The following is a 144,179-nucleotide window of genomic DNA, read 5'->3' on the forward strand; positions in this document are numbered from 1 at the left end:
CGTTTCCTGCAGACACCTCCTAATTTTATCTTGATATACCCGTCATTTTCTTATTCGCCGAAAAAGAATGGGACGGGTGATAGACAATTGTTATTTTTAAAATGAAAGAATAACCCGGACGAAGAAAATAGGCATCTTGCTCATATTATGCAATCCGTTTGACGTGTGCTGACAACTTAAATCTGTCGGGTTATATTTCTACCTAAAAGTGACGTGTGTTCCATAAATTTTATGCTTGTCGATCACCCATCCCTTTCCTTTTCGGCGGATAAGAAAATGATAGTTATAACTTAAAACAAACTTAAATGTGTACCGGAATCAGCAACCACCTCACCATCAAAATGGCTAGAGTTATGTTATTCGTATACAAACCAATATTATTGGAAAAGATTGATGTGGTAAATAAAAACTGCAAGTTAAAAACGTAAATAACTTTATTCCATCGTTAATATAAGGTACTGTAACGCAGACTACTTGATCAACTGACTAGTGTAACGGATATGTTACATTATACTACAGTACACTCCCACAGCAGATATTAACGACAAAAACTATTTCATAAAACCAGCACAATTTTACAAGTTTAAAATGGCAACACACTCGGTGTTGCTAGTCATTGGTCAATAATTTGGCGATTTAAATTAATGAAGGACTTTCCAATCGACGTTCCCCAAACACACGATAGATGGCGTTGTTCACTTTTAACGTGATAATTACCTATTTTCTCATTGCTCGGGTAGGTACAAAATTATTCAAAAATGTAATATAATGGCAGAAGCATATATAAAACTAATTGTTGCTTGATAGTTGGATTACATTATGTATAGAATGATGTTGCCACCTATATTGCTTCTCTTTATTTTGATCAGAATAATAATGGGTGGAAGTTGTAATTGTACCTTGGTGTAATAAAAAAGGTCATAATTTATACCCAAAAACAAGGATAAAAGATGCATATGTCTGTTACCCATTAAATTTGAAATTTAAACGAAGAAAAAACTTAACAACGCCATCTAACGTTATTTTAGGCAACGCCGATTGGAAAGTTCCTCATATTCTGTTTATGTTTGCGAAATAATTTTTAATAGTGTTTACAATTGTATGTACCTAACTCTTATTTTATCTGCGTGTCATATCAAAAGTAGGTACAATCAGGGAAAAAAGATTGACATATACAAAACATAATCTAGTTTTATACCTTCTTATGCATTAAGACGTCATTCCAATTTTTGCTTTTTTCCGTTTATCTTAATATTTGTCTAATTTCCCCGATTATATAAGGAAGCTACAGGCTACTGAAAAAGCACTCGTAGTCACAAAAACCTATTTACAAATACAGCATTATTACTTTCCCGGTATAGGTTGTAGAATAAAACTTTTTTTAAAATCGTTTTTGGCAAACTTGCGGAAATTAATGATTCATGTGGGTTTTAAGACTGCTAAATAAAATATCTACAACCTAGTTCGCTTTTAATAACTTGTCAAAGTATAAATTAACATCGTAAATAATCTATAGGAACACAATGAAAGATATATTTCATCCTAGCTCAAAACTGTAGACGGCGAATATAAGAAATAATATAAGAAAAATATCTGAAAACATACAATGTCCACGGCATCTTAATATAAAATGTACAATCATTTCGCTTACGCATGTATTTACTTAAATAATTTAAGCAGTATAATGGTGACTATTCCTTCAGACACAAACTTAGGTCCACCCGTATTCTAAGATGTTCGGTCACGAGTACTAATATGCACTTTGCAGCCATGTCCCATTAACTTTTTTGACAAATTAAACCGTAATCCTCATTAAATGCCGAATATGATATTGCGACAGGGTTCTAAAGTGGGTTCATGATATTGCTCATGACTGTTCGCTCCGTCCTGAGTTGACGCGACCTCAAGGTCTTCCAAGAACTCAGATCAAAATCGGTATTCTTAAACGGTGCCTTAACCTTTACTCGAGTGTACTTCAATAGGGCATGATGTCATTAATTTCATATAATATTGTTGGCAGATATATTCGACTCCAGTGAGTAACATCCTCAACTCGAGAGACATTGGCCCCGATTCCTGCAGACACCGCCTAATTTTATTTTAGGTTATATCCGTCATTTTCGTATCCGTCGAAAAGGAAAGGGACGGATGATTCACAGCTCTTAATTTTAGGAAGAATGAGTAAATGAATGAATAACCCGGGCGAATCAAAAGGTACGTCGCTGGTATGCATTCCGTTTGACGTGCTGTCTACTTAACTGTGTCGGGTTATTGACGGATGTAAAATTTTTAGACGGTTGGTTTAGATTTGTGCTTAAAATTGACGTGTGTTCCATAAATTTTATGCTTGTCGATTACCCGTCCCTTTCCTTTTCGGCGGATAAGAAAATGACAGATATAACTTAAAATAAAATTAGATGGTATTTACAGGAATTAGCACCAATGTCAACTTAAAATACCAAAATGCTCAGCTGAGAACTTAGTATACGGGTGTTAATCTTAACTTAATTTGACAGTTCTTAAAGCTATCCCTCTCTAACCATCGGTCAAGAAAGAGATAGCGCTACTTTCCGAATCGTCAAACTAAATTCAAATTAAGTTAGAGTTTGCCAGAATCTGAATATCTGCGATATGTCCTAAGTCCTATATAAAACCATATACAAGTATTTGCCATCAATAAATACAACTATCGATATTTTTGCAAGAACACAGACATTAGATTTAAAATTCAATATTGAAGTTATTCTAAAGGTACCCACCATTCCGTCCAAATAGTAAGATGAAGATATCATGAACGCAGAATTCGTTAAACCATAATAAATAAAACTTTTCAAGTCACATAAAAATTAAGCTGTTGAGAGTATTTCCTTTTGATTATGTATTTAATACTTTCGATTTGATATGGTAGATGTTGACAGCGCCTTGTGGCTTGCTGGGACAGTTTTCAGGCCTCTCTTCAACAAACTTTCTTCGTAAACGGCAACGAATTACTCTCTATGCAGCCTACTTGAAGATTACTATCATTTACACATTATAATCAAAATGGCCGCTTTAATAATGGCGAGATTTTCGTAGTCTAATTATGTGTTGTCGACCTAAGTATCTACCTTGGCTTAGCTCATTATGCTTCTTTTAAATGCTACAAAACAAAGATAATTTTTTGACTATCCATTTGGACGGAGCCAAGCATGTTAAAATCAATTCCAACGCCTTAAAAGGAATATTTAAAAATGCAGTTTCAATCCCACTAGTCTCTTACTTTCTAACTAATAATTTTATAAAACAAAAACATTCATGTCAAAAATAGCTTTTATACAACATGCTAAAGCAAAGAATACAACAATACTTTTTTTTAAATTTTGTAAAAAGAATGTTTTAAAAAAAATCAAATTCAAAACGTCTCTAATCTAACATTTATTAATTTGGTATAAAATTAACAAATATAATTGACTGGACAAACCGTAAACACGTCACACTAACATTCATATGTTTCCATTTGTGAGTAGAATGAATAAATTTAAATGAAACTTTCCGTCAGCTTTTTGGAACTTTAATTTATAAGCTGGCACCATGGAGTAACTAATATAAGTACTTACTACGTAAAACCAGTGGGTCCATCGCAATAATAGAACGCCGGCGAACATTTGTACTACCTACCTGACAAAGTGTTAACAATACGACACGCCACCACTAGATGGCACTTATTTCCAAAATGTAATGTAAACTTGTAAGGTTAGCTACATTTAGTTACTCCATGGAGAAATGGAGTAATAGTTTTATGCTACGGTCCCCACCATATTACGAAAAAAGGACGCCATTGGCTAGAATTGGTAGTAACACCAGACGTACTGAGACTAACACGTATATTCTAAGATGTTAACTCAACCTTTCTCGACTCTGTCTTCAATTAAGGCGACCTCAAGGTCTTCCACGAACTCGGCTAAAATCATAGATATTAAGGTATTCTTAGACAGCGCCTCAACCTTACCTCGAGTTTTGAAATAAACTATAAAGTATGCTGTCATTATTTTCGTATTATTTTGTTTGCAGTATGATATGCTCGACTCCAGTGAGTAAGATCCTCAAGTCGAAGACGACAATTTCAACTTAAAATACAAAAATGCTCAACTGAGTCCGAATCGAGTGGAGGAAAAGTCGAGTGAAGGAAAAATTGAGTGGAGGAAGAGTAGAGTGAACACCTTAAAATACGGGTGTAAGCCTGTTTCACCTGGTGGCTAGTTGAAACAAATTTGAATATGGTCCAACTAAATAGCCGGAAAAGCTTATTCGTTTCTTCTACCTTAAAACATAGGTCAAGTTGTGATTCTAATAACATTTTTACTGTAGAGCAAATTATGATCAAAGGATTTTTTTAATATACATTTTTCACTTTTGAGTCTCACAGCTTTCTAACAGCTTTACTTTAGCAGGCCGATGATTTGAAGTTAGAGCACTCTTAAAAAAAACATTTTTCATGTCCTTTTAAAATCGAATTCCCAATGTTTAACTAATGGGCTTTCCGTGGTTTTTAAATATTGCTCTACAGTTCAGAAAATAAATATACAAAAAAGAACTTACATTTCCCCACTTTTCTGTCACTCCTTCACGATTACCTAGTAAACCCTACGAGCTAGTTATGTACACACATTTACACTACGACTCTACCCAGTTCACTTTATGTCCTCCTCATCATCCTCTACGTATAATAAATCGTCCATATTTGTCATCAACTTGTTACTTAACTCGTTACTTAATTCCCGCTGTTGAGGAATTTCTGAGGATTCCTGGAAGAGATGAAAAAAAACCAGATGACTTTACATTCTAAAATCGTTGTAATAAACTACTTTTTAGTATTAAGTATTTTTTGTTTCCAAAATGACATTCTTAGTCGTAGAATATCACGCATAACTTTGTTTTAAAAGAACACATACACATAACATAAACAGCCTATACGTCCCACTGCTGGGCACAGGCCTCCCCTCAATCAACCGGAGGGGGTATGGAGCATACTCAACCACGCTGCTCCATTGCGGGCCAAAAAACATCAATTAAAAAATAATCAGTATCGCATAAAAATAACAATTAATTTACCTACCACTTGTTCCACAGCCCCAGACATTCGAAGAAAGTTAGCACAGGCAACAGCACATTCAGTAATAAATAATACATCACATGCACTTACAACTAATTAAAGACAAGTAAAAAGGTGACAACAATATTATATTAACAATTTATAGCACATAATTAAAGCCGATTAAATATATAAAAAGAAGGGTAATAATGGTTATTTAAGTAAATAATTGGAACACAAACAAGGCAAACTGAACGTGCTGAGTTTCTACTGAAGCGGAGCGGAGACAAGCGGAGACGTGCGGAATCCGCCAACCGCAGCGTGCGAGAGAGCGACAGAACATCTTTTCTCTCGCTCCCTCACGCTGTGATTGGTCGATATTCGTCTCCACTCCGCTCCGCTTCAATGGAAACTCAACGTAAAGCAGTAAATAAAAACATGCAAACATTTACTTTTAAAACATTTTATTAAAAGCAAACAAACATAATGTGAGAGACAAAGACAAAAGCGTCGGTGAATAATATCGCTCCAATATCTGTTTTAATATAAACAGACTAAGATTTAGACCGAAATAACATTACTAGAATTTAGGCGACGTTTAAAATTGTGAAATAAAATAACACATTAAAGGAACTTATGGAATGGAAAAATGTACTGAAAAAAAAAACTACTTTAAAAACTACTTTTTTAAACGTTAATACTTTAACTATAGAAATTAGATTTACTGTTATAATCCAACAGTAACAATTCCAAAGTTTTTAATATTTGTGCAAACTTAAAACTGAGTTACTCGTTTACTTGTAAATTCATGTAAAATGTCCTTCGACACACGATTACTGAGCTAATAGTCGTTTAACCCCTTAAATGCCGGAACGCGGATCTCGACCAGACACAATGTAAAATCTATTGTGTCTGGTATCTCGGCATATGAGAGGTTAAAACACTCACAAAGACAAGACAAGCGATATTGTACTTATATATAACAATATACGTTGCTTAAAACGTATTTCATAATGCAAATTCATGCAATTTTACATGCAAAATACACTGAATAAGCAAACATTAACACATATTATTGTTAGTATCACAAAAAAGCAATTAATTAGTAAAAGTACAGACAACATGATTTACACATGCAAAAATTTAAAATTAATCACTTTCACAAATAGAAATCACACGACCTCAAAGTTTATTTATATTATAATTATTATAGAGAAACGTGCGTTATAATAATTATGCTAAGCGCTGGTCATATAAAGTACATAACATAAACAGCCTTAATCCGTATGGAGCATACTCCGCCACGCTCATCTGCATAATTGGATAGTTTCCTAGGTCAAAGATAAAGTATGACATTCTAAATACTAAATAAAGACAGTTCTAAAGGTGGCAAAAAAACGTTTTCTTTTTTCTATTTAACTTATTAATAAATTTTAACATAGAAAATTGTAACAATAATCGCAACATTCTGTCACGTCTGTCTATGACGTCACAGGGTGTTTTTTCATACAAATTCCACAGTAATTTCCTGTTTTGACGTTTAATAAAAAGTAACTGATTTGACTAGTTGGAAACTACCCTATTATATAAGTGATTTTAACTATTGCAAGTATATTCTTCTCTCGTATGGATTGTGAAATCAATAACCGACCTCGACGAAAGAGGTTGAGTTTGAGAGGTTAGTCGTTGTATTTATAATACTCTTATTATATTTTACGAGTATAGCATTCGTTTTAAATGAAAGCAGACATTATAAGATGATTTTTTAGGGTTCCGAACCTCAAAAGGTAAAACGGAACCCTTATAGGATCACTTTGTTGTCCGTCCGTCCGTCTGTCAACCCTTTTTACTTTTTAAAATATATATTGAAACATATTTGCGACATTAAGGAATTCTGATCACGAAATAATTGATTAACAATAAATTATAGGACCAGCGCTTGTAAACGCCAGTAGCGATATGTAAGTATAGCATAAGGCTATATAAATAACACAGTAGTGCCAAATCAATGTCGTAATCGTCATTATTTATTCATTATATTCAATTCCAAATACCAACTGCTTTGTTTTTTAAAAAATGATATACTTAATCCTTTTTAATTTGCCAATAAAAGCGCCATTATTACGTCACGCGCAATTTGAATTGCAAAATTCATAACAATCGTTGATATCGCTTCTGTACGGATCAAACAACATATATATTATGTTAATATTACATCGAGCTAATAGCATTTGATAAGAACCTAACATGATAGCATATTTGTGATCACATCACTTCAAAGAACATAGGCCTTTGTCCATTTAATACATCGATACCTGGCCAGAAATTTAAAAAAAAAAACAAATTATGCTGTAAAATCTACTAGTTACTGGGACTCGCTATACTCAATTCTGAAAAAGCTCGACTGAATTCATTTAAATTGTGATTGATGCCTCTTCGGACGCACAGATACTTAAGCTAATTTTATTTTGGCAACTCTTAAAATAGAGCCGTCCTTTACTTACAATAAATGCAAGACAAAGATAGAGCTAGTTCAAGTTAGCGGTTGCCCAAATCGGTGCCATAGTATTGCTTGTAATGTGCTTAACCTCTCATCTGTCGAGAGGACAGACACTATGTATTTTACAAAATTAAACCTGCTTGGTTATTCAGCAACCTTGAATATAAACGAATTGTTTAAAAAGCCAGACAATCGTAACTTTCCGATATTGCATTTATAAAGTCAGAATTTGTTTGTATATTACATTCTGAGGCAGCTTTTTAGCAATTAAATGGACATTACCCATAATTCTTAATACATAATTCCATTGGCACACGTCAGTCTTAACAATTTCAAACCATTATAAAAATACACGAAATACTTTTGAAGGAAATATATCGGAAACGTAGATGTACCGTACAACTTGGATGTACATTTATTTTTGATTTCTATTTGTATTACTCTATTTGTGCAACAAAGCGTTTTCTAACAACTTTTATAGGTTGGCAACTTAGCAGAGAATGTTACGCTAATAATGCTACAAAATAACATAGTCAAAATAATACATACAAGAAAGATAACCAATATTTTAAAAGCGAAAATGATTACCTACTTAATTTTTTCGAGGTTAGCTATTCTCCAATTCGATTTGTCAATCAGAGTAGAAAAGGAATTTCAAAAGAAAGTGGACGAAAAACGGTATCGAAATAATTATGTTAGGATTAGGTTAGGTTAAGTTTCCCGACAGCGCAAGAAATTAATAATAGATAAACTCATAATTCCGCGTAGCTTAAACTAATGATTACTCGTAAAACCACTAAAGTCAAAGCCTACAAGAATTTCGAGCCCAAAATGAAAGAATTGAACGTTACTTGTTTAAATAGTTTTCCAATTTGCGCAGACAACTTTACGTCATACAGCCATCTGGAATGAACTGAAAGAAAGAAACAAATTGTTCTTTTTAGGGTATAGCCGAGAGCGAAATCCTATTACCCTTTACTGTCCGTCTGTATGTCTAGGGATCTATTTTAACGGTACAACAACGCGAATATTGTATGAAAAAAGCGAAAGTTCACTGACTGACTGACTCACTCTTAACCGAACTCTCAGAAACTACAAGTGCTAGAAGTCTAAAATTTTGCATGGAGGTTCTTTTTAGGACGCAAGTGCTCAGTAGGACGGGATTTTGCGAAATTCAACCCCTAAGAGAGTAGGGGGTGACAAAGTTTGAATGCAACTTCTACAGTTTTAATAGTAGGATTTCACGCGACCTAAGTCGCAGGTAACAACTAGTTAATTATAAATTTAAGTCAATGCTGCACATTCTCTACTAAGTAGCCAGTCGTTTTGGCATCCAAGATCACAGTTTGAAAGTCGGTGAGGTTCATGCGGGGTGGACAGAGATCCCCCTTTAGGAGAAGCGCCGCGATGGCGTCAGCGTAAAGTACTTGTTTGGACGACAAACCTCCAGCCAAGTCATTCCTGCCTGAAGACAAATATATAAATAAATATATAAAGCGAAGCACAGATAACACATGCGGTCATATATACATACATATACATCGACATGCTGCATGCAATTTACGCGAGTCCCTCTCAAATTCACCGTCTACAGGTAATACAAAATCGTTTCATGCGGAAAGCCACGGGAGCTCCGTGGTTCCTTCGCAATGAAAATCTGCACGTTGACCTAGGTCTGCCAACCATTGCCCAATGGCTCAAATTAGCTTCCAAACGTTTTTTCGATTCTGCTCCGCACCACCCAAATCCCCTGGTAGTTGCGGCTTCCGAGTACATTCCGCTTAGGGACGGTACTGAAAAGTATCGGCGCCCGAAGGACGTAATATACGATCCCGACGACCCGACTACTCTAGCCATAGAGGCAGCCAATCAGCTCGCGACACCAAAAAGCTGCATGCAATCCCATGCTTTTATATTTAAACAAGCACTCATATTTAAAATATTTTTATGTAATAATAACAATAGATACCGCCGTATAGTCCCGACATAAAGGGTGGAATAACTAAAAAGAATAAAAGGTACGTACTTTTCAGATGTGGCGGTTCTAAGTTGGCATTATACTTGTTCCTTAATTTAAAAGTTCAGATATTTAGTCTATGGTCAGATATATAACAGGCTAAGGCTTCCTGACTCATCGCATGACGCGGCTCTGTTGTCTCTAACCATAAATTAACTCCCCAATTGCTTTTGGCACATTAGGAGACATGAAACAGTAGATTTTCATGTTTTGTTCAGCTATGAGGATACCAGATGCAGCAGCAGCAGAGTCGGGGGCTTTTCACTGAGGAGATGACAGCTGTTCAGCTTGGGAGGTTACCTGATCAGCTACGCAAGATCACCTGATTAGCTATGCGAGGTTACCTGTTCAGCTTTACGTGGTTACCTGATCAGCTATGCGAGATTACCTGATCAGCTATGAGAGTTTACCTGGTCAGCGTTGCGCGGAAAGGGCGCGAGGCACACCAGCAACACAGTCATGTTGTCGCAGCCGAGGCCCCCGGTGGCGCAGTTGGGGGCCAGACAGCGCTGCATCAGGGCTGGAGGTTACCTTATCAGCTATGCGAGTTTACCTAATCAGCTATGCGACTTTACCTGATCAGCTATGCGACTTTACCTGATCAGCTATGAGAGTTTACCTGGTCAGCGTTGCGCGGAAAGGGCGCGAGGCACACCAGCAACACAGTCATGTTGTCGCAACCGAGGCCGCCGGTGGCGCAGTTGGGGGCCAGACAGCGCTGCATCAGGGCTTCGCAGACCGCCGCCGGCTCCCAGCCGCTTATGAGGCGCACGCGGCAAAATGATATCACCTCCTATCATACATACAGGTATCATACACTAACTAGTGACACCATACCGAATACTGAGTTAATATCAAGTGGAATTTTTCCTTTCAAAAATATGGAACTGAAAGTAATAAAAAAAAAAGAAATAAAATCACGAATTTTGCGATGGATGAATTTTCCACTTGATTTGTCAGTAACAAACAGTAATAGAGTGGAATAATATTTTAATGCAGCCACAATCCTGTACTGTTCTATAGCTTGGACATTTTACCGGCATTCAAGTACTTATCGAACGTCTCATCCGCCTAAAACAACTGCAGCTTCTCACAACCTGGGGAAAGGTGGCTGCAAGAAAACCTCACAGGGCCCTGGACGTTCTTTAAAATATATATTTTTCATATAAAATTTCTAACTAACCTCATTGGTCAAAACCTCCCAGATGCCGTCACACGCTATCACAATAAACTCCCAGTCCTCATTCAGTTGTCGTACTTGCACGTCTGGGTAAGCTGAAAATACAAACATTACCTTAAATCTTATTTCTGACGTGCCTTCTTGTTGATTTGCCGCAAATGCCATTAACTACTTGGGCAGATAAATGAGGTGCGCTCACCAGGTACTAAAATTTAAAAAACAGGCCAAAGAGTGCCCAGTTGGGCGCGAACCTTCAATCAGAGCGTCGTCTGAAGGTTATATTTGAAAGAACCAATAGCCACACATTAGAGCAATAATGTGCTACTTCGATATGATCGACCTCGCTGAGAACCTCCCTACGCATCCTCTCTCATATTTTGTGGAAACGCAGCCTAAAGATCATAGCCCACAGCCACAGACAGCGCATCTGTGTGTGTGACGTCTGTCGCCTTACAATGGCCCCGATTCCTGCAGACACCTCCTAATTTTACTTTAAGCTATACCTGTCATTTTCTTATCCGCCGAAAAGGAAAGGGACGGATGATTTACAGCTCTTAATTTTAGGAAGAATGAGTGAATGAATGAATAACCCGGGCGAATCAAAAAGGTATCTCGCTGGTATGCAAACCGTTTGACGTGTGCTGTCAACTTAATTCTGTCGGATTATTGGCCAATGTAAAATTTTTAAACGGTTGTTTTAGATTTGTGCTTAAAATTGACGTGTGTTCCATAAATTTTATGCTTGTCGATTACCCGTCCCTATCTTTCGACGGATAAGAAAATGACAGATATAACTTAAAATAAAATTTGATGGTATTTACAGGAATTAGCACCAATGGAAGACTAAAGTAAGACCGAGAGGGGTGAGGTAAACCTAGCGCAGCCGCTGGTGGGGAGCGGAGAGTTGCCGTTCTAGACATAGTATTATTCTTTATCCTATGGCAGAGTCGTATAAATTCGCTATGATCCTCTAAACCCAAGAATGTGTAGACGTGTATTCTTACCAGTAACGATCTGTTCCTGAGGGGAAAGCCTGTAGTTCCTCTTAAACACATAGTCCCCAAGTGCGCGGGAGAGCGCCAGGTTGCCATTAACCCTGTTCAGCTGCACCCAGCCACCTCCCGCCGTTATCCTGCGCAGCTCCTCCTCATTGTTCGGTTTGTGGTCAAATGACAGCACCTCCACCTACAACGAAAAACATAACATAAGCGCACGACTATACCTCAATGGGGTAGTCAGAGGTACATCAGAACTAGGTACCCACACATCACCAAGCAACAACAACATACAAAAAAAGAACTGTGTGTATTCTAGGTTTTCCCGTTTTACCAACGATACGTCTTACCACCTATCATGTCGCCGTTGGTCTAACAGAAACTTCGGTGAGGCGTGGGTACTTAACTTAGTTCATCTTGTTGTGTGTTCCTCTGACTACCCCAATTGGGATGTAGTCGTGAACTTATCATCATCTCCCCAGCATTATCCCGTTTTTCACAAGGTCCGCTTACCTAACCTGAAGATTTGACAGGTCCGGTTTTATACAGAAGCGACTGCATGTCTGACCTTCCAACCCGCGAAGGGAAATCCAGCCCAATAATATAAGTCACATACCTCCGAAAATTGGATTTCTCAGGAATGTGGGTTTCATCACGATGATTTCCTTCACCGCTGAGCACGTGATAATCATTTATGATCCAAACATGAATTCGAAAACAAATTCGACAATCATAGACTGTACCTGCGAACCTGCGAGCTCAAAGTGAGAGGCAAGCGTTCTACCAACTGGGCTAAAAGTTCTAAAATGGCTCTCGTTGGTGAACTTATGTTAAATATTTTTTGTTATTATTTTTATGTCGTTTCGATATCTTAGGCCTATTTATTATTATTATTCAGAGTAAACGGAGATACTGACCGCGCCCCTTACACTAGCAATGGCGCGGGAGTCGCCGACGTTGGCACAGTACAGGGTGTTGTCTTTAACGAGGACCACCACCGCCGTGCTGCCCGCCACCTTCTCTTGCAGCATGTCCTGCTCCAGCATCGCCTGGTCCATGTCTAGGAAACCCTGCAAGTTACAACCAACTAAGATGGTAAAATTGTAGTAATAGTACTATAACAAGCAACTAACTGACTGCCTCCGTGGTCTAGTGGTTAGAGCGTTAGGCTCACGATCTGGAGGTTCGGGTTCGATTTCCGATGGGAACATTGTCGAAATCGCTTTGTGAGACTGTCCTTTGTTTGGTAAGGACTTTTCAGACTTGAATCACCTGATTGTCTGAGAAATTAAGATGATTCCGTGCTTCGGTGGGCACGTTAAGCCGTTGGTCCCGGCTATTAGCCGTAAAAACACCTCCACCAACCCGCAGTGGAGCAGCGTGGTGGAGTATGCTCCATACCCCCTCCGGTTGGTTGAGGGGACGCCTGTGCCCAGCAGTGGGACGTATATAGGCTGTTTGTGTAAGCAACTAACAAGGGAATATTTCTGTGCTGGATTGCTGGATTGAATGCATCAGGTTGTATCGGCCTCGTGGTCAGAGCATTACGATCTGAAGGTACCAGGTTCGATTCGCGGTGGTGACACATCACAAAAAACACTTTGTGATCCCTAGTTTTGTTAGGACATTGCTGGCTAAACACCCGATTGTCCGAAAGTACGATGATCTGTGCTTCGGAAGGTATGTTAACAGTCGAGCGTTCTTCGCAGTGGGTTCCCACGGCTCCGGAATCACAGTGAATATTCACAAAGAATATTCAAAGAAATAAGAAAAAAGACTAATATGCAAGTTATTTCTCATTTAAAGTAACAGTAGCTAACTAATTATATGACTGCTTCGCATGCTACCGTGAAACCTTGAAATTCAGTTTTGCATTAATGAGTCATTCTCACAAATAGGAGCAAGCTCAAAATACATGTTGCAATATTTGTTAAATAGGTCTTTATAGCTGAATAGAAACAAAGTAGTTACTTTCTTTACTTTTTGAATTCACAAAAAATATTATTTTAAAGAAACTTATTGAAATTGCGGGCGATGAAGAGTGCGGCGCGGCAAAATCAAACTCTTCGTGTCAGTATGGAATCGCGCGAAGACATTTACAGCAATGATCGAGCGAATTCTAAAACAATTTTCAAATGTCGAGCCTGTATCTGAGCAATCTTGGCAACAACAACATATCTGTGCTCTTGGAAGAAATTGCTTTAAAGCATTAAGGTGTCTTTTGTAGGAAAAATATAAATAATAAATTGTTATTTTTTCGTTTATCTATTTGCGCCATGGGCTTGATAACCTGTCACCAAACAGTTCATCAATGTCCAAATCAGGAGTAGCCATTTGGAGGTTGACTTGTGTCTCTGCCCATCCCTTTAGAAATGCGGGGGTGATTACAATGTACGATTATAAAGTTATACCTGCTTGAGAGCCTCCTCGACGTTTCCGAGATGGTACTCTGGACGTGCTGTGATGAACTTATGCAGATGTTTCCCAGCATACTCCGCTATGTTAGCTCCTGTAATGCAAAAAAATATGATTAAAATGTCCACCATGAGTCGATAAGTTACTTCTAGAAGCTAAAAACTGGCCATTGAGTGAAAGACAGATCTGTCACCGTACCAACCGATGACCTTTACCATATATTGTTGGAATGTCCCCGGAATTCAGATGTGAGAAGGGTTTTTGACTCTCATGGAGTGAATTCCCTTGACAACGGAGAAGTCAAGCCACTATCTTGTAAGGCTTTTAGTTTATATTATCTGGTTGACCAATTTTTTGCCTAAGGGATAGGTGCATGAAAGCACTTATGAGGCTAGCATGATCACTCAGGGTGTTTAAAGCCTCGATAAAAATTATAAAAAAAAAACCTCAGTAAACTAGTGCTTTTTACTATATACACACCTCCATGTCCATCATACACAGCAAAGAACGCAGTCCCAGGGTCATCTGGCAGTGAAAGGATGTGTGTGTGAGAGTCATCCATGGTGACCCGCCAGCCCTGCATGCATGACGAGCCCACCAGGTAGCGCGTGTCCTGACATGTGGCCGACTGCTTCTCTGTCACCGGCTCTGATAGGGTTTGCCCCATTACTCTGGAACAAATTAGAGGACATGAGTAAATGAATAAACAGTTAACTGAGATGATGTAATTGTAGAAATTGTTGGTAAGATAAAGCCCTTGCTTTTCTGCCATAGAGAGGTACATAGAAAATAATAATAACTAAATTGATTTTAGTTACCTCTAGTTATACTTATCTGATAAGATGCTGTAAAAAAAATAAAATAGAAAAGACATAATAACTTTGTCAACTTGTACAACATGCTAGGGTGATATAGGAATCTTCATATATATCACCTATTCACCTATTCATATGGATTACCTATTTAACAGTTTATCATACTTAACAAAGACCATAAAGATAATTGATTATGCACAAAAACAGACAAATGCTATGAATATAAGAGTAATTTTATCCCCATTGTAATTAATAAAACTGTAAAGGTCCGCTCACTTATTTACATCTTGTGATTATAGCATTTTAAACATCAGTACCTATAAGATTGATTGATTACCCTTAGAACCTCTTGGACATAAAGAAACAAACTCATACACCTTTATATTTATTTTCACTATAATAATATGAATTATAAATTATCACGTACCTACCACAAATAAACAATATGTAATATGAATATATGGAGTTTTCGACTACTCATCTTATACCTACTTATAGCAAAAAATATTATGTTTCCTACACAACTCTTTAATCTATAATTGCAAAATTTGATCGATAATACAAAAATAAACAATGAATAGATTTTTTAGAAATCTTACGCCTCTGAACCCGTCACAAATTACTAAGTTCTGATGTCATTGGGGTGAGAATAAAAACTACATTTTCTAGGACACTTACATATCAAAATGCAATAACGATGAGTCATTTGTATAGTATGTGCAAGAATATGCCCCTTTAAGCGTTTCCAAGTGTTGCTAATCGTATAGATAATACGAATTATCAAAATTAAAACAAAAACATGATAACACAAGAACGTTATTTACTTTTGCCGATATTATGTAAAGTAGACAACAAAGTGATACTATCTTACTTACTTTTATTACTTCTACTCGTACGTAAAGCCTTTTAACAATCGTTCAACACTTTCACAAGCACAAAACCAGTATTATTTTGCAAAAATCTTTTCTGACCTGTGTTTCCTACACAAATGCGTAAAACTAAAGATCTGTCAAACTGACAGTGACATTGAAGTGTAACGGCCATAAACAATTTTTGTATTCTACCAAAAAAAGTAAAGAACTTTAACCTATACAGCCACGAACTTGATTTACCTCCCCCCGACAACGTATATGGGGCCACTTTAGTCTATTTAAGCCGTTAACTGTCCCAGAATCACCGTAACGTGGATTCTTTGGGGTGACCGATCGAAATAACCTTCAAGACGGGGTCAAGAGCATAGGGGGAGGCTTGTGCCCAGTAGTGAGCCGCTGTAGGCTGTGATTCATTTTATGATAAAAATATACATTTTAACACAAACCTTATCATTTTTGGTGCTGTAAACATCGTACCTATGTTTGTTTCCCTTCAAAATAACTTACACCATATAAATTTAATAAGAAATTAAAAAAATATGTGAATAAAAATATAAACGAACTAATAGATATATAAATTTTCAAAAAATGACGTAACAGTTGACACCTTTTTTCTTTTTGTGTTTATTTATTAGAGGTTGGTGTAATAAGGTAAAATAAGTAAAATAAAAAATATCCTTTCAAACCATAGAGCAACGCACAAGACCCAAGAAGAAGGTCTTCTTCCCTTAGGACCTTCCAAACATACCACACTACAATTGGGCTGAAGTGTCGCTTTCGATCAAACGGCGTAAGGGGTATACTCCACCACTTAACTACCTAGTTAGGTGCTTGCGTATTAGTCGAGGAAACACCCCCAACCACAAACCTCAGACAATTTTAGAAGTTCACAGACATTTTTTTAGTAGTCAGCTAACTCAAGCACATTATCAGGGTGGGCAGCGCTACAAGTAATCAGAAGACACTGGTGACTACCGGCACCAACGGCGTAACGTGCCTTCCGATGCACCAGGTCATCTTACTTTCGAATGATCAGTTGATCTGTCTGTAATGTGCTAACCAAACTAGGGAACACAAAGTGATTTTTGTGGTATGTCGCAACGCTGAACATGTAATGATTTGTAATGTTAGAATGGAGACAATCTACTTACGGGTTTTTACAAGATAAATAGAAGATATTTTGTTTTCCTTTTGACCCATTTAAGGGACTGGCTAATATCGTGAGACCATGCTGCCTAGAAAAGATTAAGCAATAAGCACCCTAAACGTATTCTATGTTTCAATCATGATTCAGCATAGGAGGAATTAAAAATTCTATATTTGAATTTGAAATCTATTCGAGTTCCTAATTTAAATGACGAACGGTATATTTTAATGACATTCGATCGTGATATCAAATTACTACGCACGCGGCACATACCTAGTACCAACCTATTTAAATTACTTTTATTATGATTCGATTGAGACTATTATGGCGTCAGACAAACATAGCTGAGGCAATTCAACGAACTTTTGCATCTGTATTTGATGTGTATTTGCAAATTATAACCTTGAACGTAATATATTTAATAAAGACGTATGAAGTCAGTGTTTTGTAGCGACAGCAATTTACATGAATGAGTTACTTTGTTATTATTATTCATATGATTATGTTTTCTTGTTCTGACTTACATCACTCATAAGTAATCATAACAAAAAAGTATGTAGGCAGAAGTATACTCATAACACAACGTCGCGCGTCGTGCTTCGGAAGGGACGTTATGCCTTTGGTCCATGGTTACTACTTACTGATGTTAGTACGTACTTAGTCGTTACTTGAGTCACGTCAGGGGCATTTGGCGGCTCAATAATAACCCTGACACCAGGGTTGATGAGGTTGGTCATCCACCTCACAACCCAGACGATAGAAGAAGAAAAAGACATATCCAGTCCTCTCCAGCTATGCCCATGTAATAGACGGCGAGCAAATCTTGGAAACCACGCGTAATATCAATTATATTTTAATTATGATCCAATCATAGACTCGATACAGTTGTTTAGAGCCCGAGATTCGAACCCGTGACACAACCATGTAAGTTACGCGTTTTCCGAACAGGGCTATCACGGATTCCGATTGGGTTGCGTCACTCTTTTATACCTTCATCATCATCATCAGCCCATTAACGTCCCCACTGCTGGGGCACGGGCCTTCTCTATGGATGGATAGGGAGATCGGGCCTTAAACCAACACGCGGGCCCAGTGCGGATTGATGGTTATTAACGACTGCTAATGCAGCCGGGACCAACGGCTTAACGTGCCTTCCGAAGCACGGAGGAGCTCGAGATGAAAACTTTTTATACCGTATTATGTTCATATTTATCCATTAATACATATAAAGTACGACAAAAGTTTACAAAAGGTACATAAATTCCCGTATGTCACCCTAAAATATTCGAACGAGGTGGGCAGCGACAGAAGGAATCCACAGACATCTTAAGCCACAGCATACGAAGGCCTAAGATGGATGAAGATCAAATAATTTGCACTATTAGAAACCATCTTCCAAACCTCTCATACCTTTACTGATGCGATAAATCTTGGATAAAGAATCCCGTTAGTTGTGTCCGTTATGCCACCTAGACTAGTAGCTATTAATTAATTATTAGAAAAAGATTAAATGTTGAATACGTAGTATAGGAGTAACTCCACGGATTAAAGTCAATAATAAACAAACAGCCATTAAAAAACTGAGATAAATTGTACAAAAAAAATCTTATGCAAAAACAGTTGAAAAGTATCCTTACAAATCTTTTGCGGATTTTCACGCGTAAAAACTCTTTTCACGTCGTTTCCCGCGTTTTTCGCTTCGCTGACATTAAATACTCCGTATTTTCTGCCAGTGTAAAAAGTGTCCGTCAATCAATACAGATAGGTTTCAAGTTACATTGTCAAGGGGTGGGTGACGAAATCGAAACCTCGAAGTCGGGCAGTATCAAATGTCCGCGCGCGGCGAAAGCGTGTCTCGAATCTTCGCGCGTGTTTTAAGATAAAAAAACTATTTATTTTAAAAAAACTTTAGGAAAAGGAGAACATTTTACTTTTTTTAAAATGGCGTGTCCTATGAGGTGAGTACTTTATTTTAAATTATTTCTAGTATAAAATCAGTGTATAAATCCTTAAAACGGTACTTACCTACCTATCTAATTATTTTTCTAAACTTTTAGAAAAACGTTTAGAAATTTCCCGCTGTTTGTTTTATATTTTTTATAGCAATTAACTCTAATTTAAAAATTGCTCGTGCATTTTGGCACTGATATGATTAGATTGTAGGTACCTACCTACCTAAGCAGTGTTAGAATTTAATCCAAGTTTTTGCATCGTGCCATACCTACATCATTAGACACGATGAAAATCGTGCCCTCTGAAATGTAGACCAGTGCCCTGTTTATCAAAACTTAGAAGCCCTGTATTACAGGAAATTTTCTTGTAAAAGTTTGTAGCTTGTGAACGTGTAACTTGTAAGTTTTTTGTTTTTTTGGAATTTTTGGCCTGGTTACATAGACCTTTAGGCCAAGACTTGTAAGTTTTGACACGGCATAGGTATCCGAAAAGAGACTACCCTCTGAATATGTGATTCCATCTGATACTTTGCCCTCGATTGTGGTGTACCTATGATAGCCTTTATAGCCTACTTAGTTATTTACTTACTTAAAACTTTTTTTACATAATCTACCTATTAATAAAGTTTAGGCACCTACGTACTAATATTTTAACGCTGTTTCTCGATAACCGTCTTAAATAGTAAGTTAAAAACCTACCGACCTCCCCATACATTCTGTTAGAAATTCCGAGCTTTAAGTTTACCTAAACCTAAAAATTTTATCTTAAAGTAAATAAATAAGCACAAGGGTTTTTATACTAAGTACTCCTATACGTATAAATATAAATATAATAACATATTTTATAAATTACAATCGCAGTCTTGTGGCGACGCAATTTCACCAGGTGATCTATAATGGCGTCTAGAGAGGTGAATGTACTCTTAAATGTAAGCGTAAATTATTATTATCCAAATTGTCCAAAATTAAATGGTACCGTAAAATACCGGCCGGGAGGCAAAATGATGCAATAATAAATTATCGAACACACATGTCTGTCAACTCACGCGCTTCCCGAATATAGAAGCAATTTATATAAGAATGAGTGTCATTCACAGACACCTCTTTTTATTCTTTTATTTTATTTTATTTTTATTCACAGGTCTACAGCTGAATTTAAATAATAGTTTATTTTCAATTTAATTTCTAAATGCCTATTTAAAACAAATAGGTATTCACCTAGATATTCATTCAATTCTATCGTGTGGGTTGTGAGGTGGATTATCAACCTCATCAATCCTGGTGTCAGATTTATTAAATAAATATTATATACTTACGTACCTTACCATTAGGAGTATTTATTACATTGAAAACAATATTTTTGAATTTGAATTGTTTTAAGTTTAAGTACTTACGCGGTATTTATTCGTAACTATCCGGAACACATAAACGCACTTACTATACTGCTTAAGTTTATTTTTTCCCATTGGAGAACTGGATTTTCAGGTCTTTGATCAAAACGAGTTCAAATTGAACTGTCGAACCATATTACATGATTAATTCATAAGACCAAAAGAGAGATCTGTATTTGCAAAATAATCCTTAGTGCAGTGGTTAAAATGTTTAGCTAGCGATTTAAAGAGCCAGGGTTCTATTTCCGGTGAGGGACCATCCGAAATTATTTTAATCAAGACGTCCCTCCTTATTTGTTTGAGATATCACCTTCGGTACCAAATAAAGAATTAAAAGATATATGACCCGTAGACATATATATTTTTTATAGATATTCAAAGATATATGTGTTCAGGTTTTACAGTGTTTTTTACTTTGTAAGTAAGTACTTAAAACAAGGAAATAATGCAATGAATTAAATTTTCCATGACCATAAACAATATTCTTGGAAACGGATAATAGTTACTGATTTACGCTATACCTACACTTAATTAAATAAAATATGCCTAATCAAAATAGTAAACAAGGAAATATTAACGTGTTTCCGTTACTTATATCGCATGTGTTCTTATGGTTTTTTAAAATATAATTATTACGTATATCTAGTAGGTACAGAGCGAGAATAGAAACTGTGACATACTTACATAAAGACAGACATACCGAATCTGCGGAACCCTAAACATAAAAAGCTAGCAGTGAGCATCATTTTATTAAGTACTTATAGTAAAAAATACTTAGATCAAAAAATTGTTACTTATAGCAAGAGCAAAACAAAAATACCTACTTAATAGCTATAGTTACGAGGAATTTTAAAATACTATACTTCTACTCGCTTGTGGGTTGAGAGTTTAATAACCGACCTCATCAACCCGGGTGTCAAGGTTACTATTGCGATATATTGAGCCGCCAAAGGCCCCTAACCTGACATGGCTCATATAACCACTACTCACTAATCCGAAACACGGATCATCTTACTTTCGGACAATCGGGTGATCAGCCTGCAGTGTCGTAATCAATCTAGGGATCACAAAGTGATTTTAGTGATATGTCCCCACCGGGATTCGAACCCGCGACCTCCGCATCGTGAGCCCAACGCTGAACCACTGGACACCGGAGGCCGTTAGCAATGATACATCGCTTACTTGTAAGCGAAATATAATATTGAAATGTTTCTTCTCTCTTCAGATCAGCAATAGACGAAATAGGCCAAGAAGGCGAGCAGCTGGGTAATGAGGCTGGGATGCTGTATGGGGAGTACCTGATGCTGGACAAGCTGCTCTGTGCTCAGAGGATGCTCAGCGCCGAGTCTGACAAGCCTGTGCATGACGAGCACCTCTTCATCGTCACGCATCAAGGTAAGGCTTTAAGCTCATGACATGACTCATGAGGCAGTGGTTTCCCAAGATGTTTCCCTTCACCGCTCCCTGTTTTATTTACTGTGTGAAAATTATAGTTTAAATCAGAACGAAAGAAACAGTATATTGCCCGCCTCACACTTGGTGCAAAAAAAACCAAGAAAGCGGGATTAAGGACTCCCTTGACTTAGGCTTGACGTAAAAAGACTTTCTTTTCTGTTTCTTTTATTCTGCTGTAAACTATTAAGTTTTAGATACTCTCACACAAAGATAAAATTAAAACAACGACCCAGCTGGCGTGGTCGATTATTTCCCCATTTAGCGCTTATCGATATCGACCCATTAGGGTCGATTAATTCATACAAATATTATCCTCTCAGACGACGCCCTGAGCCGAGGTTCGCGCCCAACTGGGCACCCTCCCCATTTGTCCGGCAAAGTAGTTAATGCCATTTGCGACAAATGTACAACAAGTGACGTCAAAAAAAAACATTTACAACTTCCATTCAAATGTCATTCTTCAAACGATAACAAAGTGTCCGTTTACGGAAGTTAGTGAGGCTTTTTTATACCTTTATCGCTATCAGTACAATTGTCAGACTGTCGTAAAATATGGGAGCATACGACTAGAAGTTCAATTGAAAGTTTATACTTTTGATCGACATCTGCAAAGGAAACCAGCACTCTATTTTTAGGGTTGGCCCAGGTTTACCGACACGGATTCGCGTGACATCTAGTGCAAAATAATTACTTAACACGTTCACTGTGTATGAACTACCTATGAGGCAATAAATTTGAAACTCATACGTCCCATAATGTGGGGTACTAGGTAAAATGGGAAAATCCGATGGGAGGCTTTTTAGATTGTTCCTTTCCTGCCATAGTGTGTGTATGAATATAAATTCCAATGTGTTTATCGAAAAATAACATTACACGTGAGGGGTCGATATCTAATTTTCAGTTACACTGTAAAAAAACTTAAACTATTGATCATCTCTGTTCCAGCATACGAGCTGTGGTTCAAGCAGATAATCTTCGAAGTGGACTCGGTGCGGGCGCTGCTGGACGTGGAAGGCCTGGATGAGAGTCACACCATGGAGATCCTCAAGCGTCTCAACAGGATCGTACTCATTTTGAAGGTCAGTAGCTATAAGGCTTGTGGCCCACTAGTCATCAAGACTGCGGTATGTTACAGCAGGTTCTGCACGGCAAGCCTGCCGCGCACTTTGAATTATATCGAGGTCTTCGGCCAATGGACGCAGCGAATGCTACCTACGGTAGATATGCGTTGTACGGCTATTCGTCAATGCTTTTATTATTCATATTTCGTGGCACGGCGCTGAGCATTTTAAGGCGAAAGTAGATAAGTATGTAGCTGCTTTCAGTCTGCTCTGCGCGTACCTACTAGTCGGTAGACAACTGAGTCGAAGATAAATTACGTTAATCCATAAACCACAAGCATGTGCCCAGCAGTGAGACGTAAAATTATCAAAAATGTAATTTTTTTCGTTGCTAACAATGAGTTTGACGTTTGACCATGTTTATTGATGACGTTCTTTGGAATATTATAGAACTCACTAAGTACTTAACTTTATTTACAGTTTGGATATATGCCTTATCCAATTTGACTCCTTTAAATTAAGTATACGTCATAATTTTTATCGCATTTAATGACGTTTCCGTGAATGGAAGCCTGGAGCCCTGAACTGTTTCATGCCCCATAACCATTGGACCTTAGGTAGATTTCTATAAGTCATCCACTCAAATCACATAGGGTAAAATGTTGACGAAGCCGTTATCAAATTACGTAGTTTATGTTCTGATATGGGCGAACCATGACATTTAACCTGGTGTGTCGAGTATTTTCGATTACTGGTTACATCTGGTGACGCAAACTCGATATTTAGGTATAGAAAGATATTTTTTATGTTCATCCTGATTTGTTGATTTGTTTTATGAACAGCCGTGGTAGTCCAGTTATTAGAACGCTTGCCTCTCACTTTTGAGGTCGCAGGTTCGAATCCAGCACAGGCCTAAACAGGTGTTGCGTTAAAGCGAATACATCTTAAAACGTTCCAGTTCCAGGACTATGTCGAGAGACGAGCATAGAAACCAAATTTGATGTGATAGAGCATCTGTCGACGATAGCCATACTGCTTGAATATACTTACTATAATAAATACCACACCGTTAAAGAGCGACCAATCATGATACTACTTAAACATGTAGTGTAATGTGTGATACTGGCCGTTGATTAGTTTATGGTCGTGTTATTTGAATTTTTGTAATTTGAATGCTTAAAGAAAATATCGGTTGTTTTTGCGGGAAGATTGAGGCTGTCAACGCTTTAGGCTGAACACACATTTTTCAATTCGGGCTACGCTATCGTCCTCGGAGATCCGTCAGACCTCCGGAAGAAGTTTGACCTCTAGTTTTTGTTTAATATGACAAAATAACATCTCTTTCTTCTCAATAAAAGTGTATCCTACATGTGTTTTAATTATTTGAACCTCTACGCTTTTTATCAAATTGAAGATGTTCTTAGAAAAGGTTAAGTAACTTCTACTCTGAACCGGCGTGCGTGTATGAAACGATTCATGAATGTGGAGGAAGCAAGAGATGTATGTCAGGATCGAAGCAAATGGAATAATTCCATAGTCTCTGTTTATCTCGGTGGGAAATATGCGTAAGTTTATGTATGTCTACGCTCCTTCTAAATTCATACAAACATTATTACATACACCATAGTGGCATGACATAATATATTATTATGGAGTCGTACTTATTCTGAGATATTGGAGCTGACTGGTGTCAACATCTACTACCATTACTATACTTATTCACTTTACATAAGCCGGGTTTTACAACTTTAATCAAACCCTATCAAATTCCATGTCAATTTCCTATCGGTTTCACTTTCTAATTACCGTCGCCGTGAAATTATATTTCTGTTCATATATGTGTGCTGCGTATGCATGATTCAATTTATATTCATTACATCACTTAATGTTAGCATAACAACTATGAGTTCAATTGGTCGTAAGTATTTCATGATAACACGGATAGTACTAGAACTGTTCAGAATCTGCTTACAGACTATCTATTCACACAGCGGCTGGAAAGCGGGACAAGGGGGACGGGCGTGGGATGAGTATAAATGAAATCGCAAACTCCCGCGCACTCTATGGAAGTGAAACGTGGACTATGACACAGAGAGACAGAGAGAGGTTGGAAGCGTTTGAGATGTGGTGTTGGCGAAGGATGGAGGGTGTAAGCTGGACTGAAATGGTGGCAAATGAAAAAGTGCTGAAAAGAGTTGAAGAAAAGAGAACCATATTGAAGACTATAGAGAACCGGAGAGGAAATATGATTGGCCGCCTGATACGACACGATTCATTTATAACAAATATTATAGAAGAAAAATTGAAGGGAAGAGAGGAAGGGGTAGACCTAGGAGAACATTTATGAAACAAATAAAAGAGAAAGTGCAGGTCGTGTCGTATCAGGAGGTGAAGGTTTTGGCGGGAAGAAGAGAGGATTGGCGATTACTCCACCGAAGAGAGAGAGAAACTCCCGCGCACGGCCCACTTTGTTCCGCTTTTCGTTTTCTGTTGGCAGGAGACGTTAGAGACTTGAATTCAAATCTAATCTAATGTAATCTAGCCTACAAGATCCCACTGCTGGGCAAAGGCCTTCTTTCCATTTTTCGCGGTTCTGTGCGTATTCCGGCCAGTCCCTCCGGCAAGCGTCCAAGTCGTCGAGCCATTTCTTTCTAGGTCTACCTCGACGCCTATGCCTGTCATGTCATGAGGCACCCGATGATCCGTTCCGCGCCCACCGCTCAGGGTGCATGCGACAAACATGTATTAAAATATTGTTTGTTAATTTGTATGAATCTATCGCAAGTAAATGCTTCAATTTAAGTACCTAAATACTACATAATGTGACATCCTAAGGAGACTATAAACATTTTCTCGATTTTAGAGAATAAATAACTAAATTACCGTTTTACCGTGCATAATTTATTTTAAAACGCTACGTATATCGTCAGCTATATTCTTTTGTTTTTTTTTGAAGTATGTATGCAGTTGTATACTATACTTATCTCATCGGGTATTGTCTTGATGGTTGCGCAACCAACAAGACAACCGCCGCAACATACATTTTGTTGGTGACGCGACTCTAGTGACGCCACTGTGGTGGATACAGGTCAATGGATAGTTCTAGATATAGCTCATAACACAGGAATTTTGCAGAACTCATGTCCAAATAATACAAACTTCATCTTCCCAGCTATTGGTAGACCAAGTGATGATCCTGGAGACGATGACTCCGCTGGACTTCATGGACTTCAGGAACTACCTGCGCCCCGCGTCCGGCTTCCAGAGCCTGCAGTTCAGGCTGCTCGAGAATAAGGTGAGGATCTAAGTTCAACACTCAAATTAATAAAACAAAATTCAACCTTATCTGTTCTGATATCAGTATGGACGCTTAGATGGTTCGGACATGTAAAAGAATGACTTACGAAAGATAAATATTTATAATGGGGGGGTAAATAGTAGAATTGGACGAGGAAGCCCTAAACGTACACACCGCGACCAGATCCAGGATGTATTAAAGAAACGCCAGGTCAAGAGTACTTTAAACTGGCTAACAGTACTCTTTGTTGAGAGTGTTTCAGGATCGTAGTAAGTGGAATTCCTTAGTCTCCGCCTACCTCAACGGGAAATGGGCATGATCTATCTGACAGCAAAATTCTTAGCGTTACAATATGTTTGCAGCTGGGTCTAAAGCAGGCGCTGCGGGTGAAGTACAATCAGAACTACCAGACTGTGTTCGGAGACGACCCTGCTGCTATGGAAGCACTACTCAAGTAAACAAACTTCTTATTTCACTATATTAATTAGAACCGTGGTAACCTAGTTGAAAGACCGCTTGAATCACATTCTTAGATCGCTGGTTCAATTCCAGCACGGGCCTAAACCGATGATTTTCGAATTTATTTTCGAATTCATTTTTGGATCTGTGATTATCATTGATTATCATATGGTCAGCGGTGAAGGAAAATATCGCGAGGTAATCTGATCTTCAGAAGTATGTGACCTAACCTATAATTGTGCTTGTTTTCCCTACGTGTTGGAAGGTCAGACAAGCAGTTGCTTCTGTAAAAAACTGGACCTGTCATATCTTCAGGTTAGGTAAGCGGGCCCTGTGAAGCCGAGAAAACGCTAGGGGCTTGTTTATTTGTTTACTAGCTGTTCCTTACGACTCCTGTCTATATGACTACACAATTTACAAAATTAACTATCAAATTGTTGAATGTATCGTCGTCATCATTAATTTAAGAGCCACGCTCTTGCCAGAGTAGTATTCTCCGTGCTACTTTTTTAGAGAAAAATAGGACAGTGGTTTCCCTCTTGTCTTCTGCTGAAAAACGTATGAATGTCAAAAAATATATTATGTACAATGGGCACATTGATCCTTGGAAGTTTAGCAAATGTAGAAGTTTTGAGATAACTAAAAAATATATGGTGATTCGGCACCATATAAAGAATACCAGCACTATACGTACAGCGCGTCGCTTGGGTCGTTTGGTGACCAAACACGCGCATAGCATTATTGAGTGTACGCTCTCACACATCGCCATACGTTTGAATTAACCGCCAGGTCTGAAGAAGAGCCAGCCCTGCTAGCGCTGATAGAGCGGTGGTTGGAACGAACTCCGGGGCTCACGGAGCACGGATTCAACTTCTGGGGCAAGTTCCAAGCCGCTGTCAACAAGTTGATACGGGAGGATATTGAGAATGCACAGGTAAGCTATAACGATGATATGTCACTACTTACAAAGAACATAACATAACACGTAACATAGCATCATGACTATGTTGCGTGTAACATAGTATCCACCAGCGTGGTTCACGTTTTCCTCTCTGGCCGCCCAGATAACGTCCCTGAGCAGAGATTCAACTGGGCACCCTCAGGCTTATCGTCTCAAATCTTATACCGGATGAGAGTTCTCTCAGCGCTCTTTATTTGTCTTACCAAGGAGTTAATCCCATCTGAGGCAAACTTATAATACTTAACATAAACGGCCTTATACACCCTATTGGCAACGGCCGCCTCCTCTCAATCAACCGAAGGAGGTATGGAGCGCCACGCTGCACCACTGCGGGTTGGTGGTATTTTTACGGCTACTAGCCCGTACCCTCTGAAGCACGGTATCATCTTACTTTTTTTACAGATATTCAGGTGATTAAAGTCCACTTTTACCCGTGGTCCCATCAACATAGCATGCAATGCCCTTACCAAACAAAGAACAGCACAATGTGTTACCATCGGGAATCGAACCCGAACCTCTAGATCGTGAACCTAACACTAACCACTAGACCACGGATGCTCACGTGTAAAAAAAGAAGATATCATCAATTCGATGACATGTTCCAGTCGGAGCCTTGTGAGAACGTTCGTCGTCACCGGCTGCAGGACGCTGAGAACCGTCGCGAGATCTACCGGTCCATCTTCGACCCTGCCGTGCACGACGCTCTGCGCTCCAGGGGGGAGAGGAGGTAACTACTAGAACCTTCTAAAATGCTCTTTGGTATATGTCGGCGGCCACAGTACACATAGTGAGGTTCCATGGGGGATATAAGGAAATCCTTTTGAATGTATAGTTCACTTTTTTTATTGAAATTCGGGCAGAGTAACGGCTTACAACACAGTTCAAATACAAATGTGTCCGCTCGAATGGCGCGCGGACTTAAATAGTACGTGACAAACAACCCCCCACTACTACCCTGACCACGCCATTCAAGCGTCGTGACTTACAATTGATTTAACTTCTAATAAATCAATATTACAATTAAATTATTAGTAAAAATATTGCATATAAATATAAATACAATTAAATAACTTATTTTGCGTAATTCAAATACAGAATTATAAATACCTAAACTAAAACCGGAAGTTGTAAACACTCAACTCGGCTGTAATCATAAATTGATTTAACATAAAAAAATAACACGATACAGTTTTCCTACTAATTACTTATAGTAATATAGTGAACAAAAAGGTACGCCGCCCATATATACGATCACGAACATTAACATACCACACACACAGTTTGGAACCATATCACATTAAATTTTGTGACAAATTGAACTGTAAGTCTCACTGAATGTCTAATATGTTAATGTGACTGAGTTCTAAAGTAGATAGTAGTAGATAGATTGTTGATGATTGCTTATGTTACCAGGTCTATCTCAAGCCAATAGCAAATACATCCAATGAGACCCTCCTTAATAACAAGGCCTTATGGCATGTTATCCACTTTGCCAATTTATTGTTACGCCACTGAATATCCTAAAAATCCGTAAGAGTGTTTTGATGGTGGGTAACAGTAATATTTTTCGTTGACACCAATAGGTTTTTGGTCAAAACATAAAAAGGTCAGATGATTTACTGAACATTCTAGAGAGGCTATCAGACACTTTTCAGTAGAGTAACAGGTACCCACCTGTTACAACAGGAGCTTGGTCACAATGCAAACACATGACTTATAAATAAAACACTTCCTCCGATGCGGCGCATCGAAGCAAGGTACCCAACAAGCTGGCAACATTGCATCTCTGGATTTCCAAACTTACCTTTTGGCAAAATAACTACCAGCCCCGATGAGACGCATTGAAAGGACATACTTAATTCTATTAACATACTATGTCTATGTTGGCCAGATTGTCCCACAAAGCCCTGCAAGGCGCCATAATGATCACGTTCTACCGCGACGAGCCGCGGTTCTCGCAGCCGCACCAGCTGCTGACACTCCTCATGGACATGGACAGCCTCATCACCAAGTGGCGCTGTGAGTACATCTTTAGCACTTCGCCTTCACAAAGGCGCTATGGGCGTTATGACCTCGCGCTGTGAGAACTTCCTTATGATCACGTCATTACCAAGTGCCGCTGAGAGAACTTCTTTATCTTCACGTCGATACCAAGTGACGCTGTGAGTGCCTACATTCTAGGATCATGTAATCACCAAATGGCGTTGTGAGTGCATCTTTATAATCACGTGTGATCATAAAGACTCGCCTTTTACCGATGATGAGCTGCCATATTGTAATAGAACGGCGTAATATAGTGTGCTAAATAAAATGAAACTCTACACCCATAAAACATTGCCACAAGAACGCATGTAAAGACCTGAGATGATCTGTCAATAATAAAAGTGTTTTTCCTTTATCTTTCTAAAATTCTAAATCTAAATCTAAAATCTAAATTTCTAAATTCAAAAATATCTTTATTCAGCCACATGCGCCTAAAACTACAACTAAACTACTGCAGCTTCACACAACCTGTATTAAGTAGCCGGGGGAAAGATCCTGCAAGAAAAACCTCGGCACAGGGCCCTAGACGTTCTTTTTTAAAAATAACATAAAATATTGTTATACTTGCAATTTAATATTTTTTCAGCCTAATACCAGTTCCCGGACAGTTAAACCCAGCATTCATAATATATCTTCTAAATAATCACTTACCGTATAATAATCTTTTTTACATAGTTTCTGTTTAATTACTGTCATAAAACTGTTACAAATACAAATGTACTTTATTGCACACAACATACAAAACAAGTTTTACACAAAACATACACGAAAGATACACTACAATCTGGCGGCCTTATTGCTAAGCAGCAATTAACTGTTCAAAGGTCTGAATGCCAATGGGAATCTTATTATAAAAACGTATACGTTGCCCCTTAAAAGATTTATCTATATCTATCTACCTTCCAGATAACCACGTGATAATGGTTCAGCGCATGATTGGCTCACAGCACCTTGGCACCGGCGGTTCTTCGGGCTACCAGTACTTGCGCTCCACACTCAGGTAGCTATGACAATTTGCTAGGTGTCTAGTAACTGGATAAAACCCTTTACCAGCTAAAAGTTTTACTGAAATTGAGATTTTTTCAAGAACTTTGTTTTTGGCGCTCGACATAGCCCGCGTGATGTTAGTAATTGAGTGAAGGACTTTACCGACTTCATGAAATTCTGGAGAAAAGTTACTTACACTAGAACTATTTAAAGGGCATTCATTCGCTCTACGCATAACCTGTACGGGTGTTTTGTTTAGGGTGTTACTTAGAAATACAAATATACCTACTTACTTCATTGCATACAACATACAAAACAAGTATTACACACACGGACGAAAGATATAGTACAATCTGGCGGCATTATTGCCAAGCAGCAATTTCTTCCAGGCAACCAGTATCTTATAACCGGGGGTCCTTTAAATCACGGGTGAATAGGCATCTTCTGGGTAAGCTCGTTCCACCGTCGACCTCTTCTCCTCGTAGAAGAACGAAGTCAAGAGCAAACCCGTCTTAATAAAAAACTTTACCACAATTTATTTATTAAGACACTTGATTTGTTTTTCTGATATTGAATACGATAAAAAAGCTTAATAGACGAAAATGGTTCTTCAACAGCTCATCATAACCCTTTACAATTCCAGCGACCGCTACAAAGTATTTTTGGACTTGTTCAACCTGTCCACATTCTTGCTACCTCGCTCATTGATCCCACCGTTGGACGACTGTATGAAGAGAAGTCTCAACCTCACCTGGGGCGAGGTGCAAAACGTACCACATGGCGACGCCCAAAACAGCCACAACGAAAACGGACAAGCAAAGAATTCCGAACTTGAAGCTTCTTTATAGGATCGACATTATTAGTAAAGTTCAATGCCGTGTTTAACAAAACTTACAAGTCTACACGCTCATAAGCTACAAGTTACTCACAAGTACGTACTGAAATCGTTTAATACCTGTCAAAAAGTAGAGGGAATGTAAAATAATACTTGTGAAATAAATATTGACACTTGTCACATTTTACAAGTGTAGTTTTGATAAAAAACATTCTTGTAATAATGCAAATTTCTTGTATTACAGGGCTTGTAAGTTGTGATAGGGCACTGGTGTAAGTGCCTATGTAAATAATAATAATGAAGTCTTTATTCCAAGTAACCATTAAATTACTTATTTCCAGTGTTAGTGTAAAATAAAAAGAATAATATCCAAAACTTGTGATGCATTATGCGTGTAGGGGCTTTCGTCCACAATCGAACAAAGAGCAGAGTTAAGGCAAAATATGGCGGAGTCGCGGCGCCGTCGACCCGACGTATTATTACACTAACCAATCCCGACGCATTGTGTCTGATAAATCGCGTAATGTAATAAGGCCCTCGGTTGGATGAGCAGCATGTACCTACCCACATAATTACATTTATTTCCTTACTAAAAATAGTTTTATTTGTTGATTATTAATGATACTATACTTACTTAGTAATATGAATAAAATTCTTGAAACTAATCTTTGTTTTATTGGAGTTATATTTGGACAAATGTTTTACGAAGTTTATTCCAATTATATATTATGAAGTAGGTCGCTATAGGTAATAATAGTGAAATAATGGATTGTCCTGATGATCCGTGGTTCAGAGGACACCATCAGCAGTGGGTTTTGGCTATTATCTACTCTAGTTTTTTGGATTCCACAACCAATCCAATAACATATCGCTTAAGCTTTGAGGACACAGTGTCCACTGCCAGCTCATCTACTTCTGACATTTCTTCTATCGAAGTTGATGTTGATATGGTTACTAAGCTGCTGTCTAATCTCGATGCCAGTAAATCTGCAGGGCCTGACTACCTGCCTGCCCGTTTCTTGATTAATTGCGCTAAAACTATATCTGTTCCTCTAGCCTTGCTATTTAGGAAATCGTTCGATTCCGGCATAGTACCAACTCTCTGGAAACAGGCTTTTGTTACTCCCGTCCATAAAAAGGGCCTTAAAACTGACATAGCCAATTACCGACCGATATCTAAATTGTGTATTGTCTCGAAGGTGATGGAGAAGCTGGTATATGAACAGTTGTACCCGGTGCTGAAGCACTCGTTTAGTGAATCTCAGCACGGTTTCTTAAAGGGGCGGTCCTCAGTATCTAACCTTATTCTGTTAAATGATGCGGTAACTGAGGCAATGGATAATGGAGATCAGGTCGATGTCATTTACACTGATTATAGCAAAGCCTTTGATCGGATCCAGTATGATTTACTTCTAGCCAAGTTGTCTAAGGTCGGCATAAGAGGAAACCTTCTACGGTGGTTCTCTTCCTACATTGATAATCGGTCACAGGCTGTAGTCGTTAACAATTACATTTCTAGCTGGATTGTTATACCCAGCGGCGTGCCTCAAGGCTCCCTTCTGGGGCCATTGCTGTTTATTATCTTTGTGAATGACATCGACCACTGCTTCCACTCCTCGCAGCTACTCTGTTTTGCTGATGACATGAAAATATTCGCCCGCATCTCATCGATTGCTGACGCTGAGGCGCTCCAGTCGGATCTTTCTCGTTTGGAGGATTACTGTTCAAATCATCTGCTCGACTTGAATCCTGTTAAGTGTAGTATAGTAACATATACTCGCAAACATATCCCAATTAATTTCCACTACACTCTTAAGGGTGAAATTCTTGAGAGAAACAAGCTAGTACGAGATCTTGGAGTGTTTCACGACAGTAAGCTGATGTTTGACGCCCACATTGAGAAAATTACTGCTAAGGCGTATAAAGCACTTGGGTTTGTGATGCGTTCATCAAAGGACTTCGTCAAAATTAAAACGTTTAAGATACTGTACTGTACCTTTGTGCGCAGTAACTTGGAGTATGCGTCGCAGATCTGGAATCCTATGTACCAAAAATACATCCATCAAATTGAGAACATACAAAAGAAGTTTGTGCGTTATGTTTGCTACCGGTTTAAACAGCGATATTCATCTAGTATGTATTTGGATATGTGCAGGAGATTTCATTTGCTCCCTCTCGAGAAACGACGGGAAATAGCAGACTTGATTTACTTGTTAAAAATAACTACTGGTGTTGTTGATTGTCCAAGCCTGCTATCAAAAATATATATTAAGCCCCCTTATAGAAGTCTGCGTCACAATAATTTGATTTTTCTTCCGCGCGCTACTACTAACTATCGACAGAATACTTATATTTGGCGAGCCGCAAATAGTTTTAATAACCTATGCGCTACAACTGAATTAGATTTGTTCAACACTGGTTGTGAGGCAGCGAGACGTGAGATTAGCAAGCAATTCTTTAACCTGTAGCATAGAATAAATAGTAGTGTATCTAGGTTGAATGACGCGTGCATTGTGAGTGTAGCCTTTTTGTACATTTTGTGTTTTTGAGACAGTAATGGTTAACTGCTGACTTTGTTATTATGCCTAGTGTAATGTGCATTAGTGCAAACCTTTATGTTTGTTTTTTTTTTTCAATTTGCTATCTGCGAGGAACTATAATTGGCTTTCTGTTTTTACCATAAGTTGCTACTAAATTAATTATAGCTGTTGTTTCTCCGAACATTAAATAAATAAATAAATAAATAAATAAATTATTTACTTAAGTAAGTGTATATAGTCGTTGCTTGATCTATGTCAGGGAGGACTTTGGCGGCTCAATAGTAACCCTAGCAGCAGAGTTTAAAATCCACACTGCATCAACATAATCACACAACACAATTGCACACAGTTTTGCAACGGAAAACCTTAAGCTATTGCGGGCAAAAACGATTTTAACGTAAAAAGCGATTTTTTGCTAACTACTTTCGCAAGATATCGATTTAGGAGATATGACTTCCACATTTGCGGCAAATCTACAATAAGTCACGTGAAGAACAAACAGGTATGACATAATGTAGTAAGTAGATGATGTTACTTACTTACTAACAAGTGCAAGTTTCCGTCGAATGAATCGTGGCTCTTCCAATCCCAATTGAATTTATGGGCGTTACGTAGGTACCTACCTACTTAACTATGACTATTAAATAAGCTCTAACGTTAACCATGAAATAAAAGAAAGACGTTGAAAAGGCCAAATGAGTGCGAAACGCGCGGCATATAAGTAAGTAAGAGCTAATAGTTCATACTTCAACTTTGCACTCCACTCGTCCGCAAACTTTAGAACCCACAAAGCTCCGCGAAAATATATTAAAAGTTGTGTATAACCTGCAGGGCAATAAGTCAAATATCGACTATCACGCAAGGAGATTCCTCCTTATCACAGGACAGCTAAAACCTTAGTATGATCGACTATTTATCAGAAAAGTAAAAAGTACCAACCTACTTAATCTACGTAGGCACTTAGGTACCTAAATGTTATCGCGGTTACATTATCAAAGTTGACCGGACCACAAATGAAAATAACAGTGAAGATAGCGGCACATGATTTTGATGTAGGTAATCTCACCACATACGTTCCAGCACATACCACGCCTAATTTCACACGAGTTTATAAATTGCTTGTTATTCAACTACCACATTCATTCTTTACAATCTACTGAAGTATCCAATCTTGCCGCTGTAACTGTGATATTGTAAGTACTTTTTACATTTATATTATTAAGTATAAGTACCTAGTATAGGTAGCTTTCTGCTCCGGTCTATGCTTATGTGCGTAAGATTATATCCGGGATATATAGGTACCTAATTAATATCCTAGCCTAATAATGCACCTTCTTGAATATGGATATAAACTATTTAGGTAAGTACTTAGGAGGTAGATAAGTATCTAACATCGCGTTCGCGGTTTAGCAGACTTGAAGAGATGACAAACCTAGCTACCTATTCATGAATCCTCGATTATCTAAACAGATTGATAAAAAATGTATGGCCATCTAAACCGGCGAGTTGGCCTTGAGTGAGAAACCAATGTTAAACTTAATTATCAACTCATAAAATTAACTTCTTTCCGCAAATCACTGTAGTGTCGGAATCATACACCAGTTTTTTTTGCGGTTAAAAGATGTGCAAACTGTCCAAAGCAACAAAAAAGTAAAACCTGATTAGAAATAAGCAAGCATTGATGTAATGTTACTTCATATTAAGGGATTTTTCAAAAAGGGGCTTACGTAAGACCAATTTGGTCTTTTCTGTCCCAATGTGACATACTTACTGGGCAGGTAAGTACTTTACAAGTTATAAATATTTACAGCTTATCGTATACCTAGCACATAGCAATTCACAATGCTAGTAAATGAAGTGTTTACAGTGGATGTTGCTGTAAAGATAATGATAACTACTCGATAATAGTGCTGCCCATCGATAGGCCACTGTCGATAAGTAGTCTATCAATAGACTATCGAGAATTAAAAAAACAATGGTATCGAAAACTATCGATAGATACTATCGATGAAATGATTTTCAAGTCATCTATCGACAATGAAACTATCGATAACCGGCAACGCTACTCGGTAACACTATCTATGATAAAGCTATCCACCTACTGAAATTGTTATATTGTTTGCATACTTTTACAGACTGAACTGAGTTACAAAATGGTGGTGCTCACAGCAGAAGACTTCGGCACTTTTAAGGGCGAAGTGGTGAAGAAGTATACGTGGAAGACAAACTCCGGATTTTGCCTCAGTGCTATTTCTTATGGAGCCATCATTCAGTCTATTAAAGTAAGATAATTTCCATCTAAGTACTAAATATCATCATCTACCTAGCATTATCCCGTTTTTCACAGGGTCCGCTTACCTAACCTGAAGATTTGACAGATCCGGTTTTTTACAGAAGCTACTGCCTGTCTAACCTTCCGACCCGCAAAGAGAAAACCCAATACAAGTTAGGTCACATACCTCCGAAAATGCATTTCTCGGGAATGTGGGTTTTTCTTCACCTTGACATGAATTCGAAAACAAATTCGTCAATCATTGGTTTAGGCCTGTGCTGGATTCGAACCTGGAAGTGAGAGGCAAACGTTCTACCAACTGGTGGTAGCCCAGTTGGTAGAACGTTCAAACGAACGAAGAAACATAGGTACTTAAATGTAATGTGTATGGGTATCTAAGTACTAAATATGAGATAGATTAAGCAAATTCTTCAACTTTCTTCAATCATCTTCTCGCACTACGGGTTGTATTGTACGTATACCTAGGGTCGATGACCGACCTCATCTCATTAACCCCAGAAGAGCACCGGAAGTCGATAGCATTCGTGCGACCGCAAATACATTAGGACTTGTTAGGTGATAGAGTGAGAAACAGTGTGATAAGACAGAGATGGCGTAAAAGACTATATAGTGACTAAAATTGGGTAGAGAATGGTAAGTTGGTTTGGATACGTAGATCGGGTGAAGGATAATAGTATTACGAAAGCAGTATATAAAGCGAAGGTTAGTAGAAGGTTGGGCTGGCAGAGGAAGACCTGGAGGGACGTATATTGACCAAATTGGATATGTCCTTAGAAAAGGTTCAGTAAGTACGATGTGAAGGAAGCAAGAGAAGTGTGTCAGGATCGAAGCAAATGGAATTCCATAGTCTCTGCTTACCACGGTGGAGAATATACGTGTGTGTTATGTAAGTAGTTGAGTTCTAACAGGATGCTTGCAAATAACAAAAGATTCTAGAACATTTCTGCCATAGGACTACCTAACCGTGGCCAAAAGTTCCAATAAAATAACTTATTTTGTTCAACTCCATCTTCAGGTAAAAGACAAGAACGGAGAGATCACAGACATAGTTCTCGGGTTCGATGACCTTGACGGTTACGTCACCAGGAACACGCCATATTTCGGCGCGGCTATTGGTCGATGCGCGAACAGGATTGGCGGAGCCACCTTCGACATAGATGGCGCCACTTATAACGTTGCCAAGAATATTGGCAACAATCATTTGCATGGCGGGATCGTTGGTTTTGATAAGGTACGTTTTGGATATTGTTTGGTCATTCAGTACAACCATCATCATCTACCTAGCGTCTGCCTAGGGTTTGGTTACTTAACTAGCTGGAGTGCAATGCAAATCTGGGTGATCATATTGAAGCAATTCATCTAAAAAGTGACATGTCTCAAATTTTAACCCCCTAAATTTTCAAACTGAACTGAAAACCAGACTAAAAACAAGTGACGGAGGTAAAAGCATAAAAAAGAAACTTTTCATTTTTATATCGTAATCTTATATCAAGATTGATTGTCTCTTTCTGTCGGAATTCTATGTCCACTGTCTTCTAACTCTCACTCTCTTTTTGTTCTTTCAGTTCTTTCAGTCACCAATTTCTTGTTCTTATCCCAATGTAGATAAACACAGTGATTTCTTCTTTTATCCATCTCCATCAACCATCATCACATTTCAACGACATGTTTGTATCTTTGTATACCCACAGCATATTATAATAATCATTTATCTTACAGGTCAACTGGAAATCGACAGTGGATGGCGCAAAGGTGACCTTTAGCTACTTCTCGAAAGACTTGGAAGAAGGTTACCCTGGCAACTTGGTGGTCTCCGTGTCATATGAAGTGACTGACGATGACAGGTTACACATGGACTTTGCAGGCACGACTGATAAGAGGACTGTGGTGAACCTGACAAACCACTCTTACTTTAACTTGGCTGGTCACGACACTGGTTCCGAGGAGCTGTACAACCATGTGTTTGTAATTAATGCTGACAAGTAAGTATGAAAATTAATGAAAGTAAATATTAAAGTTAATAAGGAGATTTATTTGGAGAGTTTTATGAGACAGATAGGTAGCACAATTTTTAGTCACGCGGGTCTCATATGTACTTACTTACATCGAAACGCGGAAGCGCATTGATTCGTTTCAATATTCAGCGTTCATCGATCAGATTTATGTTCATATATTCCAATAACCTTTCGTCCGCCAGAACGCAGATCTCAACCAGAGACAATGATAATTATATTGTGTCTGGTATCTCAGCAGGTTAGAGATTAATAAGGAATCTATGATTCTTCTCTTTAAACGCCAACCTCAAATAACCGTGGTCCAGTTTATTCTAATCCATGACATATGTTGACATATTTGTCAACATCAGGGAAACCTCATTATGAAAGTTAACCCACATTATGAAAGTTAACGGAGGATTGGAATAAATCTTCTCTTGGTATAGATATTGTAAAATGAGATAAGTACTCAGACTTTTCAAACTTGGACTCAAATCCCGGTGGGAACACATCTCAAAAATCACTTTGTGATCCCTAGTTTGGTTAGGATATTACAGGCTGATCTTCTGATTGTCCGACAGTAACATGATCAGTGCTTCAGAAGGCACGTAAAACTGTTGGTCCCGGTTACTACTTACTGATGTAACAATGTAGTCATTACATGACCATGTCAGGGGCCTTTGGCGGCTCAATAATAACCCTGACACCAGGGTTGATGAGGTTGGTAATCTACTTCATAACCCACACGATAAAAAGAAGTTGGACTAGGTCTTTATCATTCTTCTCCAGACTTTACCGTCTTGGGAAAGTACGAAATAACCCAGATATTAACAATCGCAGGTGAACAACGTAGATGGCTCCAATCCATAGAAGTTACCAGCCGATCGCTTCTTGTTGTTGATACAATATGTCTATCATACGTATTGGTTATCGAAACGTGAACGAATAGTCCATAATATTATTTCAGGATAACGGAGACGGATTCAGATTCGATTCCAACTGGTAACTTCAGCAAGGTGGGTGGTACTCCTTACGACCTGCGAGTAGCCAAGCGGTTGGGTGATGTAATGGACCAACTTCCGGGGTTGTACGATGATAACTTCTGTGTTACCAGCTATGAGAATAAGGTAATTAAGTAATTATACATATTTCTCTGCGTGATATCGTCTAATGCGTGTCTCCTTTCTAGAAACCCTCTTCATTCTTTGAACATACATACATACATACATAAACTCACGCCTATTTCCCACCGGGGTAAGCAGAGACTATAGAATTCCATTTGCTTCGATCCTGACACACTTCTCTTGCTTCCTCCACATTCATCAATCGCTTCATACACGCACGCCGGTTCAGAGTAGATCGTATTGAACCTTTTCTAAGGACATCTCCAATTTGATCATCGTAAGTCCTACTCGGTCTTCCTCTGCCAGCCCTACCATCAACTTTCGCTTTATATACCGCTTTTGCAATTCTATTATCCTTCATCCGCTCAACGTGTCCAAACCAACCTAACATTCCCTTCTCAATCCTAGTCACTATATCGTCTTTTACACCACATCTCTGTTTTATCACACTGTTTCTCAGCACTCTATCACTCAACTTCACACCGCAGATGCTACGCAAAGACCTCATTTCTACGGCATTGATCCTACTTTCATGCTTCTTCTGCCATACCCAACATTCACTACCGCACTTCAGCGTAGGGACAAGCACTGCATTGTGAACAGCCATCCTCGCATCTTGCGAGATACATTGGCTACTAACAACTGCATGCATTGCCCCATTCACTGAATTACCCAATCCCACTCTCCTTTCTATATCTTCATCACATTTACCATCCCTTGTAATTCATCATTCTTTGAAACTTTATGATAATGATCACCTGTCAAAAACGGTCACTATGATTAGTGCGTTCTATGTACAATTGGTAGTGTTACCTGCAAGTACCTATACCAAAGGGACATAACACATACATACATACATTAACATACTAATGTACTTAATATATATGTATAAATAAACACATATTACATAAATCGTTCCTATGTTCGTTCGTTGCTTCCAAGCTACTAAGTGCTGGAACGACCTTCCACCACCAATCAGGAACCGGAGCTCTAAGGTTACATTCAAAAAGTATTTAAAGAATCACCTACTAGAAATACAGAGGTTAGATATACCAGCGATGTACTTGGGATAGCGGTTGCTGCCTCTTTAGATCACATCTGGGTGCTCCTGGATGTCCGTTTTCGTTTCGTTTTGTTATTATGATTATGAAATTTTATATGTATATTATTATGTTTATTTAATTATCGCACTCACATCACATGCACCATAGCTACACACTGCTTTCACTACTCACTTATAGATCCTTCTTTTAGTGTAATATTTCTGTCTTTTATTTTGTTTCTGCTTTCTATGTGTAACACTGTCGTTTTTTTTTTGTACTCTTTATTTATTTTTTAAAATTTATTGTGCGGGTACTCGCGTTTCACCGATCGGCGTGGGTTGAAAATCAGTGTTGCCCTCTGGGTAAATTTTCACTGAACCCTGGCCTTTTTTGGTGAACTGCGGCACCCATATACCTTTATGTTTTCCAACTACTTAAATATTAATGTTAATGTGTGTATATTTTAATGTTGTAAATGTATATGTGTGTCGTAGATTTTACCTAAATAAACTTTTTTATTATTATTATTATTATATAAATATTTTCATCATCGCTAATTTAAGAGCCACGCTCTTGTCGGTGTAGCATTCTCCATGCTACCTTTTTAGGGAGGTACAGGGCAGTGGTTTCCCTCTAGCCTTCCGCCCCGCAATACTCTGTCTGACGCGACAAATAAACACGATAAATATTTTACATTAAGTACTTATATAATTTTTGACATATTTAAAGGTATATTCAAAGGGACCTACCGGGGTAAGCAGAAACTATAGAATAATAGGCGTGAGTTTATGTAAGTATGTATTCAAAGGGACATTTGCAGCCATTCGTAAGCTTGATGTAAGTGGTAGGGTTGGAACAGGAAGGCCTAGACGACATACCGCGATCAAATCTAGGATGCTTTAAAGAAACGCCAGGTCAAGATCAGTTACCTACTCTAAACTGGCGAGCATGCATGAAGTGTTTGATGAGAGTGGAAGAAGCGAAAGGATCGTAATAAGTGGAATTATTAATAGTATCTGCTTACCCCAATGGGAAGTAGGCGTGAATTTATATGTTTGTATGTTAAGCTTGATTCATATTATAGTAAGCACGGGAAGCTCATTCGTTCGAGAATGAAATACACACAGAAACGCGGCGTAACGCGTTTGTTATTTGTGCATTTTGCTATTCTTACCGCCATTTTGTGTGAAGAGCTTTAAAGATACGAAGAACATGCCTTCTTTACGTAATATTTTCTCCTGATCTTCAGGGCTTGACCTTCGTCTCCCACGTGGTCCACCCGTCTTCAGGACGCTTCCTGGAAGTCTACAGCAACCAGCCAGGAGTCCAGTTCTACACCAGCAATGGTCTGCCAGCTCCCGACCAAGAAGCCATCATTGGCAAGGGTGGTGTCGGCTACAGACGCCACGGAGCCTTCTGCCTTGAAACCCAGAACTACCCAGATGCCATCCATCATCAGAACTTCCCTAAGGTCGTGCTGAGTCCAGGAGAAGTGTACGATCATAAAGTGGTGTATAGTTTCGGGGTTGATAAGCGCAGTTCTCCCCAAGTAGTACAGTCATGAGCAATATCATGTACCCACTTTAGGACCCTGTCGCACTATCATATATGATTTGACATTTAATGAGACTTACGGTTTTATTTGTTAAAAAAGTTAATGTGACATGGTTTCAATCAGTGCATGCACACGTTCTATATTATACCTCTGACCTATGCATATTGTATTGTAAAAAGTTTCAATCCATTACCTTCGTACCTACTTATATTATTTTATGTAATTAATTATTTACGATGATTATCTTATGTTTTAAAATCCATTGTATTAACTTTGTCATATTTACTTATAAATAAGCATATCTACATACAAAAATGATCAAATCCGATATTATTAAATTATTGATTAATGATATTTAGGTAGGTAGTTTTATTTTATGACTTGTATACGTTGATTTACCAGCTTGTATTATAACAGGATACCCACTAGCCCATCGCACATACGGTCACGAGCATTAATATGTATACACTTTGGTACCATGTGACATTAAGTTTTTTGACAAATTGAACTGTAATTCTCATTAAATGTCAAATATGTTAGTGCGATAGAGTCCTTAAGTGGGTACATTATATTGCTCATGACTGTACCTAACACTACGATGTCACGCGTTCTCCGAGGGGCTATCACGCACAATACTCTATTTTTATACAATTTCTCGCTTGCGGTCGCTTAAGTAAAATAAAATATTATTATGCTTATCACGATTATTTATTGTCCAATTATTATGCTGAATGCGGCAAACTTAATCTTATTGTTTGTGTTGTGGAGATAGCTTCGATAGCTCCAGTGATGTACTAAACATAGGTCGCGTTGGTTGTTTGAGCGAAAAGGGCGATTATTCAAAAATATCCTACAGACAAGTAACAGAGGGAAGGTGGGAAAAACTTACAGATGCGCTGCAAAACGGAGATTTATATCCCCGGGGACACTGTCGCTCGACGAGGGCCTTCGGAGACGATTCAGATGGCTGTGTGCACTTTTAAGATGATAATGAATTTTGATGGTCGGCCGGCACTCTCACGCACGGTAGTGGAAGCAAGAAGAGAATGAATGATTCGGAAATTTGAGTGAGCGTGTTCGATGAATGAATGAGCGCCCTCGGGTGACAGGAAAGGGTAGGAAGCGGGAATGACTGATACTTGAACACTTATTATAGCAACAGCTCTCAAACTAGTGCCTACATTAAGCAAAGGAAAAAGCTACTTTTTTAACGGTTAAATTCATTTTCTGTCAGAAATTTTTATCTTAGTGACGTCGAAATAGGATATTTGCCTGCCGACGCCGCAGACGAAGCCGTCCATAGCCACTTTTACATAGCCCTTGTCGCCGAAGTCTGCGCCCCAGGAGTTGCGTAATATGAAGTAGGGAACCTCGGCAGTCATGTCGTACCCTACTATCTGCACCACGTGCTTGATCAAATCCCAATTACCACTGAAAAAGAATACAAAACTTGTAACTACTTAAATCCCCCTCCGGTTTATTGAGGGGAGGCCTGTGCCCAGCAATGGGACGCATATAGGCTGTTTATGTTATGTGTGGAAGAAGGACTTACATTGACCAAATTAAAGATATCCTTAGAAAAGTTTCAGTACGATCTACTCTGAACCGGAGTGCGTGTATATGAAACGATTGATGAATGTAGGAAGCAAGAGAAGTAAGTCAGGATCGAAGCAAATGGAATTCTATAGTCTCTGCTTACCCCGGTGGGAAATAGGCGTGAGTTTAAGTAAGTATGTATGTTTATGTTAAGTTTTAAATCAGAGTTCAGAATCAGAATCATTTATTCAACGTAAAACTATCGTAGATAAACTCCCAACCTTATTGCATCTAAGTACGTCATTTCGCAAGGTGTTGTGGCTGAGGAGAAAAATTGACAGTTAGTTTCTGTCTAGAATGTAAGCACTCGTACACAGAAATGCGACGTGACGTGACGTGATATGTGTGTGTGTTGGTGTGTGTGTGGTATGTGTGTGTTTTATGCTTGTTGTATAATATGTAATGAATTAAATACCTGCAATGAAACCGGATGACGCCATTAAGGTAGTTCTGCCAAACATAGGCCTGCACTACCGTAACCACCGGGCCATGGGTCGCGACCAGCCTCGCGATCTCCTTAGCATCCATGTCGCTGTTTAGGTAATTTACAAATTGTACAATAACATTTTAAGCAAGTCAAGTAACCTGGAACCTGTACGGCTGTCCTAGTACGGCTTTGAAATAGACTACTCTGGGCGCCATCCCACTCGCGTCAGACAGAGTACTGCGAGGCGGAAGGCAAGAGCAGGGAAACCACTGTCCTATTTTTTTCCCTAAAATAGTAGCATGGAGAATGCTACGCTGACAAGAGCGTGGCTTTTAAATTAATGATGAAGTGAAACAAGAAGAAAAAAATATGTTGGACGTCACTTTACAAACATAAACGTTTACTTATGTCCTATTTGGATGTATGGAGACAATAGTTTTTCAACGGGAAGTCATTATAGATAGTATCCAAGGCGATACGAACGCTCGGTGGGATGTGAATTGTGGGTACTTAGTACATCTTGCGATGGATGTACCTCTAACTACATCATTTGGATATTAGGTAGTCGTGAGCTTTTATGTTATGTTGTATATCCTATTTCCAAGAAAAGAGATTAACAGGTTGACCGTTGAAGTGCGAAAGTCAAAGCCTCCTCGTTACCCTTTTATTTTAAATTTACATACCTACATCATAGATAAATAGCCTATATAGGTACGTCCCACTGCTGGGCACAGGCCTCCCCTCAATCAACCGGAGGGGGTATGGAGCATACTCCACCACGCTGCTCCACTACGGGTTGGTGGACTTTAAATTTATTATTTTAAAATTAAAGATGTTTTAGTAGTCTGATTCTGTAAAAGAATGACTCATAAGAATTGAACTTGTCCCTGGCAAATAAGAAGTTCAGAATAAGATGAGGGTAAGATACATACCATATGGAAACCATATTAGAGACGGAGATTCCAGAATAAGATTTTTCATGAATTTTGCAGTCCTCGTCCTTATTGGTGAGAGGATATTGGGCCTCAGGAATGATGGCTAGAGGCTCGTTGCATAGATACTTGAGAACTTTCACTACATTGCCTGCACGGCACTGGCTGGTGTAGGTCGAGCAGTCCACCAACTCCTGCGCAATAAAACCGTAAACAACCTTTAACAATGATACACACAGCGCCGGAAAAGCGGACCATGGCATGGGATTTTGTATGGAACGTTCTGCTGGGTGAGAGCCCTCAGCGCTCCCTATATGTCCGGCCAAGTAGTTAATGCCATCTGAGGCAAAACAAGTCGGTTTGTACCAGATGACTTGGCTTGTATTTTTATTTAGATGTATGGTGAATACCTAGGTGTTTTTCCGGACTGGCAGCGCATAAAAATAGAATATAGTTCAGTTGCTTGTCTTCCCGGTCATGTCGTAAAATCCAACAAAGGGATTGTGTCTTTTCTAACATGATGGACTTATGTTAAAGGGGTTAAAAGTCCACATCAAAGCAATTCATCTACAAAAGCAATATTGCAATTGTCACCATAAGGTTATCCATCGTAAGACTTCGCACCAACAGTGGCTGCAAGTTGTCTTTGATTACTTGTGGCTTTACCCACCTGAGATACTACAGAAGTGACTATGTACGGTCACGAGCATTAATATGTGTACACTTTGGTACCATGTCACTTTAACTTTTTTGACAAATTGAACTGTAAGTCTCACTAAATGTCAAATATGTTAGTGCGACAGAGTCCTAAAGTGGGCACATTATATTGCTCATGACTGTACGTATGTGGTGAATAAGTAGGTACAAACCTGAATGCTAAGCCGCTGGTAGGAATGAGTCAGGTTGCTGATAACCAGCATGGACTCCATCACCCCCACCACGCTGAACGCCCAGCAGGACAGACACATGCCCTGGTCCAACACTGGGCCCACTACTTTGTCATCACGCCTTTAAAACATAAGATACATGTCAGTCCCTTTCCCTGTCCAGGTGGACCGTGAGATCTATGACGAACGTGACGAATTGTGAGATCTATGAGTCTAAACGACTAATTCGACTTTGTGAGTTTTAATCCATGTTTGGATCATAGATACTTACTGATATGTCGAGGATTTTGTGATGGCAATTGGCTCGAAGTCGTTTTTTGAAAGAAAACAAGAAGCTTTATTCTTCAATATTACTAACTAAATAATTAGGTTTTCTTTGGAAATCAGCATAATCAATCCAATCCCGTCATATTATGCTTCGGGATTGATCCCGGAAAATTTGACGAGATTTCGCGAGATCGGGATTGCAATCTCTCTCTCAATAGGCTAGTTTCCAACTAGTCAAATCAGTTACTTTTTACTAAACGTCAAAACACGAAATTACTATGGAATTTGTATGAAAAAGCACTCTGTGACGTCATAGAAAAACGTGACAAAATGTCGGACTTATTATTACGTTTTTCTTGATTAAAATTCATAAATAAGTTTAATAGAAAAAAGAAAATGTTTTTCGTTAGTTTTAGATGTGTCTTTATTTAGTAATCAGAATTTCATAATTTATCTTGAACCTAGTACACGACCCAATTATCTTTCAATCAATTACCTACCTACTTACGTAGTATTGTATTTTACTTACCAATCAAATATATCTGGTATAGGAATATTTTTACTTTTCTGTTCTTCAACCGTATTAGCTTTGTTATGGTCGCAAGACAGCTTCACATCTTTACATTCACCGCCCATAGATCCGGCAGGTAACAGCATCTTATGGTCGAACTCTTCAGGAGTCATGTCACTGAACTTGGTCCAGCCGAAGATTGGCTCATCGTGATAACTATTCAATCTTTCTATCTCACTCGACGATCGCTGTAAGTTGAAAAAACATCATTAAACAAATATGTCGAATCATTTACCCCGATAGCCTAGTCTTCTGCTTCTATCATGTGGGTTGTGAGGTGGATTACCAACCTCAACAACTCTGGTGTCAAGGTCATGTAACTTACATTAGTTACTTACATCAGTAATACTAACTGGAACCAACGGCTTAACGTGCTTTCTGGAGCACGGAACACCATAATTTCGGACAATCGGATGAGCGCCTGTAATGTCCTAACCAAACCAGAGTTTACAAAGTGGTTTTTGTGATATGTCCTCACCCGGATTCGAATCCGGGACTTCCGGATCGTGAACCCAACGCTCAACCACTGGCCCATGGAGGCTATTACCTTAGGAGCTTAATGAAAAAGTCTGAAGTGTATACGGCCGACTCCAGTGAAGCGTGTTGGAGTTTGCTCCGTGGCTATCGACAAAGGAAGATCTCTGACCCATAAGGGGAGTTTAAAAATTACTTAAATTGTGTTCACATAATTACTTGAATGGCCCCCAAGTACGCACAAACCTTACCTTAAAATTGTTCAATCTTCGACGATACTCTTCTACTTGATATTGCTTACCGAAACTTTTCAGGTATGTATTGAAATGCGCCTCATAAGGGTCTACGGGCACCACATCGTACGTCAACCGGTTATAACGACACGATACAAAAGTGAAAACCATGTATGAAAACACTGACAGACAGAGCAATAACCCTGAAATATGCATTAGTATCGACGATTTCAATTTGGGAGGTAATTTACTGAATTCCACCATTTTATTGAACTATGCAGCTCGAAGGATCATGGAACACTACTGCAATAATAAAATGTATTCGACGCAGTAACAGGAATCAGTAAGGAAACTCGGTACTTAGTCATTTTAATGGCTCATTTTCCTGTAATAAATATTTACTAATAATATAAAGCCAATGCATATAGAGACGACACTAATCACTGACGACCTCCGTGGTCCAGTGGTTGAGCGCTGGGCTCACGATCCGGAGGTCCCGGGTTCGATTGCCGGTGGGGACATATCACAAAAATTACTTTGTGGTCCCTAGTTTGGTTAGGATATACTGGCTGATCACCAGATTGTCCGAAAGTAAGATGATCCGTGCTTCGGAAGGCACGTTAAGCCGTTGGTCCCGGTTACTACTTACTGATGTAAGAACGTAGTCGTTACATGAGTCATGTCAGGGGCCTTTGGCGGCTCAATAGTAATCCTGACACCAGGGTTGATGAGGTTGGTAATTCACCTCACAACCCACACTATAGAAGAAGAAGACTTAATCACTGAATAGAAGAAAGAGGTTGGAAGGCCAAGTGAGCGCGAAACGCGCGCCGTAAGCGAATGAGCTAATAGTTCATACTTCAACTTTGCAACTCCACTCGTCCGCAAACTTTACGACACACGGAGCTCCGCGATAGTATATTAAAAGGTCGAATCGTCTTGTGCATTATAATTATAACCTGAATAAAAACAATATATCGACTAAGTAAGATTCCTCCTTATCACAGGAAAGCATTCTTACCGTATGCCGTGTTTCCCGATGCGTGCAAGCGAGAGCGAAAATCCGCACGCACTCTCTCGCTCCTTAACGGCTTAAATAGACTAAAGTGGACCCCATCGGGGGGTGAGATAAATGGGTTGGTCTCAGGTTTTCTAGACAGTAATATGACTAGCTCCCTTAAATCGCAAATCGCCTAGTTATCATTTCACACAGATCTTTATATTTCCTCGTCGCAAAACTTGATGACTACATAATTCATAGTTATAGCTAGCAATCATGACAATATCGTAAATTGACAATACAATTTAGTCAAGATCAAGCTCGTTCCAAGCACCGGGGTGGAGTTTCCCTTCTATACTATTATTACCTACTTATTCTATGACATTACAAAAAAGATCGTCCCGTAAAGCTCCCGGCGCGCTGTGTGTAGCGAGCTTTAAGATCGAAATGAATCACAAAATAATCATTTCTAAAACAAGTATAATTATATAAGAACACTAGATTTCACTTACTTCGTACATAAAAGAAGTTATTTATTTATTTATTTTGAGGAAGACTTACAACCATAAACATAACAGGAATGACTAAAATTAAAAATGTAGGGATCCACCATGTGGCGCTTGAAGTCCGGATGGCCCGAAAATTAAGACGGTCCCGAATTAGCTTTCGTAACATCAATTTAGGACACATAATAAAAACTAAGAAATTAAGGAATATGTATAGAAGATTTTAATACAAGTAAATCTTACGACAAAGTTACATTTCAACTTCTTAAATGCTATTAAAATACGTTTGATTTTGACTTTTTATAGTTACCGGTAGAACATGACTTACCGTCATACCAAGAAAAAATATACCAGCGATGAACACGTGTATGAAGTATTTTGATAGTCAAGCAAAGTTCAATCGGATTAATTATTCGACACATGGATTCAATTTTGCTTGACGTCAAATACTTTATTCGTTCACCGCTTCTTTATATTTTATTGGTACGGCGGTTAATATATTTCTATCCTATTGTCATTTTAATCAAGTTATACAGGGTGTTAGTAACATTGTACCGAGCTCATGATTCTGAGTAAAATCGTTTGTTTGAATCATACTTCAAAGTATTCGTTACGGTGTTAACATCCTGTATTTATTGAGGCATATTTGCTACAAAGTCAACTAAAATCAGCGTGATCTATATTTTGCCACTGGCCCTGTTGAATAAACATTAAAATTGTAAAATACATAGTTATCAATGCTCATACCCAGTGTGTGAGCAGATTTGTCAGATAAAATAATAACGCTTCCTAGAAGTGACGTAATGAACATCGAAATGTAATTGTATTTTACAATTGTAACGTTTATTAAACAGAGTCCTGCTATTTCTGTACGCAACAAAATATATGTTCACGTGTATATCCCAATTGGGTTTGTCAGAGGTACATCCATCGTAAGATGAACTAAGTACCCACACCTCACCGATATATTAATTTTATGGCACTTCCAAATCCATACTAAAAGTTTCCTTATTTTAATCGTGGAATAGAATAAAGAGGTTGGAAAGGCCCTAACGCGAATTTTATACGAGAACCTTCTTCTAAAAGATATGATTGGTTTTTTTTTTACCCCTGGTTGCCTGGAAGAAATTGCCGCTTAGCAATAAGGCCGCCAGATTGTAGTGTACATCTTTCGTGTATGTTTTGTGTGGAACTTGTTTTGTATGTTGTGTGCAATAAAGTATATTTGTATTGTATTGTAAAACTGCCATGCTCTATGGGGCGTCGATGACCAGCACCGCAAAGTCTTCCCTGTTCTGAGCCAGCCAACCTCTTTCTTCTCTTCCGCGATTTTAATACTCTTGTACAAACATCCTTATAATATAAATATATTTAACAATTATCACCCAACACCTAATCAAACGAGGCTAATTAAACAAAATGAAAAGTTCTACAATGAGCATTTTATAGTTTTATATCTTTAGATATATATCTTTAGACTAGTTTATTCACTAGACGATTGATTAAATACGTACAAAAGAATATCTTTAAGCATAAAATATTAAAGTCATATATAAGGGTGGGAATGTAGACAAACTTAAGTCTACTTGAAACTATTTAAGAAAGTAGAGTCTATATAAAATAGCTTCGAACTCCCTGGCGGAACTCTTGTAACATTTATTTTCTTTTAAAGCTTTGATGTACTATTGAGAGCCGTGGTAGCCTAGTTGGTAGAACGCTCGCCTCTCACTTTGAGGTCGCAGGTTGGAGTCCAGCACAGGCCTACGCCAATGATTGTCGAATTTGTTTTCGAATTCATGTTTGGATAATAAATTATTATCACGTGCTCAGCGGTAAAGGAAAACATCGTGAGGAAACCCCACATTCCCGAGAAATGCATTTTCGGAGGTATGTGACTTAACCTGTGCCTGTGTGGGCTGGTTTTCCCTTCGCGGGTTGGTAGGTCAGACAGGCAGTGGCTTCTGTAAAATCTTCAGGTTAGGTAAGCGAACCCTGTGAAAAACGGAGCCTAAGAAGAACAGAGAGCTTTGATATACTATTTATTTCTTGGTGTACACGTGGAGGTAGAGATTACGTAGATTTTATTGATATTGGAGGCGCACGTTACCTTAGAATTTTTGAATTTTTAGGTCGCTGGTTGTTTCTCCTTGGTAACTTGTCCAACAAGAGCGAATTGTTACATTTGCACTGCACTCACTTTACACAGCACTTTTGCAGTTTATATTTGCGTTTTGCGTTATGTATTTTATAGTTCAATGAGTTTATATTTGAGAAGTCAAAACAAATGCGCGCGCGTTGACCCTCTTGTACACAGATGACGACACACACTGATTTGACAGGTGACAGTTCGTATATTCTTTTTTTTTTTTTTTAAACGTGCGCCGGAAAAGGAAGGGTTTGTGAGTGATTGAGTTGTGTGTTCGAATACATATATAAGTAATAGTTTAAAAACTAAATATAAACATCGGCGCAGCCAACTTCGGGGGGCCTAGAGGTTTCCTCTACATTGCAAGAAAGAATTGAATATTTAATGAATTAAAGTTAAGAATTTAATGAACTAATTTTAAGAGTAAGAGCGTTTGAGAATATTTATTGTAAATAATTATTGCAACGGTAGTGGACAAAGTCGAGTTACAGGCCGTACATAACTACTAGTAGCAGTTTTAACTTTAACTGCGCGAATGATTTTGTCTTTTCCGGGATAAGTCTCTGAGACAATAGCCAAAGGCCAATACATTGGATGTGAATTGTCACTTTTGACAACAACAACTGTCCCTTCAGTAACAGGCTTTGATGGTTTATTCCATTTATGTCGCTGTTGAAGAGACGTAAGATACTCCATGTTCCAACGATTCCAATAACTTTGGACTATTCTATTTAACAGCTGATAGCGAGTCAGTCTGTTTTCGGGGATATTTGAGTCAATATTTTCTGCGGGTAAGAATTTTAAAGACGTTATATTTAAGAAATGATTAGGCGTTAATGCGGATAGATCCGAAGGATCGCTAGAAAGTACGCAAATTGGGCGACTGTTAAGCAAATGCTCAATTTGAATTAAAATTGTATTAAATTCCTCATAAGTAAGGACTTGCTTGCCGATAGCTTTGTAGAGATGTGTTTTAACACTTTTGACATTTGTCTCACTTAGGCCATTAAAATGAGGTCCATAAGGAGGGCTATGTTTAAACTGAATCTTATGTTGAGACAGAGCTTGACACAAATCATTGTGTAAATTAGTGGACTGTATAAGTGAATAAATTTCGTCTAACTTACGTTTGGCACCCATGAAATTAGTACCACCATCACTGTAAATAATGGAGACTGGGCCTCTGCGTGAGATAAAGCGTTTAAAAGCGGCGAGAAATAAATCGGAACTTAGGTCTGTGACCAATTCTAAGTGTAGAGCTTTTGTGGTTAGACACACGAATAAACACACATAGGCCTTATGGCTTTTTATTCCGCGGCGTCTAATATGCGTTATGAAAAAAGGTCCAGCGTAATCTACAGCTGTGTGAACAAATGATTTAACTTCAGATACTCTAATAGCGGGGAGATCACCCATTTGGGGATTAGTTATGCGGGGTTTGAGTTTAAAACAAAAGTTACAATTATGTACTGTTTGTCTAACTAGATTTCTAGCAGCAAGTATCCAATATTTTTGTCTCAGGAGAGCCAATAATAATGCGGGTCCAGTATGCAAGTTAACTTTATGATAATGTTCAACCAGTAAAGAAACAATGCGGTCTTTAGCCGGTAGTAATATAGGGTGCTTCTGGTCAAATTCCAGTTGAGAATGAAAAAGTCTACCACCGACTCTAAGTATATTTTTATCGTCAATAAACGGGTTGAGTTTTACAATGGCTTTATTAGAGCAAATTTTATTATTTTTAAGCGAATGAATTTCTTGAGAAAAATATTTATTTTGAATATAGCGTACAATGTATAGTTCAGATTGTTCTAAGTCATTAACTGTGATAGATCCTTTTGATTTTAATATTTTTGTAAAACGTAATATATAAACTAATGAATTTAATAACTTTGACCAAGAGGAGACGCGTCGAGAGAGTTCTAGAATAGGATCAGAGTTTTCTAAGTCATTTGTGGTGTAAATAGGTGCGGCGATAGTTTTAGATTCCTGTTCATCGTTGTGATTTATTTTAAATTCTTTTACAGGCCAATGAGAGATAGGACCGGATAACCACTGCGGGCCATGAAACCAGAGAGAATTATCTAGTAATCCTAAAGGCGTTACAGGTCGCGAAATTATGTCGGCGGGATTTTCTACACCACGAACATGAAACCAATGCGGAGCGGGTAAGTATTCATTAATTTGAGAGATTCTGTTTGCTACGAACGTGTGATATTTATAAGCGGGAGAGTGAATCCAGGTAAGCGTTACGGTAGAGTCAGAGAAAGCGTATATATTATTTATTTTACAACGTTTGCTTAATACGTCACAAACAGCGGCGAGTAACTTTGCGAGTAATAGAGCTGCGCAGAGCTCTAGGCGCGCGAGTGTCTTATTTGGGGAAGATACCTTGGATTTAGAGGTAAGTAATTTAACAGAGTTAGCGTGCGAGTCATCACCAGTATCAATGCGTACGTAAATGACAGCACCATAACACTTTTCGCTAGCATCAGCGAAACCGATAAGTGTGACTCTCATAGAGGAAGTTATACCTACATGGCGTGGTATTTTCAATTTATGTAAGTGAGACAGTTCTTTATGAAATTGTTTCCACTTTGTGAAAATGAAATCAGGGACTTCATCATCCCAATCGAGTTGCAGCTTCCAACATTCCTGTACTAAAAGCTTCATAAAAGCGACAACTGGGCTGATGAGACCTAGCGGGTCGAATAAGCGGGCGGTTATTGAGAGAATTGAGCGTTTCGTACACTTTTCTTGTGATTCAATATGCGTTGAGAAATGAAAATGATCGTCAGTAGGTTGCCACTGCATACCTACGACTTTTGTAGCTGCGTTAGGATCAGAATCTAAATTTATTGTTTGCGGACTTTTGTGAGAAGAAGAAATGCGTTGCATGAGAGCGTGGTTATTTGAGATCCATTTAACTAAATTGAAGCCACCAGATTTGAACATATCTACCATTTGTTTATATGTTTTTTCAGCGTTATCTATACCATCAATGGAACAGATGTAGTCGTCCATATACATGTGGTTTTCAGCTTCATAGGCTGCGAGAGGGTGAGTATCGCGGCTGTCTGCGGCGAGTTGGCGAACTACACGCATAGCGAGATAAGGTGAGCTTGATACACCGAAACAAACTCGATTGAACTGATATACATCAATAGGAGAATCAGAATCGAATCTGAAAAGAATGCGTTGATAAGGTTGATGTTTGAGTGCAAGATGAACTTGGAAATACATCTTTTCGATGTCAGCTATTAGTGCAATAGAAAACATGCGTAAGTTTAAAAGAAGGTCATAAAGATTACTTTGTAAATTGGGACCTATGTAGAGTAAATCGTTAAGTGACTTGCCTGAAGTAGTTTTACATCCTGCGTTCAATACAATGCGTGTTTTTGAAGTTTCTTTTTCTGGGCGATAGACAGCTCTATGCGGAATGTAATAAGAGTGAGAATCTTGCGTTAAGTGGTCAACTTTAGTTAAATAGCCTTGGTCAATGTAAGTTTGAATTGTAGCGTTATAATCTTTGCGTAAATTAGAAGAGTCGAGTTTCTTTTCTAAAGAAAATAGTTGGCGTTTAGCGATTCCATAAGAGTTCCCTAATTGAGATGGATTCTCTTTGAATGGAAGTTCTACGGTATATCTACCAGTATCGTCGCGTGTATACGTTGACTGGAAGATATTTTCACAAGTCTCATCATCTGGACTTAAATGTTTCCTAATTGGGACATTCTCTATTTCCCAAAAGCGTTGCGTTAAGCGTTCGAGTGAAAGAGATTCTGTATTACAGAAGAAAGTTTTGTCTGAGTTGTGCATGTTTAGAATGTGAGACGAGTGTGGAGTGTTGTGACTGCCATTCGAGTTTGTGGGAGATGCGTCTAAAGATTCGTTTTGAGTGAGAGTACAAGATGAACGTGGCGCGAGCGGTGCGTTGTGCGTGAGCGGTGCGTTGTGCGTGAGTGGTGCGTTGTGCGTGAGCGGTGCGTTGTGCGTGAGCGGTGCGTTGTGCGTGAGTGGTGCGTTATGCGTGAGCGGTGCGTTGTGCGTGAGCGGTGCGTTATGCGTGAGTGGTGCGTTATTAGTGAGCGGTGCGTTGTGCGTCAGCGGTGCGTTGTGCGTGAGCGGTGCGTTATGCGTGAGTGGTGCGTTATGAGTGAGCGGTGCGTTGTGCGTCAGCGTTGCGTTGCGCGTGAGAGGTGCGTTATGCGTGAGCGATGCGTTATGCGTGAGTGGTGCGTTATGAGTGAGCTGTGCGTTGTGCGTGAGTGGTGCGTTATGAGTGAGGGGTGCGTTGTGCGTGAGCGGTGCGTTATGCGTGAGAGGTGCGTTATGCGTGAGCGGTGCGTTGTGCGTGAGCGGTGCGTTATGCGTGAGCGGTGCGTTGTGCGTGAGCGGTGCGTTGTGCGTGAGCGGTGCGTTGTGCGTGAGTGGTGCGTTATGAGTGAGCGGTGCGTTGTGCGTCAGCGGTGCGTTATGCGTAGTAGAAGCGTGAGTGCGTGAATTTTGAGTGTGCGATGCATGTAAAGTACATTGGGCTTTACCCATAGCGACATATCCGAGAGTAGTTTGTATACCTACTACCGATGAGTTGGGAGCGGTTACTTTTCCAGAACCAAGTAAAAGCGGGAACAATTCGTTGCCTATCAGGCAATCGATTGCAGCGGGCGCGTAGAACTGCTCATCTGTGGGCAGATCACATAAGTGAGACAATTCCGTAACATCAATTTGAGTGTTAGGTAAGTAGTCGGTTATGGTGTCAATTACACGTGCATTTACCGTGTAAAAGCAGCGAGAATCAAAGCGCGAATACATTTTAAATTGCGTTAATCCGAGAGACTTGCTTTCGGTTTGACCGATACCTTTGACGGTCGAAGAAGCGGGTGTAATTTTTAAATTTAAGCGATCACAACAGTCTTTCGTAATAAAATTACTCATAGAACCTGTGTCGAGAAATAAGCGGATATTATTTGGTTTATTATCTTTATAAACATGAACAGATGCGGTAGGTAACAAAACTGTTGTATTTGAATTGCGTGCGGGAGCAGCGTGAAGAGAGCAATCGTTGTCATCAACGCAAGTCATAGCGTTCGGCGGCGCTAGCGACGTACACGGCAAGGCGTGTGAGGGGCCTGCGTAGGGAGCGGGCGGCGGCTGAACCGGCGCGGGGTGCGGCTGCGGCGCGTGCGCGGGAGGGGGAACGCGGCAGCTAGCGGTTGCGGCGTCGGAATAGCGCGGGAATGCGTTATTGACAACGTTGTTATGCGATGGGGCTGTTTTGTTATTAAAGTTTATATGCAATAATGAGTGATGTTTGCGGTTGCAAGTTAGGCATCTGTTTTGTGACTTACATATATTTATATTGTGAAAACCAAGACAGTTTTGGCAGAAAGCATTTTGACGAACAATATTATTGCGTGTTTGCGGGTCTGCGTTTAAGAAAGATTCACACTTGAATAGGGGATGAGAGTAGGTAGACTTGCATACCTTGCATGAATTTAATTGTTGAAAATTATTATGAGTTTGAGGTTGAGTGACAGTGTATGTACACTCAGGTGTTGCAACAAAAGCATGAGTAGATTTATTTTTGGGAGTGAATTTATTATTATTATTATTTTGTTTGTTGGAGTTTTGAGGCTGAGAGTGAGCGGATGAGCGAAGCGCTAGAATTTTACTTTGTTCATTTAAGAACTTTTTTAATTCTATAAAGGTAGGAATTTCTGACTGTTTGTGAGTTTGTTCAAACAAGGTGAGAGTGTCTTTATCAAGTTTATTTAATGCAATATGAGTTATCATGAAATCTGACAAGTCATCAATGCTTAAAAGACGGAGAGCGGCTTCAGCGGAGCAAAAGTTATTTAGAAAATTATCAATTGACTGATTGGGTTTATGCTGTAGCATTTGTTCTAAATAAAGAGAGGCTTGTACCCTGGTATCCTGGTATTTATCTATGAGAGCTTGCCATATTATATCATAATTCTCAGAGGTAGCGGAGATGCCTGCACATACATTAAGAGCTTTGCCTGAGAGACAACCAATTAAGTATTGTATTTTTTCAGCATTTGATAGCCTGCGATTGGAATGTATGAGACTGCGGAAATTTTCATAAAACACTGGCCAACTACTGGGAGTACCATCAAAACTTGCTAACTGAAGCGGGGGCAACTTTGGGTTGAGGCGATCAAAATCTTTGTTTTTAGCGTTTAACTTTTCTCTCAGAGTGTTCTCTGTCTGTTTTATAAAACAGTATAATTCGTCAAATGAGTTTAAGACATTGTAATTCGGCTTTGTCTCCGGAGATGCGCGCATGTATTCAATTACAAGGTTATCTAATGTTTCAATAAAATCGGAGCGAATTTTATCAATAGAAAGCGTTCTAGCAAGAAATTGCGTTTGAATAGTGGGATCGGAAACCTTTAGGCTCAGATTATACAAATTTTGCATTATAGAAAACAAACTTTGTTTTTTCTCTTCAAGTATTTTTATTTTAAAATTATCTTGAATATCGTCAATATCCATTTTTTCTTTGGATTTTGCCATGATAGAAACCGTTGAGTAAAACTATTATTATTAGAAAACGCGGGTTGAATATCGAGAAACGAGTTAATATTATAAGCGAATTTAGTGCGTAATACAATAGCGTTAAGGTTGAGAATAGCGTGAGCGTAAACAAATTAATGGCGTAGAAATGGCGGTAGATACCTACCGATTGAGCGAGAATCGAAAGTATTTATTATTGAAATACAATAATAATTACGTAAATATTGCGTTACATGTATAATGTTATGTAAATAAATGCGATATAACAATGTTTTAATGCGTGATGTGCGGAAATAAATAAGATTCAAACAGGTTTATACCGGCACGCGGCGTCTATCAGAAAATTGTTATTTACGAGTTTTTTAAGAAAATATGATAAATAGATAATAGTAATCGTGTAAATTGTAAGGAAATAGGATCCGGTGAGAGGGACCAGACACTTGGAGGCGCACGTTACCTTAGAATTTTTGAATTTTTAGGTCGCTGGTTGTTTCTCCTTGGTAACTTGTCCAACAAGAGCGAATTGTTACATTTGCACTGCACTCACTTTACACAGCACTTTTGCAGTTTATATTTGCGTTTTGCGTTATGTATTTTATAGTTCAATGAGTTTATATTTGAGAAGTCAAAACAAATGCGCGCGCGTTGACCCTCTTGTACACAGATGACGACACACACTGATTTGACAGGTGACAGTTCGTATATTCTTTTTTTTTTTTTTAAACGTGCGCCGGAAAAGGAAGGGTTTGTGAGTGATTGAGTTGTGTGTTCGAATACATATATAAGTAATAGTTTAAAAACTAAATATAAACATCGGCGCAGCCAGATATAATTAGAAATGGTGTACTGAATAGTGGTCCGGCCAGGGGCATCACAAGTACCAATGTAATAAATTTCGTGTTAACAGCATTTTTGTGGGAGGTAATCTGTGGTAATTTTATTTTAATAAAATATAATAATAGTAAGTATATAAAAAATAGCTGCCGTTTGTTCGGAATTTGACTCAGGCCAGGTATTAATAATAATAATTTGTTCAACAAATGAAAATATTTTTAAATAGTACCTATTTAGAATTGGGTAGTTTCTATTTAGTCTATATATATATATATATATATAAAATTGTATATTTGTATGCTAACACACTGTGACGTTATAGAACTTATTGCGTTTTATTGATGCGTTTTTCTTAGTTAAAATTAGTATCGAAATTAAATAGAAGAAAAATATTTTTTTATCAGTTTTAGTTTTAGGCTGATCACCTGATTGTCCGAAAGTAAGATGATCCGTGATTCGGAAGGCACATTAAGCCGTTGGTCCCATTTACTACTTACTTGTGTCGTGACGATGAGTCACGATTCTAAATATGGAATGTCACAAGTAGCAACACCGAAACGGAAGCCCGCTAATTTTTCTATCAGTAAGTGAATCTTGTCTATGTCTTAAATCTTGTCTTGACAAGCTAGTTTTCTAAGAAAGTAGTTAAAGTGAGTTTAACTTTTATATGAGTGAAAAAGTGCAGAAAGTCCCGCTGATGCTGTTACTAAAGCTACGTAGTGGTGATATAACTCCCTTTTATTAATTTGACTATAATTTTACTAACGATGATGCCAAATTCTGTTTAATAACTTGTGTTTAAAATGGCCGGCCGGCAATGCGACTTGTAAAGATAGATGAGTACTCTTTAGGGGGCATCAATAAGTAATGCCCACAATTGAAGACGTTGTCTGTATGCATAGCTTGCAATTGTAGAAGCCTTCCTTGGCTACCGTTGTCCAAATGAGTAGCCCGCAATCGTAGAAGTATTTCCTGGCCAGGTTGCATCTAAGAGTATGGTGCACTGTTATGAGAGGCTTTCTTGGCCATGTAAGTGCTGGCGTGCACACTGTTATGAGAGGCTTTCTTGGCCATGTAAGTGCTGGCGTGCACACTGTTATGAGAGGCTTTCTTGGCCACGTAAGTGCTGGCGTGCACACTGTTATGAGAGGCTTTCTTGGCCATGTAAGTGCTGGCGTGCACACTGTTATGAGAGGCTTTCTTGGCCACGTAAGTGCTGGCGTGCACACTGTTATGAGAGGCTTTCTTGGCCATGTAAGTGCTGGCGTGCACACTGTTATGAGAGGCTTTCTTGGCCATGTAAGTGCTGGCGTGCACACTGTTATGAGAGGCTTTCTTGGCCACGTAAGTGCTGGCGTGCACACTGTTATGAGAGGCTTTCTTGGCCACGTAAGTGCTGGCGTGCACACTGTTATGAGAGGCTTTCTTGGCCATGTAAGTGCTGGCGTGCACACTGTTATGAGAGGCTTTCTTGGCCATGTAAGTGCTGGCGTGCACACTGTTATGAGAGGCTTTCTTGGCCACGTAAGTGCTGGCGTGCACACTGTTATGAGAGGCTTTCTTGGCCATGTAAGTGCTGGCGTGCACACTGTTATGAGAGGCTTTCTTGGCCATGTAAGTGCTGGCGTGCACACTGTTATAAGAGGCTTTCTTGGCCACCTAAGTGCTGGCGTGCACAACGTTGAAGAGGTCTTCCTTGACCACCTAAGTGCTGGCGTGCACACTGTTATAAGAGGCTTTCTTGGCCACCTAAGTGCTGGCGTGCACACCGTTGAAGAGGTCTTCCTTGACCACCTAAGTGCTGGCGTGCACACTGTTATAAGAGGCTTTCTTGGCCACCCAAGTGCTGGCGGGCACACTGATGAATAGGGCCTTCTTGGCCACCCAAGTGCTGGCATGCACACTAATGAATAAGTCTTACTCGGCTAACTAAGTGCTGATAAGCACACCATTGAAAGGGTCATGTATAAGAGGGCAATTAACTGACATAAAGTAATACCTAAGAGTAACTAATAAGATCACATACGCTGGTGTTCAGCCAGAGTCATTAAGAGAGATAAGCTTACATTCTGCAGGGTGATGTGTCACCAAGTAGGTGGTAGTTGTATCACCAAACAGTAGTTCATTTATGTTTCTTAAACTTACAGATGGAGAAGTAATCCGTATCCATGAGGTGAAAGGAAAGGTGTAAGGAAAGCCATATTGAGGATCTGATCACTGACATAGGAACCTATGAGTGAGTAAGAGTTACATCCTATCTACACATACTGACTGGTATTCGCGACGTCAGTCTAGTATGTGTGCATTCACATCCCTACAATAGATTCATAATTCTTTGATTATATACATAATTATAGATAGATATATATAAGTGTAAAAGAGTCGTCGCGACATGGAGATGCTGGGATATTAATGTCAGTCAGATCTAAGAGTGGTAAATGTGGCTTTCCTTCTCCTTTATTTATTCTGATATGATGATGTTTACAATTCATATGTGATAGCATTATAATTGGCATTTGCTTGGTTATAAATAAGAATATCCATGTGTAAATGAGGCTGTAAGCTACCTAAATAAAATGAGTAGAAAATAATATACATGACAAGAGTTGTAAAGGCATATAAGACAAGTTTTATGATGAAAATGAATAAATGTTCAAAATTGGTCATCTGACAGTAATACTGTAAAAGGGCACTAGATGGCGGCACTGGTCTATATTCGTGGTTATTACGAACGAAAATGAAAAGAAATCTGAGGTGAATCCATAATTCTAGACACGATGACATTCTAGAATGATTACGAAGATTCATATTTTGGTTAAATATGTGCTGTCTGACAGAAAAGGTACGTAAAAGAGTTCTGTTGTAGAAAAATGATACGAAAATTTGATGAATGAAACGACGCCATTGTGGTAGAAAGCGGCGAAACAAGTTATGATCAAATGATGTTTTATTTACGAGATATTGTGTTTGTTTGTGTTGTAATTCATTATAGAAAATGATTTTATGATTTATAATGCTGTTTACATTTATTTGTGTTCCCAAATGACGTGAATTTATGATTATTGGTGTGTAAAGATAATGCACCGGAAATACTATTTCTGTTTCGCGAGAACGAGAGAGAAAGAACCTCAGTGTTGCTGTTTAATAAAATGATCCCGATAGTGGGTAAAATATTTACGAGTGGGTAAATAATACTAAGTTGAAGTTCATAATTTTGTATGAAATTCTTGGTTGTTGTAAATTGAATTACGTATAAATAAGAAGAAAAAATTGTGTGTATTATTTAATGGTATACGCTATTAATGGAGAGTTGAGAAATCAACATAATATTTTTTTTAAGGTATATTCACGAGAGAGGAATATTTTAACGTGATGTTGGCAACATTACTTTGCTCGTTTTCTTTAGAAAAGTTTGACATACAGAGATTGAAAAGTTCTTATTTTAAATAAAATACCTTGTGATAAGAGTTAAATAGTGAATAGTTTCACAGTTTGTGATTGGATTTACTTGGTGAGTAAAAGAATTTGTTGAGATATCGTTATATTTCGAGATTTTCGTAAGATAAACTGTGAGATTGTAATCATGGCTGATGCAGTAAGTTTGTGTATCTAAATATCGTATAATCAGTTTTCATGAGTGATATTGAAGTTGTTTTACATTGTAAACGCAAGTAATGAGCTTGTTTTATGATGGAATATAGTCGGTACATACATACGTACTTACGATAATTATTTTTCTCGAGTTTTCTCTGTTGTGGACCGACGCCATTATATTTTGAATTTTCTAGCTAAAAAGAATTATAAGTTTATGAATGTACTTGTCGTAAAGAGTAATAATAGAATACTTACCTGATTACGATTAGAGAAAATCTAAATGTTTGACGTTTGAATACTTACTGTGTGTAAATATTTTCAGCTAAGAATCTTGTTGGCATATACCGGTTTACTTACGAATGATGGAGTCATTGCTAATTTCTAGACTCCAAGATATAATAAATCATATCGAGATTGTTACGAAACAGTGCGAAACATTTTTACAAAAGGAAATAAGTGATATTGACAAACAGCAAGCAGAAATTGCTACCAAGAAATTGGATAATCTTCATTCTCGTTTTTCAACTGAATTAAACAATTATTTTCGATTGAGTATCGAACCATCTGCTGATGACATCTCAATGTTTAGTGCTATTCAATTAAATTCCGAGGAAATTCTCATAGAGTTGACCATAAAGTTAAAAGATTTGCGTGAAGACCGAAGTGAACGGTCAAATAAAGCTACTTATAGTGAATTACCAAAATTGAACTTACCTGAATTTAGTGGTGATGTGTTGCAATGGCAACAGTTCTGGGACCATTTCACATCAAATATTGATAGTAGACACTTACCGGACGTGGACAAATTATTGTACTTGAAGGCTTCATTATCTGGAGATGCGAAAAGAGCTGTTGAAGGATTAGAAACAACAAATAAAAACTATGAGATTGCTGTATCGATTCTTAAGGAACGATATGGTAAGGAACATTACATAATTGATGCTCACTATGCTGCCTTATATAAAATTAAGGCTGCGGACAAGACTGCTGAAGATTGTCGGAGAGCTCTTAATGAAGTAGAGCGGCATCTACGAGTTTTAAATTCACTTGGTGAGAATACCAACCATAACCATCTGCGGTTTATTATTATTGAAAAGTTTCCTGAAGAGATAGTGTATGAGTTAAAGATGTTGTTAAAGACAGATTCTATTGAAGATATGAGAAAACAATTAGAGATTATTATTTCAGCAAGAGAGGATGCTAATAGAATTACTCAAGAGAAGAGTCAAAAGGAAATTAGACATTACACGGTTGAGACATTCCACGGTACAGATAGTGTGAACCAACATAACCCGTCAAGCGGTTCAAGAAGGTTTAAGATTCAAGAACGTTTTAAGAATTTGAAGGATAAACATCAGGATTGGAAAATGAAAATGAGATTTGCTCCTAACTACAAGAATAATAATTACAATAATAATAGAATGCTTCCTAATAAAAGAAAATTTGAATATTCATATGAGAAAGATATAAACATGAAAAAACCAAGATTAAATTGTATTTTCTGCTCAGGAGCACATTACAATGATCAATGTAAGACTGTAAGAACTATTAAGGACAGACAAATTAAATTAAAGGGCCGATGCTTTTATTGCTTTGTTCAAGGTCATTGGAGTAAGACATGTAAAATAAATAAAAAATGTATACATTGTGGAGGAAGGCATAACAGAGCTTTATGTCCAAAAGTTTGTGATTCTGTGAAAGTGAAAACATTGCATACAAATACTTCAGACAAATCTGGAAATTCTACAACGGTGTTACAGACAGCAGTAGTTACTGTATTAAATGAAAATAAATGCGACAAAGTGAATTGTCGGATCCTTATGGACTCTGGCAGTCAACGTTCATATGTAACAAAGAGGATTGCTACTGAATTGAATTTAGCTGTAATAGAAGAACACCATCTTTCCGTCTTCACCTTCGGGACTGATCAACCATTGGAATATGATAGTCCATTAGTGAAATTAAATATACTTACCAGAACTAACGAAGAAGTCGTACTGTATGCCAATGTTGTACCAACCATTGCACAGCATGTTAGTTATTCCGGAGAAGAACTTTATCATTGGAAAAATGAATGTATCTTAGCAGACGATGGTTCACTTGGTGACCAAGTGGACATCCTCATCGGCAATGACTATTATTTCACGGTTATAGACACAACAAATAAACGGATAAGTGAGAACTTATTTTTAGTGGATTCTAAATTTGGATGGATGTTGACAGGGAAAACAGAAAAGAAAAATATAGATAATTTATCAGTTATTACTTACTTTCAGTCAAATAAAGAAACAAAATTGAATAAACCGGACTTACCTTTAGACAACATGCACCTGAAGAACTTATGGGACCTTGAATGTATTGGAATTACTGACTCTCCCAACACTACTAAAGAGGAAGAAGCTATGAAGAACTTTAATGATAACACAAAATACAAGGACAAGAGATATTTTGTATGCTGGCCATGGAATAATAATGTTTCTACTCTACCTACTAATCTTGGACTAGTGACAGGAAGATTAATCAATTTATTAAGACGAATGGAGTAAAGACACCTGGAAAAGCTGTTCGTATTGTATATGATGCGTCAGCAAAACTGAAACAAGGAGTTAGTCTCAATGAATGTCTTCGAGCTGGACCAGTATTACTAGAAGATTTAACAGGATTATTGATAAGATTCAGATCTCATAAAATAGCAATAACAGCAGATGTTGAAAAGGCATTTTTACAAATTGGACTTCAAGATGACAGTAAAGATGTTACTAGATTTCTATGGCTCAAAGATATAACGAAAGCAGCTACTGATGACAATATTATACACCTTCGCTTTTGTCGAGTACCGTTTGGGGTCATATCTAGTCCATTCTTGTTAAACGCAACTATCAAATACCATTTAATGCAGTCGGCTAATAAGGCTGTACAACAAGTTTCTGGTGACATATATGTAGACAATTTGGTTACCGGGACGAAGACGACATTACAAGCGATTACATTATACAGCAGTTTAAAAAGAGAATTTGAGAAGATAACTATGAATCTAAGAGAGTGGAGTTCCAACTCGAAAGAATTTAAAGAGAAGATACCAGATGTACTTGACAAAGAAGTTGTCAAGGTTCTCGGCTTAGACTGGAATACAAACAAAGATACAATTCAATTGAGACCAAACAATGTTGACTTACAAACTACTAAACGAGGAGTCTTAAGAACAATTGCTTCTACTTACGATCCATGTGGATTTGTTGCACCATCGTTGTTGTCACCAAAATTGTTCATGCAAGATCTGTGGAAAAGCAAAATTAAATGGGATTCAAAGTTACCAAAAGAATTATTTGAAGAATGGAGAAACATATAATAATTTAGAAACTGAACAGGAAGAAATACCCAGATATTATACAAAGGACTTTGAAAGTAAAGAAAATCAGTTACATTGTTTCACAGATGCATCAACGAAGGCTTATGCAGCTGTAGTATGTATAGTAAATGAAAATGGCAAAGAATGTTCATGAAGTTACAAAGTCATTAATTAATAATAAAGAAGAAAGTAAAACTAGTAAACACGATAGTAAGTCAAAAGAAATAGAAGAAATGAAAAGAATACAAGAAACTTATTTTCCTGATGAGGTTAATATGAAAGAAACTGCTTTAAGTCGTAATCTACGATTATTTAAAGATGATGATGGTTTGTTAAGAAGCAAAGGAAGATTTGAAAATACTGAATGGTTGTTTGACATGAAATACCCAATTTTATTGCCCAAGAACTGTGACTTCACAAATAGTTTAATAAAGAGAATACATGAAGACAACTACCATGTTGGAGCCAATCATACACTGAGTTTAATTCGGAAGTTGTACTGGATACCACAGGGTAAAGCTCAAGTTCAAAAGATTATAAGACAGTGTTCGAGCTGTATCAAGCATGGGGGCGGTCCATTCAAACTTCCGCCTACTCCTGCACTTCTTGCTGAAAGAGTGAACTATAGTTCACCTTTTACATTTACTGGACTTGATTATTTAGGACCAATATTAGTAAAGACTGAAAATGGAGTTTCCAAGAGGTGGATTTGTTTATTCACTTGTTTAGCTGTAAGAGCTATACATCTAGAAATGGTACAAGATTTATCTGCTAAAGAAGCGCTACTTGCTCTAAGACGAATGATTTCTACAAGAGGGACTCCTGGTTTGATAGTTTCAGACAATGCTTCACAATTCAAACTTATATCAGAGCTTCTAACCAATCCATACTGTAAAGAGAATAAAATTACATGGAAATTTATACCACAGTTATCACCATGGTTTGGTGGTTTTTATGAGAGACTAGTGAGTCTAGTAAAGCATTGTATGAAGAGAACATTGCATAAACATTTGTTAAATGACAGTGAAATCAATACAGTTATTAAAGAAATTGAAGCTATTTTAAATACAAGACCACTTACCTGTGTCGATTCAGAAATGGTGCATATACTGAAACCAGCTGATTTTTTGATGATGGGTAAATGTATCAGGACAGAGACAATAAGTGAGTAAGATATTCTTATTGAAGGCACAACAACGAAACAAGATTTGATTCAAGGCTGGAAAAGAGCTTTAGTAATTCTGGATGAGTTTAAAGACATGTTTATGAACCGATATCTTTCTAGTCTTCGGGAAAGATTTCAAAATTCATTAAAGGAGCCAAGAATTAAGTCTCAGTTAATACCTAAAGAACTACCTGTAGTACAAATAAAAGGAGATACTTACAAAAAATAGAGAAGATTGGAAAGTGGGTAGAATAGTCTCACTTACTACAAGCAAAGATGGATTTTGTAGAGTAGCTAATGTTAAAGTTGGAAACAAGATATATACGAGATCAATCACTCAGTTGTATCCGCTTGAAGTTGAGGATTTTGATAATGAGAATATTGAGAATAGTTCTGAAAATATTGGTCAAACTCTAAAGAGAACAAGAATAGTTGGTTCTGTGAATGATTCAAGGCCTATAGACATTCCTGAAGAGGTAATTACTAATATACAAAATAAAGATAATGATATAGAAATGCAAACTGTAAGAGACAGCACTAAACGAATAATTGATGGGGTTACTGAAGTTGTCAGTGAACCAGATAATGATATTACTGAAGTTGTTAATGAATCAGAAAATGATGTTAATGAACAAGAGAATGATAATAATGAGTCTAGACCGGTGCGTGCCGCTGCCACGAGAGCCCTGGAAAAGATAAGGGAATGGACGGCCAACTTGGTCGCCCTACTATGACAAATTCTTCGTTCGTCGGGAGTGTCGTGACGAAGGCTGGTTGACGCCGTCACGATGTTCCTCAAATTCTTCGTTCGTCGGGAGTGTCGTGACGGAGGCTGGTTGTCGCCGTCACGATGTCCCTCAAATTCTTCGTTCGTCGGGAGTGTCGTGACGATGAGTCACGATTCTAAATATGGAATGTCACAAGTAGCAACACCGAAACGGAAGCCCGCTAATTTTTCTATCAGTAAGTGAATCTTGTCTATGTCTTAAATCTTGTCTTGACAAGCTAGTTTTCTAAGAAAGTAGTTAAAGTGAGTTTAACTTTTATATGAGTGAAAAAGTGCAGAAAGTCCCGCTGATGCTGTTACTAAAGCTACGTAGTGGTGATATAACTCCCTTTTATTAATTTGACTATAATTTTACTAACGATGATGCCAAATTCTGTTTAATAACTTGTGTTTAAAATGGCCGGCCGGCAATGCGACTTGTAAAGATAGATGAGTACTCTTTAGGGGGCATCAATAAGTAATGCCCACAATTGAAGACGTTGTCTGTATGCATAGCTTGCAATTGTAGAAGCCTTCCTTGGCTACCGTTGTCCAAATGAGTAGCCCGCAATCGTAGAAGTATTTCCTGGCCAGGTTGCATCTAAGAGTATGGTGCACTGTTATGAGAGGCTTTCTTGGCCATGTAAGTGCTGGCGTGCACACTGTTATGAGAGGCTTTCTTGGCCATGTAAGTGCTGGCGTGCACACTGTTATGAGAGGCTTTCTTGGCCACGTAAGTGCTGGCGTGCACACTGTTATGAGAGGCTTTCTTGGCCATGTAAGTGCTGGCGTGCACACTGTTATGAGAGGCTTTCTTGGCCACGTAAGTGCTGGCGTGCACACTGTTATGAGAGGCTTTCTTGGCCATGTAAGTGCTGGCGTGCACACTGTTATGAGAGGCTTTCTTGGCCATGTAAGTGCTGGCGTGCACACTGTTATGAGAGGCTTTCTTGGCCACGTAAGTGCTGGCGTGCACACTGTTATGAGAGGCTTTCTTGGCCACGTAAGTGCTGGCGTGCACACTGTTATGAGAGGCTTTCTTGGCCATGTAAGTGCTGGCGTGCACACTGTTATGAGAGGCTTTCTTGGCCATGTAAGTGCTGGCGTGCACACTGTTATGAGAGGCTTTCTTGGCCACGTAAGTGCTGGCGTGCACACTGTTATGAGAGGCTTTCTTGGCCATGTAAGTGCTGGCGTGCACACTGTTATGAGAGGCTTTCTTGGCCATGTAAGTGCTGGCGTGCACACTGTTATAAGAGGCTTTCTTGGCCACCTAAGTGCTGGCGTGCACAACGTTGAAGAGGTCTTCCTTGACCACCTAAGTGCTGGCGTGCACACTGTTATAAGAGGCTTTCTTGGCCACCTAAGTGCTGGCGTGCACACCGTTGAAGAGGTCTTCCTTGACCACCTAAGTGCTGGCGTGCACACTGTTATAAGAGGCTTTCTTGGCCACCCAAGTGCTGGCGGGCACACTGATGAATAGGGCCTTCTTGGCCACCCAAGTGCTGGCATGCACACTAATGAATAAGTCTTACTCGGCTAACTAAGTGCTGATAAGCACACCATTGAAAGGGTCATGTATAAGAGGGCAATTAACTGACATAAAGTAATACCTAAGAGTAACTAATAAGATCACATACGCTGGTGTTCAGCCAGAGTCATTAAGAGAGATAAGCTTACATTCTGCAGGGTGATGTGTCACCAAGTAGGTGGTAGTTGTATCACCAAACAGTAGTTCATTTATGTTTCTTAAACTTACAGATGGAGAAGTAATCCGTATCCATGAGGTGAAAGGAAAGGTGTAAGGAAAGCCATATTGAGGATCTGATCACTGACATAGGAACCTATGAGTGAGTAAGAGTTACATCCTATCTACACATACTGACTGGTATTCGCGACGTCAGTCTAGTATGTGTGCATTCACATCCCTACAATAGATTCATAATTCTTTGATTATATACATAATTATAGATAGATATATATAAGTGTAAAAGAGTCGTCGCGACAACTTGTGTAAGTAAATAGTCGTTACATGAGTCATGTCAGGGGCCTTTGGCGGCTCGATCAACCTTAGTGTCAGGGTTGATGAGGGTGGTAATCTACCATACAACCCACACGAGAGAAGAAGTTTTAGACTTGTTGTTGTATTTTTGACTTAAGAAACTACCCAATTCAAGCGTCATTTATAGAGAAGCGGTGAATTCAAGCATATCGCGATGTATATGAGTGGTCACCTAAAAACTCGCGTGTGATTGATTGATACTCAATGAGGCGTCGTATCTCCATAAACGGGCCTAAATATAACATTCGATCACAAATCACAGTATTTGGCAAGACGATTTACAAAACATACTTAACTATAATGTCTTAACTTTTATGATATGAGCATTGTTTTAAGTCCAATGCACACAGAAGTAGTTTGAGCGGGACTTTGTTTGAAACCGCGCCGCAAAAGGATTCGAAACCGAGCGTATAAAGATACACGTTGCAAACACATCTCAGCCCGAAACGCTCCCTCTGTCGCCTCTATGTGCATTGAGTTTTAATGTTACTTTAAATTCGAGGCACAGACAGTCTTAATTATTGCTTTTAAATTCGGTTTTACGGAGGTATTTCTTGCGCTCTCTTTCTGACGACGTATCCTAACTCTTATTGTCGTAATGCATAGAATGATACCTCGCGTTATAGAATGGAGCGTAGAACAGCGTCCTGTATATTTCTGTCCTGCTTGTCATACGCACCATACTAGACCGCAAGAGCACACGTCCATTTCCCTATATAACATCAACACTAGCCACTTCATTGGCCAGGCCACATATATTGGACCCTATCGCCAGGTGTAAGTACCCGTTGATCCCAAATTCTGTCCCCCAAGAATTCTTGGCGATATAATAGGGTATATCCTTCGTGAGGTCATATCCAACGAGTTGAACAGCATGGTTTAAATCTGCTTTAGCGCCGCTGAAAATAAAAGAAAAATAATTATGCCGAGGGACTAAACAGGCCACATAACATTCATCTCACATAGCTTAACATAAAATAGCCTATATTCGTACCACTGCTGAGTATAAGCCTCGCTTCAATCAACCGGAGAGGGTATGGAGCATACTCCACCACGATGCTACAGTTCAAGTGCAGTGCAATTCATCAATGTTTTACATTGATCTAAAACAAAGCTCGTTAAGATGTGCGTACTTAGTTCATCTTGCGATAGATGTACCTCTGACTACCCCAATTGGCATATAATAGTGCGCTTATGTTATGGGGGTAAAAAGGGGTGGCAAAATTGAAATTTCTATAGTTTTAATGGTAAAGTTTCCAATTTACTACAAAATAATAATACTCATTCATCATCATTAAGAGCCACGCTCTAGTCGGTGTAGCATCCGCCGTGCTACTTTTTAGGGAAAATAGAGCAGTGGTTTCCCTCTTGCCTTCTGTCCTCAGTGCTCTGTCTAACGCGAGTTTGATGGCGCCCAGAGTAGTATATTTCAAAGATCTACTCCTGTCCTCCGCCAATACTCATTATTTAAAGAAATTAAAACATATTTGTTTTCTAAACAACTCTCACAAATGGGTGAAATACTGGCTAGTGGTAAGTTTTTATGGAAAATATGTTGTTTTTGAAGTTATTGGCTTCAAACTCATATAACTCACTACCCGTGCGAAGACGGCCGGGTTGCTAGTATAGTATAATAGGATATTACTGTTTGTCAAACCTGCAGTGGTACTGCACGACCCCACCAAGGTAATTCTGCCAAGTGAGAGCGTTGACTGCCACCGCTACAGGCCCGTGGGTGGCCAGCATCTGCAGGATACGACCTTCATTGGCCACCAGGCTGAAACGAATGACTTAACACGTTACACGTCAGTTGAGGAGCTCGGTAGCGCAGAGGTAAATGCGCTCGGTCTGCTATTGTTGAAGTTAAGCAACTTTCGCAAAGGCCGGTTATAGGATGGGTGACCACAAAAAAAAGTTTTCATCTCGAGCTCCTCCGTGCTTCGTAAGGCACGTTAAGCCGTTGGTCCCGGCTGCATTAGCAGTCGTTAATAACCATCAATCCGTACTGGGCCCGCATGATGGTTTAAGGCCCGATCTCCCTATCCATCTATAGGGAAGGCCCGTGCCCCAGCAGTAGGGATGTTAATGGGCTGATGATGATCATGATGATAATGATGATGACGTTAGTTTACTATGTAATTAACACGTTTATCTAGTAAACTACTAAACAATACTATGTGACAAAGAAAAATAAAACGAAATATGAATTTGTGGCGTATGAGAAGACCGAATAATCTTGTAGTCAGTGCCAAATAAATTCGACTCGCGCTTGGCCATACATCACATCGCCCGCCCCCGCACCACACCTCTTTTGGTGAAAGGCTTACTAGGCGACAGGTGCATTTTAAATTCACTCCTGGATTTTAGAGAGTTTTTTGTATGTAACCTTCTGTTTTTTTTTTTAGGTTTACCAACAGTTACAACATTATTACTACACTTATTCAACAAACATAGGTGTTATTCTAAATGCGTCACCAATTAAAGGTAAACACAGCTAACAATGTGTATAAACTTATCAAGCTAAAAGTAACGTGTGTGTGTGTGTGTTAGTAATAATTCCGTGTGTGTTGATTGTTGATGGACAATACAAGATACCCATCCAGTTCGGACTTTTATTTATACCATGACGGTCGCTCCTTCGGGTTTGGAAGGTCAGACAGGCAGTTGCTTCTGTAAAAACCAGACCTGTCAAATCTTCAGGTTAGGTAGGACTTCTTGGTTTGGTGGGAAATGTCAAATTACACGTTGCAGTCGCGATCATCGACGAAAAGTAGAGATTATTTTTTGACTTGACTTAATGTAGATTTTCCGCACATAGCATTAACTGCTTGGCCGGACAAATGAGGAACACTGACGGCTCTTATCCGGTACAAAATTTAAGACGATGGAAAATTCCACTTATTAACTCGGAATCATGAGCTGAATCATCCCCCTCAGTATTGGGTAAGGTGTCACCACAGATATTAGAAAACTAACACCTGTATAGGTACCCATCTTCTTCTGTCGTGTGGATTGTGAGGTGAATTACCAACCCCATCAACCCTGGTGTCAGGGTTGTCTGTGTACTTATTGATTTCCGTGTGGTTTCTGTCCTGTGTTAAATGTAATGTACCTGTCTGTCTGTGTCTGTGGTGTCCGGAAATAATAAATGTTTCTTTCTTTATTACTGAGCCGCCATAGGTCCCTGACATGACTCATGTAACGACTACTTACTTACATCAGTAAGTAGTAACCGGGACCAACGGCTTAACGTGCCCTTCGAAGCACGGATCGTCTTACTTTCGGACAATCTGGTGATCAGCCAGTAATGTCCTAACCAAACTAGGAACCACAAAGTAATTATTGTGATATGTCCCCACCGGGAATCGAACCCGGGACCTCCGGCCGGATCGTGAGTCCAACGTTCAACCACTGGACCACGGAGGCCGTGTATACCCATGTATACAGTATATATAATATAATGGTACATACATGTATAGAATACCATTACTCACTCGTCACAAGTGAAGGAAGACAGCCGCACGCCAGTAGCGTTGGCGGGCAGTCGACAGGCGCCATCTAGTAGCCGCAGCGGGTACTGCGAGTCAGTCTCCACTGCCGTGTCGGTGATCGCCAACCAGTCTAATAACACGCATATGTCGCCGCCTGCGCACCCGTTGTTGCCGAGGCCTGCGCAGTCTATCACCTCCTGCGATTAATAGAACACCCTTTAGGAAAAACACATTCTGGGGGGTTAAAATGGCCACATCAAAGCAATTCATTTAAGAACGCAATATTGCTATTTGACAGTTGATTGCATTGCGCACTTACTTTTATATGCGCAAATGTCAAATTGCAATATTGCTTTTTTAGATGAATTGCTTCGATGTGGCCATTTTAACCCCCCAGATGTGATTTTCTTCAATAAAACCTCGATTTCTTTTAATTAATTTCAATCCCGATTAAATTGAGACCACAATTTTTGCCTGGATTAAAACTATGTATATTTTGAGGTACTTAATAACCCAGTCACCAGGGGTGGTGAGGACATCGACCTCGTAACCTACGCGATATAAGAAAACGATAAGAATAATCCTTGTCTACGACTATGTAGATTTACCCGAAATACTCTATACGCGACTCCTAGCTGTTAAAAAAAATGCAAAATGTATCTCATTTGACTAGGGTCCAAAACAGTCTATTGCATAATATCGCTTAATATTTCTCTTTTTCTTAAAACTACATTACGTGACATCGTAATTGACTATACTAATTAATGACAAAGTCAAACGCATAATTGGAGATAACAGGTTATTTCGATATGCGATTTTTTTTGTCATTTACACAATATTACCACTGATGTATGTTTTAACCAAAAGTAATTTGCTTAAATGTAAAGCGCATTTACAAATAAACGATAAAATTTGACGCAAATTAAAAAGTATTTAAGCTCTATTAAGTTTAATATATTCTCAAGAAAAGGCCAACTTTTTTTTGTAATGTTGTTGTTATCATCATATGCGTTTTGTCAATGTTAATTATACTTTTTTTATTATTTAAATAACTAATAATAAGGTTCAGAACAATCTACCCTGAACCGGCGTGCGTGTATGAAACGATTGATGAATGTGGAGGAAGCAAGAGTAGTGTCTCAGGATCCAAGCAAATGGAATTCATAGTCTCTGCTTACCCCGTTGGGAAAAAGTCGTGAGTTTATTCATGCATGCATAACTAATAATAGTCGAAAAAATACTTCATGCGCACGCGGCTTCAACAACCCGTTACTTTGCGTTAAAGGGGCCTTAGAATAAGGCATAGGTGAATGGAGCCTTATCTGCACTTACTCTTCTTAACTGAGAAATTGAGGAGCAATAGCTTAGCATGGTATGTAGGATGAACGGTATATTACGAGGAAACTGATGAGTATGAATGAGGTAGGGGGCGAATCAAGATAGTGTGGTTGGATTGTGTGAAGGAGGATATGTGTGTGAAATGAGTACGAAGACGACTGACAGAGATGAATAGAAGAGGAGTACATGTTAAGCCCACCCCACTTAGAGTGGGATAAGTGCAGGAGGATGAATGGGGCTTTAACTTTATGCGACAATGGGTCCTTAACTTTATGCGTCAATGGCAGGAACGGGTAGGTACACCTCCCAAAACCTTTTGTTTCGCCGTCCGAGAGACCTCCGCCAGGTCTTGATTTGCCTTGGCTTACCTGGAAGTCTCTAAATAGACTTCGGACTCAGGTGGGCCGAAGTAAGGACAATTTGTTCAGGTGGGGTTTCTCGGATAGATCGGCCTTAAAGTGCAAGTGCGGCACTGTTCCCCAAACGATGGAACATCTTACATCGTGTCCTGCGTGCCCGAACACCTGCACGCAGGAGGATCTGATGAGCGCTGCAGATAGCGCCATACTTGTTGCCAAGTTTTGGGCCGATACTATTTAGTTTGACGTCGACACGATAAGAAGAATGGGGCCTTAACTTTATGCGTCAATAGGGCCTTACCTGCACACTGAGCGTTGTCATCTTGCCAGTGTTGATGGCGGCCATGGACTCCATGGCCCCCACAGTGCTGAAGGCCCAGCAAGCACCACACATGCCCTGGTCACGCACTGGACCTACAGCGCCCTTCGTCCGCCTGGAAATTATACGTATTTAAACATTGTTCATTACGTAAATTAGATTTTTTCTTCTTCTGTCGTCTGGGTTGTGAGGTGTGCAACCTCAGTAAGTCTGCTGTCAGGGTTATTATTGACCTGATAGGCCCCTGACATGGCTCATGTAACGACTACATACTTACATCAGTTAGCAGTAACCGGGACCAACGGCTTAACAAGCCTTCTAGCACGGATCATCTTACTGTCGAAAAATCAGGTGATCAGCGTGAAATGTCCTAACCAAACTAGAGATCGCAAAGTGATTTTCATGGTATGTCCCCACAGGGATACGGACCCGGGACCTCCAAATCGTGAGCCCAACGCTCAACCACTGGACCACGAAGATCGATTTGTACTATAATGAAGCTATACTGATTGTCTGTCGTGTATGTAATCTATTTGTCTATGGTAGGGAAGCTAAGTACTTATTATCAATGGGAGATCTAGGACGTACATTGACCAAATTGGACATATCCTTAAAAAAGTTAAGTACGATCTATTCTGAACCGGCGCGCGTGTATTAAACGATTGATGAACGTGGAGGAAGCAAGAGAAGTGTGTCAGGATAGAAACAAATTGAATTCCATAGTCTCTGCTTACCCCGGTGGGAAATAGACGTGAATTTCAAGTTAGAACTCCATTTTTTTGTCTTCAATCGTTTCATACATACACGCCGGTTCAGAGTTTTTCTCGTGCAGTCATTCGAAAAAACTCATATATACCTACAATAAAGTCTCTAGCTATGCAAATTCTGGCTGTGACCGCATTTTAATAGTATAAGCATACCCAGAGCTTAAAAACCTGATAAGCTAGTTAAGTAGTTATTCTTAATATTATTATGTCGACGTTACAGCGTCTATTTTGATCAAATATTTGATATTATAGTAAATATTACATTGCCGGCTATAGATAAGAACGTAAAAGTTACCTACGTACTATAGAAATAAGAGCGAATATGTGGTTGTAAGCTTACACTTCATATAATCAAATCAAATATAAATTATTGCACACATACAAACATTAAACAGTACAAATGGGCGGCCTTACGGCTCTGAAGCAATTTGTTCCAGGCAACCATTACCAGAAACAAGAATCAGCCATAAAAAAAACTAAAATATTAAAATAAAAATAGAAAAAATTAAAACAAATCATTTTCTTTTCGTAAACATCCACCAAGTTGTAGTGGACCAGCATGATGGAGCACCAGTGCTTCGTTCCACGGATGAGGGGAGTCCTAAACCCACTAGTGGGACGTAATACGTGTTGCTTTTAAGCCTTTGTACTTCCAAAATTTGGACTCCAAATAGATTTGGTAATGGAGTCGAAAATAAATCAATATGCAAGCGGTCGTTCTAAAAACTCGTTTTGTGCGATGACCTCTATCTATCTACTACGTACCTACTACATTGAAAACCTCTTTTGAGTTTTGAAACGAATTACCTGCTAACTCCTACTTACAACAATCTATATATGATAGGTATTTCAAATTCAAATTTTTTATTTCGGACTGTATCCATATATGTTAGTAACAAACACCTTATATGCTAATGTTAGTAACAACTTATACAACTTAAGCTAATACACACGCGCGACCCTTGTCACAGCAGCGTGCAGCTGCATCCAGCGCCTCAGCAACGGGGAGTCCCACATGGCCCATGGCTAATTTTTTTGCGGGGAGTCGGTCTGTTCAGGATACTGTGTAACACACTCAGGATACTGTTCGAGCTGGCGCGCACGCGGCGCAGCAAGGAGGCGCAATGTTTCCTCATGGTGGTGTATTTGACCATTTATTTTTATTAGGGTGTCTTTTTGTAGATTTCCCTCGCATGACATAATACCGGACAAATGCGGAGCGCCGAACGCTCTCACCCTATACAAAATTTTGAGACATTTGGGGGGGTGGGGGGCTGGAAGCTCAGCTCAGTGCGTCGTCTGAGAGGATTCTGCTGAGATAAATGGCCCCAAGTACACCAATAGCCAAACAAACTAATATTAAAGCTAGCATTCCGATAGCAAATACATAAACAAGCGGCAAAGAAAGAGAGTAGACAGATATGTCTGTCCGTAGAAAATTATGGATCAACCTACTCCACTCCAATCTCATCAGTCATCCCGTGATCATGGCACTTGCAACAGTGTCGAAATATCGGGAGTCTCATACCCCTGATTTAAATTCGGTAAGAACCCGTTATTGTGTGTTTTAATATTAAAGCTGTAAAAATATCTAATTAGCTTAAAAACAGGATTCGTTATTGATTTATCTAGATAAGGTAACAAGTTTAACTTGCTATTTCTGGAAATATATGTATTATGATAATTAAATGAACCATTTATTTATGTAAATGGTCTGATTCTGCCTAGTACCTACCTAGTAGTTTTTAGAAGAAATATCAATTTCGTAATTGTAATACCTAGAAGTATGTAAGAATTATCCACAGCCCACTTAATAGACATATTCATCATAGGCGCCCCAAGAGGCTTCTGAGCTTCTGGAAGGAGCTAGGTTGGCGAGTATAGCCAAGACTTCATCATCATCAGCCCATTAACGTCCCCACTGGTGGGGCACGGGCCTTCCCTATGGATGGATGGAGATCGGGCCTTAAACCATCACGCGGGCCTAGTGCGGATTGATGGTTATTAACGACTGCCAATGCAGCCGGGACCAACGGCTTAACGTGCCTTCCGAAGCACGGAGGAGCTCGAGATGAAAACTTTTTTTTTGTGTTCACCCATCCTATGACCGGCCTTTGCGAAAGTTGCTTAACTTCAACAATCGCAGACCGAGCGCGTTTACCGCTGCGCCACCGAGCTCCTTGACCAAGACTTATTACACACGTAATGGTCTCAAGGTGGAAAATAGAGGCCACTATCATACCATACCATAAGAATTATCCACTCGTGTTTGGGAGGGCACACAAAGTACTTCTCTTCTCCCTGGTTATGCATGGAATTATACAATTCGTTAGGTTCTTTACTCGTAACCAAAGCTCATATGATTTTTCGATATTCTTACCTTCTAACCAACTCGGAAAGGCCGTAATACGAAGATACACTCATACAAGTTATCATTTTAGTACTAAAGAAATGTTATCACTTTTTTATATTTACTAGGTAGGTAGAAATATTGAGTAAGTTTATATCAAAAATACGTAATATACTTTATAGTATATCAGCCAAGGGTAGACAAGACAAATATTGAAACTACCACATATACTTAATATGCCTATTTAATTAACTGTAGTAGGTATATGTATAGTAGATACATGTATAGTACCTTTTATCTCTAAAATCATTAAACAAAACGGCTCCGAATTGCGTCCCCGAGAATTAATGTCGATTTTTCTTAAATCATAATTTTATTAATCAGTGCAGTTCACAGGAATTAGATACCTATTTGTCGCGTCTATGTCGATAGCGAGTACCATGCCGCGGGGGCTGAAATAGCTGGGAAAACCTCCCATAGAGATTGGAAAATCCTTTTACCAAGACATGACACCAACAAAAAATAAAGACAATCAAGTTAATTTATTTCATTGTACATTTTGATGCACCAACCTGTTTTCTACTATAGGTAAGGTACATTACGTATTAATTGACATTAAAAAAAATTAAGTTATTTTTTATTGATTATATGAAAAGTATACATAAAAACACTACACATGGTTTTTTTATTTTCCATAATATTAAGTATTTTAATTTTCAAAAAAAATTATATCAAAATAACTAAAAACAATTTTTTATCAATGGATGTTACCCCCAAGATGAGGTATGATTTGTATTTCCATAGACTACATGGTATTAAAAAAACTTGTTATAAAAAAGTGGACCATCTACTGTCAAATTGTTTGGTGTTTGTTCATTATTATTCTATTAGCTTCCATGACCTCAAATTGACTAACACTAAGATACCTAATCCTAAATTAACATTATATGATAAGTAATCCTGAAATGGTCTAACAGAAGAAACAAAAATACCTACCTACCTACCTCTTCATCCTTTTGTTAAATATTCAACTCAGTGGGGTCAATGGATCACTGATATAATTGTTTATCACATAATACAATACAAATATATTTTATTGCACACAACATACAAATTAAGTTTAATAATAATACCTACCAATGAAATTTTTTCATGCCCTACTTTTAACCAGGGTAGATAGGTGTACAATAGAAAATAAAAGCAACACAGTCCACACGACAACCACACCACATGATTCTTATTGAGGATTTCAATCAATAGATATAGTGAATGCTATTATGTAGATAGATGTTATATGGATATTGGTCGAATCTAATTTTGACTACCATACTTTAAAGATATCCTGCATGCTACTAGGAATTCCAAATTAAATTATTTTTAGTTTTTTAAACTATCTTTTGTAACCATCATTTTTTAACCATCTTTTGTTTTCTTAGAAGTTCTGTTTCTGTAACCTTACATTTTACCACTTACCAATCAACCTGCATTGGTAAAGCCGCCCTCTTCTGTCTTCCAATAATTACATAGACATTATTGGTTATCTGGTCCCCAGGTTCTCTCTTATGGTCATCTGTGTGATTCTTCCTTCTGTCCTTCCAGGTCTTTCCGTAGTGAGACGGATGCTTAGTCACCTTCTCATCAGACAGGTGGATTTCCCTGTACTCAGCCTTAGACATATCTGAGAGTTTCGTAAGGCCATAGCGAGCCCTGTGATCGTCAGGGCCTCGCGATTCAGCATTTAATCGCTCAATTTCTTCCATTGAAGCCTTAAAGGCAAAGGAAAATTAGGTTTAGGCATACATTTTTTGATGTCCCTTATAAGTGTAATGTGGATAAAATTGTATGTGAATTAGTCGTATTCATGTCTTATGATAATAATATAACGACAATGCCTGATCTTACATTCCTTATTGGATTAATTTTAGGTACCCATTTCCTCTAATGGCCGATAGTTATCATAAATAAGTTAAGAATTGACAAGGTATTTAGAATTAATAGAAAGATAACTCACCATAAAGTGCTGAAATCTCGTCTCATACTCATCAGTTTTGTTTTTATAGCTTTTATTAAACTTTTCTACGTATTCGTCAAACATTGGTCTGTACATTTGTTCTTTATTTTTACTTAATGATATAGGTATTGCAATGAATAATAAACATATTAGAGCTACAGCGAGTATCCAATTCCACCATTTCTTCATTTTTAACTAAATTTTATTGTTTACAAAATAAAAACAAACACGTCCATCCACCCACCACCAAACTTCTGCTGCAACTTTTACTTTTTAATTAGTTTGACAACTGACAACTTTAACAAGTGTTGCAAATAAAATCTGTAAAATTGCTACTAATACCCTATTAATAAATCAATATATTACTATTGTTATAAAATCAACTCTTTATTCTAAACATATTCTAAATATCCTTTAAATGAAAATTCTTAGAACAAAAATTATATAAAAAAATATTATTTTCATTCTCGCTGTTCTCATGTCACCATGAATGAATGAAATATAAATATCGAATTCATTCGCTCGGACGTCTGTCAAACAAAAATGTCATATTAATTGTATAATTCGACGAGTTGTTGATTTTTAACAAAATTATCTACAGGAAAAGCTAAATGCTGCCCTGCGATTTGCCGTAAAAATATTCCAAACATAGCATAAGGATAATAAACGATTCATATGATCAGTGATGCAGTAAATAGGTGTTCCTTATCATAATCATGTCGTAAGTACTCTCCAGTCATACACTGAAATGCATAAAGTCTTGATTGATTACGAGAATATCGAATCATTGATCAATGTCTAACCAATTTTCAGTACTGAACCTCTGCCAAAGGAGTTCGAGAAGACCACAGAAGTATTGCCTTTCACCAAGTATGGATTGCAATCTTTTAAAGAGTTCAAACAAGCAGAAAAAGATTTACAAAACCTAGAATGTCTGAAAAAGATTGGATTGACTAGTGAAGAAATAAAGCTATATCAGGACAATGAAGCTGGCCTCCTAGATCAACGCAAGAAAGTGGAATGCTCAGTGCTGAAGAGCAAGTTGGACAGTATTTACAATAGGATAAATGAATCTCAAAATGAGGCAGGAAGGTAAGCTTTGAATTACTTATAGGGTAGCTTCCAACTAGTCAAAACAGTTACTTTTTTCTAAATATTAAAACACAATATTACCTACTATGGAATTAGTATGCAAAAGGACCTGTGGCATCATAGAAAAACGTGACAAAATGTCACACTAATTATTATTATTCTTCTTTATTAAAATTAATAAGTAATATACCCTAGTCACCATTAGATCTGTCTTTATTTAGTAATTTGAATTTTATAATTTATCTTTGACCTAGGAATCTACCCAATTATTAGACTAGTTTCACTATTATCTAATGACTGACATTTTGTAATATTATAATAATTGGGTTGTGAAAAATTATGAAATTCTGATTACTAAATAAAGACAGATCTAAAAGTAACTAAAAACACTTTCTTTTTTCTGCTTAACTTATTTATGAATTTTAATCAAGTAAAACGAAATAATAATTTGACTTTTATCACGTTTTTCTATGATGTCAGTGTGCTTTTACATACAAATTCCATAGTAATTTCGTGTTTTGATGTATAGCAAAAAAAAAACTGATTTGACTAGTTGGAAACTAGCCTATTAATATAGGTCAGTAATTTGGTGGAATATTTAACTAAACTTGATGGTATTAATCTACATTTGTAAATGTAGATTACATTCTACTAGACTACATTCATAAATGTGTTTATATTTGTATATAGATAACATCTTACACAGTAATGTTGTGAGCCAATCTATTATTTTCTATCTAACATTAACTAGACCCTTTTGATTTATTTTTTAAGCTCTAAACAAGAAGAACCATGCTCTTCAAAAGACACTGATATATTTGAAAGGTTACAAAAGCAACCCATCACATTCTATCCTGAAGGACACCCTATGAATGAGATAAAAGAATTAGAAGAAAATCTCTTTGGACATTTGAAAACGGACATTATTCCCATTACAAAGAGAAGGAAAATTCTTCGACATCTAGAGAGGAGAAAAGAAAGAATTTTGGCTCAAGAAAAACAGTTGATACCAACTATAGACCACTCTTCTAAAGTTGCTAAATCAGGTAGTTTATGGGATGTAAAGGAATTGCCTACTAGATCTCAGCAATCTGCTGAAAAAGAAAAGCAAGTCATGGGACCAAAACAGCGACAAATGTATACCATTAAAGATAATAAAATTGTGAGATTAGAACCAGTTAATGTTGAAGAAAGAATGCATGAAAATAATGTGGTAAATAATGGTATAGAACAGCAAGAATTCAGAGCTGTTGATATAGTAATACCAGTCAATGGGGCTGAGGAACAGTTGCTAGAAGGAACTAAAATGAGTGTTGATGACATAAGGACCATAGAGAGATTCAAAGACTATGAACCTGGGATTCCTTCTAAGGTATTATTTTTTACATTCAATGTTCTATCCTTTACTGTCACTCTGAACTGTCATTTTCTAGAGCAAGATAATACGAATCGTCGAGGTGGCGGATCGCTGGCGCGCTGTACTGTGAGCATAGAACGCGACATCTTGCTGCAGTGCGCAGCCGCGCGCGGATACGCTTTACCCCTTACTCCTTAGCGACTTACGGTTATTTAGACTAAAATAAGACCCAGTGGGGGAGTGCGGGGGGTCGGCGCCCGATACATATTGGTGCCGGGCTGAGAGTTACTGTTCTATTCATAGTATATTATGCTATTGTATAGGCAGTGGTCTGATCACATGCTATCAAAGATTTCAGCACATCCAAAGGATAGGACTTCATACCAAAGTGACTGCAGGCTGTCTTCTATTACTTGTAAGTTTGTTTTATATTATGAACTTAATTCCAGTTCATGTTTTTGTTCAAACAGGTCCTGTACCTCAAGAACATAGCACCGTCAGTCGGTCAGGAACAGCTGTCTCTCTTATTCAACCAGTTCCAATTGGAGAATGGGGGTCCGATTGACGTGCGGTTGATGACAGGCCGTATGAGGGGACAGGCGTTCGTCTCATTCCATTGTAAGTTATTAGAATTTTACTTTTAGACATAGGCCCAGTTGATTTTAGACCTAGGTCTAAAAGTAAAATTTTAGGTGACACCTAAGTGTTACCATAATTCTAGTAAACAATGGTTGTCTAATCAGGGATTCATTTAGTGTATATGGATACAATGCTCAAGCAAGACCAGAAATAATTATTATATTATCTGACAAGTGTGTGCAATGTAAGAAAAAGCAGTTAGAACGCTTTGTTAATGTGTGTTATACCAGCGCAAAATATATATAATCGTATTGTAAAGATCAAACCACATCTGGCTGCACGCCTAAGCATGCTTATGGGCACTGTCGCAAGTTATCGTCTCGTCGATTCTACCGCGTGCGGTCGCTCTCTCTCGCTCTAGCAAATGACGGTTCTGAATAACAGAAAAGGATAGACGTACAGGAAGGTGCTGACAGATGTGGTTTTACCCCTAAGTAAGTTAGGATAGTCACATCTGAATAAAAACGCTTGAGTACAATATTAATTTTATTTGCATATTTTCAGCTGAAGATCTGGCGATACGCGCACTGGAAGAAGTGAACGGTACTATACTGAGCGGCCGGCCCGTCATAGTAGAGTTCGGTAGAAACAGCAATCGCATTCAAGACGATAACAGATAGACTGTGTAAAAATATACTTAAAGCTTACAAATTTGTTTATGTACATGCTATACTATATTATTAGGTGAGGCCAGCCGCTGTCTAACGCTTATAAAATATCCTCGGTGTTCCAGACACAATAGTTAAACAATAGATCTTAAAAGGACATAGGGCCTTACAGCCATGAGGTAAAGCGCAAACAAACGTCTAAGAAAAAGATTGAGCACGCGTTATACAGCGAGCTGGCCTAAACATAGGTTAGCTTCTTTAGTGAAAATGGTTGATGAGAAATGGTGAAATCAAGAATTGGGTGATGATGAAAGATGATTGACGATGAGAAAAATGAACACCTTTTAAGTAAAATGGTGTTCACTTTTCATAGTTTCATGAAAGATGCTAACCTATATTGGATTTTTCTTATCATGTAGTCATTTGAGCTTATATGTGTAACACAAATATGATAGCAATGCCTATCTTTCAATATTATTTATTCTATTTTTATGTCGTAAAACCGCCTATTATTTACGTTTGTATAACAAATGTAGTCCTTAATATCAGCTGAATCAATATTAAATGTATAAAAGCTGTAAATAAATTGATGTTTAATTAATACATTACATGACGATTTTACTCAAGTGAACACTGTTCCTAATCACGTTATCTTCTAAATTTTTTAACAACTGTGTTGTCATTACTAGCACTTCTCTATACCTACATACAGTACATCAAAATCTTGGAGTAAGCAGATCCACCCCTTGTAACCAATCGAGCCTTTACATGGTGATAGATTTCCTTTTACTTAGTCATAGATACTTTTACAATAATAGGTTACCATCCCAATGTAATCATGTAATAAAAGTAATATGGACGCCTAAACTTAACAGGGCGGATAAAAAGGCCACATCAAAGCAATTCATTTAAAAAGCAATATTGCAATTTGACATTTTGCATTGCGCACTTACTTTCATTACAATATTGCTTTTTTAGATGAATCGCTTCGATGTGGCCATTTTAACCCCTCAGTATTTTCATCCTTATTTTTAATTTTAATTAAAAGTCGACATTCCACATTTGTTATAAATGCTTGAATACGAAGCAAGTGCTATAGTTACTGGCTTTAGAAGCATTCATTCCCTATAAATACGTCATACTATCTTTAACTTTGTGAAGGCGATAATTTTACGCCAATCACTATTCGTTCTAATCACTTGTACCTCTATTCTAAGTCCAGACAGATTTTTTTAAAACTATACCTAAACGAAGCGAAGGAGTCGTGTAACCTCTAGTCTCAGTAGTACGGTTGTTTTGTCCGGCCCCGAACTACTGATACCAAAAAAGTCTCATTAGTACGGTTATGACGTCAAACCGAACTTATGTGACTTTTTTGGTTATTATAGGTTATATATATTTTTTTTAAAATAGTAAATAATATTGAACGAAAATAATTTTCTTTGTAAAAAAACATAACATAACTTACTTACTTCTTGTACTTAACTTCAGTACCTCAGTACTACTTCAGTACTCATATTTAATAGTAAAAATCGGAACCAAAATCATTTTCTTTGTGAAAAAATTAGAACCTGTTCTTCTGCCAACATTCACTGCAGAGTGAGCTTTGCCCGAATGCCGGCTGTTATTTAAAGCCCTTCGGACTCGTGGTCACACCAGGTTTTGCCCACCACTAACCGAACTACAGCTATAGGCTCAACAGTTCGGTTTGAAGTCATAACCGTACTAATGAGACTAAAAAGGGCTCAGTAGTACGTGACCGGACAAAACAACCGTACTACTGAGACTAGAGGTCGTGTAAGATAGGAACCAATAATCATTGCCTGAGGAGGAATGATGCATGATTCAAACAATGTTATTGCTTTATATCTGCCTGTGTTCCTCCGCTTTCCTCGCTCAGACGTAGGTCCCTTTAAAGATTTTATAGTCAAAACTTTAGTTACACAGTTCTATCCACTAGAAACCGGTTTCATAGTCTATAGTCCGTCACTGATCACTGAATACTGTCTCTCAAGCAGCGATAAGTAGATGGTCTACTGATCTAGTAGACGGTCTACTGGGCGTCCTTCGAAGAGGACTTGCGCCGTCGTTTGACGACGCGTTTTGGTGACAATCATTCGGCCTCTTTCTTCGCAGGCGGCTCCTCCGCTGAAATATAAAAAAAAATAACTTTAAATTGCCAGAACGGATAAGTGTGTTTAAAGACCTAGAAAAAGATGGAACTCATACCAGAAACTTAACAAGAAGTAAGGTATACTCCAGATTGTTGGAAGAGATTTCTTCTAGGAATACGTTCCGTTTGTTCATCTTGTACGTTATCTATTCGTTCTGTCCTGTGTATAATATAGTATTGAATAGATAAATACTCACGCTTGGCGGGCTCGTGGTGCATGGGTGCGGGATGCGGCGGGTGCTGCGGGTGTTGCGCGTGCGGCGGCATGGGCGCGTGCGGGGGCACGTGCGGGCCAGCCACGTGTGGCGGCGCGTGCGGGCCGGGCGGATGCGGGCTGGGTGCGTGCGGGGCGGGGGCGTGCGAGCCCGGCGGCGCGTGCTGGCCTGGCGCGTGCAGCGGCGGCGCGTGCGGCAGCGCGGCGTGGTGCGGGTGCGGCGCGTAGTGCTCGGGCCCCGAGCCGTAGTACGGGTGCGCGGGGTAGCCGCCCGGGAAGCTGCCCGCGTAGCCGCCGTAGTAGCGCCCGCCGTACGGGGCGCCGTAGCCGCCGACTAGAGACGAGCGTTAAGAATTAGTGAAGAAGAAAGACGCAAGAGACAAGACATTTCAAGAAATAGACGATAGCGAAAGTTGCTTAACTTCAACAATCGCAGACCGAGCGCGTTAACCGCTGCGCCACCGAGCTCCCGTGGGAATTAGGTAAATAAAATACCTGCTGGCGGCGGACCAGGGTGTGGTGCTCCGGGATGTGGCGGCGCGTTCGGGTTTGGAGGCATCATCATAGCTGGAAACAAACACCAAATGAAGTTGAGCCCTCTGGTTGAGGCTTTTGGCGATTCAATATTATTCCTAACACCAGGTCAGACATTACATGAGAGATGAAGAAGATGAAACTATCCAGATCTTATCCGACAAAGCAGTATAAGATACAGTGAAACATGCATTTAAGATGGTCGCACTTTTCAGTTTTCATATGGATACAATTCGTACGAATGTTAAAATATTAACAATTTCAATTTACCATGGTGCGGAGGAGACGCCATATGTTGTCCAGGAGGCGCCCCGGGGACTCCAGGTACAGGCCCACCAGGCATAGGACCACCGGGGGGTCCCGCCGGACCTGTGGGCCCCGGCGGACCTTGAGGCCCTGGTGGACCTTGAGGACCCATTGGAGGTCCCCCCATCGGCGGCGCGCCCATAGGAGGCGCCCCCGGAGCCGGGACCATGCCATCTTTGATATCCGGCTTTATGTCTTGTAGCTTGTCTTCTTTGCGTTCACCTGGATATAAATTGGAGTTTCATGATTATCTTAAAGAAAAACAGCTTATCTATTAGGCATATTCTGAAATTTGACTGTGATATTGCGGAAACAGCCTCCGTGGTCTAGTGCTTAGAGCGTTAGGCTCACGATCTGGAGGTCCGGGTTCGATTCCCGATGGGGACATTGTCGAAATCACTTTGTGAGACTGTCCTTTGTTTGGTAAGGACTTTTCAGGCTTGAATCACCTGATTGTCCGAAAAAGTAAGATGATTCCGTGCTTCGGAGGGCACGTTAAGCCGTTGGTCCCGGCTATTAGCCGTAAAAACACCTCCACCAACCCGCAGTGGAGCAGCGTGGTGGAGTATGCTCCATACCCCCTCCGGTTGATTGAGGGGAGGCCTGTGCCCAGCAGTGGGACGTATATAGGCAGTTTATGTATTGCGGAAACATGCGAACCTATCGCATAATATACTCTATCCATGTATATCTATGTCAACAAACTGCTTTAACAAGCACAACCACCTCTATGGCGGGCATGACGTGACGTGGCGTGACGGCGTCCATGGTCTAGAGGTTGAGCGTTGGGCTCACAATCCGGAGGTCCCTGGTTCGAATCCCGGTGGGGATATATCACAAAATACTCTGTGATCCCTAGTTTGGTTAGGACATTACAGGCTGATCACCCGAATGTCCGAAAAAGGATCCGTGCTTCGGAAGGCACGTGAAGCCGTTGGTCGCGATTGCTACTTAGTGATGTCAGTAAGTAATCGTTACATGAGCCAAGTCAGGGTCTTTGGCGGCTCAATAATAACACTGATTGACGAGGTTGGTCAACGACTTCACAACCCACACGATAGAAGACAAACACATGACTACTTTGGAGCTAAAAGACTAAGGGTGGTATTGGCCCCGATTCCTGCAGACACCGCCTAATTTTATTTTAAGTTATATGCGTCATTTTCATATCCGTTGAAAAGGAAAGGGACGGATGATTCACAGCTCTTAATTTTAGGAAGAATGAGTAAATGAATGAATAACCCGGGCGAATCAAAAGGTACGTCACTGGTATGCAATCCGTTTGACGTGCTGTCTACTTAACTGTGTCGGGTTATTGACGGATGTAAAATTTTTAGACGGTTGGTTTAGATTTGTGCTTAAAATTGACGTGTGTTCCATAAATTTTATGCTTGTCGATTACCCGTCTCTTTCCTTTTCGGCGGATAAGAAAATGACAGATATAACTTAAAATAAAATTAGATGGTATTTACAGGAATTAGCACCATTAATAAACTAATCTCAGCTGAGACTACCCTCAAGATCATGCTCAACTCCCTGTTTTTATATAAGAACTGTCACATTGACATGATCTTAAGGGCAGTCTCGGAGCTGAGATTAGTTTATTAATACCACCCTAAGAGGCTGGAACACCCCCCCCCCCCCCCCCCATATACATATTAGGGGAGTGTGAGCCCTTGATGAACAAGCGCTGTTTTCCGAACATGGCTCATGCATGTACCGACTACATTTATACTTCAGATAGAAAGCACTAACCTTCGCCGTCTGCGGCGAGTCCGTTAGGCGGTGCCTCCTTCTTGTCCTCTTCCTTGCTGGGCTCAGGAGCGCCGTCGGTCTTGGCTTCGCTCGTGGACACCTTGTCCACCTGTGTCGGGGCGTTGGGTCCGTTGGTCTCCGGCTTCTGGTTTTGGTCCGTCTCCATTGGCTAAGGGTAAAGTACGGATTCTACATTCTCTTTCGAGTTTTCATTCCATTCTCCTCGAGTATGCGCAACTTTTTAGTTTTAATTTCGATAAGTTCCTTTATTATCAAAATCATAGAAGGAAAGAGAGGAAGGGGAAGACCAAGAGCTTACATGGAACAGATTAAAGAGAAGGCGAAAGTCTTATCTTATAGAGAAGTCAAAGAATTGGCTTTTGGTAGTCAAAAATGGAGAACGTTACACCAGCAAGAGAATAGCTCTTAAATTGATAATGATCGTGAATAAAACGAATAAATATTCCTGCGGTTGTATTTACTGTCTTCGTCATAATATTGATATTATGGCGAGAAATATCAATCCAAGAGATTGGAAGACAGAGGGGATGCAGCAACCCTCAAGGTGCTGCAAATGTACAATAGGGTATTTGACTGGGTCAAAGATAAATTATAAGATGCTAATCTAGAAATATAATCCAGTCTAAGATGACCAAAAATCAATCAAATTTTACATTTCGACTTATTTTTAAATGTTATTTATGAATACGTAACAATAAGTACGATGTTTGTCGTTATTGATGACGTCACGGGACAGTATTGCGTGCTTTGTTTTCGAATTCATGTTTAGATCATAAATGATTATCACGTGCTCAGCGGTGAAGGAAAACATCGTGAGCAAACCCACATCCCGAAAAATACATTTTCTTATGTGACCTATCCTGTATTGGGCTGGTTTTCCCTTCGCGGGTTGGAAAGTCAGACAAGCAGTCGCTTTTGTAAAAAACCGGACCTGTCAAATCTTCAGGTTAAGTAAGCGGACCCTGTGAAAAACGGGATAATGCTAGGGAGATGATGATAACAAGGCATCACCCTTCTATCCCCTTAGGGGTAACACCTTTTCTTCTCCAGGGATGTTTAAGTCCCATGTAATAAGGGGCGAGGATATTGCCACTAACCGAACACAAACCACGTGCTATATCCAAACATGAATTCAAACTCACAAAGTCGAATTCAGAGATTTAGTACGTCCAAAGTCACGTCAAACTTTCGTTTTGACGTTTCGTAAGGTTGCCTGTCCACTGAAGCGGAGCGAGCTTGCGGAGCGGTGAAACGGATAAATATTAACCATCAGGATTGCATAAGAACTCTTATTTCTTATCATTTCTTCTCCTCAGCCATAACCTTGCGAAATGACGTAAATTCAAAAACGTTACATTGACCTTGAACAAGTTTATCCATGATAATTACGTTGCATAAATTATTCTGATTTCTGACTCCGCTTAATAATATTTATCCGTTTCACCCCTCCGCAAGTTCGCTCCGTTTCAACGGACAGGCAGTCTAAAAAGTGTCTCATTTGTCTAGGTTGTCAAGTAGCCTATAATCTCATGTCACCTCATCCTTCTTCTCAGCGGTGGCGACGGGCGGGTTGGCGTTGGCCGTGAGCGCGTGCGCCGGGTTGACGCCGCGCCGCATCTGCTCCAGCGCGCGCTCCACCATGCGGCCGAACGTCTCCTCGTCCACCGCTGGCTTGCAGTGCTGAGGAAACCACATTTATTCATCATCATCAGGTAAACATGCAGGAGTCACGGGTGCAACGAATGGTAATGGTCATATTGGTCGATTTCTGCAGTCATCCCGAGCAGGTGGCTTGCTTAGCGCCTGAAGTCTCGCGAGGCACCAGACTCGTTCAATCCGAAGAAAAGTGGTCGGTTTTTAGTATTCTAGTATGCATTTTTTTAACGAAAAGCTATTAGGAGACTCGTGAGGTTCGCAAGCCGCTTAATAATCCACTATCCACACTACGAAATTATATTTTAATATTTTGCAATTAGCTTCAATGCGCCGTATGAATTATAGCTGCCAAAGTACGGAGGACAGTATTGTGACGTTCATAAGCATAGTGATGTATCAGTCGAGATTAGGTTGACCGATTATTTTTAGTCTAACTCTAAGATTAGGATAACTTTGAGAAGGACATTCTGCGATGATAAATCTGCAAGAAGTGAGTAATTAGTAAACCGAGTTACCTTCTTAAGTTCCTCCTGGAAGCACTCGCTGCTCTCGATGAACTTGCGCTTCTTCGCCTCGAACTTCTCCTCTATCTGCTGGAGCTCGTCTTCTAGCTTCTTCTGATGCATCGTCAGCGACTGCACTTGCTTCTTTAAGATCTGCAATAACACATCCATACATAAAATTTCCTATTGGGGTATGTAATTCAAAGTGGAATTCCGTCTTCTTTAACCCCCCACTTCCAATAAGGGCAAGAATTATGTGTAAGTATGTAAAAAATATATAAAAATATATAATAATAAAAATATATTTTCATCTCGAGCTCCTCCGTGCTTCGGAAGGCACGTTAAGCCGTTGGTCCCGGCTGCATTAGCAGTCGTTAATAACCATCAATCCGCACTGGGCCCGCGTGATGGTTTAAGGCCCGATCTCCCTATCCATCCATAGGGAAGGCCCGTGCCCCAGCAGTGAGGACGTTAATGGGCTGATGATGATGATGATGTAAAAATAAAAAATATATGCACTATCAAAGTCTGTCTGGAAGAGATCGCTTTTAAGGCCGCATTTGCCCACTTTAAGTTTTCCTCGTCAACAAAAATATACAAGATGGGTATCAAACCTGCATCCTAGCAGTGGTGACGACAGAGCGCACGTCAGGGACGACGGTGTCGGAGAATATCTCGTTGATGAGCCGGTGGTTGCGCAGGTAGCGGGCGTAGGACACGTGCTTCACTGACAGACCCTCGTCTTGATCTGAAAGATATACGTCATCAGAACCATGGACACACCCGGGACAGTTCATACAAAAAGCCACGATTTACACAGATACATTGACGTTATCGTACACGCGCATCGGTGGCGAGCATTTGTACTAACTGTCAAAGTCACTAGATGGCACTTATTTCCATATTATACAGGGTGTTAGTGACATCGTAACGAAAACTTTAAGGGATGATTCAGGCCATGATTCTGAGTTGATATCAAGTGGAATTTTCCGTCGCAAAAGTATGGAACGGAAAATAATTTAAAAAAACATAAAAATAATCATAAATTTTCCGGCAGGAAATTCCACTTAATGTCAACTCAGAATCATAGTCTGAATCATCCCCCTCAGTATTCGTTACGGTGTCACTAACACCCATACCTACTTGTATGGCTACCTGTATGTACTGGTAAGGGATGTAAGTGACATCGTAACGAATACTGAGGGGGCTGATTTACCTCATTATTCTGAGTTAATATCAAGTGGAATTTTCAATCGCAAAAGTATAGAATTGAAGATAATTAAAAAAATCTAAAAAAAAACATGAATTTTGCGACGGAAAATTCCACTTGATATTAACTCAGAATCATGATCTGAATTATCCCCCTCAGTATTCGTTACGATGTCACTAACACTCTGTATAAGTTTATATACGTTTAGAGAAATAGAGTAACAATAAAATCGTACATAGCATAACCCACTGTTTACTTAGTTCTTTTACCCTAACGTTGTCTGGAAGAAATTGCTATTTAGCAATAAGGCCACCGATTGTGCCTCTTCCAATTTGTTACGTTTATCTTTGTGCAATAAAATGATTTGTACTATATTGTATTTATTACTCTTCCTGTATCCTATTATTTAGCCTAATATCATGTGTGGTAATGAAAAGTTAGTTACCTTCTTCGTCTTCCGCGGGCTGGATGTCAATTCTTCTGTCTTGCTGCTGCTGTTCCTTCTGTGAGCTGCCCTTCTTGTTAGAGCTCTCGTCTTCAAGGTTACCCACTAGTAACATACCATATTATTATAACACATGTATTGGTAATTGGGCTTGCAAATCTGGTATTATTTGCATAGTCTATTTTGTGACGTAACTTATTATAGATTTGCGGCAAACGGCATTAACTACTTTAAGAAAACCCGGTACAAAATTTAAGACAACAGGCCTGAGGGTGCCCAGTAGGGTTTATGAAGTCCAGTTCACCAGACAATACCAAAAAATACATTTAATAAACAAGTTGAAAATTAAGATTGAATTACTGTTTGTATGAAACGACTCAACTTATAATTATTGTATCAAAAATCTTTCGTACCAGAATTGAAGCCGTTTAATTAAAAATGAGCGATATTTAATGAAAGCATACATTACATACATGAAATTATATGTAAAGCACAAGTATATAGCAAACAATTATGTCTCGAAAGTTAATAGATATTGTCACAACTACCCTTTTGTTTACAAAGATAATAGAAAGTATTATAAAGATGTATGATGGATTTGATCAAGTTGCGAATTTAGATAATCAAACATTTTTTAACAATTCGAAAAAAGAAATTAAGTTATACACATTAAGGTGGATTTACATCAAACGAGTGGATGTTCATTCTACCCCGCTCTACAAAATTATTTGTGGGTAAACGACTGTTTCCCTTTGGGATAGGCAGAGATCACGGAATTCCACTTACTAAGATTTTGACTATTCCTGCCACACCACTTTCGCTTCTTCCTCTCTCATCAAAGACTCCATGCATAAATAAAAATAAAAAAAATAAAAAATAGTTTATTTCTCATAATTGTAACGAAGTTTGTTGTCGAGACTTCCCAGTAAGTAACTAGAGTACTTGTATTGGGAATGACTCGCATGCTATGAATGCATGCATGCTATTCTATTTAGAGTATTCTTGACCTGGAATTTCTTTAAAACATCCTAGACCTGATCGCGGTATGTATTCCTTTTCTAGTTTTATATTTATTTGAGAAAATTCTATAGAATATTCTGAGAATGCTCGCTTTTGTGTTCTAGCGAATTTATCCTAGTTTTTTGTTCTTGTTCTTTATTCGTTAAGTGAAAATGGTGATATAATAATTTATGTTTACACTAAAATATCAAATTCAAATGTATTTATTGCATTGCTACAGGCCAAAAAGGTCTTAAACAATATTACATACATCCACTGCAGACACACACACTACACTACATGCATCCAGAACAATGCTGCGGTTTTATCATTCGGTCTAAACCCAACTTTAGTGGAATTCCCAAAAATCAAATCCACCACAGAAATAAGACATAAAAACACAAAGGAGTGGAGTAGAAAAGAGTTGTGTAGCATGCAATAGGACCAGTGCAAATTATAACAATTATATCAATTCATGCATTCTGTTTTGATGTAACGAGTATGTAGCGAGAATTTTGAAGTATGTGCCTTGTTTACAATGACGCATTTAAACGGTGAAGTGCGACAGTGTATCAATTTTCAAATCTAAAGAAGTTAGCAGATATTCTGAAATTCTGAGGCTTAGAATGTATGAACGTGACTCAGATGAGATGAGACATAATGTAAAATCTACTGTCTGGTATCTCAACAAATTGGTTAATAATCAACATCATCAGTCCATTAACGTCCCCACTGCTGGGGCATGGGCCTTCCCTACGGATGGATAGGGTGATCAGGCCTTAAACCACCACGCGGGCCCAGTGCGGCGGATTGATGGTTATTAACGACTGCTAATGCAGCCGGGACCAACGGCTTAATGTGCCTTCCGAAGCACGGAGGAGCTCGAGATGAAAACTTTTTTTTTTGTGGTCACCCATCCTATGACCGGCCTTTGCGAAAGTTGCTTAACTTCATCAATCGCAGACCGAGCGTGTTAACCGCTGCACCATCGAGCTCCTCCATAGGGTTAATAATAAACATACTCAAACAGTAACATCTTTGGTTCTACTAGTCTCAACTGTTTAACAATATTTGCAGCACGCGTGGCTTGATATAATATTTTCAGTAACAAAGTAAAATAATTTTGGGGGTTATTTAGGTGATTTCGTAATGAAGCACTCAGCAACGTAACTTATTGTAGATTTGATCGGGACTCCTGTCGCACTTCACTACCAAATCCGACCAATGTCAGGCTTCCATGCAATATGTCGACCAATGCCTTACCGACTGCCTTGTTTTTGGCGGCGATATAAGCGAGGTAGGCGGGGGAGTTGTGGTATGCCTTTAGACTCTTTTCGTACTCCGACTGTCGTTAGCCCAGTGCACAACAATGATGGACACGAGATGTGCATGTTGGGAAAAGTTGCATCTTTTAGTGTGCGTGTTAGTCACGATTACATACGGGGGTTAGAAAGCTGTGTGTCTTAGAAACTGAGTTGCTAATCAATGCATATATTGAGCCATATCAAAGGCCTTTGGCGGCTCAATAATAGCTCTAACTCTTAGTGACTCTAACATAATATCAGATATCAAACTCGATATTCTGATAATATGTTCTGACAAAATATTCATTCTATTTTATCTCTTGTATGCTTGTACCTTGTAAAGTCGATGGTCAGTCATCGACTTTATAATCTCCCTTTATAATCGGCTAAAAACTTTATAATCGGCTTAATGACAATGTTTCGGCTTTACGCTACCGTTGTGCGTTGTATTAATTACAAACACTTGAATTTCCATTTTTTTAAATTATAACACACAGCTCTCTACATGTGGTGTGATGTACAGTCTAAAACATGTTTCAAAATATATATTCTTAAAGTGTAGTTACTAATTTATTCAACATCTATGTGCTTTGAATATACAGTGGTTTTATCAGTTTTTACCTACTATTATTTACGTTAAAAACACTCTTATACAATTGAGTAAACTAAGGAAATTAAAATGAAAAAAAAAATAACACTTAATTATTATATAAGTAATACTTGTAGGGATATGAACTACTTTTCAAAATGATATGAAATAATGTAGTGATTGTGTTCTGAATACACCATATGGCCCGAGTTTAGTGGCGGTGAGGTGGTAGCAGTGGTATTATACACAAAATGGATCCCAATAGTGGGCAAAGGTCCATAGTACCTCTAGATTTATGTGCCAGCCACTGAATATAAGCAGGCGACGATTGGTACGCTTTCAACATTTCTATGTACTGCGCCTGGGGCAAATATAAACTTGTTATTCTCTATATAAAGTTGTTGGGAACAAGGCATTATATTTTTCAGGCTACGCCTCATTATAAACAGAATGGCATCCAATGTAAGACTGAACTCTAATGAGAAATTAAAAGAAAAATAAGTGATGTGATGTCATTGATCTATTAAGGGATATCCCACTGCAGGCCAGCCTATTTATTACCCTAGCCATAAAAAATAAAAAGAAAAGTACAGAAGTTTTCTTACCTTCTCAGCTTCATATTCATCGACAAACCCAGATTTCTCAGACTCAGGCAGGTCCCTCCACATACCACCGATGATGCGGCCTATTTCCCACAACTTGAGGTCCGGATGAGCTGCCTTCACGCTGTCCCACACGCGGCGTGAGTAGCGCATGTAAGGCATCAGAGGCTTTTCCGGCGGCTTCGGCGGTTTGGGGAGCCCCGCACCCTGGAATAGGGAAGTTTATGATTGTACTTCACCTGTGTCTTGAGTGTTTAGCTTTACTTGTTACTTGCTATAGTCAGTTTTGAAAAATTACCTAAGGGAACATTTTGCACTTGGACAATATAGAATATGATCTTATTTCAATAATATGCAAGCTAACCAAAGAAAAAGTAAATTTGAGAATGTTAAAATACTCACAATAGGAGATCCTTTGCCAATCTTCTGCGGTTGGAAGCCAGGGTGTGAATGCACCGTGGATATGAACGGACTAGTCTTATCATCCTTCCCGGCCTGAGCGCCCTGTCCGGCGGCGCCCCCGGTAGCAGCGCGCCGCGCGCTCTCTGCACCGAAACGAGCCTGTGGCTGTTGATTCTGCTGCCACCCATACCCCGGGTGACCTGGGTGACCCATCTGGGGTCCACCCTGGTATTGCGGGTGGTACTGGTATTGGTTATGGTGCGGCGGCGGTGCATTCATACCGCCTTCAAGCCAAGCAGCGGGGCGGCAATACAATGAAAGAAAAAACAAAAAAGCGTAAGGGATAGGACAGGATTAGGACGAGGGCAAACAAAAAGATAATCAAATATGCACTAACATCTAAAAACTTCAACTGAAACTGAAATAGTTAAGTTGTTATTGAGAGCGAGCAGTTACTAGCAGTAGTTTGTTTAGTAGGCGCTAGTACAGCAGAGTAGACATGTTGACGAGACGAGAGAACAGTGATTGCAAAATGATGATCGAAAGTGACGGAAACCTGAAATTTTGTGCAGTTACTATACCCCACAGAACCTAAATCCAAAACAGTATGAGGTGAGAATAATTTTGAACAATATAATAAAGTAAATCACTTTGTGTCATTACCTTTCATCATACCGAAACTCATTGGGGGCCCCGCAATCATGTAGTCTGTTTCAACATAACATAACATGAAACAAAACCAACAAAAGAGAACAATGTAAGTATAAATGCAAAAGGAATTAAAATTAAAAGAAATAAAGTTTGTTACTGATGCAATTGCTTGAATGGAAGCAGAGTTGTCATGCGACGGGCACAGAGACTGAGTAGAACATACCAGCACAACCAAGATTGTTTCAGCCCTGCTAAGCTTGCCAACGCATCAACTTCTCTATGTTATATTAGTTAGTATCTAGTATTCTAACAATATTTAAACAAAAATAATTTCACTACATTTTTATTTACTACTTTAATGACTAAATATTCTCGCTGTAATAACTCTAAAAGTTCTAACAAGGTGTATTAAAGGTGGTTTCTATACTGAAATTCAAAAGGTTTAATTAAAATATAAGGTAAAAGGAATACAAACGCGGATTGCTCTGGGGGCTTGGCATCGACATGGATGTATTCTGTTTGTAGTTTGGGGCAGCCATGATTTCACGTCCGCTGTAACAGTAATTACTTTCCATTAATGGCTAAAAATGAAGTGCCACAAAACTGAGTAATACGCTTATGTAATAGAAACGTATCACAATAGTAGATCATGGCATTGTTATAGAAGTTTATTTCAAGGAAAAGAAATGAAATAAATCTGCAAATCTATTGGAATTGCTTTAACAATATTGCTATGTTCACGCGCCGGGTTTCGACGTCTCAAATTGTCCCATTTTTGAGCGTCCAAGTCTACAAAACTCCTTACCTTATTTATTGACGTGTGAATATTTGTACTCTGGTCAAATATCTGAAAAATCAACGTTATATATCAATAAATTCATCAATTAACCAAGCGTAGCGTCACTTTCTTTATACGGACGACGCCATGATTTCTGCTTTTTTTTTTTTTTTTTGTTTTGGTTTTCCCCGAAGGGTAAGGCAAAGGGAACTATGCCCATACAGCCACGTCTGACGTATTTTTTTCTTGATGATTAATGAAATGATGAAAGGTGATGATGATGAAACCTAAGCCCCCACCCTCGGAGTAGACTCCTACTCCGAACCCCAAACGAATTAACTCAAAAGTCCGCATAAACTTTTGAGTTATGAAGCGGCTTCCCAGCACGAAGCGAAAATAGGCAGATACACTTTGTTTATTGAATACTCCAATATAATAACACTCGCGAATGTCTTCCGACTAACTTAATGCGATCATTAACCACAAAACACCACTTCGTATTAATTATTTAGATTACTCAATGAAGAAAGCAACTGTCCCGTTCCCGTTTCCCGCCGAAAAGCCCCATGATTTCTGCTTCTGCCATTTTTAAAATCTGTCAGACGACACTGACAGCGGATAAATGTTGCAAGTGTTAATAAATATTTTTCTAATTTAATCCAACAATCCGACATGTCGGGTGCAAGTCGTCGCCTTATCGATCGTCGCCTTACGAAAATGTGGTTTTCGTAACAACGTCTTTTTGAAAAATCAAATTCGGATGTGATTTTTGACAATGGAGGTCCGTGTTGTTGTTATAGTATATCAAAGCCTCGAAAGTCGCAATAGACATTATTAGTTTCGTAGCGTGGCACGGACCTCCCCGTGTTGCTCTTTGACTAGTTTCCATCCAGGTAAAAAATTATAGACTCATTTTATACCGAATCGTTCTCCAAAAATAATATAGATGGCGCTGTCGAGATTTAACGTGAAAATTACCTATTTTCTCATTGCTCGGGTACTTACTAAGTAAAACTAAAATAATATAATGTAATTGAGGTTTTGTTGAAGTAAATCACATCAGAATGTAATTACGTGATTACCTATTTTAAAAATGATCCTTGTTGCTCTATGTTCAAAAAGGCGCTTACGTAGTTTTCATAAAACTTTTTCGTTGTAAGGTGACGAAGTGTATGATGGATGTAGTTCCTAAAGATTGCGTTTAACAAATGAGTAGGCGCTCCTCATATCCATACAACATTCAACATACTCAGCAGAGCATAGTCATTCCACTTCTTTACATTACGCATATAACTTACCTTTGAAACATTTTTTCTACCACCACAAAGAATGTCAATGCCATCGACAACAAAAAAAAAAGCTCTCTTTCATGGCACTCTTTCCGGTTCTGTACAAATCTCATCCATTGATTTCACGCATACATACCTTACAAAGTCTTGCGACCATCTGTCTGGTGGCGGTCTGCCTTAAAATCGTATGTACCATTTATCTCAAGAGACAGACCGAGGACAAGATAAAGATCAGGTATATTCCGTAAATAAGACATTCCTATAATTATTAGACAAAATGCATAACAGTCGGTAGGTATACCTATTAGGCTAGGCACGATATTAAGATGATAAGATCTAAAAGCTTCCTGTACCACTTGTACCACCAGTCGTGTATGTGTACCACCAGTGGTATATGTGTACCATCAGTCGTATATGGGTAGTAGGTAGATACCTATACCACCTATACTATATAGAGTTGGCATTTGGCAATTAAGCGGTGCAATTTTAAACGATTACTGTGCGAACAAAAATACGGAAGTTGGCACGCTCGATGACTGGCACGCGCCAAATTAGCAGGTGACCGCTTCGTAACACTTTATTGAGGGCACAGGGCCTACTCAGGGCACAGGGATTTCAAAAGCACTGTGTATTTATCTACGTCACCCATATCCACCCACTGCTGGGTACAGGCCTCCTGTCTTTCACGTCATCCTTTCCAGTAATGTGCAAGTTTCACGATGTTATCCGACCATAGGGGCTGGTGGTTTGCGTCGAAATAACACCACAGACTTAATGTAACTCCACTGTGTAACTCATTCTTTTATGAGACATTTAATTTTTATCTTCTCAAAAATTGCATGCCAGTTACTTGTTTAGTAATCTACCGCTCCCTCTCTCTCTTTATTTAAGAGCTGCGCTCTTGTCGGTGGAGTAATCGTCATTCCTCTCTTCTTTTTTATCTTCTTAAAAATTGCATGCCAGTTACTTGTTTAGTAATCTACCTCTCCCTCTTTATTTAAGAGCTGTGCTCTTGTCGGTGGAGTAATCGTCATTCCTCTCTTCTTCCCGCCAAATCCTTCACCTCCTGATACGACACGACCTGCACATTTTCTTTTGTTTTTATTTTTTATACATAGATAGTGGAGCTTGGTGCTTAGTGAAGCGTATTGAGGAGCTCGGTGGCGCAGCGGTTAACGCGCTCGGTCTGCGATTGTTGAAGTAAAGCAACTTTCGCAAAAGGCCGGTCATAGGATGGGTGACCACAAAAAAAAAGTTTTCATCTCGAGCTCCTCCGTGCTTCGGAAGGCACGTTAAGCCGTTGGTCCCGGCTGCATTAGCAGTCGTTAATAACCATCAATCCGCACTGGGCCCGCGTGATGGTTTAAGGCCCGATCTCTCTATCCATCCATAGGGAAGGCCCGTGCCCCAGCAGTGGGGACGTTAATGGGCTGATGATGATGATGATGAGATAGATAGTAATCTACCTACTAAACAATATTCCTAAACAAATCACTGGAAGGTATTTTCTGGTACAGTAGTTCCGACGGAAGGTAAAAAGCAGATAAGTACCTATTTACCTACAAAATAGCACTCGGTTCTCATTGAAGTGTGTTGACCTGAACTTTATTCAGTTTTTATTGAGTGATTTATAGCTTCACCTTCGCTTCTTTCATTAGCACATATCACCATTTACGCAAAGTGATTGCTTTAAAAAGTAGACAAACCAATAAAGACAACAAAGTAATAAAACTTGAGGTACGTACGGTCACGAGTACTAATGTACACTTTAAAACCATCTCACATTAACTTTTTTGACAAATTAAACCGTAGGTCTCGTAAATATCAAATATGATAGTGCGACAGGGTTCTAAAGTGGGTACATGATATTGCCATTACTGTACCTATCAATTGCGCGCACCTGCGGCCACCCCTGGTATTTAAATTTCACCAGGTGACCTCGTGGCATTTAGCACTACCGCTGAAATAGATACGACGCATCTGACGTTTGAAAACACGCATACCAAAGGTCGCAGAGATGCCTGTTCGGCCTTCTATCGTGTGGGTTAGGAGGTGGACTACCAACCTCATCAACTCTGGTGTCAGTGTTATTATTGAGCCGCCAAAGGCCCACATGTCTCACGTAACGACTACGTATTTACATTTAGTAGTAACCGCCCAGGTAGCACAAAATTGCTGCATAAGCGCTGAACAAGTGCTGGTTAAGAATATCAATGCTGTATGACGGTATTTAAATTGGCTGTATTAAAGCTGAAAAAGCGCTTTTTCAGCCAAAAAGGGCCCCAAATTAACCAGCCTTTGGTATTATAATGGCTGAAAATAGGCTGTGGTTTACGTTAATAAAGGCTTAATTAAAGCTGCAATAAACACTTTCGAAACGTTTCATTCTGTTTAAGATTACCATATCCAGCGCTTGCGCAGCTTTTGACGTACCCGGTATCCAATTGAAACGTTTTTTTGAGCTTTCCATATAAAAATATTTAATATTTTTAAATTTTTAACAACAGGAGAATAAGTTTCTATTCAACAGCGACAGGGCATCCATTTTTAATTAAAATATTACTGCTTCGAGTTACGGTAACTTGAACCAGTGATTATTATAATAAGTTCAGATTGCGAGTGCAACTTTATCGTGTAGTATATACTAATTTATAACTAATAATTGATGCGCCCTTAGAATTATTTAATTATATTGAAAGAAATGTGTAGATAAGTTTCGAGTGAAAAAGCTTTTGGTAAAATTTTACTTGTAATCATATATAATACCCTTTTATGAACGTACTTTAAGTTGAAACATAGTTATTATGTGAAATAAATGTGTAGTTTTGAAGAATTTAGGATTTAAAATTTGATACAAACTATATTTTTGAGGTTAGTTATGGCGTCCATAAGGTTTCAGCTTAAGTCGCTGAAAAAATATCTTGTGATTCTATTTGCTGAAAAGAATACCAATAATCAGCCACAGGCTGCATATGTTCTGCATAAGATACTTTCAATTACACTTTTAGTTTTTACAAGGTTTTGGGGTACGCAGTTCTAATGACTAATGAGGTATATCGTATTTCAGCAACTACTTTATGCAGCATATTAGGGCTCCTTTGGCAAATAATAAAAACCGTTAAACCGGTATTATCTATCTATATATATATAAAATCCTTTGTCCTGAATGGCGGATCACAGCCCAAACCTGAGTCATCAAGAGCAACAAGTTCCATAAGGGTTTGCCGGAATGTGATAATCTTTATAAAAGTACGCATAAATGACACTACGTTTCTACAAGAATTATAAGCCACTTGTAAAATTACACAAAACAGCTTTGCAATCCAAGCTGTTAAAATATACGACTCGATACACTTTTACAGCTTCAGGAGTAATTAAATTATACTTTAACGTATTTTAAGCAGCTGCAGGCTGTTTAAAGTATTTATTTTACAGCTTTAACCAGAAGTCTGTTTATTGGTTTCAAAATAGACCACAAGTAGTGTAAAAGCTTGATAAAAGATGCCTTCACCAGCTTTAAGCGTTAGAACACCACTGGGCCGTACCATTAACCAGCTGCCGTTATAAAAGAATATTTTTCAGCCATTCAACAGCAAAAAACGTTATAAAACACTAACTATGAACTCGTATGCAGTCCACAGCTTAATTACGTATTTTAGATGTACCTTTTACCAACCATTGATTAACTAACGTATTTCAAAGTTTCATAACAGCCTATGGAAGCTAAAAAAACCATTAAACATCTTATATAACACTTTTACACTTAAATAAGAGGCAGGTTCGACATTTAATCAGCCAGTGTGCTACCTGGGCGGGACCGGGGATATTGAGGTGCGATTGTTGACGTAAAGCAACTTTCGTAAAGGCCGGTCATAGGATGGGTGACCACAAAAATTAAAAAAAGTTTTCATCTCGAGCTCCTCCGTGCTTCGGAAGCACGTTAAGCCGTTGGTCCCGGCTGCATTAGCAGTCGTTAATAACCATCAATCCGCACTGGGCCCGCGTGATGGTTTAAGGCCCGATCTCCCTATCCATCCATAGGGAAGGCCCGTGCCCCGGCAGTGGGGACGTTAATGGGCTGATGATGATGATGAGTAACCGGGACCACCGGCTTAGCATGACAATTGGGTGATCAGCCTGCAATTTAGTAACAAAATCAGGGATGTGATTTTTGTGATATGTGACGTTGCGCACTTATTTATTAATTTATTGTACACAGGATAACACAGAAATACAATATGACAACATGAGGAGAGATAGGCACAACTTATTTCTAATAGGAATTTCTTCCTGTAGGCCTGGGTGAAGCATACACAATACTACATAATTATATTATTATTATAATAATACACTAATCGCAACAATTAATGTAATAGCCTTACTTATATCTACAGCTAATTATACAATATACAAACATATATACATACAAATAAATGTAATAATAACAATAATAGATATTTATACATTGTTTTAAGTTTACGCGGTTATTATCATAATTAAAACACATAATAACGGGTTCTTACCACTTTTAATGTAGGGCTATGAGACTCCCGATATTTCAACACTGTTGCAAGTGTCATGATCACGGGATGACTGATGAGATTGGAGTGGAGTAGGTAGATCCATAATTTTCTATCGGGGTTTTTTTTTTAATATCGGGAGTCTCATATTCCCATTTTAAACGCGGTAAGAACTCGTTAATATGTGTTTTAATAGATATTTACTATAATTTATTTACACAAAGATAGATAATGTTCCTTAAGTTTACTTTTATGCAAATGTACCTAATGTAATGTTTTATGCAAGAGGGAACCACTTGTCTATTTTCCCATAAAAAGTAGCATGGAGAATGCTACACCGACAAGCGCGTGGCTCCTAAATTAGTGATGATGAAAATTACAATATTGCTTTTTAGATTAATTGCTCCTTTGGAGCAACGTCTCCACCAACCCGCAACGGAGCAGCGTGGTGTAGTATGCTCCATACCCCCTCCGGTTGATTGAGGGGAGGCCTGTGCCCAGCAGTGGGACGTATATAGGCTGTTTATGTATGTATGACCTTTTTTGCCCCTCAGGGTGTAGATAGACAGTTTTGTTAATATTATTATAATCCCTTATGCCAACAACAGCAACAAGCGTGCACAACAAGGATGATAAACAATAAAAAAAACCTGTTTACCTCAACTGTTGTCAACCACAAAATTACCTAAATAGCTACAATAATCCATGCAATATAAAATACATGTAGTGACGTCACACAATAATGATATCACATGATGCCACAATAAACAGTAGATAACATTATGATAAGACGTTATTTTTTGCATACCTCCTTATCTAATGGAGTTGGCAGGACCACTTAGATACCTACAACTATCCAGTCTCTTCTTCTTCTATCGTGTGGGCTGTGAGGTGGATTACCAACCTCGGCATAGGCCCCTGACATAGCATCATCTCATCTAACGATTACTCACTTACATCAGAAAGTTTTTTTTTTGACTTGACTTGACTTATTGTAGATTTGCCGCAGATGGCATTAACTACTTGGCCGGACAAATGGGGAGCGCTGAAGGCTCTCACCCGGTACATCAGTAAGTAGTAACCGGGACCAATGGGTTAACGTGCCTTCCGAAGCACGGATCATCTTACTTTCGGACAATCAGGCGATCAGCCTGTAATGTCCTAACCAAACTAGGGATCACAAAATGATTTTTGTAATATGTCCCCAACGGGATTAGAACCCGGGACCTCCGGACCACAGTGGTCACCGTTACTTTCCAACCTCATCCACAACTGTCCCCCTGTTGCAACGAATCTACAAAAGTCACGTCAAAAAAAATACGCATCACTTACTTTGCATGTAAGTATAAATGATAGCAATAAAGTTGGATTAGGCGACAGACATGGCAGTCTCGCAAAGTAGACAAACAATATTACTGGAGATTACACCCATGACTCAAGATATGTTTACACATTACATAGCTGAATGTATACCAACAGTCAGATCATCATACCGCTTTTTTTTTGACGTGACTTATTGTAGATTTGCCGCAGATGGCATTAACTACCTGGCCGGATAAATGGGGAGGGCTGAAGGCTCTGACCCGGTACAACGTTTAAGGCCTGAGGGTGCCCAGTTGGGCGCGAACCTCGGCTCAGGGCGTCGTCTAAAAGGAAAAATATTTGAAAGAATTAATCGACTCTAGTGGGTCGATAGCGATAAGCGTTGATTGAGGGAACGTACCGCTATCATATGACCATCATCTGCAGCTAACGTGATAGTTTCAGTACACGTCGCGTGACTAAAGACCCGTTGGGAAACAGTGTGATAGGGTTGCCAATCTATCTATCTACTAACGGCCTCCGTGGTCCAGTGTTTGAGCGTTGGGCTCACGATCCGGAGGCCCCGGGTTCGAATCCTGGTGAGGACTTTTTAATCACTTTGTGATCCCTAGTTTGGTTTGGACATGTTTCTTGTAACGACTACGTATTTACATCAGTAAATAGTAACCGTTACCAACGGTGTGAAGTTGAGTGATAGAGAGTGTGATAAGACAGAGATGTGGTGTAGGTAAATGACGATATAGTGACTAGGATTGAGAAGGGAATGTTAGGTTGGTTTGGACACGTAGAGCGGATGAAGGACAATAGAATTGCAAAAGCGGTATATAAAGCGAAAGTTGATGGTAGGGCTGGCAGAGAAAGACCGAGAAGGACTTACGACGACCAAATTGGAGATGTCCTTAGAAAAGGTTCAATACGATCTACTCTGAACCGGCGTGCGTGTAGCAAATGGAATTCTATAGTCTCTGCTTACCCCGGTGGGAAATAGGCGTGAGTTTATGTATGTATGTATGTACCAACGGCTTAACGTGTGAAAAATACTAATAGGTACATCACAGTAATCCTAGGTCACGGGTGTCGTTCTATACGTAGTAACTATTATTCCTTATTCTATAGATACCTATAGCTTGTACTCCTTCCAATTTATTTATTTCTACATAAGTATTTCACTCCTCTACTGCAGCGGTTGCCTAACGAGGGAAGGCCAGTAGTAGGACGTATATATATATAAAGACTGTGTTATCTGGTGGATTCTAATGATAAACAACCCTATGGTATAGCTGTATCACTGTTCAAACATGGTGACAAATTGGAACTATTCGTCACGTGCCAGCGACGTCGAAATTGGCACAACGAACCATCAACAGACACAGAACTGGTTTAAATACTTATCACCTTTGTAATACAGTCGAAAAGTGATGAATCGGGTTTTTTAGGGTTCCCTATCTGAGAGAAACAAGACGGTTTTCTAAATATGACGCTGCAATACGATGTTATATCCCGACAGAGATGGTGTGATGATCTGGATGCTTGGTTAGGTTATTGGACTCCAGTATCCTGACTCGAGCCGACGTGGTGTGAACCAATATGAACAGTGTACATTCTACTGCGAAAGATAACAGCTCTACGCTATTACGGCTCACCACCAATCTCATTGGTCTAACAGAAAGTTCGGTGAGGTGTGGGTACTTAATAAGTAGTTCACCTTGCCATGGAAGTATCTTTGACTACCCCAATTGGGATATAAGAGTTTAGAAAAGGACATAATTATCAGGAAAGTGTATGTTCTGACAGCTGTCAAATTAGTCAAGCTTTAAGTACTTAACGGGGTACTGCGCTATGATATGGGTTTGTTCAAAAATGGAGTGAAAAAGGTCCTTTGAGGTCGGTAACACAGCCAAGACGGGTCCATCCTGGCTGGCAGCCCCGGCTGTACAGGGGAGTAACAGGATTATGCACACATGCGAATTCAACCTCTTAGCGGCAATTTAATGGGTGGCCGTGAACGAAATTTTTAAATGATTTAATTACGTATATCTCGGTGGCCGTAAACTTATAGAAAAAAAAACTGTATTTTGAAGACCGCAAGGTCGCGCACCACCTCAATATTTTGCTAGGGCCGCCTCTTATAAGATTAATGACTACCTAAATGATGACATGTCTGGTATTGAATGTGTTCCTTTAGTTATTAAATAACTTGAATGTATACCCTCATTGGTTTTTAAACGATGTCTTTCTGTTGCAGTTTCTTGTCATTTCTTCTCCTCAGCCATAACACCTTGCGAAATGACTTAGATTAAAAAATGTTACATTGACATTCAACAAGTTTATCCATGATAATTACGTTGAATAAATGATTCTGATTTCTGATTACTGGTGACCACTTAGCATCAGGTGGCTCACCTGCCTGTTAGCCACATAAACAAAAACGTCTCTCGTCATTCTTTGAAGTACGGACGTACGGATCCTTACCACACTTGGCCAGTCTTTTTAATGGCACTAGTGACTCAATCACCGGATACGTATTTGGGATTCCGGAGGTCACACCGCTCATTCATACGAATTGCTTTAGGATCGTCAATAGAGGAAAAAGAAAGTGTTTACGGTATCAATTGTGTGTTTTAAATTCTAATATGAAAGTAATCGGGTTCGATTCCCGATGAGAACAATGTTGAAATCACTTCGATTGTTTCATATCTAATGTTTGGTTAGGACATTGCAGGGTGAATCACACTTGAATGTCCAAAAAAGTAAGATAACTCCATGCTTCGGAAGGCATGTTAAACCGTTAGTCCCGGCTACTACCGCAAATACTTAAAAATCTACAAACATACTTTTTACCTAAGTGTTTTCTTGTAACATTGGTGGGGACATTGTCGAAATTACTTTGTGAGCTAAGCCATTGGTCCCTGCTATTAGCCGTAAAAACACCTCCACCAACCCGCAGTGGAGCAGCGTGGTGGAATACGCTCCATACCCCCTCCGGTTGATTGCGGGGAGGCCTGTGCCCAGCAGTGTATGTCTTCTGATGAATCGCCCGTCTGCTCACCCCTATAAAGATTGCGAGCGAGCGTCCCCTGCATACAATGCCAGTTATAAGCGGAAAACTTTCCAGCTAAATCAGGAAATGGAATTCCACCCAATACGTACAAAAGTCAAGTAAACAAAACAATCTTTATGTTAGGTACCTAATTAAGTAAAAATAGGTAAGTAGGTTATGCCAATAAACATTGTGAGGAAACAATAATTTCCATTTCGTTGCGCAGTTCATATACTTGTTTACAGATTACTAGACTCTTGAGGTGTTTATACTCTAGATTCATCCATAGACCTGTGCCGTTTGACCTTACAACTTTTCCATGAAAGGCGAGATGTACGGTCACGAGCATTAATATGTATATACACTTTGGTACCATGGTCACATTAACTTTTTTGACAAAATAAACTGTAAGTCTCACTAAATGTCAAATATGTTAGTGCGACAGAGTCCTAAAGTGGGTACATTATATTGCTCATGACTGTACTGGACTTACATAGAAATAATTTATTTATTATTTATTATTTCCACATCCACACGTAACACGTTCATAATACGTAAGTAATGCCAATTTTATTGTGAATACGTTCCCCAAAACAATATAGGTGGCACTGTTCAGATTTATTTGTTTATTTATTGAAGATATCCAACAGCTTATTAAATAACAAAGAATAATTACAATAAGTACAATATTTGTTCGCCAATCACAGGATACCACAAATAAAACGGATTGTAGAACTTGATGAGAACAGTAGCTTTTTTTGACGTGACTTATTGAGCGCTGAAGGCTCTCACCAGGAATAGAGAACAGTAACAACAATAAAGATTTAATGTGATAGTTACCTATTTTCTCATTACTCGGAGCATTTAATTCTACAAAAATGTAATGCTTAATGACAGAGACACTAGATCTCACTTTAATCACATAATGTAAATAGTACCAACTTTAAACTACATGGTTAAGGAGAGTATGTCTCTAAACATCCCAGGCCAGAACGCTTCCGGTACCACACCCCGATCATTTCACACAAACAATCTCGTTTTACACAGACACTACACATTGACATTATCCAACACGTGCATCTGTGTGTGACGTCTGACACCATACAATTCAAGTCTAAACTATGTTCGAAGGGGGGTGAGGTAAACCTAGCTCACACACTGGTGGGGAGCGGAGAGTCGACGTTCTATACGTAGTATTATTCCTTATTCTAGGCTGGTACCACCTTCGTCTGCCACAAGCTTAATCGAAACCACACGCGTCCGTCGGCTCTATGCGCAATAGCTATAAACGTAGCTATGTATGACAACATGAATATTGATCGAGTGCATTGTACCTAGATGTGTTTACCTACCTACCTCTACCGCTCGTTCTACAGAGCAGACAGTCGTTTCTAGAAACTGACCGCGAACTTTCTCGACCCTTTGAATTGTATAACAGTTCCGTTCCAGATATCAAATGACAAAATAACTTGCCACAATAAAACTTCTATAGGGCTGCCAAATAAAAGTGCCAGGGTTACTAGTGGGAATAAACCTATAATTGTTAAATCACTCCTCTTGTACACCAACTTTCCTCTTTTTTGCATTCATCATCAGCCCATTAACGTCCCCACTGCTGGGGCACGGGCCTTCCCTATGGATGGATAGGGAGATCGGGCTTTAAACCATCACGCGGGCCCAGTGGATTGATGGTTATTAACGACTGCTAATGCAGCCGGGACCAACGGCTTAACGTGCCTTCCGAAGCACGGAGCAGCTCGAGGTGAAAACTTTTTTTTTGTGTCATAGGCTATGACCGGCCTTTACGAAAGTTGCTTAACTTCAACAATCGCAGACCGAGCGCGTTAACCGCTGCGCCACCGAGCTCCTCACGAAATACAATATTGTGACGTTCTATTTTGTCTTGTCGCAGGTTAATTCGAGGTTAAGCTCTCTACGTACAGTTTAAAAATATTCAACCTGTCAATTTTTTTAAGTTTGTTTTCTGATCATTTCTACACTGGCAGAAAGGTCGTACTCCTCAGCGACCCATTGCCAAAACCTAAAAAAAGGACGGAAATTGCAACTCACACTTAAACTGTCGCGGTTTAAAAAAGAAACTAAGTAATATGTATAAAGAAGTACCTAATTGAAGTACATTTATTCTAATTACGTTACGTCGAATCTTCTTCTATCGTGTGGATTATGAGGCGGATTACCAACCCCATCAACCCTGCTGTCAGGGCTACTATTGAGCCGCCAAATGCCCCTGATATGGCTCATGTAACGACTACTTACTTACGTCGAATGATTGTCAAATATTACCTTTGACATTATATTTTATAGTTTGAAGTCATATAAGACCTTTGCATGGCATAGGAATGTAATGAGGAAGGATGAAAGGCATATATAACGAGGAAAGTTATGAGTATGAATGTGGATAGATATAGGGTTAGGGGACGACCCAATAAAGTGGGGACGGATTATGTAAAGAAGTAAATATATGTGTGTGAAAGGTGTGAGTACTGAGATGGCGACTGACGGAAATGAATGGAAACGGAATACATGTTGTGCCGACCCTACATAGAATGGAATAAGGGCAAGAGAATAATGCGCCCTTTACCTATCTTACTGTTAGGCACAGACCTCCCTTCATTTATAGGAAAAATTACAAGACTACGAAGAGTACCTATACTCCAAGCTGCTCTACTACGGTTTGTGGAGTAAAATTACAACTTCCTTAACGGTCTCTATGGCCCAGTGGTTGAGCGTTGTGCTCACGATCCGGAGGTCCTGGGTTCGAATCCCGGTGGGGACATATCACAAAAATCACTTTGTGATCCCTAGTTTGGTTAGGACATTACAGGATGATCACCTGATTGTCCGAAAGTAAGATGATCCGTGCTTCGGAAGGCACGTTAAGCCGTTGGTCCCGGTTACTACTTACTGATGTAAGCCAGTAATCGTTACATGAGCCATGTCAGGGGCCGTTGGCGGCTCAATAATAACCCTGACACCAGGGTTGCTGAGGCTGGTATTCCACCTCACAACCTACACGATAGAAGAAGAAGATTACAACCGCGGAGATTACGATGTTAGAAAAGGACAACAAAGTTCCAGATCATCATAGTATGGTATATGTGGCACCCCTGAGCTCCTTCCAGCTCAGAAGGGAAGCAATAAATGCATCCTTACGTAGATGTGAGAAGGTTCAGACTAGAATTTTCTTCGGTAGGTACTTTTGATGACTAGTTTTTTTGATCGTACATAACTCAGTCCTACAGGGTGGGCAGAACACTGAGAGAAGCGTTCCGGATTGGGACTATAGCGAAGAGCGCTGAATGATTGAATATTTTTTATTTCAAACATATTTTTTTTTTGTTTAATTTGCCCCGAGACGGTGCAGGTAAAGGAACATAAAAAAAAAGGTGCAGGTAAAGGAACATAGCCATACAGCCTAGTCATATGAGATTTTTCTTCATGTAATTTTCTGAAGGCCGAAGCCATTTTTTTTGTTTTTTGTTCGTTTTCAGTTAAACCATAAAAATAGAAAAAGAACCTCTATTTTGGTAAGTAAATTTCTTTTTTATAGCATTTACAGTGCGTGCGGGCACATTTTTTTTAAATCCTGAGTATTTTCAGTAATAGACTACGAAGCTTTTAGTAGGGGGCACCCTTTAGATTAGTTTGCGTACGTTTCTCTGTGCCAATTCACTCGACACATCAGCCCAACAACAAACCGGCATGAATTATGGTTATTTTTATTTCCCTTTGACACGCTTGTGGCAAATAATGATCCTAGTCTAGGTTACTTCCTGTATATTATTATGAAGCATTAAGTATATGTGTATACATAAATAGTTTAATGTGCACACGGGAAACTTACAAGAGATCCGTTCTGGTGTACCAGAGAGCAGACAGAACGCGAATCTTCATTTCCGAAGGCTACCTCACAAGTTGAGCTTAATGGCTTTCTATACTCCCGACGACCCGATTACTCTACCCATAGAGGCGGCCAATCAGCTCGCTACACCAAACACTTTAGAACCCTGATACCAACCCCGCCAGCGTGGTCGACGATTTCCCCCTATTCAGCGCTTATCGCTATCGACCCACGAAGGTCGATTAATTCTTTCAAATATTCTTCCTCTCAGACGACGCACTGAGCCGAGGTTCGCGCCCAACTGGGCACCCTCAGGCCTGTTGTCTTAAATTTTGTACCGGGTGAGAACCCTTGCGCTCCCCATTTGTCCGGCCAATTACTTAACACCATCTGCGGCACGTCAGAATAAAATCTTTGTATACTATTCGTATCTGATTCTGTTTTCAAGTTCATGTATAAGTACGTATATCTCACAAACTTTACAATTTAGTTTTCTGACTACAGAGTAAAGCCGCGAACAAGGTCGTCGACAAAATTATGTCGACATAAGCCGGCGAGGTGGCGGGCTTGGTGTGTATTGCGATTAAGAAATATATTAATACAGAATGTTATATCATTCGTTACATAAGCTCACGACTATAGATGTAAAACAACCGATTTAAAACGTTTTAAACCAAATGTTGCCGTTTTAAACCCCAAATAAATCGGTTTAAACCGTAGAAAACTCGTCTACAACAATAAAAGAACTGTGTTTTAAACTTCATTATGGTAAATTTTTGGTCACTTGACGTCATGTTTCGTATTATAGTTTATAGAATATCAATAAAAAGTACCTATAGAACTTAACACGCTAAGTATATCATTATCAATCTCAAATCAAACAGTATACTTATTACACATTCAAAAATTCTTTACACAGTTTATAGGTACTTCGTTATATCCCTACCTCGGAAAAATCAAGAAAATATAGTTATGATTAAGAAAAATGTAGTCATCAACAGCAGCCGTTTTAAACCGAAATAAATGGTTGATTTCGTTTTAAACGGATTGGTTTAAATGGTTTTAAACCGTCCTTACATCTATACTTACTCACAACTATATCCCAATTGGTGTAGTCTGAGGTACATCCATCACAAGATGTTTATCTGAAAGTACCCCCACATCCCCGAACATTCTGTTAGACTTTGTGTTTCTGTGTTTCTTTCTGTGTGTTGTTCTTTGTGTTGTGTTTCTATTGGCCAAGTAGTTAATGGCATCAGTGTTGTGTTTATATAATAATAGGTGTCACACCACATTTAGATTAAACTGTCTTAAGGGGCCTCTACGGGTTGGCTTCGGCCCCACGCACGCCTTCCAAAAGTCCGGGACTCCCGATAGGCCCGAGATACGGAAATAACATACAGTAATAATAATGCAATTCGTGTTGTTGTGTGGTGTTTTTATACCTATAAAACCTTCCCATGGACAGGAAAATGACAATCAACAACAAGGTTAGACAGGAAGCTGCGATATTATCAGATCACACATGAGATGATACATAAAACGCACACATCATAAAATATCATAATTATCATAAAATAGCTGGTTGTTAGTGACTCACGTGACAAGTAACTCAATGTCAAAATGATATTTCGTTAATTAAGTAACTTAGTCGAGGTAATATTTTAATCGCTTATCTAATTAAGAAAGGAATTTTACCCCAATTTAAATATATTTGCTGCTTAAATTGGTTTTTTTTTGCGTTTTCGATAAGATATTTTTTTAAACATGTCTTTTTGTACATTTGCGGGATAGAAGTCGCAGCTTGGCGGAAAATAGGGCATTCGGAAATTCACCATCAAAATAAATTGGAATTATTCAGGATAAACATGTTATTGTAGTTCTAAGATGGATACCATTACGTCACAAACACGCCCATAATCGAGGTGAGTCAGATAAAAAGCCACGTGATTTTGAAGCTGTTGTAGTAAAGATTGCGTTTATCTGTTTATTGTATTGCATCGATGCATCTCCTATACTGTTATCGATGCTTCAGGATCATAAATTATACGTGTTTATTCGGATGCCAAAGCGGGAAGCTACAAAGCAAAGTACGTACAGACAGTATTATTCAATGTCGTTATTGAATACTAAACAAACAGGCAATGCTTGTAAACAGTCTACAGAAACAGTTGCTTTACATCACCACTTAATGTTTCTGGTCCCTACAACGTTCCCGCGTTTATTGCAGATAGTTTACAAATTTCAACACAGTAGTTCCCCTTTGGCACTGTTCCCTGTTTACAGAGATAGTAGGGAACCAATTATTGTACATACATACGGTTTTGTTTTCGCCGTCGATTCTAAAATTATCACCGCATACTCTATACTACGCTCTATATTTCGCGTTAGTGTGCTCGCTGACCGCGGAGCGATCGCATGTATTCTTGCTTGCCTCAACCATATTGAATTGCTTGCGGCGTTTGCGGCTACTTCATCGATAGAAAACCTATCTTTTCGTCTCTAAAGTCGAGAATATGATGGTGAAACTAGCTTTCCCAGTTCTGTATAATTGTGACGTGGACATGTTGCGGTATAAGGAGATGAACAGCTTCGCGACGGAGTGTGTCGTGCCTCGCCGGCCGAAGAGGAGTCTACCTCCTCTCCCAGAGGACAAAGAGTGCAGTAATATGGAGTTGCAAAAGTGCAGTAGTGTGCAGAGAAAGAAGCACAGGATACAATGCTTGCTGCTACCAGCTCTACCTGAACGTGACGAGTGAAGAAAAAGAAGAAGAAGGGAGTTCTTTATCACTGGTTTCCAAGTGCCGAATCCTTATAGAAGTTTTTTCGGATTTCGTCACGAATTCAGACCAAAAATGGTAGTTGTAAGTAGCCACTAGCCACCTGTATGTGTAGTAGGTGCAATGTGTATTTTACGTTAAAGGTTTAAAGGTCAGTGTCGTGTGCTCGATTTTATAATTTCATGGCTGTTTATTTTATAGATAATCCTAGGTCTATGATTTATTTAGTTAGCGTAGCATTATCACTAAGTAAACAACTCATTTATCTTTATTTTATATTAGATCATTTTAATCTCAGAAGTACCTATAATACGTAATGTTGCGTAAAATGGGATTTCTGAGGAATTAATTGGTGAAAATTATTGCAGTCACTAAACAATATAATTAAATAGTTAAGCTACTCTTTACTAGGATGTGGTAAAATTTAAAAGGAGTGAGAAAAAAAATCTTTAGACATATTTTTCTTTTCGCAACTATGTCCACCTGTGGGCAGCATGTAGAGGATAAGGTGTATGATTATGTTTGACATTGTGATTAAAACATATAACTAGTCACACCCTTAATAACCACTGATAACAGTTGATATAAATGTTATTATCAAATTATTATTTACGATTGATATGGCGTTTCCTAATAAATTTGATAAGTTTAGCTATTAGCCCGGTTGAAATGATAAACATGCTATCGATCAATTAAATTATATACCTACTTAGTTATAATTTCTGTTACAGAGTGGTAATTTGAGTACTTTGTGTTAAGTATACCTATTATATAAAGTTAAAGTTACCTATCAACTGTTTAATGTTTTATTATTAAGAATTTAATGTCATATTTAAAAATTATCAATATAACTTTATTTATAAATATAATAGATTTTTGAATAAATTTTTAATTTAGATTTATTATTTATAGGATTTATTAAATTATCTTGCATTAACGGTAATTTTAAGCAAATTGTAAAGCTCAACCATTACGCAAGTAATTCATTTTTCATATATTTTATTTTAATTTATGGAAATTCGAGTTCACTTATTAATGATTATGATTTAGGTATGCAAAAAGAAAAGAAAATTTATTTTTTCTCTTTATTAATGTATAGTAGATGTGCGTTGCATAATTTAATGTTCAATTTAATGTTGCATATCAAATTATATAATATTTATCACGATGTTAATCATAATAATGTTACTTATAGGTACATGACTATATTGGCAGTACAATAGTTATGTTGATCTGTGATATATGTATAGTCGTAGATGTTTTGTAAATGTTTTTGTAATAAAACAATTTATTTGTGTAATAGAAAAACTTGTATATTTTATTTAGAAACACCACAATATACTCGTATAATACCTACCTACATAATTATCCATCTTAGGGCGTCGTATCAACAGTGGCTACAAGTTATTGATTACTTGTGGCTCTGATCACCCCATTAGGGATTACGGGCGTGAGTTTATACATGTATATAATTACATAGGTATATAAACTCTCGCCTATTTCCCACCGGGGTAAGCAGAGACTATGGAATTCCATTGGCTTCCATCCTGACACACTTCTTGCTTCCTCCATATTCATCAATCGTTTCATACACGCACGTCGGTTCAGAGTTAGATCGTACTAAACCTTTTCTAAGGGCATCTTCAAGTTGGTCAATGTATATAATTACTGTTATTCATAATACATATCCGATAACACAAAATCTCTACTGCCAAATCACAATTGGGCAACAATGTGGTGAATATGTTTCGTACATTAAATTGATTTTAAGGGACACATTTGACATAAACATACAAACTCAAAAACTAGTCGTATAGAGTCAGAAAACTACACTATTATACTTACAATGAATTCATAATAAATTGTTAACCGAATTGAAATTAATTGATATATATTTTTTTGTTGAGAATTGAGGTTTTGTGAAGAGTATCACATCCGAATGCTTCAAAACGTTTTTCAATCAATCAGGGCAATCGGCAGTGGTTGCGGTTTGTCTTATGACCTATGACTCTGCTTACCCCGATAGGGATATCAACGCGATTATAATATAATGTATGTAGTGTTATATCTATTACGATTACGACCTTCAAAGGCAGTTCAACGCCCGCTGTTTCGTTTATATTGATTACTTTCATTGACTACATTTATCTCAATTCGTCTGACTAGAGGTGACTTTGATGCTCTCTTGTAATTGAATGTCACTCTATTTTATTTAACATAACATAAGCTCACGACTACAACCCAATTCGGGTAGGCAGAGGTACCTATTATCATCGTAAGATGAACTTCTAAGTGCCCACGCCTCATCGAGCTTTCTGTTAGACCAACGTGATAGGTGGTACGGTCACGAGTACTAATATGTATACACTTTAAAGTCGTAACGCCGACTGTCCTTTTAAAATCCAAACTCCATTGTTTTACTATTGTGTCTAGAAACCTCGGCTTTACGAGGTTAAAACCATGTCACATTATTTTTTTTGCAAATGAAACTGTAAGTCTTATTAAATGTCAAATATGATAGTGCGACAAGGTTCTAAAGTGGGTACATGATATTGCTCATGACTGTACGCCGTATCGCCGTCTATAATGGTCGAGCGGTATATCATTATTATCACCATCATCAACAGCCGTATGACGCCCACTGCTGGGCATAGGCCTCCCCCAAGGATCTCCACAACGACCGGTCCTGCGCTGCCCGCATCCAGCGGCTTCCCGCGACCTTCATCAGATCGTCGGTCCACCTTGTAGCGGGCCCACTGAGCGTCGTCCGACACGTGGCGGTATACATACAGGGTGTTAGTGACATCGTAACGAAAACTTTGAGGGGTGGTTCAGGCCATGATTCTGAGTTGATATCAAGTAGAAATTTCCGTCGCAAAAGTATGGATTGGAAAATAATTAAAAAGAAAAGAAAAATTTTCATGAATTTTTTGACACGAAATTCCACTTGATATCAACTCAGAATCATGGTCTGAACCATCCCCCTCAGTATTCGTTACGGTGTCACTAACACCCATACCTACTTATATGGCTATACCGTATGTACTTGTACGGGGTGTAAGTGTCATCGTAACGAATACTGAGAGGGATGATTCATCTGATTATTCTGAGTTAATATCAAGTGGAATTTTCCATCGTAAAAGTATAGAATTGAAAATAATTTAAAAAAACTAAAAAAAAAATCATGAATTTTGCGACGAAAAAATCCACTTGATTTTAACTCAGAATCATGGTCTGAATCAATCCCCTCAGTATTCGTTACGATGTCACTAACACCCAGTATATATGCGTGAATTTCGGTACCGGAGTTCGCACCAGAGCTCCCCGTTTTGAGAAGCAAGACGGTAAACCACAAGACCACAGCGAATTCATTGTCTATTTTATTTATATTTTTATTACCAACGAAAGACAAGTATTAAGTGATTAAGTAAGTACTATCTAATAGTTACTGGAGAAATGGACATACACCCGGGAAAATGGGACAAGTGGACGGGGCACGGGATATTGTACCTACCAATCCTACTTGATCTCACTGCCGGGCAAACGCTTCCCCGTAAAAGATGGTGTGATGACCATAACCGCTCATCGGACAGATTGGCTGAAGTGCGCGTAGAGTTGAGAAGAGTGGAAAAAGCCATACATAATTATACATTATTATGGCTTATTAAAAACTAACTAGAGGACTTTGATATGTGGTGTTGGAGGAGGATGGAAGTAGAGATATACGTTGACAGAAAGAGTTACTAATGAGGAAGTGCTAGTAAGAGTGAAAAGAGGCAAAATTTAGAGTTATTGAGGACAGAAGAGGCACATACTTAACACACACACACACACACACACACACACACACACACACACACACACACACACACTGGACACTTAATAAGACACGACGAACTTATTAAAAAATCATAGAAGGGAAGCTACAAGCAAAGAGAGAAAGGGGAAGACCAAGAAGAGCTTACATGTCGTGTCTTATTAGGAAGAATGGAGAAAGCTGTTGCGAGAAGAGCGTGGCTCTTAAATGATTGATGATGATGATAAAGTGACTGGTATTGGAAAAGATAAGACAATGTTCCACGTTACTTAACATGTGATTTAACTAACAAGGATTCTCTCATAAAGAGAGGACGGTCTTAATCAACGCAGCCATTATAGGCCCAGATAACGGCCGATGGCTATTAATTCTAAGTGAATGCGTTTGTAGACCTCGACGCAGGGTCGTAAAGGGGTACTAATATACCTACACAGGTTCATAGGGGGGTCTTTGTACACAAATGTAGTATACCTATAGGTTACATAGGGGACATTGTCAATATTGGCGTGGTACCGTCGTAAACTAGACTGAATCGAGAAGTTTAATTAAAATGTCAGAATACTTATTTGTGTTTGGATCTTTGGATCTGGGAGTAAAAAAAGCAACGAACCTATTTTTTTTTATATGGACCAAGTATGTTGGCTCAACTATACCTGATGGTAAACTAGAAGATATCTAGATACTAGATAACATAGTAGGTACTTTGTCGCACCAACAACGTGACACCCTCATATGGAGTCTACATGCCTACGTCAGAGCGCAGTAAATAGGACAGGGTCCCATTACACGACAATGTCACACGTTGTTCACTTATTCCCTGAAATGAGTCATTATCTACGCTAAACATCTTTCTTGGAGTTGCTTAACAACAAACACAAGAGGCAGGGTATTAGAAACTCTAGCCGAGCCCCTCTATTATGATATAATAACACCATTGCAGCCCACTAGATATCCCCCTGACTTGAACCACAGACCAGAAATACTCGACTTGGCGCTTCTAAAGAACATAAACTTACGTCTATGTTCTATAGAAGTACTACACGAGTTACAATCCGACCACCGACCTGTTATATTAAAACTAGGCTCCCGTTTAGACGCCCCTGATAATCCAGCAACCCCTAAGACAGTACTGGACTGGGAGAAGGTGGCCGAAGGCCTCCAGTCTTCTAGTTCAGTATACTTAGATAGTATCCCAGTAGAAATAGTCTCCTTAGAGGAGGCCTCGACAGCTATTAACTCCCTCACGGATCACGTGAGGTCGGTTTTGAATGAAAGTTCAAAACAGGTTCCGGAGATGGAAGACCATCGCTGGAAACTGCCTACCGACATCCGTGATCTGCTAACGGAGAAAAACGCAGCCACCCGCGCATATGATTCCAATCGCACCGAGGAATGTCGCCGTCATTTGCGTCTCTTGCAGCATACTGTAAGAAAACGTATTAATGACATGCGACAGAATCGGTGGGATAATCTTTTGAGCGGCATTGAGCCCCACCACCAGGCCATCTGGCAGCTGTCTAGGTCTCTTCAAAAGGATACGGTTGTTCCTACTCCTCCTCTCAATAGGCCTAACCAACCCCCCGCTTTTGACGATGACGAAAAAGCCGAATGCCTTGCCGACAGTCTCGAAGCCCAATGTTCGCCCAGTACTCTCCCTATCGATCGTAGGCACCTCTCGACGGTGAACTTTGAAGTTCAGCGTAGGGCTTCTGTACCTCCCACCGATCCTCCTCTTCCACAGGTTACTGAGGAAGAGGTACTAGGTATCATCAAAAGATTTCATACCCGAAAAGCCCCTGGCTCAGACGGTATCACGAATCGTGTCCTTAAAAACTTCGGTGCTCCCCTCATCTGCTTACTAACGGCAATATTCAACGTCGCCATGAGCAACTGCGTCTTTCCACAGCAGTGGAAAGAAGCAATTGTAATTGGTATACCAAAGCCTGGGAAACCTAAAAACGAACCTTCCAGTTACCGCCCTATAAGTCTCCTCAATACCATGGGGAAGATTTATGAGCGGCTCATATTTGCTAGATTACGGGACTACGCCGAATCCAATAGTCTTATTCCACCAGAGCAGTTTGGTTTTAGAACCAAACACTCCTGCGTTCAACAAGTGCACCGTATTGTTGAACATATCTCCAGTAGATTAAACTTAAAAAACCTGTCGCTACGGGAGCGCTCTTCTTCGATGTGGCGAAAGCGTTCGACAAAGTCTGGCACAACGGCTTGATCTACAAGCTTTATTCACTGGGAGTGCCAGACCGTCTCGTGCACATCATACGAGACTTCCTCTCAAATCGAACCTTTCGCTACCGCGTGGAAGGGACGCTCTCGTCACCGCACCCGATACATGCCGGAGTCCCACAAGGCTCCGTCCTCTCCCCTTTACTATTTTCATTGTATACTAGTGACACTCCCAAATCCCCTAATACCGAATTAGCTTTATTTGCGGATGATACAGCCATCTATTCTTCGTGCCGTGGTCGAGTTATGATGACCGGAATCCTCCAACGCGCGGCCAATGCCTTGGGCAAGTGGTTTCGCAAATGGAGAATCGAGGTAAACCCGGAGAAAAGTGCAGCGGTGTACTTTTCAAAGGGCTATTATAACACGCCACGGTCACGCCGTCAACTTAAAATCATTAAGATGTTTGGCAAGCCGATCCCTTGGGAGGAGCAAGTCAAATATCTCGGCGTAGTCTTAGATAGACGTCTTACTTTCAAGGCCCATATCAAACGTGTGCGCGATCGCGCCGCGTTTGTAATGGGCCGTCTTCACTGTCTCCTTAACAAGCGAAGTAAATTGTCCCTTAGGAATAAGGTCAAAATCTACACGACTTGCATCCGTCCGATCATGACCTATGCAGGGGTAGTTTTCGCTCATGCGAGTCCCTCTCAAATCCACCGTCTACAGGTAATACAAAATCGTTTCATGCGGAAAGCCACGGGAGCTCCGTGGTTCCTTCGCAATGAAAATCTGCACATTGACCTAGGTCTGCCAACCATTGCCCAATGGCTCAAATTAGCTTCCAAACGTTTTTTCGATTCTGCTCCGCACCACCCAAATCCCCTGGTAGTTGCGGCTTCCGAATACATCCCGCTTAGGGACGGTACTGAAAAGTATCGGCGTCCGAAGGACGTAATATACGATCCCGACGACCCGATTACTCTAGCCATAGAGGCAGCCAATCAGCTCGCGACACCAAACACTTCAGGACCCCGATACCGACCCCGCCGGCGTGGTCGACGATTTCCCTCATTCAGCGCTTATCGCTATCGACCCACTAGGGTCGATTAATTCTTTCAAATATTTTTCCTCTCAGACGACGCCCTGAGCCGAGGTTCGCGCCCAACTGGGCACCCTCAGGCCTGTTGTCTTAAACGTTGTACCGGGTGAGAGCCTTCAGCGCTCCCCATTTGTCCGGCCAAGTAGTTAATGCCATCTGCGGCAAATCTACAATAAGTCACGTCAAAAAAAAAAAAAAAAAAAAAAGAGTCATTATCTGACGTCATGGTGATAGGGCCCTGTGCAAGTACAGGCGAAAATCGAGTGCATAGTTAGATAGATAGATAAAATTCTTTGTTTAGGTTTAAGACGTTGAATTAAGTTCTTAATATTAAAATTCGAACATATTCATGCGATTATACGCACACGAATCGCTTCCCTGATGCGCAGAATGAGATGTAATCGCAAGTGCGCCATGCTGGCTCTGCATGACAACCGCGCCGCGCGCAGCGTGACTTATATCGAGCGCTTGGACCAATAAACGATACGAATGCTATCTACGTAGATGGACGTCAAACGGCTATTGGTCGAAGCGCTCAATATAATTCACGGCGCGCGCGGCGCAGTTGTCATGCAGACCCGGCTGGTCGCGATAGACCTGGCGCCGCCTTGACGGGAACGGCTTCCCAAGTGTTCCACGCTCCGCCGCGCCGGCGGGGTCGCTGTTGTGTGCAACTGCGTGCAACATGGCGGCAAAGAGGAACACCGTTGGGTTTTAGTGGGTACACCGGGTGGTGACACCCACAACCACAACCCTCACGATAGAAGAAAAGATTAGTTGGGATAATGTTCCTTGCATTTATCTGGCTAAGTACTAAATGCACGTGTCACGTCAAAAAGGTTGGTAGAATGTAGGTTTATCGCTTGTAGTCGGACAGATGATATATTCCCCGAAATTAATAATGACATGGCGTCACGCTCATAGCGTTAATTAGGCACGACTGGGCATGATTAACGAGGAACTATCGCGAAATGTTCTAGATTAGTATAGAACAGTTGACAAACTCTGCCAAAAACCTTTATAAACGTCAATAACAATTCAAAACTTAGCACCATAGCATACATACATACATAAACAGCCTATATACGTCCCACTGTTGGGCACAGGCCTCCCCTCAACAATCAACCGGAGGGGGTATGGAGCATACTCCACCACGCTGCTCTAATGCGGGTTGGTGGAGGTGTTTTTACGGCTAATAGCCGGGGCCAACGGCTTAACGTGCCCTCCGAAGCACGGAATCATCTTACTTTTTCGGACAATCAGGTGATTCAAGCCTGAAAACTCCACCATAGCAATAAGGGATTTTTCCTACTACATCCGATTTGAAACCAATCAGAGTTTGTGAATGACGGATAGTGGAAAATTACTTAGATATTGGATGACGGATATCGGATGTAGGAAGTGAAATGAAATATATTTATTGGTTCTAAAGCTAGAGTAGTAAATACCACACAGGGTATTAGTGACATCATAACGAATACTGAGAGAGATGATTCAACTCATTATTCTGAGTTAATATCAAGTGGAATTTTCCATCGCAAAATTATAGAATTGAAAATAATTTAAAAAGACTAAATTCATTAATTTTGTGACGGAAAATTCCACTTGATATTAACGCAAAATCATGGTCTGAATCATTCCCTTCAGCATTCGTTACGATGTCACTAACACCCTGGAAGTATTGCATTGCGCATTAAAGGTTAGTATTATGTGGGTACCATATTTTGCCAATAACCGTCCAAAATATAGCACCCATATAACTAAGGAAGTTTTCATACCTGCCACATGAATGTCTGTGATTGACGGATCCAAACCCGAAGTGGTCGTAGAGGTAGAATTTGTAATGGTAGTTTGCACACTTTCTTTTACCTTTATTGTCATCACTAATTTAAGAGCCACGCTCTTGTCGGTGTAGCATTCTCCATACTACTTTTTAAGGGAAAAATAGGGCAGTGGTTTCCCTCTTGCCTTCCGCCCCTAACATTTATTATTCCGATCAAAATCGAGAAACAATAAGACAGCAACAAATTCAAATTCAAAAATATCTTTATTCAGTAGGTAACATAGTTACACTTTGAATCGTCAATTTTTACATAACGAACGTCTCATCCGCCTAAAACTACTGCAGCTTCTCAGAACCTGTATAGCCAGGGAAAAGAAGCTGTAAGAAAAACCTCGGCACAGGGCCCTAGACGTTCTTTAAAAAAATAAACATAAAATATTGGTATACAATTGAGTAATTTAGCTGCCTAATATCAGTTCTCAGACAGTTAATCCCATGCATTCATATTTTCTAAATAATCACTAACTTTATAATAACATTTTTTGTAAAGTTTTTGTTTAACTACTGTCTTAAAACAGTTGAAAGGCAAATTCTGAATGTCAACATAATTATACATAATGTGATTCAAATGTCAATCTACAAGTTTTATATAATATATGCTTCTGCCATTACATTGTATTTTGGAATAATTATGAACCCGAGTAATGAGAAAATAGGTAATTATCACATTAAAGTTGTACAACGCCATCTATATTGTTTTTGGTGAAGGCCTGGAAAGTCCCTCATTAACGTTATAATCGGATAATTACCGATGTAAAGTCTCTCGCGACCCTGATAGGAGGAGCACAGCAACGATGAGAAGACCACTTGCAGTCTCACTTGATGCAAAGTCCTAAACGGTTCTAATGGACCATCACCCCATCGCTCATTATAATGGCCCATTGGTGGTGGACAACATCCAAAAACCCACCAAATAGCTGCCAACAACTTGTTTGTCTATCTAGTAAAATTCCGCTGAAGATTCATCTGAGAAAGCAATAATGCAATTTGACATTTGCGCATATAAAAGTAAGTGCGCAATGCAAACAAATTTGATCAAATAGCAACATTGCGTTCTTAGATGAATTGCTTCAATGTGGCCATTTTAACCCCCCTGGTGTCAGGAAGATACCTCGTTACAAATCACAATGTACCCTCAGACCTGTTGTCTTAAATTTTGTACCTGGTGAGTGCCCTCAGTGCTCCCTATTTGTCCGGCCAAGTAGTTAATGCTGCCGCAGAATCTACAATAAGTCACGTCACAAAAAATGGTTCCCCTCAATCAACCGGAAGGCGGAAGGAAGAAGCAAAAAGTACATTGTTTAAGGTTTACGCGGTTATTATCATAATTAAAACACATATCCCTCATAAGAGAGGAGTCTCAAATCCCTGATTAACGCGGTAAGAACCCAGTATTATGTGTTTTGATTCAACAAAAAGTAATAAAAATAACACCTATTATTTTTAATGGACGCAGTTTTCACGATTCTCGTTATTTTTTATCAAACACCACGTTTCCTACTCCACTGAACTTTAACGATCAATGCCTCCGTTGTTTACGTTGGGAAATAATTTTCCTTATGAGAAACTTCTCCATTTTTGAAGTCGGTTAAAAATATGAAAGGAATCCATTACGGATGAGTATAAGTAGTTATATTATGGCCTCAGTGGCGGCCCTAGGGCGTTGCGAGGGGTGCGAGGGCGCCGTTTTAGGGGGGGGGGGGAGGAAAAATCAGCCAAGAGGGGACCACACTGGCTGGCAACCCCGGACCTACAGGAGAGTAACGGTGGATTGGACACAGTCCTATGAATTAGACCTCCTCGCGACCACATAAAACTCATACTCAATCATTTTACCGACTTCAAAAAAGAAGGAGGTTCTCAATTCGACCGTATATCATGTATATATTTTTTTTATATTTGTTCGGGGATAACTTCGTCGTGTATGAACCGATTTTGATAATATTTTTTTTTTTGGTGGCCGTAAACGACGAAAGATTTCATTCGCTATACTTATTTTGGTGGCTGTAACCTAATCGATTAAAACTGTATTTTAAGGGGCGCCGTTGTGAGGTCTTGCACCACCTAATTATTTTGCTAGAGCCGCCACTGAATGGCCTACTAGTTTCCACAACCATGGTAGATACCTATTACCTATTTGTTCTGTAATTGTTTATCAATCTGTTTTCTGAAAATCATTCATCATCAATAACATAAATCGGTGTTCGAGATCCTGTTTATGAAAGTGTACCGTTCTTTGGTGCCCGAGCGGTTATGTTTTCAAAACATCACTCACTGTAATGTGAGCCCTTAGCGACAGTATTGTAAGCAGTGGTGCATGTAAACATTATATTACATATACACACAGGGTCATCATCATCGTCATCAGCCCATTAACGTCCCCACTGCTGGGGCACGGGCCTTCCCTATGGATGGATAGGGAGATCGGGCCTTAAACCACCACGCGGGCCCAGTGCGGATTGGTGGTTATTAACGACTGCTAATGCAGCCGGGACCAACGGCTTAACGTGCCTTCCGAAGCACGGAGGAGCTCGAGATGAAATCTTTTTTTTTTTTTGTGGTCACCCATCCTATGACCGGCCTCTGCGAAAGTTGCTTTACTTCAACAATCGCAGACCGAGCGCGTTGACCGCTGCGCCAGCGCCACCGAGCTCCTCTTACACACAGGGTGTTAGTGACGAATTGTAGCGTTGGCAGCGACTCCCCGAACGGCGACTGCTTGACATCAGTGACATCGTAACGAAAACTTTGAGGGATCATTCAGACCTTGATTCCGAGTTGATATCAAGTGGTATTTTCCGGCGCAAAAGTATTGAACGGAAAATAATTTTAAAAATATATATTAATCACTAACAAAGACAGAGTGAGTGAGATAGTTAGTGATTAATATAAGTATTAAATATATATATAAACAGGGTGTTAGTGACATCGTAACGAAAACTTTGAGGGATGATTCAGGCCATGATTCTGAGTTGATATCAAGTGGAATTTTCTGCGTCGTATATATATGAATTTTCGTTACGATGTCACTAACACCCTGTATATAACTCCTCCAAAGTCCTGGCCGAGTAATAAAAAAAAGCATTAAAATATACACACATTAATATTTAGCTGGAAAACATAAAGGTATATGGGTGCCGCAGTTTACCAAAAAAGGTGAGGTTTCAGTGAAAATTTACCTAGATTCAGATTTTTTTATTTTTTTTTTGTGATTTTAGAGAGACTCTTTACCCGACGCGCGAATACTGCGACATACACGGGAATGGGGAAACAATTGAAAACAATTAATACTTAAGTAATTCTTATTAATAATAATAATAATAATAATCATTTATTTCGGACTCATCCACATTGATTACAACCATATTTGTTAGTAAAATTGCAAGCTTACAAAACTAGTGTTAGTAACATACAAATATATTAAAATGGCAAGTCCGGATGGACTCCCCGACGCTGGCGGCCAATCATACGACTGCGTGCAGCCGAATCCAGCGAGCCAGCATCGGAGAGTCCCACCGGTCAACTAGCGCAAGTATACATATCTGTACGAGTACGCGCACGCACTAAGCACGCGCTAAGGCACTATAGGGCTATTCATACGAAGTTAACTCACTGCGTATTGTCTACATAGTAACTGAATTATGTTACCGACCAAGCGCATGTAGTGGCGTGGCATGGCGTGGGAACACGTGTAGTTGTTGCCAACCGGAGACCGTGTCGTGCACACACCTATCTACACAGATACCAAGCGAGTGAGTTCCAAGTAAGGATAAACATAATATCGTCTTTCTTTGCACAATATCGTGGAGTTAGGATGACAGCAGGTTATGTAGGAGTAGGGGAAACTTGGACGTCTATTTGCACTTAAGCCGTCTGAAAGAGGTATTATATAAATTACTAGTAGGTAGTCATTACCTATTACCGACCATCTCCGTAACTATTAAATAGAAAATCATAATTTATTTTGATAGGTACCTACTTTACTCACTTCTCATTAAAACAATCCAAACACCTCCGAGTTTAAATAAAATTTGAATTTGGAACATTAAGAATTGTGAAACTTATATTAATATTATTATGTATACGTCGTTTCCATATCTCGGGCCTATGGAGTCCCAGACCTATTTAATATTTTTTTGAAGGTAACTTTTTACGAAACATTGCGAAGTACTTAATAATAGACTTTTTGATAAGAAGTGTATTTCATTTGTATTCTCTCTTTGCGTATCTCCATTCAAGCTTAACTGAAATAGCTGCCTGTTTTTTATCTTTTAATCCTGCCTGAAAAGTCTTTACCTCTTTTGTAATTCGTTTTAGAAAAATCTGTCCCTCGCCTCTTAACAAGTCCTTTGAAATTTAATCCGTTGTACCAATTTGTAAAGGAAGACAAAAATGTTCTGGAACTTTCTCATCATTTATGGAATTTAGTGGCGCGAAAGAAATCTAACACCCGTATTTTAAGTTTTAAGATGTTAACTCGAAAGTTCTTCCACTCGATTCGGCTTCAGCTGAGCATATTGATGTTTTAACTTAACATTTACATCCTTAAGCTGCAGTAGCCCAGTTAATAGAACGCATACCTCTCATTTTAAGGTCGCAGGTTCGAATCCAGCACAGGCCTAAACCAATGAATGTCGACTTTGTTTTCGAATTTATGTTTGGATTATAAATGATTATCACGTGCTCAGCGATCAAGGAAAATATCTTGAGGAAACCCACATTCCCGAGAAATGGTTTATTCCTCGTTCGTCCTGAAGTTTTGTCCCACATTCCAAAAAATTCTTAGTTCGTCCCATATCAATTTCGAAGTCTTGCTTCGTCCCAAATTATAAGTAGGTACTTTAAAGGTATAGTCAACAAAAAAGAATACTTACTTACTTATTTTTTTAAAGTTAAATACCAATAAAACAAGCTTTATCATTAAAATATAAATCACTTTTATTATTCAGTATCACATTCAAAATCACAGAAATGTTATGTTATAATAATTTTAAATAAATACAGAACAGTCAGATCTATGAGAAACAATAATTAGGCAATATTTACAATTAAAAATATAAAAAAAAATGATTTATTAAGTTTTATTATAATAAAATAATACGAGTAACATTTAAAATAATAGGTAATCCTTTTTTGCTGATTGTACAATATAGTAAGTCTGGCATATAAAAAAAACATGGGCCGTATAAGGAATACAAAATGGGACGAAGTAGGAATAAAATATTTAAAATTATATTTTGGGACGAAGGAAGAATATTGTTCGGGACGACATAGGAATTTTTTATGTGGGACAAAACTCAGTGGGACAAACGAAGAATAAATCCGAGAAATGCATTTTCGGAGGTATGGTATGTGACATAACCTGTATTGGGCTGGTTTCCCCTTCGTGGGTTGGAAGGTCAGACAGGCAGTCGCTTCTGTACCGGACTTTTCAAATCTTCAGGTTAGGTAAGCGGACCCTGTGAAAAGACTTTACTCACTGGAGTCGAGCATATTATACTGCCAAGAAAATAGTACGAAAATAATGACGTCATGCGTCACTGGAAGAAACTCGATATATAAAGTTGAGTCGCCTTAAAATAATACCGATTTTGAGCTCAGTTCGAGGTCTTTCGAGGCCGCTTTAACAAAGGACAGAGTTGAGGAAGCTTCGAGTTAACATCTTAAAATACGGGTCTTCTTCTTTGCGAGTCGATGGCGATCAGTACTAATTTTTTTGTGTCCTAAGCGCCCTAACACCTGCACTATCTAAGACCTTCACGAAGCCACTGACAATGCCGTAAATACGGGTGCGAGTCTAATTGAGTCACTTTTTTTTAAAGTATCAAAAATTTCCAAACTTGACGTAGAAATAAACATTTACTTATATCAAATCTTATCATCACGATTGATATGACGTTTGTTTGTTTAAATTAGCAGCAAACCAGATAGATCCATATTTATTCGCACAAACCTGAGGTGAAGGCGGAAAATATCAGTTAAGCAAATATTTAACAAAACGTCAATGAAAACTTTAAAAATAAACGAGTTGAAGTGAAGGTTAGGCCGTCTAGAAAGTAATTTTTCATGATGGCAATTCTCGTCATGAGCAATATCATGTACCCACTGTAGAACCTTGTCTCACTATCATATTTGACATTTAATGAGACTTACGGTTTAATTTGTCAAAAAAGTTAATGTGACATGGTACCAAAGTGTATACATATAAAATAAAAAATGGTTTCATAAGTTTTAGATCTGTCTTTATTTAGTAATCAAAATTTCATTTTGTCTTCATTATTGATGTAGGATACTATCCAATTCCGTAGAAAATATTCAATCAATCAATCAATCAATAATACTTTATTGTACAACGACATATTCACAGGACATAAACATACGAATAAAAACATAAGTACAATAGGCGGCCTTATTGCTAAATAGCAATTTCTGCCAGGCAACCAATAAAACAATATTCCAGTAAAAAATATCACATTTGACTAGGTTGACTTTTTTCTTTTATTTACGGGCTTTGAATAAAGTTTATTATGCCAGCACCAGCGATCGAGACTATAAAACTGATAAAAAATCATTTATTATTATAGTTTATGATCCCACCCACTACAGCCTAAGATGTGATGGTGTTGTGTAGACTATTTATTATGTTTAATTGTCGAATTGGTTGCTATTTGATTATCATCACGTGCTGGACTGTATAATTATGATACAAATCTCATTACGACGTATTCGGAACAACAAAACAAGCGCGAAGTCCATGTTTATCTACCATACATATGCATATACATACATAATGTGCATTAGCAATAACACCTTATATATTGCATTGAAAGATATGACAAAGCTTCAAAAAAGATTATCTTTATTGGTATCTACAGATAATCTACCCCGGATTTTCTTTAAGTATATCGGGTGAGCGAGCGCACTCAAATTTGGTACTTTCCAACATTTGTTTTGACAATCAATTACTTTTTACTAACCGTCTAAATACGAAATTACTATGGATTTTGTGCGAAATAGCAACCTGTGACGTCATCGAAAAACGTGACAAAATGTCGCACTTATTATTATTATATTATATTTGTTTATGTACTTACTTACACTAGCAGCTCAGAGCTGATGCGTGTACTTCACTGCACTTGTTTTTAAGATTGTTATTTTCTATTATCAATGTTCATGTGGTAAATGTCTAGTCTGTGTTTAAAGGAGTTCACTGATGGTGCACTAACTATTGATTCTGGGAGCTTATTCCAAGAGTCCACAACGCGATTTTACATTTTCCTTTATTAAAATTCGTAAACGTTTTTGTTACCTTTAGAAGTGTCTTTATTTACATAGACATAACATAAACTGCCTATATACGTCCCACTGCTGGGCACAGGTCTCCCCTCAATGAACCGGAGGGGGTATGGAGCATACTCCACCACGCTGCTCCACTGCGGGTTGGTGGAGGTGTTTTTACGGCTAATAGCCGGGACCAACGGCTTAACGTGCCCTCCGAAGCACGGAATCATCTTACTTTTTCGGACAATCAGGTGATTCAAGCCTGAAAAGTCCTTACCAAACAAAGGACAGTCTCACAAAGTGATTTCGACAATGTCCCCATCGGGAATCGAACCCGGACCTCCAGATCGTGAGCCTAACGCTCTAACCACTAGACCACGGAGGCTGTTATTTGACTTTATTTAGTAATCAGAATTTCGTAATTTATCTTTGACCTAGGAAACTACCCAATTTTCGTCAAATCTAAAGCTGAAACCATTTTATGCTTTTTATTCTATGTACTAGCCCTGGCTTGAAGCCACTTTTAAAACGCTGGACAGACAAGAGATACAGTTTATTTCTAGTAATTTCTCGCAGTATCCTTTTCTTCTGCTATGTCTTCTCTCGTGTAGGTTTAGGGGTTAATGATGGGCCTTATCAATTTTGCTATGAGGCATCCCACTACGTAATTCCGATGCTGCAAAATCTGCGCATGATTCGTCCGAAGTTGTTTACGTGTCGACCAGTTACAGCTGCTTTTCAATTAAGAGTGTTCTGATCTTCCCCACGTTGCCTCTAACTGGTTAATACAGGTTAGTATATCTTGGAATAATCGCAAATATGAAATGTGACTGAGTCATTTGTGTTATAAGGTCGTAAAACCGAAAACATTTTCTTTGACGTGACTATACATACATACATAAACTTATCTCAATCTCAATTCCACATTTATCTAATCGCTTCATACTCGCACGCCGGTTCAGAGTAGATCGTATTGAACCTTTTCTAGGGACATCTCCAATTTGGTCATTGTACGTGCTTCTAGGTCTTCCTCTGCCAGCTCTACCACCAACCTTCGCTTTGTATACCGCTTTCGTAATCCTATTATCCTTCATCCGTTCTAATATGTGTTCAAATCAACTTAATATTCTCTTCTCAATCTTAGTCACTATATCGTCTTTTACGACTTATTGTATATTTACGCAAATGGCATTTAACTATTTGTTGGACAAATGAGGCTCTCATCCGGTACAAAATTTAAAACTACTGGCCTAAGGACGCCCAGTTGAACGCGAACCTCGGCCGTAGTATTATTCCTTATTCTATGCCTCGGCTCATGGCGACGCGACGTCTACATTTAAAATAATTAATCGACCCGATATTTTTAGTCCGTTTTTATTAATAGAACGAAAGCGATAAACGCTGAATGAAGGAAAACCGAAAGCGGAATCCTAATAAAATAAAAGCAGGCAATCATCGCATTTCTGAATAAGTACAAACGAATGCTAATTTCCATGTTCATCAATTATAGAAAATTGTGTTTCAGAATTTGAATTCAGGACTAAGTACTTTTTTCTTGTTTTGTTTTTGTAATTTATTAGCTCTGGCCAGTGGCGGCCCTAGCAAAATATTTGGGTGGTGCCAGACCTCAAAGTGGCACGCCTCAGCCGCTTAAAATGAAAAATGTTGTGTACGGCTACCCGGTATGAGCAATCTAACCCGATGAAGTTAGCTTGCACAAGTTTGGTGGCACACCTCGCATCGCCATAGGGCCGCCACTGGCTTTGGCGACATGGACCGTCATGAGCAATATCACGTATCCACTTTAGAACCCTGTCGCACTATCATATTTGTCATTTAATGAGGCTTACGGTTTAAATTGTCAAAAAAGTTAATGTGACATGGTTGCAAAGTGTATGCATATTAGTACTCGTGACCGGATACTTTAAACAAAAAGCAAGCGGGAAACAATTCTGTTTTCATCCTTACTCCTAGAAACGTATATTATAAATCAATGCTTACTCCTCAAGAGTTCAGTATATCGTGTATTCATTGTATCGATAAACTCTGCAATGCCTTACCGACTTCACTTTTAACAACTTTTTCGTCGTTAGGTATACTGTGTATGTCAGGACCGAAGCAAATGGAATTCCATAATCTCTGTTTACTCCTATAGGAAATAGGAGTTTATGTACGTATGTATAATATAGTTTTATTGAAAGTATTCGTTCAACTGAAAATGCATTTGCTCTTATCCCGATTAGATTGAAAGTTCAAATCCCGTATGAACTTTGTACGTTGAAAGGTCAGATTTGCTGTCACTTCGGTGAATACCAAACCTGTGAATAATATCAGGTTAGCGGGCCACGTGAAAAACGGGATAAACTTTAGGAGTTTTCTTTTAACGTGACTTATTGTAGATTTGCCGCAGATGGCATTTACTACTTGGCCGGACAAATGGAGAGTGCTAAGAGTGCTCTCAACCGGTAGAAAGTTTAAGACGACCGGCCTGAGGGTGACAAGTTGGGCGCGAAGTTCGGGTTAGGGCGTTCCTAGTGGGTCGATAGCGGTAAGCGCTGCGGTAAATTCGGCGTATCGGCGTTCTAAAGTTTAGGCGGTTTCTGTCACTAATATTACTTATAAAGAAATACATTGACACCAATCTTCTTCTTATCGTGTGGGTTGTGAGGTGGACTACCAGCACGTAACGCTTACTTACATCAGTAAATAGTAACGGCTTAACGTGCCTTCCGAAGCAAGGATCATCTTACTTTCGGACAATCAATTTGAAATTAGAAGTTTAGGTTGTCTTCCCGGGCATGTCGTAAAAACCGACAGAGGGATTGCGTCCTCTAACATGATGGACTAATGTTATGGGCGATAGGCTGATCCCTTATCACCATAAGGTTCATCATATCCATCTTAGGACTTCGTATCAACAGTGGCTGCAAGTTGTTTTTGATTACTTGTGGCTCTGCCCACCCCATTTGGGATTACGGGCGTGAGTTTATGTATGTATGTATGTAAGTTTAGGTAAACGAAGGAAATTCTGTACAGAGCCATCTGTATTGTTTTGAGGAACGCATTTCAGTAATTGAACTGCCGATTAGTGAGTTAGGACTCCATGTACCCAAACTACCCAACTTTTTCACTTGGCCGCACTATAGAAAACCCTTTATTGAACTTAAAACAAATATTAAAAATACATTATTATAATTAGACCTTGTGGTCTCTGGTTTGGTTTGGATTACAGGCTGATCACCTGATTGTCCGAAAGTAAGATGATCCGTGCTTCGGAAGGCACGTTAAGCCGTTGTTACCGGTTACTATTTACTGATGTATGAGCCATGTCAGGGGCCTTTGGCGGCTCAATCATTATTCTGACACCAGGGTTGATGAGGCTGATATTCCACTTCACAACCCACACGATAAGAAGAAGATTATTAGATAGGTTAGATAGGAGTACAACAGGCCTTATTGCTAAGGTAGCAATCTCTTCCAGGAAACCTTTGGGTATAGGAAATGAAATATCTAAGTAAGTACATTGTTTATTTATCTCCAATTCTCAGATCATACGTACGACGTCATCGAACAAAAAGTATCATAACATATATGACAAAAAACTAATTCAATGTTATTCCAGTTAACTATCATCTTGTTTGGCCTTACTCCACCCACGGTGCACTGGCCTTCGTGCGTTACTACTTAGATATAACTGATCGAATTGGACAAGCTGACGAACTAAATACATCGTCAACACTACAAGGTTCATTTGATGGTCAGAAACCTTGCATATGCCTACGTATACATACTAAGTAAGTACCACACGGAAGTTACATATTATGAAATTCTGATTACTAAATAAAGACAGATCTAAAACTAACGAAAAACATTTTCTTTTTTTGTAAAACTTATTTACTTATTAATTTTAAACAAGAAAAGGTAATAATAAGTCCGACATTTTTATTGGATTTTTCTATGACGTTACAATGTAGATGTTTCCACAGATTTCTTGTCGATATTAATTTAATATTCGATAACTTATTATTTATAACGGTCTCTGTCCAGTAGTTGAGCGTTGGGCTCACAATCCGGAGGTATCGCATTCGAATCGGGTTGTGGAACATATCACAAAAATCACTTTGTGATCCTTAGTTTGGTTAGGACATTACAGGCTGATCACCTGATTGTCCGAAAGTCAGATGATCCGGTTACTACTTGATGTATGTGAGTAATCGTTACATGAGCCATGTCAGGGGCATTTGGCGGCTCAATAGTAACCCAGGATTAATGGGGTTGGTAATCCTCCTCACAATCCACACGATAGAAGAAAAAGATGATGCATACTCTGACAGTGAAGATATGTATTGGCGATCAGCTGTTAACCACATATAGAGAGTTCGACATGATCAAGAACTTTTTTTTAAATAATATAGGCTCGCGTTTGACCACTATCCCACCTGATGGTAAATAACGATGTGGTCTAGGAACTTTCTTTCCAATATTTGTTCGATCATGAAACAAATAAGCAGCAGGTTTATCCACCTAAACCAGACAGACCTAGAAGGTGTAACGAAGCATTTCGGACCAACGAGCCTTGTAGCGACATCTTGTGGTTTCTAGCGATATATCGTTGTTTTATATTTTACCCGCAGGAAATCACAGATGGCGCTGCAGGGTTATCGATGGGCCCGAATATTTTTAATTATTTCATTTTCTTCAAAATTTGGTATATTAAAATTATCTGCAACATTTATTTTTGATATATTATAATTATATTGTTTAAATTTTGGGATCAAACAAGTCGATCGATTGTTGTCGTTGATTCGGCGAATTTATGGTTTGGTAGATTTTATTTTGGTTGGCAACATTGTTGGTTCTTGTGTCAGACTGACAGCTGGCTGAGCTGAGAGACAGGTTATGGAAAGTGGGGAGTTTTTTGGCGGGAGGCGGGAACGGGATAGTTGCTTTCTTCATTGAATAATCTAAATAATTAATACGAAGTGGTGTTTTGTGGTTAATGATCGCATTAAGTTAGTCGGAAGACATTCGCGAGTGTTATTATATTGGAGTATTCAATAAACAAAGTGTATCTGCCTATTTTCGCTTCGTGTCAGGAAGCCGCTTCATAACTCAAAAGTTTATGCGGACTTTTGAGTTAATTCGTTTGGGGTTCGGAGTAGGAGTCTACTCCGAGGGTGGGGGCTTAGGTTTCATCATCATCACCTTTCATCATTTCATTAATCATCAAGAAAAAAAATACGTCAGACATGGCTGTATGGGCATAGTTCCCTTTGCCTTACCCTTCGGGGAAAACCAAACCAAAAAAAAAAAATGGAAAGTGGGGACGTCGCGAGAGCGCCGGAGACTCCACTGCCGTAACAATAATGTGGGCAAATTAAAAGCCACGATTTATCGGCGACATCAAGAGCCGATGTCTCAATTTAAATAAACAACTTAACCGAGATGGTGAGTCCTCGCAATTCTTCGTGCATATTTTTGCACCAACTTTGTGATAACCTCGAGGTCCTTGTTTTCAGCAACATCACTGAAATCCCATCGCCGAAGGTCCAGTGGGTGGGTTTAGGTTTCATCCGAGCGATGCCCAACTATCCCGGATGAACCTGTAAGTTATTTTCTTTGTTTTGCACTCGTGAGTTGCCTTGCCACGCTGTCAGCTGAACCACATGCTAATCATTGCCATTCCTTGTTGCAGATGGGGTTTTTGTTCCCTTTAAGTTTTTAACATTTTAACGTTTTGCAAGTTTTTAACGTCTAACGTTTTGCTAGTTTAAAGTAAGAAGAAATTTATGATTGGATCAGATGATTTCAACAATGTTTTGTGAATGAAGATTCCTACTGTTTTCTTCTGCGTTTGCAAGTTATTTCAAGCTTCATTACGGCGGAGCTAGCACATGGTATGTTGCAGAGAGATACTTTACCTAACGGCCCACTTGTTCTTTATTGAATTATCTTTCATTGGAATTATTTTTAAAAGACGTTTCAGTGGCGCCCTTCTTGGTGAAATTGTCGCTTTGTACAACCATTTTAGTATATAAGTGGTGTTGGCATAAATTTTAAAATAAAATTTAGTGAAAACAGTGTATTTCTTTTTAATTATAAAAGTGATGGGATTTTGTGTGAATTGTTTGTGTTAATGTTTGCATCTTAGGTTAAGTTGTGTTTGTCTTAGTATAAGTAAGGTTATAGGCCTCCTACAGAGACCTAACTTAAATACTTATTTTATTGCAATAAGTTTAACCCAATTCTAGGGCTTATTGTCAAATTTTAAAACTACATTTGTGTTTTCTTTTCATTTTATTTAACCATTTAGTATGAATTACAGGTTAAAAACAATTATTAACATAATTTGATGCTAGCTAGCAAATAATTTTTTATCAGTATTGAGTTTTTTTTTGTTACAATTTGGACAAATAATATCCATATAGTACTGCATTTTGAGATTTCCCAACAATTGAATTTTGAAAACATATTGATTTAAAAACAAACAATATCACTATTAAAAAACAATACTAAATTACTTTCTAGTTTTTTTAATTACATTTATAACAGGACATTGGTTTGTAATTGGAATTTGGTGACTTAGTTTCATCATCATAATATTGATAGTTGTGCCGCTGCTTGGCAAACATTTTGCTTATTTGTTTTTTTGGAAATAATTTTATAGAACTGTCTGTCAATAACAACTTTATTGAGAAATATTTAGTAGTCAACTTACTTTACAATCTTTATATATTCACAACATATTACAACTTGACAATAACAATTAAAAGTAAACATAACCTTCAACAAACAAAAATTTAATTAAAAACACTGTTGTTTCTTTTATTATTTTGAAAGTTAATTACAGGAATAAACTAAAAATTGATGTTGTGTGATAATAACAGTTATTTGGTCTATATTTAATGAAAATATCGTACATATTCTAGAAAATAAGTTTTGGAGGCAGACGGGTACATTTGGATATAAATTTACTTAGTTAACTTCAGAACTCTTTTCAAACTTGAAATTATAGCTAAGACACAACCATGGATATCCAAACTGTTGGTTTACAATCACTGCTCCGTTATGAGTTGGTTTATGGAGTGAGTATTTGTGCTGAAGCACCAGCTGATATTGTTCTCAAAATGAAGAAGCAGCTTAGGGAGTTGATCACTGGTTTCTCTCCGGATGAAGTACTGGACGATGAGCGGAAGCCACTGGCCGAATTCCCAATTATCACCGAAAAGCTGAAGGAGCTGCAGGCAAAGATTGATACTGCAGTGAAGTCTAGGGAACGTCATCGCCTTATGCGTGCTAGGGCTTTGTATAATCATCTTCATCACCGTCTTGAGCGTGTAGTATGCACGGAGTCTGTCGATAGGGACATCCAATCGAAGCAGATTGGGAATCTTAAAGCTTGCGGTCACTCATTGGAGAATTTTTCCTTTTCATGGTTAGCATTCAATAACATTTAGAAAAATTGGTGGGGTTACTTGTGTCGTAAGTGGCCTAATAACAACCTTTTTATAACAAACACGTTTTATTTATGTAGTTAAAGACTATCAATTAAGTCTTTTGATTTAAAATAACTACATTTACCATTAAATGTTTTATGTTGTTTATGTTTAATGTTTTTTTTTGTGTGTGTTTATGGTGCGCTGATAAGGCCCATACACACTAGCGTCTGCAACGCAGCGTTTTTATGAACGCCCACTTTAGCGTTCCATATTTTTTGTTTAGGCGGTTATAGCCAACTATTTAATATAGTTTTCATGTTGCTCGTGACAACATTTTTTAGGCTTTATAGTAGCCATTTATTAGAAATTCATTTAAATAGGAAACCTCATTAGGTTGACTATTTTTTTTTTGTTTTTCGACGGAGCGGGTAGTGACTCCTTAAATAAGCCTCTAGCAACTGTTGTTTTGTTTTTTGTCTTTGTTTTTAGAATTGGGGTATCGAGTGACACTAAGAGAGTTGTCAGCTCATCAGGGTTATGAATGTGGGTGACACCCAGTGAAATGGATACTGGGTGCTACTATATGAAAGAAGTGAAAGGTGATCAATGAATGGTGATGAATAACAGGTCGGGGTAATTGTTGTGCTTAGGGTTGTGCTGTTTAGATGTTGGTTTGTGCTTCGTTACGTTTTTTTTATGAATTGTTTTGTCGTCTCGTCTTTGGAGACAGTTTTTAAATTTCGACTGGTTGTGCGCTCCAGGCTCTATGGCTGAGGGCAGCCGTGTTTCTCACCCAGTTCGAAACCTCTCGTGGGTAGGGGGGTATTGTAACGAAGCATTTCGGACCAACGAGCCTTGTAGCGACATCTTGTGGTTTCTAGCGATATATCGTTGTTTTATATTTTACCCGCAGGAAATCACAGATGGCGCTGCAGGGTTATCGATGGGCCCGAATATTTTTAATTATTTCATTTTCTTCAAAATTTGGTATATTAAAATTATCTGCAACATTTATTTTTGATATATTATAATTATATTGTTTAAATTTTGGGATCAAACAAGTCGATCGATTGTTGTCGTTGATTCGGCGAATTTATGGTTTGGTAGATTTTATTTTGGTTGGCAACATTGTTGGTTCTTGTGTCAGACTGACAGCTGGCTGAGCTGAGAGACAGGTTATGGAAAGTGGGGACGTCGCGAGAGCGCCGGAGACTCCACTGCCGTAACAATAATGTGGGCAAATTAAAAGCCACGATTTATCGGCGACATCAAGAGCCGATGTCTCAATTTAAATAAACAACTTAACCGAGATGGTGAGTCCTCGCAATTCTTCGTGCATATTTTTGCACCAACTTTGTGATAACCTCGAGGTCCTTGTTTTCAGCAACATCACTGAAATCCCATCGCCGAAGGTCCAGTGGGTGGGTTTAGGTTTCATCCGAGCGATGCCCAACTATCCCGGATGAACCTGTAAGTTATTTTCTTTGTTTTGCACTCGTGAGTTGCCTTGCCACGCTGTCAGCTGAACCACATGCTAATCATTGCCATTCCTTGTTGCAGATGGGGTTTTTGTTCCCTTTAAGTTTTTAACATTTTAACGTTTTGCAAGTTTTTAACGTCTAACGTTTTGCTAGTTTAAAGTAAGAAGAAATTTATGATTGGATCAGATGATTTCAACAATGTTTTGTGAATGAAGATTCCTACTGTTTTCTTCTGCGTTTGCAAGTTATTTCAAGCTTCATTACGGCGGAGCTTGCCTTGGTTGTTTGCACTTCGAAGCTTTCCTTTGTGCGGCGCGTATGTGGATGTGCCGCGCCTCTTCTTTTGTCAACACTCCGGATAAGGCCCGGTGAAGGACTGCGAGGTTGACCGGTGGACGTGCAGCCCGCCAGCTGCGTAACAGTTGGCCCGCTGCGCCGCCATCGTCCAGCACGCCCTGGCCTGAGCCGGCCTCAACTCATCACCTGTACGGTATTCCGGAACGCCTCAGGTAGGCCTGATAGTCGGAGGTCCTCGAGTAAGTGAGGTGCCTACAGGTGTACGAACAGTGTTTAAACATAGTGATATCCCATGGTTGTAACGGAGTGACAATTAACCTGACGGACCAAAGCGCGACCTGTCTCCCTCCATAGGGTTTTTACCTGCCCATGGTTGTACTTTAATATTATATTACAAAATATACATTGTACAAATTCAAAGGGAGTTTTCTTTGTCTCATGCTCACCGGTCTATAACATCTAGCTGTGCCCTTCAGGTAAACACCACTTTATAAATTTTCTGAAACATATCAGTATTTTAACACCATTTCCTATTTACCTACCTTCTCCGTTAGGTAGCAAAAGATTTCCGTTTCAAAGGACGAACATTGATCGAATGGGGATAAACTTGAAAAAGGTTTAGTACGATCTACTCTGAAGCGACGTGCGTGTATTGATAAATGTGGAGGAAGCAAGAGAACTATAATCATGATTGTAGTAAATTTAATTCCATAGTCTCTGCTTACCCCGGTGGGAAATAAGTGCGAGTTTATATATGTATATTTGTCCACTGATGACATGTACCTGACAAAAAAGTGAGTTTTTTTTTTTACCTTTGATTGGTTTTGCTTTTGGCCCCAGACTTGCCCGAATGAGCTCGCCCAGAAGGTGCCTGTGTGTGGTGAGTTTTAAGATAGAAAAAAAACTGGAACTTTCATTACGTTTTACAAGGAATCTGTATCTAATTGGGTCACATTATGTTGAGGTTGTTATGCAGATCGGATTGGGTTTATAAAACATTTCAACAATGGCACAGTAATAGAAGTATGAACGTAACATAAAATATTAATAGTTAGATATGAGTCGAAAGTAGGTTATCGATTTTATCGCAACTTACTACGATTCAATTACATTTTTTGATAACAACTTATTTTTATACATACATACATACATAAACTCACGCCCGTAATCCCTAATGGGGTGGGCAGAGCCACAAGTAATCAAAGACAACTTGCAGCCACTGTTGATACGATGTCGAACTTATTTTTATATGCTAGAAAAATCGGGTCATCCTCTAAAGACTAACCAAACTAGGGATCACAAAGTGATTTAAAAGTAACATGATCCGGGCTTAGGAAGGCAGGTTAAGGCCTACTGCTGTAAGTACGTAGTTGTTACATGAGCCATGCCAGAGGCCTTTGGAGGCTCGAAACCCTGACTCCAGGATTGCTGAGGCGATAGACGAAGCAAGACTATCAGAATTACTGCTACAGTGCTACGAGAGGGGAAGTCAACTTTTATGACAACCTTCGGCAGGATAATGTAGGTGAAATCATTTTTTTTTATAAAAAAACTATTGGAGAATTATCGTTAAATGATAAACTACCATATCCGACATATTTCATATTTTATTGTTACTACTGTCAAGCAAGTAGCTCAGGCCACCGATACCGACCCCGCCGGCGTGGTCGACGATTTCGCCCAATCAGCTCTTATCGCTATCGACCCACTAGGGTCGCTTAATTCTTTCAAATATTTTGTGTGCGTCAAGCTAGCGGCCTCAAAAAAAAATGGGCACGAAAAAATAATTTGACCATACCAAAAAATAGTACTCTTATTGAAAAAAATAGTACCTGTTGTAAAAAAATTAGTACCATCACGGTTCTGGATTTATAGCCATGTTTTATTGCACTTGCTAGCTTGACGGTGAGCGAAATTTGGCGAGAGTTAACGACAAGGTCTTTCGCTTTGATTTAAACGCCAAAAAATAGTACCGAAATAGTACTCACCCCCTGCAAAATACCGAAAGTAGTACTTCAACGGTTCCAAAGTTGTAAAGGCAGTTCTTTGATCCCGCTAGCATAGGTTATAATGACTTTTTGACATATTTCTACAAAGAGAATCGGATCAAAATTATGATGGTAGGGAGTACTATTTCATACGAGTTTATTGACATTAGTTACATACTGAAGTATGCAAGCGTTCCCCAGATAATAGGTATTTTCAAAACGTCAAGCTAGCGGGATCAAAGAACTGCCTTTATAACTTTGGAACCGTTGAAGTACTACTTTCGGTATTTTGCAGGGGGTGAGTACTATTTCGGTACTATTTTTTGGCGTTTAAATCAAAGCGAAAGACCTTGTCGTTAACTCTCGCCAAATTTCGCTCACCGTCAAGCTAGCAAGTGCAATAAAACATGGCTATAAATCCAGAACCGTGATGGTACTAATTTTTTTACAACAGGTACTATTTTTTTCAATAAGAGTACTATTTTTTGGTATGGTCAAATTATTTTTTCGTGCCCATTTTTTTTTGAGGCCGCTAGCTTGACGCACACAATATTTTTCCTCTCAGACGACGCCCTGAGCCGAGGTTCGCGCCCAACTAGGCACCCTCAGGCCTGTTGTCTTAAACGTTGTACCGGGTGAGACCCTTCAGGGCTCCCCATATGTCCGGCCAAGTAGTTAGTGCCATCTGCGGCAAATCTACAATAAGTCACGTCAAAAAAAAGTCAAGCAAGTAGCCAATTGAATCCAAAAATAATAGCATACAAATTGCACAGTTAGCTAGTTTCTTGTAAGTAATTAGATATGGGGCATCAAATTATGTTGATACGAACCCTTCATTTTCCGTTGCCGGGGCAACGACTCAACGGTCGATGCCATAAAGGATATGCCACATTAACTTGGTTCGGCTTCTTCCGTAAAAGTGTTATGGTAGCCAAAAAAATGCCCTATGGAAAAGTGCCTAGTAGAAAAAATATCTTAGGTCGCTGTAAAGTTTCGCTGTACTTATAGCGAAACAAGAACTTCCAAGTTCGATGCCTCGCTTCCTTTACTGTCGTCAATGCCTGGGATAAATTGAGAAAACGCCAAGCAAAAGCACAACTCTGCTCCACGAATGCAAAGATTTCTATATGGTGGACTTTTTATCTGCATGACATAAATATTTAGTTACATCTAACTTTACAAATATACTTCTTGCACCAAAAAAAAAAGGAAATATTTAAAAATGACTCTTAAGTAAGTACATGGCAAATGGCAGCCTTATCGCTTACAGCGATGTCGTCCAGACAAGCATAAGGCGAGGAAATTTGTACAAATGAAAAGAATGCGGGTGCAAACTATAAATACAAATTACCAATAATATATAATAATAATTACATTATTATACATTGATAAATACATACATACAAAAATAAATAATAGACCTAATATAAATAAATAGTACACACAGCATACCTAATATGTAATAAGCAACTCCAGAGCCACATAATATAAATCACTAAAAAACACTCACTACTGCTAATCAGTTATTACGTGAACAGAACCCTGTTAAAAAATAAAACAAAGCCGAAGCGTATCAGTGCGTTTTGCCCTAACCGTGTCGCCGACCTAGTCAACTGTTCAGGTCAAAGAACGGAGTTACCTCGTGAATCAGGTCGACTGCTGAAATATTCACGATTGAGACTCGAACCTTCAGTTATAATATGGTTTCTAGGACACTTATGCATTTGTAAGGCTGTCTATAAGGCCATAACATAAGGTGGCTCTTTGGAAATTGGGTCATGGAAATAATAGGCAATTTGTTTTTCTGTTTTTCACGCACTTTTCTATTTACTAGTTTAGGATGAACTGTGTATTTGTAGGTGGTGTTGTAACGGAAGTAATTAGGTGTATACATCAATATCAAGCCTATTTCCCGTTGGGGTAGGTAAAGACAAAGGAATTCCATTTACTACCATCCTGACCACCATTTTTCTTCTTCCACACTCATCAAAGGTTTAGAGTATCTTGCCTTTCTTTAAAACATAGGTGCTTGGTCATAGGTCTTTTTGGGTGTAAGTATACAGTTTATAATACGAGTCTGACGAAAGCTTTAAACGGCTTTTTCT

At 39.0% G+C, this 144,179-nt stretch overlaps 9 protein-coding genes and 2 long non-coding RNA genes across 18 annotated transcripts; 6 read left to right on the forward strand and 5 right to left on the reverse strand.

The window, feature by feature from the left end:
- Positions 1-416: 416 nt before the first annotated feature.
- Positions 417-15,996, reverse strand: LOC126375620 (probable protein phosphatase 2C T23F11.1). Of its 3 annotated transcripts, none has more exons than XM_050022601.1 (8): positions 15,869-15,996; positions 14,659-14,849; positions 14,175-14,272; positions 12,681-12,833; positions 11,773-11,953; positions 10,772-10,863; positions 10,208-10,381; positions 417-4,784 (listed from the first exon to the last, which is right to left on the reverse strand). In XM_050022601.1, exons 2-8 carry the CDS (start codon positions 14,843-14,845, stop codon positions 4,671-4,673), a joined length of 999 nt encoding a protein of 332 aa, XP_049878558.1. In that variant the 5' UTR covers positions 14,846-14,849; positions 15,869-15,996; the 3' UTR covers positions 417-4,670. The 3 variants fall into 3 exon arrangements, with proteins under 3 accessions (XP_049878558.1, XP_049878559.1, XP_049878560.1); XM_050022602.1 differs by lacking the exon at positions 15,869-15,996 and adding an exon at positions 15,672-15,690; XM_050022603.1 differs by lacking the exon at positions 417-4,784 and adding an exon at positions 4,791-9,036.
- A 2,831-nt stretch (positions 15,997-18,827) lies between these two features.
- On the forward strand, positions 18,828-32,119 carry LOC126375771 (tryptophan 2,3-dioxygenase). Of its 2 annotated transcripts, none has more exons than XM_050022858.1 (10): positions 18,828-18,970; positions 21,581-21,750; positions 22,756-22,889; positions 26,044-26,166; positions 26,532-26,623; positions 27,418-27,562; positions 28,195-28,316; positions 29,481-29,608; positions 30,539-30,632; positions 31,263-32,119. In XM_050022858.1, exons 1-10 carry the CDS (start codon positions 18,954-18,956, stop codon positions 31,465-31,467), a joined length of 1,230 nt encoding a protein of 409 aa, XP_049878815.1. In that variant the 5' UTR covers positions 18,828-18,953; the 3' UTR covers positions 31,468-32,119. The 2 variants fall into 2 exon arrangements, with proteins under 2 accessions (XP_049878815.1, XP_049878817.1); XM_050022860.1 differs by lacking the exon at positions 18,828-18,970 and adding an exon at positions 19,522-19,646.
- A 2,921-nt stretch (positions 32,120-35,040) lies between these two features.
- LOC126375770 (galactose mutarotase) lies at positions 35,041-42,121 on the forward strand. 2 transcript variants are annotated; one of them, XM_050022856.1, is made up of 6 exons: positions 35,041-35,187; positions 36,130-36,276; positions 37,303-37,518; positions 38,007-38,269; positions 39,249-39,408; positions 41,698-42,121. In XM_050022856.1, the coding sequence occupies exons 2-6, from the start codon at positions 36,148-36,150 to the stop codon at positions 42,010-42,012; spliced, it is 1,083 nt and encodes a 360-aa protein (XP_049878813.1). In that variant the 5' UTR covers positions 35,041-35,187; positions 36,130-36,147; the 3' UTR covers positions 42,013-42,121. The 2 variants fall into 2 exon arrangements, with proteins under 2 accessions (XP_049878813.1, XP_049878814.1); XM_050022857.1 differs by having other exon boundaries at positions 38,007-38,131.
- On the reverse strand, positions 42,119-47,711 carry LOC126375768 (cathepsin O-like). The gene is made up of 6 exons (XM_050022855.1): positions 47,409-47,711; positions 46,642-46,871; positions 45,828-45,966; positions 44,959-45,152; positions 44,015-44,131; positions 42,119-43,434 (listed from the first exon to the last, which is right to left on the reverse strand). The coding sequence occupies exons 1-6, from the start codon at positions 47,652-47,654 to the stop codon at positions 43,224-43,226; spliced, it is 1,137 nt and encodes a 378-aa protein (XP_049878812.1). The 5' UTR covers positions 47,655-47,711; the 3' UTR covers positions 42,119-43,223.
- Positions 47,712-61,817: 14,106 nt separating this feature from the next.
- On the forward strand, positions 61,818-69,299 carry LOC126375418 (uncharacterized). Its single transcript, XM_050022329.1, has 3 exons — positions 61,818-61,927; positions 62,333-67,487; positions 69,052-69,299. The coding sequence occupies exon 2, from the start codon at positions 62,370-62,372 to the stop codon at positions 64,554-64,556; it is 2,187 nt and encodes a 728-aa protein (XP_049878286.1). The 5' UTR covers positions 61,818-61,927; positions 62,333-62,369; the 3' UTR covers positions 64,557-67,487; positions 69,052-69,299.
- LOC126375431 (histone H1.4-like) lies at positions 67,481-69,052 on the reverse strand. 2 transcript variants are annotated; one of them, XM_050022349.1, is made up of 2 exons: positions 68,789-69,052; positions 67,481-68,563 (listed from the first exon to the last, which is right to left on the reverse strand). In XM_050022349.1, exon 2 carries the CDS (start codon positions 68,516-68,518, stop codon positions 67,892-67,894), a length of 627 nt encoding a protein of 208 aa, XP_049878306.1. In that variant the 5' UTR covers positions 68,519-68,563; positions 68,789-69,052; the 3' UTR covers positions 67,481-67,891. The 2 variants fall into 2 exon arrangements, with proteins under 2 accessions (XP_049878306.1, XP_049878308.1); XM_050022351.1 differs by having other exon boundaries at positions 68,654-69,052.
- Positions 69,300-69,337: 38 nt separating the features above from the next.
- Positions 69,338-80,238, reverse strand: LOC126375426 (cathepsin O-like). The gene is made up of 6 exons (XM_050022341.1): positions 79,988-80,238; positions 79,450-79,742; positions 74,842-74,974; positions 72,847-73,040; positions 71,010-71,129; positions 69,338-70,251 (listed from the first exon to the last, which is right to left on the reverse strand). The coding sequence occupies exons 1-6, from the start codon at positions 80,174-80,176 to the stop codon at positions 70,065-70,067; spliced, it is 1,116 nt and encodes a 371-aa protein (XP_049878298.1). The 5' UTR covers positions 80,177-80,238; the 3' UTR covers positions 69,338-70,064.
- A 300-nt stretch (positions 80,239-80,538) lies between these two features.
- On the forward strand, positions 80,539-83,705 carry LOC126375425 (RNA-binding protein 41-like). The gene is made up of 5 exons (XM_050022340.1): positions 80,539-80,708; positions 80,801-81,079; positions 81,854-82,451; positions 82,907-83,054; positions 83,580-83,705. The coding sequence occupies exons 1-5, from the start codon at positions 80,704-80,706 to the stop codon at positions 83,693-83,695; spliced, it is 1,146 nt and encodes a 381-aa protein (XP_049878297.1). The 5' UTR covers positions 80,539-80,703; the 3' UTR covers positions 83,696-83,705.
- Positions 83,549-97,994, reverse strand: LOC126375419 (SWI/SNF-related matrix-associated actin-dependent regulator of chromatin subfamily E member 1-like). Of its 3 annotated transcripts, none has more exons than XM_050022330.1 (15): positions 97,853-97,994; positions 97,523-97,599; positions 97,060-97,104; positions 96,397-96,680; positions 95,998-96,201; positions 94,763-94,844; positions 92,501-92,605; positions 91,460-91,593; positions 90,858-90,998; positions 90,223-90,366; positions 88,666-88,834; positions 86,875-87,132; positions 86,566-86,637; positions 86,054-86,404; positions 83,549-85,831 (listed from the first exon to the last, which is right to left on the reverse strand). In XM_050022330.1, exons 2-15 carry the CDS (start codon positions 97,584-97,586, stop codon positions 85,797-85,799), a joined length of 2,088 nt encoding a protein of 695 aa, XP_049878287.1. In that variant the 5' UTR covers positions 97,587-97,599; positions 97,853-97,994; the 3' UTR covers positions 83,549-85,796. The 3 variants fall into 3 exon arrangements, with proteins under 3 accessions (XP_049878287.1, XP_049878288.1, XP_049878289.1); XM_050022331.1 differs by lacking the exon at positions 94,763-94,844 and adding an exon at positions 95,678-95,753; XM_050022332.1 differs by lacking the exon at positions 97,060-97,104 and having other exon boundaries at positions 96,397-96,539.
- A 37,805-nt stretch (positions 97,995-135,799) lies between these two features.
- On the forward strand, positions 135,800-137,272 carry LOC126375436 (uncharacterized). The gene is made up of 3 exons (XR_007567590.1): positions 135,800-136,317; positions 136,389-136,474; positions 136,565-137,272. It is a non-coding gene; the product is annotated as an uncharacterized LOC126375436 (long non-coding RNA).
- Positions 137,273-138,500: 1,228 nt separating this feature from the next.
- LOC126375437 (uncharacterized) lies at positions 138,501-140,651 on the forward strand. The gene is made up of 3 exons (XR_007567591.1): positions 138,501-139,621; positions 139,693-139,778; positions 139,869-140,651. It is a non-coding gene; the product is annotated as an uncharacterized LOC126375437 (long non-coding RNA).
- The last annotated feature ends 3,528 nt before the right edge of the window (positions 140,652-144,179 follow it).

The sequence above is a fragment of the Pectinophora gossypiella genome, chromosome 19, assembly GCF_024362695.1.
Source record: "Pectinophora gossypiella chromosome 19, ilPecGoss1.1, whole genome shotgun sequence".
Taxonomy (NCBI): Eukaryota; Metazoa; Arthropoda; class Insecta; order Lepidoptera; family Gelechiidae; genus Pectinophora; species Pectinophora gossypiella.

Coding starts and splice junctions, on each gene's coding strand:
- LOC126375620 (XM_050022601.1), bottom strand. CDS start 14,845: ATGGGGCAAACCCTATCAGAGCCGGTGACAGAGAAGCAGTCGGCCACA. Junction 10,382..10,771: donor GGGAGGTTTTGACCAATGAG/GTTAGTTAGAAA, acceptor TATGTATGATAG/GAGGTGATATCATTTTGCCG. Junction 4,785..10,207: donor TTCCGCGCAACGCTGACCAG/GTAAACTCTCAT, acceptor CATCTCTTCCAG/GAATCCTCAGAAATTCCTCA.
- LOC126375771 (XM_050022858.1), top strand. Junction 21,751..22,755: donor CTTCATCGTCACGCATCAAG/GTAAGGCTTTAA, acceptor TCTCTGTTCCAG/CATACGAGCTGTGGTTCAAG. Junction 29,609..30,538: donor CCTCATCACCAAGTGGCGCT/GTGAGTACATCT, acceptor TCTACCTTCCAG/ATAACCACGTGATAATGGTT.
- LOC126375770 (XM_050022856.1), top strand. CDS start 36,148: ATGGTGGTGCTCACAGCAGAAGACTTCGGCACTTTTAAGGGCGAAGTG. Junction 36,277..37,302: donor CCATCATTCAGTCTATTAAA/GTAAGATAATTT, acceptor CTCCATCTTCAG/GTAAAAGACAAGAACGGAGA. Junction 39,409..41,697: donor TTACCAGCTATGAGAATAAG/GTAATTAAGTAA, acceptor CCTGATCTTCAG/GGCTTGACCTTCGTCTCCCA.
- LOC126375768 (XM_050022855.1), bottom strand. CDS start 47,654: ATGGTGGAATTCAGTAAATTACCTCCCAAATTGAAATCGTCGATACTA. Junction 46,872..47,408: donor GAAGATTGAACAATTTTAAG/GTAAGGTTTGTG, acceptor TTCAACTTACAG/CGATCGTCGAGTGAGATAGA. Junction 44,132..44,958: donor TCTAATATGGTTTCCATATG/GTATGTATCTTA, acceptor TTACCTAAACAG/CGACATGGATGCTAAGGAGA.
- LOC126375418 (XM_050022329.1), top strand. CDS start 62,370: ATGATGGAGTCATTGCTAATTTCTAGACTCCAAGATATAATAAATCAT.
- LOC126375431 (XM_050022349.1), bottom strand. CDS start 68,518: ATGGCCAAGAAAGCCTCTCATAACAGTGTGCACGCCAGCACTTACATG.
- LOC126375426 (XM_050022341.1), bottom strand. CDS start 80,176: ATGAAGAAATGGTGGAATTGGATACTCGCTGTAGCTCTAATATGTTTA. Junction 73,041..74,841: donor TGACAACGCTCAGTGTGCAG/GTAAGGCCCTAT, acceptor TATTAATCGCAG/GAGGTGATAGACTGCGCAGG. Junction 71,130..72,846: donor TCTTCCTTCACTTGTGACGA/GTGAGTAATGGT, acceptor CATTCGTTTCAG/CCTGGTGGCCAATGAAGGTC.
- LOC126375425 (XM_050022340.1), top strand. Junction 82,452..82,906: donor AACCTGGGATTCCTTCTAAG/GTATTATTTTTT, acceptor TTGTTCAAACAG/GTCCTGTACCTCAAGAACAT. Junction 83,055..83,579: donor GGCGTTCGTCTCATTCCATT/GTAAGTTATTAG, acceptor GCATATTTTCAG/CTGAAGATCTGGCGATACGC.
- LOC126375419 (XM_050022330.1), bottom strand. CDS start 97,586: ATGGCTGCCCCAAACTACAAACAGAATACATCCATGTCGATGCCAAGC. Junction 90,999..91,459: donor TCACCACTGCTAGGATGCAG/GTTTGATACCCA, acceptor GTGTTATTGCAG/ATCTTAAAGAAGCAAGTGCA. Junction 88,835..90,222: donor CCGCTGAGAAGAAGGATGAG/GTGACATGAGAT, acceptor CTTTACCCTTAG/CCAATGGAGACGGACCAAAA.